This window comes from Scylla paramamosain, unplaced genomic scaffold, assembly GCF_035594125.1.
Source record: "Scylla paramamosain isolate STU-SP2022 unplaced genomic scaffold, ASM3559412v1 Contig20, whole genome shotgun sequence".
NCBI lineage: Eukaryota > Metazoa > Arthropoda > Malacostraca > Decapoda > Portunidae > Scylla > Scylla paramamosain.
Window position 1 is genome coordinate 625,116 of NW_026973685.1, and position 144,179 is coordinate 769,294.

At 41.4% G+C, this 144,179-nt stretch overlaps 3 long non-coding RNA genes across 3 annotated transcripts; 2 read left to right on the forward strand and 1 right to left on the reverse strand.

The window, feature by feature from the left end:
• The first annotated feature begins 17,764 nt into the window (after positions 1 to 17,764).
• LOC135097451 (uncharacterized) lies at positions 17,765 to 28,952 on the forward strand. Its single transcript, XR_010265721.1, has 3 exons — positions 17,765 to 17,829; positions 18,248 to 18,372; positions 27,382 to 28,952. It is a non-coding gene; the product is annotated as an uncharacterized LOC135097451 (long non-coding RNA).
• A 43,444-nt stretch (positions 28,953 to 72,396) lies between these two features.
• On the reverse strand, positions 72,397 to 96,069 carry LOC135097450 (uncharacterized). The gene is made up of 2 exons (XR_010265720.1): positions 95,733 to 96,069; positions 72,397 to 73,389 (listed from the first exon to the last, which is right to left on the reverse strand). It is a non-coding gene; the product is annotated as an uncharacterized LOC135097450 (long non-coding RNA).
• Positions 96,070 to 101,730: 5,661 nt separating this feature from the next.
• Positions 101,731 to 103,066, forward strand: LOC135097452 (uncharacterized). The gene is made up of 2 exons (XR_010265722.1): positions 101,731 to 101,814; positions 102,721 to 103,066. It is a non-coding gene; the product is annotated as an uncharacterized LOC135097452 (long non-coding RNA).
• Positions 103,067 to 144,179: the final 41,113 nt, after the last annotated feature.

Here is a 144,179-nt window from a genome sequence, read left to right on the forward strand (position 1 = left end):
CACCTTTCGTCGTAGTTGTATTCATAGAATTTAGAGCACGATGTACTTCCTCACGAGTTTTAGGCAATACAGGATACGCTTTCCGTCTTTCTCGGTATAATGATTGTGCTATAGATCTTAGATCACCTGATTCTAGCTCATTTTCAGGAAATGTATGCAACTCCGTTCTAATGAGCTTAGATGGCCTTGCCGTCATGTCGTCAGTCGCCTTCCGTTTCACCTGTGCACGTAGTTGTTGTCTTTCAAGTTTTCTTTCTTCTTTTTCATGGTTATGCTCCAAATCAACTGGAACAATGGCAGTCAGTGTGTTGTCTGTTCTAAGTCTACCTTTACATTTCTTGTTGGTACATCTCCAAGAAATGCATCCGTCCACCAATGTACTGTCCACTCTGTATTTATATCCATCGTGCATCAAACACTTCTTGCCTTTGTTTGTTTGGGAAATCGTAAACTCCATAGCTGCAAGTTATGACAACACAGGATTGACTGTCAGGAAACAGCAGCAGACTGAACAAGGAAACCATCGAGACAGACACTCGCGGTGGTCTCGGTGAACAGTGTGAAGCATTATGACACACCGAATGATTCTCAATGACACAGCGAGTGAACGGATTAACCTTGCCGCGCATTTGATAGTACTTTAAGGGTGAGTTTCGAACGCGGTCGCTTTCTCGAATCCGCGCTTTTGATATACGCTCTGCGGCCCGCGGGCCGCGTGTTTGACACCCCTGCATTAGACGGTGTTGTCTCATTGCCATCTTAGGCTTTATTGTAGTATAAAAGTGAATCAGACAAACAGACAAGAAGACAAAGCGCTCTTAGTAATAAAGATGTAAGCATGACGTGGAGGGAGCGTCGCCTCGCAATAACCTGTGTGTGGGAGGCTCTTCCTTTCTCATTCCGCCGGCCGGTGAACGCCAATCTGAGTTAAAAGCTTATGTGCAGGCTGGGAGCTGAGTAGGATTGTGGAAAGTATCATAAAATAAGTAATGGTGCTACTGCTACTAATACTATTACCACTACCACTACTACCACCACTACTGGTTTTGTTGTTGCTGTTGCTGCTATAACCAACAGACCGACGTCAAAACAGTCGTGTTGGTGAGTTGGTAATGGTTGATGATGGTGAAAGGTCGGTAGCAGACAAGGAAAATGATAATGAAAACGGTTGTGATGGTGGTGAGAGTGGTGGTGGTGGTGGTGGTGGTGGTAGTAGTGGGGACATACATAGAAATTCAAGATGTCATGTTGGCTTTGAGTGGTGGTGGTGATGGTGGTGGTGGTGGAACGAACGCAGTAGAGATGTCAGAAGTAGAGATAAAAGTGTGGAGATGAATAGATAGATAGATAGATAGATAACTTTATTGTCAAGATGCAGCATAATAAGCTTACAAATTGAAATTTGCTTTGGCCAGAGCTCCGTACAATATAAGTTGAGTAAAAGTATATAAAAATTATGTTAAAAAGTATTTACAAAATAAAAGTTAAAATGATTGAAAGTTAAGATAATTGCACATCATACTAAGGTTACATACATGTATTAGATATATCACAGTCACACATCTATTGCACAATTGCTGTTTTAGTGTTGGTGATTATAGAGCATGATGCTTTTTGGCACAAATGAGTTCTTATATCTGTTCGTGCGTTGAGTCGGCAGAGCTAATCTTCTGCCTGACCTGAGGAATACATAGCAGGAGTGGAGGGGATGAAATGAATCGTTCATGATTTTTTCAACCTGCTTCATAGATTGTTCAAGGAACAGCTTATCTAATGGTTTTGTTTCTGCACCTAATTTCCGTGATTTTCGCACAATCTTTTTAAGCTTACTTTTATCATGACATGTTAGCTTGCCATACCAAGTGGTTAAGGAGAAACCTAATAGTGACTCTATTGTAGACTTATAAAAAAGGCTAATTATATGTCTATCTACATGCAGGTTGTTTAAAATACGTAAAAAATAAAGTCTCTGCTTACATTTCTTGAATACCATATTGGTATTTGCACTACCTTTTAGTTGATTATCAATCATAAGACCTAAATATTTGTACTCTTCTACTCGGTCTACAGTTTCTGAATCAATTATAATAGGATCAGGTATGCTGCGATTTTTGGTTCTATAATCTATGATCATCTCTTTGGTTTTCTTTATGTTGAGATCAAGATAGTTTGATTTGCACCAATCCACAAATTGGTTGACTTGGGACACATATTCATCACACTTATCATCCGAAATTTTACCAAGTATTACAGTGTCGTCAGCATATTTAACAATTGTACAATTACTACATACACTTCTACAGTCGTCAGTGTATAGGCTGAAAAGAACAGGGGACATGACGCAGCCTTGTGGAGCTCCTGTGTTAGTTGTTAATATATTGGACTTAACATTGTACAACGTGGTATACTGAGGTCTTTCACTTAAAAAAATAAAAATCCATCTCAAAACATAGCTATTTACGTTCATTGCTATTAATTTATTTAAAAGAATGTGGGGTTGCATAGTGTTAAATGCAGAACTGAAGTCCACATACAAGATTCTAGCTTGTGTATTTTGTTTATCCAAATGTTTACTTATTTCATTCATTAAAGTTAAACTTGCATCTTGAACACATCTGTTTTTACAATATGCAAATTGAAAGGGGTCCTTAAAATTGTCAACACTGTCACATATAATATTCCTTAAAATATCTTCTAAGCATTTCATGATATTGGAAGTTAAAACAACGGGTCTAAAGTCATTAAAAACTTTGGGAAATTTCACTTTCGCAATGGGTTTAATTTCGGACTCCTTCCATTTGAGTGGCACGATACCGTGGTCTATAGAGTGCTGAAAGAGTGACCTCAGCACTGGAGCTAACTGTTCTGCACAACACTTGAGTGCCCTGGCTGGCACACCGTCAGGACCTGTCGCCTTGCTAGCTCGAACCCGCTTTAGGGATTGCAATACACATTTTTCTGTTATTAAAATCTTTTCACTTGAAATGTTCTGAGTGTCTGATATAATATTATTACACTCCTCACTAAAATTATACCTCTCAAACCTAGCAAAGAAGGAATTCATTTCGTTAACGTAAGTGGTTATGTTTTGTGGATATGGTATATTTGTCTTTTCTTTATGTCCGCATAAAGTTTTCAGTCCTATCCACGCATCTTTAGTACTGTTCGTTCTAAATAAACCCTCGATCTTTTCTTTATAGTCCTTTTTTGAGTCAGTTATTTTCTTATTGATTTTCTTTTGTACTGCTTTTTGTTGTGTGCTATCACCGTTAACCATGTACCTTCTTTTTTCATTCAACATAGTTTTCAATTCTTTAGTCACCCACGGTTTATTATTAGGGTATATCTTGATTACTTTTGTAGGTACTAGCATATCAAAACAGAACTGAAAATAGGAATTAAAGATGTCTACGCTTGTATTGATATCCATCTCATTGTCTATAAGAACAGACCAGTCGGTACACTCGAAACATGCTTGAAGTTTCATGCTGCTATCTTCATCCCATTTTCTAATTGTTACCTGTTCACACTTTTCTCTCTTCAGAACTTGTTTATACACTGGCACACAGAACAACATATTATGATCTCCATTACCTAGGGGGGGCCTTTTTAAAACACGATAACTCTCCTTAACATTACAGAACAGCTTATCTAGTGTTCTGTTTCCTCTTGTGGGGCACTTAACCGTTTGTACGTATGTTGGTACCTTTTCCTGAAAGTCACAGTGGTTGAAGTCACCCAATATTATCTTGACGCTCACCGGACACTCATTTTCATATTTGTTGATACAGTTTTCTAAAGTTTCAGCTGCAACAGACTCATCAGCGTCAGGAGGAATGTAAACGATAAATAAATCAACTTTACCGAATTCCCGTGGGAGGTAGAAAGGCCGACATGATACCACCAAATATTCGATGTCCTTCACACATTGGCTTTCCTTGACGGTAACCTGTGAACACCATCTATCGTTCACATAGACTGCAACTCCGCCTCCTTTCTCCTTTTCTACACTTCTCCGATCCGACCTTACGAGCTTAAAACCATCCACATTCACGGTGCTGTCTGCATCTTGATCTTGAAGCCACGTTTCCGTCAGAACGATTAAGGCACTGTCCCTATACTCATGCGTATACTTGCAGTATGCAGACAGCTCATCTATTTTGTTTCGAATGGAGCGTACATTGCCAAAAGTTATGGTGGGTAGCGGTGTCCGCATCCCTCGCCTCCTCAGCCGTACCCTCACGCCAGATCGTCTCCCTCGTCGTCGCTTGCCGTGTTTACTTCTCCATGCTTCTTTATGACTATCGTATTTGCCACCGTTGTTTTGTAGCTCGTTTAAATACTTCAAACTGCTCAGGAACTTGATAGTGGTGAGTCCAGCGCTGGCCGCAGGGCGAGGAGGGCAGCACGGTCGTATAGGATGTTTACATTCACTGCAATCGTCTCCACCACAAATGTCACAAATACAGCCCACAACAGCAACATTTTCACAATCCACGATGCTGTTCCCATGCTTATCACATTCACAGTCAGTGCACTTGACTTCAAAATAGAGGAAGTTGTAGTAAAAGGTCAGAAATAAGGTAAAAATATACAGGAGCTCTGTCGCCGCGGCAGCTGACGAGCAGCGCCATGAAGGGAGTGGCAGTGGTGATAGGGACAATGACAATGGTAATAGTAGAAGCGACAGCACTGGCAGTGATGAAGACAGGCAGTAGCAATGGAGCAAATGGAAACAACAGCAGTAAGGCTGATGGAGGCAATGTTAACGGGAGTGGAAACAGTAACAGTAATAGTAACATTAGCATTAGTACTGGTATAGCACGCCGTCCTTTCCTCGCCGCCCCCTCACAGAACACATGATACACGCCTCTGTGTGTGTGTGTGTGTGTGTGTGTGTGTCCCTCACGCCTCGCCGGGGAAGACCAGCAGCGTCAATTAGCCGCGAGTAATAACGGCGCACTATCAATAAAGATACTCGGGTTTTATTCCTGGAGGGAGTAATGAGTCCACGCCGCGCCGCCACACACCTGTTGCCGCCACCGCCCACTGCTACTTTCATCATAATTGCTTTCACAATATGAAGGAAACGAAGGCTACAAAAGTGTGAATATGGTTGAGAGGAGTCTGTCGTTTCCATAATAATAACGATTATAAAAAAATATAAAAAAGTTGAGCAGAAGATTGCCAGAACGGAAGTAAATGTACTCGTAGTTCCGGAGGTGGCCCAGTACTCTTGAAACAATGTAAGCCAAAGGAAGGGAAAAACTAAAAACAGACGAAGAATTTCAGAGTTTCTCGGATGTCTTATCTCGACTCCTTTGCATAAACACTAGTTAAGGTTAATAACTTCAAGGTTCCTTATATGATTCTAGTGATAATTCGACGAGGATTATGCACCTTTAATATCTTTATTAATACCAATGGAAAAAAAAAAACACCCACGAGACCCCTATCAATCATCTTTGTGACCTTAAGAGAATAAATAATTTCGGAACACAGGCCTTTTAATCGTACACTGGTAGTCCTAATGAGAGAACCAATCGTTTCAGAACACAGCCCTTCAAGTCACACAATGATAGACCTGATGAGAATATAAATAGTTTCAGAACACAAGATTTCAGATCCCACAATGATGGTCCTGGTGAGGGTATAAATGGTTTCAGAACACAGATCTTCATGGTAGTCCTGGTGAGAGAACAAAGGGTTTCATAACACAGGCTTTCAAGTCGCCCAGCGGTGCACTAAGCAGATGAACAGGTCTTAGCGAGGCATCATGAGCCGAACAGCTTGGTGGCGAGAATATTACTTAAATCAATGGCAGATTATATCGTACAAGGAGGAACTTCAGCAGTAAAGGTCAGGAGGTGTAACACTCATCATACGAAATTAGTTAACACAACAGCATGGATATAAAACTTAGAATGAAATGCATGTGAATATCATGAAGGATACAAAGGTGAATAATTTAAAACATACAGAGGATACAAAGGTGAATAATTTAAAACATACAGAGATGTAAGAGAAAAATAAGGTAATATTTCACTTCTCATAGAAATAGAAACGTAACATGATATCTATATCGTGTGCCACAACAGAAAAAAAAAAGTTAACATTGAAATTCTGATTGAAAAATGAAAAACAAAACAAGACAGGGAGCTTAAAACCGAACTAACATTCAATATCTACAGTCAGTCCAGCAAGCCAGCCTCCTTCTCAAAGCTCAGGACAGTATCTAAGGGAGCGTTTGCGTTCGAGGAGGGATGGCACAGGAGATTAGAAGAAGACTGAGGAGTCAGCACAGTATTAAAACTATTTGGTGATAAACTTAAGCCAGGGAAAAATACAAGATGCATTAAAAGTTGCATAAAAAGAGTTGCTAAGAAGGACTGAAGAAGCAGTGTAATAGTGAAAAAGAAGCAATGGAAAAAACAACAGAAGCAAGAAGTGGACGACCTATCAAGCGTTACAAAGCGAAACAAGAGGATGGCTGCGACAGGGAACGACGCACGCCGCATGTGGGAGAGAAAAACCATCGGCTTTTTTTTTTTTTTTGCTCGCTTTCCAAGTTATTGTCCTATGCCATAGCAAATTCTGCTCGATATCTGTGCTCACCTTATGAACTGTTCATAAACAAAGTTAGTCGTAGACCAAGCTGTTACCATATAACGTAAAATAACTTTTAAGTAAAATAACTTTTAAGATAATGTATTGAAATACGGTAGAGTTGGCTTGAAATATATGTTAACAAGTAAAATATAACTTAAAGCACCCATAATTACGGCAGGCAGTGAAGTACACCCTAAGGGTAGTCATTACCCTCCAACACACTCAATACGAGGGATCAGGAAAGAGTCACGATCATTCCGATGCAACAATGACGTGTAAGCGCGCTCACTGCTACTCCCACTGCAAGGCACCGGCTCTCCAACCTACACGCGAACCAGTCGAGCGCCACTAGAGTGGGTATTAGTGCCGGAAGCCTCTTGAGTGGGGAACAAAGGACCTGCTGTGGTATAAGGTTCAGATGCAATGGTGCGCCGTCACTCTGAATACACAACATACTGAAAAGCTGCTCAATATCAAGTTCCTTCAGTCTTTGTGCCTTTCAGTGTTGTGGGATAGAAGCATTGTCAGTATTTTACGTAAGTCTCTTCCACAAATACTAAAGAGAAGCAACAGTAGTTCTGATGTGATACACTAACGTGACAGGAACGGTCTCTTCCCCAAAGTCACGTTGCTTGCTGAACTGACTATTTTCTATTTTGAGGTGACGGTATTGAGATGCAAGTTAGATGTTATTTCTTATTAGGTTGCTATGGAAATTAGGTGCAAACGACGAAGAGACATTAGTGGCAGTTGTTGTGTAGAAGTGATCGTGGTGGTGATGATAAGAATATATTATCACTATTTTTATTACTGTAGTTACCCTAAATTAAATGTAGCAGCAGCAGTAGTAGTATTAGTAGTAGAAGTAGTAGTAGGAGTAGTAATGGTAGTAGTAGCGCCACCACCACCACCACCACCACCACCACCAATACTAATAATAGTATATACACACCACCAATAACAGCATAACCAGAAGCCAACCCCACCCCACCCCACCACACACACACACACACACACACACACACACACACACACACACACACACATACACGGTCGGTCTGACGCAAAGCCACACATAAATCGGCGTAATGGGCAACATGGCGGTAATTTTTAAGCCATTTGTCCCGCGTAAGAGGTTAATTGGACTTTAGGGATCATATCAACTTTCTCCCTCCTCCTCTCCTCCTCCTCTTTCTCTTCCTCCTTCTCCTCTTTTACCCCCTCTTTCTCCTACTCTTCTTTCTTTTCTCCTTTTCTTCTTCCGATTTGTTTTTTTGTTTTCTTCTCCACACGTAAAAATAAGAAAAAAAAGGAAGAAAATAATATCAATAACCACAACAACAACAACAACAACAACAACAGACCAACCGACAGCAACAATAACAAGAAAAAAATCCCAATAAGCTAACACACACACACACACACACACACACACAGAGCAGCGGGCGGCAGGCGAGCACACTAGGCATTCAGTGTCGGATGCGCCTTGTCCTTCGCCACGCCAGGTATAAAAAAAAAAAGAAAAAAAGAGCCTTGCATCGTCTCCCGTTTCAGTGGACGTGAGGATGCGGCCCAAATGCACACTGACCACGAAAAAAACTGATAGAAAACAACCAAACATGCTCTCTCTCCCAACAGAATACGTAAAAGAAAAAAAAAATCGAAAAAGTTGAAAAACCGTTACAAAAAAAAAAAAAAAGGGGGAAATAAAAGTGGAGAGAAAAAGAAGAGCATGTTTTATTTCCTCTTTCACCATTTCCAAGTTAAATGTGTCAATTTCTCTGCTGGGGCGTCACGGAAACACGGGAAAACTGATCTGAGGGCTTTAGGATCAACTGCCTATGAGAGAGAGGTTACCTCCGGGGAGTGAAGCCAGGACAGGACACAATGTAAACCCCTTAAGTGATCAAGTCCCTAGTGGATTTTGGTCTCGACTCTCCTGCCACTACAAACTACAAACTAGGACAAACTAGCAATAAGAAACTGTCGCCGATGACCCTACACAAAGCAAGAAACTCATATAAACCCTGGTCATACATGTCACCAATTACACCACAAGTGATCAGAGAGGCCCACGCGGATTCTGGCCTCGACTGTCATGTCTCTACAAATAAAGACAACAGATCTGAAAGCATTAAGACAAACTAGACATGAAAGGCAAATTCAAATTATACACGTTATCAATTAGACCATAAACGATCACAGACCCTTGGTGTATTCTAGTCTGAAGTCTCGTGTCACTACAAATGGAAGGCAACAGTAAGTGGCGAGTGTCGAGGTGCGGCGGAGAAAACGAATACGTGTCTACTCTGGCAAAACATAGCGTGTCTGGGCTGCATGAAGACAGAGGCTGCCATCAAAACATGAGTCCTATCAAGGCGCGGCGCTACTTGGGAGGCAACACACGGGATAAACACACGCTTGGCTCAGAGAGATAAACTGTTACGGCGGGTGAGGGATGAATGTGTGTCGTCTTTCTACTGCTATTCACTATGTAAAATAGGATGAAACTACCGATGAAATTTTCTCTGTCTGTCTGGCTGGCTGGCTCGCTGGCTGGCTGGCTGGCTGCGTTCATGTTTGTCTATGACCATCTGTTTATTTGTCTGTCTTCTTATCTTTGTTCTTATTCTTTCTTTCTCAGCGAGTTATCTATTTCTTCTCTCCACTCCACTAACCATCTAATTCTTGTCTCCACTCAACCAGCCATCAGGCACCACGTTACCGAGTCCTTTGTCTATCAGCGGCCGCTCAACGAGGAACGAAGTCCAGTCGTTACAAGAGGAAGAAATTGACAGCCTTACTAGAACGCCAAGCTCTCTCTCTCTCTCTCTCTCTCTCTCTCTCTCTCTCTCTCTCTCTCTCTCTCTCTCTCTCTCTCTCTCTCAGCTGTTGGGGAAGTTTAAGTAAGTGCGTCGCGCCACCCAAGATGATCCTCAAAGTTTGCCTCTCTCGGCCCGCGGGAAACGATCTAAGTTAAATGCGAAGGCTTACAAAAATAGACGGCGTAAGGCAAGGCAGAGACACACAGACAGACACGGGCACTGACACACGCACACACACACACACACACACACACACACACACATGGGTGAGGTCAGCTCTTGTTGGTTTGTGTTGCTTCTGGAGATTTTTTCTGAGTGATTTTGGAGAGAGAGAGAGAGAGAGAGAGAGAGAGAGAGAGAGAGAGAGAGAGAGAGAGAGAGAGAGAGAGAGAGAGAGAGAGAGATAATGTGTGTGTGTGTGTGTGTGTGTGTGTGTGTACCTGTCTGTCTGTGTGTCTGTCTGTTCGTCTGTTTGTCTATCACTCCGTACATACAAGCATATCTCTTCCTTAACTCCGGAGAAAAAGAAATCCAAAATAATATTCAGCCTGAGAGAAATTTAAATTAAACCACGTATGAATACTTGAGTTTCTTGTCCTTTGGAGCTGCACGTAAGATTGCTTGCACATTCTTCATTAGGAAAGAGATATAGCAAGACGGTGGTGGTGGTGGTGGTGCAGGTGTACGTCGCTGTATCTTATCTCGAGAAGTGAGGGAGGAAAAAAAGATTGTGGAGACCAAGCAAAAAGGTTTTTATTAGAACCCGGAAGTTTCACGGCGCCGGATGTGGGCCCTGGATCTTTTCCCTCTCTCTCTCCCTCTCTCTCGCTCCTGCCTTCCCTCTCCCCATCAAAGAGAGAGGAACCATTGGACAAATGTACAAGAAAGGTGCGGAGGAAATAAGAAATATATATAGAATTATTTAAGAGTATTTCCTATAGAAATGATGGAAAATAAAGCTCTTTTCCCCACACAAGAGAGATGAGATAATAGAAAAGTTGAAAATAATGTAAGGAGCAGAAAAAAAAAACTGTAAATCATGAAAAAAAAAATGAGAGGAACTAATAGGATGAAATGATGAAAAAATAAAACACTCCAAATTATGGGGAATAAGAAAATATCAGCTATCATCTTACAATACATTTTTGTACTAATACTTAAATGTATACACAATACTTTCCTCTCTAGCCACACAATTTACTCCTTACAACACACAATGTATCGTATAGCCGTGTTCAGTATTCAGACAACACTGCATACGATTCCACTGCGTTAAGCCTTGACTCCCAATCTTAAATTCTTTAATCTAATAATCTATCAACTCTCATGTCTTGTAAGGGAATTGTCAGCAGATCAGAGAACGCGAGGCACATAGGAAAAACATAAGACAGAGTGGAAGTGGGCACAGCTGATTTGCACCAGATCAGAGAACATGAGACAATCCTGGGACAAAAGTGAAGTCAATGCAGCAAATTATTAGATATACTGTTGCAATGAGAAGACACACAGGCTCATGAACTACTACTACTACTACTACTACTACTACTACTACTACTACTATTACGAACGTGTGTGTGTGTGTGTGTGTGTGTGTGTGTGTGTGTGTGTGTGTGTGTGGAGCGCGTGCCAGACCCCTTGCCTCCCTCCCCCCTCCCTCTCCAATACATTTCTCAGACAATCGCTGGACACCGGGCTGGAAAACGACTGACGCCAGAACAAACGTCAAAATCTCGCCTTTTGCAAGGTTTTGACATGCTGAAAATACCACTGCAAAAATAATACAATAAAATAAAAAAAAACAATAGAGAGGGAGAGGAAGAGAAAGAGGAGGATGGACATTTCTATTTTGATTATTTTATTCCCGCTATATAAACTACAAACAGTACGTACACCATCACCACCCCCACCACCACCACCACCACCACCACCACCACTATCAACATCATCATCATTAACAGTCCATGATTTAAATACAAGATAGTCCTCCCACAACCTCCTCCAATCCTCTCCGGCAGCTGTGTGTCTCCTTCACTCACTGGTTTTCTTTTTATACCCAAATTCATCCTAGCAATGATACTTTATTCTTTTTACTTCTATGCATTTCTTTCCCACAATGCCTTCCACTTTCTTCTATTTCCTCTGCCAAACAACTCGCCTCCACTTTAGTTCTAATTATGAAGTAAACTACCCCTAGTTTTTCTGTTTGCTATTTCTCAACTTTCTGATTTTCTTCTTAATATAAGAAGTTTTAATCCTTTCATTTGAGTGACAACTAAAAACATTTGCAAATGAACTACGAACGTTTTCTTTTTAGTTTTAATCAATATAAAAGCTTTCCTAGTTTCTCAGAGTTTGTACTAACTTTCCTCAACTTTTATTTCTCAGCCTTGTCAAGTTAAGGTTTTCAAGTTTTCTTTATATATAACTCGTACTTTCTGATCCTCACAACAAAACATCCCCAACAGGTATATTTATAATTTGATGACGTATCTTTAACTTCACTCCGAGTTTATTAAGACACAAGCCCTTGCTGAAATACACGAGAGTTCCCTAAAAGTTAGCTCACCATGGGTGGAGCTACATCATCTCTTTTTTAGTGTCATTCATGAGCTGGTCTGAATAAATATTTGGTCAAGACTCAAATGAACACAAAGGAAGAACAAACTCCACCAGATCACCTCAACGTTACCTTATAAGTTCCTATTGTGTTCCGTGGTTTGCTGTATATGAAGTGTTTACTTCATTACACTTACTTATACCCCGATTCATAGATAAATTACTCGTCTCTCAATACAAAAGACTGTTTCCTTAATTATTAACCTACTAGTAGCATAAACTGAGTGATTCCATGTAATGTTTCAGTTTCTAATTATAAAGTACACGAAAAAAGCACGTTTTGTTTGTGATTTTTCCAGTAGTCTCTCCAAAACCAAGTCACCACCACCACCATCACTGCCGCCGCTGCCGCCACGACCATCACCACCACCACCACCACCACCGGCATCAACAAATAAGGAGGAAACAATACTGATAAAATATTGGAAGGGGACCAGAAATAAAAACAAGGCCATATGTTTTCCTTCCCTTGAGCAGCCAGTCTTGAGGAGCGGCTCGGCCTCTGCTACATAAATGTTTCCTTAATTCGCAAAGTCTTGCCTTAAAGAGAGAAAGCCGCCGGTGAATTACCGGGACTCACTGAGGCTGGGGATTGTAGTCTGGGCCCTGTGTCTGCTCCGGTCCGTCTGCTGGTGGTCCGGTGGGTTTCTCTGTCTGGATGTGCGTCTCTCTCTCTCTCTCTCTCTCTCTCTCTCTCTCTCTCTCTCTCTCTCTCTCTCTCTCTCTCTCTCTCTCTCTCTCTCTCTCTCTCTCGCAAGCACTAATACACTCGCAGGCACTAATACACTAATACTGTACCGAAATATATTTATGGTAATTACACGCTTGATAGTTACCTCGGTGGCCTTGTAGCTGATCCTAATTAAGGGAAGCGGTATTTGCTCGTAGCTCACAAGACACCCCAACATACCCTGTCCCTCTCTCCCTGCCAGCTGAGTAATAAGGTGGCGACACTAACTACTCCCGGTAAAAGGGTTTCGCACTCAGACACTGCATGGTAAATACTGTCTAGACCAAGTGATATTTACAAGTAAGAACCTCATTGCCCTACTACACCCGATGTTCCAGAAACCAACACCGCAGGTTAGGTTAGGTTAGGTGGTTGATATATAGTTACTCAACCGAAAACGCTATTAAAAGAAACTCTACATTAAGCAGGAAACTTAAGACTGAAAAGAAATGCTAAATACAGTGCAAATGAGAGCACATGGTTGCTTGACTACTGGCCGTGACTCTACAAAGGCCCTTAGATGATCATGTTTAACGCTTTGAGAATACTGAGGTTCCACTCTCAATAAATAAATTGGTAAATGAAAAAAAAAAAAAAGTAAAATAAATAAAATGTGGAAGATGGTGAAAGTTTTGATTGTTTTTACTGAGCTTTAATAATTCAGGTTAATTCAATTAGTTCAAGATAATTTAATTCTGAAACGTCAGAAAAAATTAAGATACTCCCGAAGGGTATTTTTGTGGGCTCGCTCGTTTGTGTGTGTGTGTGTGTGTGTGTGTGTGTGTGTGTGTGTGTGTGTGTGTGTGTTTCATCAAGTTTAATGTTTTTCAACGATGTGTGTGTGTGTGTGTGTGTGTGTGTGTGTGTTGCATCTGGCGTCACCAAAGCATGGCCTGGCTTCAGCATTGTGTTTCGCCGCATGACAACAACATTTCCAGCGGTGACTCTGTGCTCGTGTTCCTGTAATCTGATCACTGATGCGCCATTTGCACACAAACTCCGCACGACTGTGGTGGATTGTTCGTTAATTCCATGTAAACGTAATGGGCCCAAATCAGTGTGTTGTTTTATTGACTCAAAGCCTCTCCTCGTCTAGAAAACCTGAACATCAAAGTTTATTGCATGATATTGTGTGGCCGTGGCTATTGGCTGGCGCAGTGTGTGGCGACCATGCCTCGCCAACCACATTTTTTCATTCCCTGCCAGTCATCGTGAAAAATTTCCATCCTGCTTTGAGAAATAAGCTTAAGATAAGTTTAAAATTATTGTTTTTTCTTATGTAAGAGGGGTTCTTCTTATGTAAGAGGGGATCTGGCCAAGTGTTACAAAACCTCGTATATAAAAAGAAAACCTTTTTGGAATGCTAGTCCCTAAGGAAAAACAGGCAAAACGATTACACAAAATTGGAGAAGTATCTTGAAACCTTCCTCCTGAAATAGTTAAAGTCATAGGTAGGAGGAAATAGAGACTCACACAGAGAGTTCATTTGTTTACCACTGAAAGGGATGAAAGAGTGATATACTGCTAACTTTAGCATTAGAGAGGTGGACAGAATAGGGATGAGAGAAAGTAGAAAACCTTTTGCAGTGTGTACGAGTGTGTGTGTGTGTGTGTGTGTGTGTGTGTGTGTGTGTGTGTGTGTGTGTGTGTGTGTGTGTGTGTCTGTGTTTGTGTTTGTGTGTGTGTGTGTGTGTGTGTGTGTGTGTGTGTGTGTGTGTGTGTGTGTGTGTGTCTGTGTGTGTGTGTGTGTGTGTAATTCCTGACCAGAGGTTCCGTATCAACAAAACAAAGCAATATTGTTTTCCTCTAACTGGTGGGAAGGCTTAAATAGAGCTACCATGGAAGAGCCTTTGCCAGATTCTTTTCACTGTGCCAGGATCGAGAATACCGGGGATGATGTGTTGGTGGTTTTCTCGGAATACGTGGAGATGTAAAGGAAACGACCATCAACTTATACCTAAAGGACAACAAATGATACTTGAAAGTGTAGGGACAGAACAACCCATGTATTACAGCCCACCTATCACCTCTTATATAATCTACTGCCTATTACGTATTAGACACAACGCTTCTACTACTGTTCACATGAAGGAAGGGTCTGCCAACTGATATAGTGTGTGGTACTTACAGTGTGGAGACAGAGTAACCCACGTATTACAGCCAACCTATCACCTCTTATACTATCCTACTACACTATCTGTTCTTTGAAAGCAGTTCTCGAAAATGCTAATGGATTCAAGTGGAAGATATCAGTGTTTCCAAAGATGTCACGATTCTAATGATAGCAAAACATGGATTTGCATCAGTACATAACATCGATTTGCATCAGTAATAAGAAAAAGAACACACATGAGAAACCAACTATGTGGCCTTTCAAAACTGAAAACTGCATAGGCTTAATTAAATAGAAGATATCACAGGGTGTCTCGATTCTAATGATAGCATATGTAACAATGATTATGTACTACTAATGAAGAGAGGAAAAAAAAAAAAAAACACAAGAACTCAAATAATCATTTATGTGGTCTTTGAAAACATGTTGAAGTGGAAGGTATCAACATTTTCATTGTTGTTGCGATTCTAATGAAACTTTAACGATGAATCTGTAACAGCAGTAAGAAAAATACCACAGATGAGGACCCAAAAAAATTATCTACATACTTTATAACATTTCAAAATAATCCTCGTGAAACTTAAAGGCATTTGAGAATACGAGTGTTCGTTACCTACACTGACCTACATACAGAACAGAGCAGGAAAGGATCGTGAAAGATTTTTTAGTCCGTTCAGATTAACTTGTTGGATAAGCCACAGCTTGCCACACTGTAATCTAAACAGAGAGGCGAGCAGAGAGAAAGATGCGTTTACTCATTCCATATTACTGTTTTCCCTTCAGCTTTTTTTTTTTTATCAGCAGCAAATTCACGTCGATGGTGGAAATGTTTTGCGTGTGGTCTATGTTGTTTTACTTCCGTCCCACCTTCCCCCAATCCTACAATCTATTTTTAATTCACTCCCAGGCTTCCCCCAAACAGACTGCTCTGCTATTCTCATCTGTGACTCGAATATTTTCTCTCTCTCTCTCTCTCTCTCTCTCTCTCTCTCTCTCTCTCTCTCTCTCTCTCTCTCTCTCTCTCTCTCTGAAGATCAGGAATATTCGCTTTATTTTATTCGCTTTATTATATCATCTAAACAATATACATTTAATTTATCTCTTATGTGCATGAAGGATGCTGGCCAAAAACAAAAATTAAAAGAACCTCCTACATTATCACTCCCTTAAAAATAATAAATAAAAAAAAAAAAAGATTTCCAATGTTTTAATTCCCACTCGATGTACAGACAATAAACAGATTAAAGGCAATGAGGTTACCAATTCCCTCCTCATTTGTGGTAGTGTTATGATAGCGTGGCCAGTGTTCACTACAGGGTGCTATTGTGACCTATGCCTAGCGGAGAGGCGAGAATAAATAAAGCCTCATTGATGTAATAGTAAGGGCGCTGCTTTGTGTTACGGTCAGTGCACAGAATTAACTCTACTTTTCTTTACTCTGTTATTCTCACACATGGCTGACCTGTTTGGCTTCCTTGATTCTAGTTTCGTATTCACGGAAGTCGCACAAAATTAACGTATTTCTCCTCTTCTGAGCTCGATTTATTTTCATTTTCTTTTTCTGAGGTGACGCTCGTATTCTGAAACGCTTTGCTGTCTCACCAAGACTATTTTCAAAGGGAACAGAGATGGTAAGACGGGTTCTAAAGAGTATTTCCCCTGTTAATAAAGTTAATGATGTCTTGTTAATCTGTCACTAGAACTGTAAAAACACCACTGAAAACATGCCTAACTTCAGCTACAGCCTTTTGTACGCAGTGTTTCAGAATATGGTCCTTACTTTGCTTGATCATCGTTTCATATTTACAGAGAACGCGCAAAATTAAATTATTTCTATTATGTTATGTTGAAATTCAGTATTGTTTTTTTTTTTCACATGGATGGACGGACGGTTGACATGCTTGATCGTGGTTTCATGTTCACGGAAGTCACGGAAAATGAGTATTATTTTTATTGTGTTGAAATTCATTATTGTTCCGTTGCATGGGCGGGCGGCTGGCAAGCTAGCTAACACGGTCGTGGCCTCGTGAAAAAAAGGAAGCTGCACAAAATTAAAATGACACGCTTTCTTTGCCCCGTTAAAATGCACAATATATTGTTTTCTACATGAACGGGAGACTGCGCAAATAAATGTCAAATTAATGCATTTTCTCCATGACTAGTTTATCAATGATTGAAGTTTCCTGCGTGGTCTAATGAGCGTTGCTATTGTGTACTGTGGCGGTGACGTGGTGGTGGTGTGCTGTGATGTAGTGCTGTGGTGGTGGTGTGTGCTGTGGTGCAGGTTTAATCGTCAGGAGAATTACTTATTTTACAGTAAGTAACTCCTCATCCTCCCACTTCACCCAACCCATTCAAGAGAGAGAAAAAAACGATAAATAAATAAAATAAATAAGTAAATAAATTGCAGAAAATACGATCTTGACTTCGATGATATAATGAATGATCTCTATAAACACATCGATCTGTTTCAATGATATATGTTGGTTGCCAGTTTTAGATTACTGCCAGTTTTAGATTACTTATATACAGTAACCTCCGTCTTTGTGGGAAAAAAAGTGGCGCCTACCCATAAGATAAGAAAAAGGAGGAGAAAACTGCAAGAATCAATAAGTTTACACGTGGCAGCCCATGTATCAAATATGAATATCTGTAACACATGGTGTTTGATGGTGGTCACTATACAAATTATTTCTGTATATTGCTCGTTTCATATTTGTTTGTTTCATAGTATTTGGTCGTTTCATATGATAACTACCTAGGAATAATGAGTGGTAATGAGTGTTTCATTTGTGTATGAATCCCTCGAGCGGTAAACCGAGGGAAGGTAGCTCAGGGAGAGAGGTCAAGCCGGCAGTCTATCTGTGCTATAGCAGCCGCACACACGTTGTTGGATTGAAACCTGTGGATTTATTTCCTGTGAGCGCCAGAGATTGGTGAGTGTTCATCTATTATATTTGTGATAGGTTTAGGAATATATTAGGAAAGTGTAGTACTTTGTTGCTTGTTATTCTCTCCTGTTGTATTTACTTACGTTACACCCAGAACTGTTACATATATGTTGTGTTTTTTGTGATATTTTAACTTAAATTGTCATAGTTAGGTAATCAAACATTCATGTGAGATTTATGTGACCCAGAAGGGTCTTTGCACCGTAAGGATAGTCACCATAGCTTGTTAGCTAGTAGTTTATTTATCATGTATTTGTTAATTATTTTATTTATTTATTTTTTTTTATTGACACGTGTGCATAGTGATTTCATTGTTGCTCTAATGCCTTCATGTGGACTTAGTGATGTTATTTATGTTAATTTTGTATTGCATAGAGATTAATAATTACGGGTCCTTTTCCAGTTGGACCGTTCACCCTCACGTTCACCATATGGGACAAGTAAACACACACAAGAATGAACGAGTGTCAATAACGTGGCGTAATAACATACCAAGAAGAAATACCCTTGTCTAACGCCCCTGACTGAGTAGGTGTTATAATATGTATACCCATCTGTCATCACTGTTCATACATGGATGTGTAAATGCCCGCCACGAGCCCCCAACAGTCTAATACATGCGCAAGAAACGACCAATGAACGAACTAAATCAATGATAGACAAAATAACTGACTGATTGACCAACTTAATGACTAAATGATTTGCTAACTGACCATTTAATTAACTGGCTGACTATTTAACTAACTGCCCTATTAATCAACTAACTGACTGACTAGTTAAGCACATGACTGAGACTAATAATTACCACAGACAAGCTCCCCAACGACGCCCATTAGCAGCATTAACACTATATGCAGACGACATTACACAGGTGATAATATACCCCATGGAATTAGACATGGTGAATTTTGCATTAAATGAATATACCTTGCTAACAGTTACGAATACAATTGGAAAGAAAGAACAAATCGTGAAGTATTACTGTAATGGGCACAAACGAGAACGATAAATCTAAGTAACTGATAATACAGCCATATGAGGGTACTATTAGCATCAAAGAATGTGTGTGTTAAAAGTTAACGAATACAAAAAGAAAAATGCAAACAAACTGTGGAGTATCACCGTAATGGCAGGGGCGAGGGCGATAAACCTAAAGTAACTGATAATATCGCCACGTGAACTTAGACAAGAGGGTAAAACGTCTTATTAAAATACCATAACGTGTTAACAATAACGAACACATTTGGATAGTAGAATAAGCCGTGGAGTATCACTGTAATGGGACTGGCAGTGATAACGGCTAAAATAGGTGATAGTAATTATAGACATATTAAATTGAACATAAAGGTGAAATTTGCAGTAAATTAAACATAAAGGTAAAAATTTTTTTAGTGAAGAAACATTGCTTGTTAACAATTACGAACACAAATGGAAAGTTAGAACAAGACGTAATGGAATTCGCAGTGATAAAGATAAACTTAAAATAACTGTGGCCGACAAACTAAATAATACAAGAAAACAAGGAAAGGTCCTCAGGCTCTGATTAGTAAAATATAGATTCATATCACAAACGAGAGAGAGAGAGAGAGAGAGAGAGAGAGAGAGAGAGAGAGAGAGAGAGAGAGAGAGAGAGAGAGAGAGAGAGAGAGAATGTTGGGAATGGGAAGGCTGCAGAGGAGGAAGATGTGTGTGCGTGTGTGTGTTGACATGAATTTTGTACCAATCTTTCGTCATGTTGTCTGAATATTTTCCCTTGGTTTTCATGTTCCATGTCCTGGTCGTGCACAGTTATTTTGGTCGTGATTCTGGCTCAGTGTCCCGCCAGATTCTCGTTTAATATTCCACTGGCTTGCTCTCATCTTCCATTTCTGTTCACAATTGCCATCGAGCTTTATAGACGAACAATGGGTAGTGTTTGGGTACTCACCGCGCCACAACACTCCACTTTAGCGATGACAAACTTAGCCTGTAAAGAAAAGAACAGTATTAGCATGGAAGAAAAACATGAAATCAAATAAGAATATCCTCAGTGACGCAAAAATGACTTATCAAAGAACTTACTTCCCTCCTTACCTAAACTAATAAACAAACGCACAAACTACAAATCTCAGACACAATTACAAAACGTCTATTCTCTGTGAAGCAAAAACTAATCATAAACCCGAACCCCGGTGCGTCCATACATAGACTCAGGGCGAGGAGGTCAATATCCAAGCTGGGGTCGGATCTTGGAGATCTTGAAGGGCCTCCCCAGGTCTGCCTGAAGCACTGCCTGGCCTACCCGCCCGTCCGACCGCCCCGCCCCAGGAATGACCCACTGGAAAGCCCAGCACATCACCCCCTCGAGCCTCTTATCAGGAACCCTTAATTGAGGGAGAAAATTAGGAAATCCTGTTATGCCCGAGGGAGGTTCGCTGCATTTTTGTTATGAACACGAAGGGCGAGGGAGGAAGGGAGGAAGGAAGGATGGGAGAGGGATAGGGGAGAAGGATGGAGGAAAGGATAGTGATGAAAGAACGAGGAAGAGAGGAAGAGACAGCAGAGGAAAAGGGAAGAGGGGGAGAGGAAAGGAAGAGGGAAAGATGGTGATGAAAGAACGAGGAGGGAGGAAGGGGCAGGAGAAGGAAAGGAAAAAATGGATGAGGGAAGACTGGCGAGGGAAAAGATATGGGAGAGGAGAAGAGGACGAGAGCAAAGAAGCAAAAATGGTGAATAAAGGAGGTAAGATTGGGTTGAGGTAAAAAAAAAAAAATGAAGAAAAGAAAGATGAAAGGGGCAGAGAGAGAGAGAGAGGATAGAAAGAGAAAGAAAGAAAAGAAGGAAAGAAGAATCCGTTAAAATCTTTTGTGGGAAAGAAAAACCGACTTACAGCGTCACAACAACGAAGTCATATTACATCGGATATTGTTACGAAAAAGCGCTATATCACCTAACGAAAAACTGCCTTTAGCGAGAATCGAACCCACAACCATTATACCGCGAGGAGAGCACTGTACCATAGAGCCACCGAGTCCTATTTCAGGCAGAGGGGGAAAGGGGTTAGAACGGCAAAGGTCAGGGTCAAGGTACGGCAGGAATAAGTATATACAAATACGAGGCCCTTACGCAAATATGAAATGAGGTTATATTAAGTTTAATTATATTAGTGTTTGTATTCAATTTATTTTTACCTGTGTCGACTTTCCGTGTCTCTCTCTCTCTCTCTCTCTCTCTCTCTCTCTCTCTCTCTCTCTCTCTCTCTCTCTCTCTCTCTCTCTCTCTCTCTCTCTCTCGTTCTCCATAAGATTTAGAGGATGAAAAAAGTATGAGAAAAATACAGCCTCTTCAGAAAATTGTTTTATAATATGGGGTTGAATTTAATTATGTATTTGTATCCAATTTATTTATACCTCCGTTGATTTGCGTGATTTCTTTTTATCTTTTTTACTCCTTAAGATTTTGAGAAGAAAAAGTGTGAGAAAAAATACAGATCTTCAGAAATAGTTAAATATTGTATAGTTGTATTCAGTTACGTATTTGCATTCAACTTATTTATACCTGCGTCGATTCTCGTTATTTTTTTCCTTAACATCGTGAGAAGATAAAATAAGGTAAAGTGAGAGGAAAATAAAATACCTTCAAGGAATAGTTATATAATATGACGTTAAGTTTAGCTGTTTATTTATATTCACTTTATTTATACCTGCGTCTATTTCAGTGAGCTTTGAATAGTCCTTAAGATTTAGACCTTGCCGCGGTCTTTCCATATCATCCTTCACATTTAATACTCCTTAGTTCATAATGAAAAATGGTAAGCTTAAGAACGAAGACAAGAGTGTTGCGATGATGTTGGTAAACTAGTATGTCGTAATAAAAAAAAAGGAAGCAAATGATTAGAGTAAAGCTGGGGAAACAAAACAACGTGATTCAGATGTTGAAAGAATAGCAAAAAAGGAGAAACGAGTCATGTTTACTTAGATTGCATACTTCGTTCATGAACAATATAAAAAAGGGAAAAAAAACTGCAAGGAAAGTAGAAAAAAAATGCTCCAAATGCACGAAGAATAATAAGAGAAATGAAGCAAATTCCATGCAGAATTATATATGCAACGTTGATATTGCTGTGCGTACAAGCTATATGAAAAAAAAGGAAAAAATAAAGCACCAATGAAAAACCAACTAAATCGTATTCTACCTAGATTTCAGAAATGATCTCATAATCTCATGAATCATAAAAAAAAGAGGATTAAAAGAACGAAGGAAAAAAAAAAGTGAAAAATTTATTTGCTATCGGTGTATGAGAAATCACAAGAAACAATATTGTATTCTACTTAGATATCCGAGTTCAATTAATGCTCTCCTCATAAACCAACAAAAAAATTATAAAAGGAAAAACAAACCAGCGGGAAGAAAAAGTAAATTTGCTGTTGATATATGAGTAATAGAGGAAAGAAACTAAATATTGTTCTTACATTTGGAAGTGACCTGATATTTCGCTCATGAGTCATTATGAGAGAAAAAAAAAAGCACGGAAAACGAAAAGACGGTTGAGAAAAAAGTTTAGTTTGCTGCCTACGTACAAGAAACAGTAAGTAAATATTATGTTTAAAATAAAATAAAATTATTTATTAAAATAAATAAAGAAGGGCTAAAAACTGGAACAAGGAAACAACAGCTTGCAAAAGAATAAACAAAACAGCGTCCTACTGAGCGTTCCAGAGTGGTGTGGTAGTTTATTCAGAGTCATGATGAAGATGGAAGCAAGAGGAAAAAAAGTAGGAAAAAGTAAAGGAAAAAAGTATAATCGTGGTCAAGATTCCCTAAGTGATCTGATATTGTTCGCCACTCATAAAAAAGAAAAAGCGAAAAGATAAATAAAGCAGGAGAAAAAACTAGAATAAGGAAACGGGAGCTTGCCAGAGTCGGCGTTGCTAAAAGAACTACGCTTCCTGATCCAATATTTAGCGCAACATTCGTATCTCGGCTCTGCTTCACACAGCTCGTCCCTGCCGCGGCGAGACGAGGGAAAGGAAGGGAAGGCTGCACCAGCGCGTGGTAAAAAAAAATACACACCGATTACCGTCGCTTTCAAGTAAGAATATGACACTAATTCCAAGTCAAATATTAACTCTGTTCCATTCACAGCGTGGCGTCGCGGCAGCACGCGGGGCATTCCAGGTTAATATTTGCCCCGAAAAGATGAAAAAGAGCACGAAGCAGTGACGCAAAAAGACGGCTCGCCCCTCCTCCTCCTCTCGTCCTTCGTTCTGCATAATTAACCAGCGGCTCGGGGCGTCTGCCGGGGGCGCCGCTCTCCCTCCGAGGAATTATTCAAATACCTAATGATCTCTAATTACGTCATTATTATCCAGACGAAGAAATGGAAGGAGGGTGGAAGATGGAGGCAATGGCGAGGCAAAGTATTATCTGGCCGGGGGAGGAAAGACGCAACCCGGAGCAAAATGCAAATGGAAAGAATAGAAAGAATATACGTTCCTGGGGAGAACCCGGCACGGTGGATACATTTTGTTGCGAGCGTCCACTTCAACGCGTATAATGAAGAATAAACAGTGAAACGATGAAATATAAATGCGGGAGAAAGCGTCAGATGAGCGAAGAGGAAACACAGACGGGAGGGAAAATGGTGGAAACTAAAATTGACGAGAGAAGAAGGAAGGAAGAAAGAATAGCGACGACACGCCAGAAAATGAGTAAGGGTAAAATGAAAAAAGGGGAAGGAAGGAAGAATTGAACAGAAGCATAAAAGATTTGGCAAAATGGGTAAAATAAACTACGGGGAAGGCGGATATGGAGAAGAAAGAGACAAGTATAAAAACAGAGAAGGGAGCAAATGAGAAAAGGTGGAAGGAAAGGACGTTGAAAATATCTGACTGAAAAAAAAAGGAAAAAAAGTCAATAAAAAAAGGACGAAAATGAGAAGCAACGATACAATATTAAAAAGGCAAAGAATAACGAGGGAGAAAGAAAATGCAAAACGAAAATTGAAATATAATACAACGTAGAGAAAAAAAAATAGCCAGCGAAATCAGGAAAGTAGAGGGACACAGAATACAAAGATACTAATTTTGCTGCGACGCGTAAATGTAGCTTGCTAATTTTACTCCCTATGTTTTTATATTGATTTTTTTATTGTTGTTATTTAGTATTTCTGTATTTTTATTATTCTTATCTGTATCTATATTATTTATTTCCTTTGTTTATTTCATTTGACTGAATAAGTGAATGACTGATTTATTTCTTATTTTTATCTGCTTATTTTATTTATTTATTTGTTTATTTATTTATTTATTTTTTGTTTGGCGGCCAAGAGCGTGTTTAATTAAAAATGTCCCTTTTTTTCCAAATTTTTACTTCCCCCTTGCATTTTTTTTATTTTGCATGTATTTATTTTCCTTTTTGTCATGCTTCCTTTTTCTAGTCACGTGTGGTGGCTTATTTTATGTTTTGTCTTTTTTCTTCTAGTAATTTTTTTTTTTCATTTTAATACATCAGTCATTGTCTCTTTTCACCTTTTTTCACCTCTTATTTTTCTAATGAACTTTTATCTCTGCTGAGCTTCGAATTTTTCTTCTTTCCTTTCGTCATACGTATTTCGTAATGTACTGGAATCTGCTTTTCCCTCTCTTTTAATGTTTTTTTTTTCTTTTTTTTCTCTTTTTTAATCTGTTTTCTTTCGTTCCTTTGTTTTTTTTCTTTCGTCACCAGTCGTCACAATATGAATCTTAGTGTTTTTACCTTATAATTCTGTACTCTGTTTATGATTCTGTATTGCTTTTGTTTTTTTTTTTATTTTCTTTCATTGTCAGTCATTTCTTCAATAGTATTTCGTAGTATTAGTGTCTGCTTGCTTCTGTTTCGTAACTGTCATTGCTTTTCCATTCAGCTCTTCCATCTTTTCTACCTTAATTTCTTCAAAGATATAAGAAAATTCTCTCTCTCTCTCTCTCTGTCTCTCTCTCTCTCTCTCTCTCTCTCTGTCTCTCTCTCTCTCTCTGTCTCTCTCTCTCTCTCTCTCTCTCTCTCTCTCTCTCTCTCTCTCTCTCTCTCTCTCTCTCTCTCTCTCTCTCTCTCTCTCTCTCTCTCTCTCTCTCTCTCTCTGTCTCTCTCTCTCTCTCTCTCTCTCTCTCTCTCTCTCTCTCTCTCTCTCTCTCTCTCTCTCTCTCTGTCTCTTTCTGGAGCACTTGTTATTCTTGTCCTTCTGTTCTCCTTCTGTTCGTTCCTCACGCAGCTGTTTTCATCTGTTTCACTCCATGTTTTCTGCGTCTGTTCCTTGCCCTCTCTCCTTTTCCATCCATCACTTTGTTCCTTGGTCTTTATTTCTTTTACTTGATTATTTTATTAACACATGGAACGCAACCTCTCCTCACCAAATGCCTTTTTACTATTTTTTTCTTTCTTTTCCACTTGTTTATTATGTCTAGTTCCTTATTAACCTTTATGTATTAAGCCACGCAGGAGCAACAGGAATCAGCAACACACGGGACGCAGCCTTTCCTCTCTTCATCCCTTCGTCAGGAACCCAAATTTTGAGTGTTATTTTTAGCGAGTGAGGAGGCGTCCCGTGCCGCGCGGCCCAAACAGGCTTAGACCGCCGCCCCAGAGTATCTCATTTATCTCTCCGCCGCTGTCAGGGAGGACGGCGTGTTATTCTTGGCTGGCGACGGAGGGTGACGCTGGATAGACGCTTTAATAGACTAACGTGTTGGGCTTGGCATTTTCTTCAACTATCCTTTTTTCAAGGGGGTGTTTTTACTGTTACATCAGGAGACTTTCGTTAAGCGGTACGGTATTGTTAAGTTTAAGAAATAGATAAACATTTTTTTAAAGACTATACGTGTTCTGTGTGTTGTCTTTAATAATTTATTCATAACTAAATCAATTAATTCTTATAAGTCGACTTATATGTTACTGTGTTCTATTCTTCCCTGGGATATTTTCTTCTTGTCACATCTAACAATATTTAATTTAATAACACCAGTAATATCATTAAGGAAATTAAACTCGTGTTTTTTTAACAAACTAACATGTACTTTATTTTGCTATTAGTACTTCTTCTCAAAGATTAGCGTCTTAGATTTTTTTCTGTATTACTGAGAAATGTTTACAATCTTTAGAATTATATGTAAACAGTGATCTTGTGATAGTATATATTGAAGTTCATTTTCTTCGATTAGTGTGATTATTATTGGAATTATTACTATTATTATATATAATTCATTCATATATTAATTCCAGAGGCGCCTCTCATCTTTTAATTGTTTGCACGCCTCTGTTTCTCAACGCTACCTTGTACATTTGTTAATATAAGCCAGACTCTACCTTGGTGTTTCTATTTGGACCCAACAATACAAACAATACAATCATTACCACAATAACGTCATTTCTTCTTTAATCAAACGTTTCCTGGGATATGGTCTCTCTCTCTCTCTCTCTCTCTCTCTCTCTCTCTCTCTCTCTCTCTCTCTCTCTCTCTCTCTCTTGGTCTCTCTCTCTCTCTCTCACTCTCTCTCTCTCTCTCTCTCTCCTGTCACATCTATCAGTATTTCAGTCATGAATCTTTATAAACGTAAGCAAACAAAAACTCTTTACGTGACTAATGGCTTTTTCTCACACGATTATTCTTTTTTTTTTCTGAAACAGTCTGCTTTTTCTTTCAGTACTTCACTTAGAGATATTAATAATTCTTCATAAGGAAATAAAAATGATTTACTTTATTAGTTTATTTATTTTATTCATTTATTTACTTACATTTTTCCAATATCATATATTCTCTTAACCCTTTTATTTGTACACACCCGAACAGCATGTCTCACAACACATTTTCTTTGACTTGAATTATTCGTGAAAATTTCCGACATAACTTCTCTTGCGTTATATTCGTTTGTAAGTCCTTTCATTAATGTACATCCAGCGTCACATATTCTACGTTTTCTTTTTATGCACCTAGAGTAAGAAATCGCATCACATTTTATATAACACATTCCTTTAATTCACCTGTAAGTGTGCACTCACCGCATCCATATTAGATTTTCCTTCAGTTCGTTTTATTTTGTGAGGACTCCTGCCACATCTTGTTCATCATTACGTATTCTTTTTGTCCATCTATCAGTGCGCACCCTCGCCACATCCATATTACATTTTCTTTTATCTCGCTTTATTGGTGAAAATTCTTGTTCTATTTCATATAACATAATACATTCTTTATATTTCATCTATTATCGTGCACCCTCACCACATCCTCACCACATCAATATTACATTTTCTTTTAGTTCCTTTTATTGGTGATACTCTTTCCAAAATTCATTTAACATTAGGCAGGATCTTTTTTTTTGGTCCATTCATTAGCGTGCAACCCTCACCGCATCTATATTGCATTCTCTTTTTCTTCATTTTATTTGAAAGAACTCTCGGTACATTCCTGCCAACTTTGCAATATATATATATATATATATATATATTTTTTTTTGTCTCTTCGTTAGTACCCAACCTCACCGCCTCACAGTATCCTTCACAATACAACATTTCCTTTCATTTCAGTTGCTGGCGTGGTGGCGGGCTCCTCCCCTCACACCGCAGCGGGATGCCTGGAACACAAGCCCCGCACAGCTCTCCACGCACCGGCTCGTTAGCACCACACTAAACCAACCCAGAACCTGACCCTGAAAATTGGCCTTCCACTCTTCCCTCTCGCAACATTTTATTTCTTTCTCTCATTTGTTCTTCCCTTCCATTCTCCCACTCTGCTCTTCTTCGCTCTTCCGTGTTCTTTTAAATCTTGACATTTGAATTCCTCTTGTCTGTTCGAGTGAAGCAAATAGGACTTTGCTTCGTTCAGAGTTCAAGTACTATAGGGTTGTACCATTGCCAACAAAACCTTTTTCGCCGTGCTTTTATCAAGAGATCTCAAATTTTCCGTGGTATTATTCATTTCAGCTTAGGCTCCAGCACACTTGAACACTGTATGGTTTCAGTGCAAGACAAATATATAATGCTATCTATCTAGTTGCTATCGTGTATAGTTTTTAATCAGCAGGAAGCAGAAAGCAAAGGTGAATGAGTGAAAAGTGAGAAAAAGATATTTTTCCTTGATCAGAACAACTTAATATGTTTTCTTCCCCAAATCGCCTTCAGTTACACAAGACCGCTAACCTAACCCTACAATGACGCAACATACTGGCAATAAAAAAAAAGAGGAAAAGCAGCGTTTCAATACGTCCTGAGAGCAAGACAGATCCTGGAAGGTTGGACTCGACTGGACTCAGCTCTCTGGACGTCTCTTACTCCTCAACAAAGCGAGGCGAGGCGAGGCGACCAGCGGGGCTCATATACCCGACCCCGCCATTCAGGGGAAAGCCTCCTGATCCGCTCTGACCGCCTCACGCACTTGCACCGGCTAAGGCAAAGCAATAAAAGGAAGCAAAAGGAAGACGATGCTGCTGCTAAACTCAGGATGAAACTGACCGCACAGGTATATCTTCTTCTTTACTTCCCACGACCTGCACACATTTCTAAAAGGCAAGGCAAGGGAAGGTGAACTGAAGCGAAAAGATGAAAATAAGTAAAGGGAGAGAAGTGTACGTTATTTATTTATTTTTTTTCCGAGATGCACTTTCATTATTATTTTCTTCCTTAGGCATGTGCGTTCGATTCCAGATACATTTACAAAAGGTAAGGGAGGAGGAGGTGGAGTAAAGCAGAAAGATGAAAATAAGTAAAAGAGAAAGATATATATAAGGAAAATAACAAGATGCACTTTTGTTATATATTTTTTTTCCTTAGACACAATAAGCACTTGTTTTTAGATACATTTCGAAACAGAATAGGAGTGAAGCGAAAAATTAAAATGAGACAAGGGAGAACGATATATTTCTGTTTATATTTCCTAACCTAGACGTGTGCATGTATTTTTAGAAGCTCGTACCTACATTTCAAGAGGGAATAGAAAATGGAAGGAAGAAAAAGATGGAAGAAAAAAAGAACAAAAATGTTTTTACGTTATCAGTGAAGGGAGAATTGTATATGTTATTATTTTCCTCCTTAGACTTGATGGGTTAATTTTTAGATACATACATTTCAAAAAGGAATAAACAATAAAGTGATATATATTCTTTTGTTTTTAAATTCCTAAATTTCAAGAAGGAATAGAAGGTAGAGTGAAGTGAAAAGAGAAAGATGTAGGTCATTATTTACCTCCTTATCCACATGCATTTTTATTTTAATTATATTTCATAAAATAATTGAAGATGGAGTGAAGTAAAACAATAAAAATAAATAGAGAGAAAAAAGTTGTACATGTTTTCAATCCTACTTGTAACGCATACGTGTGTGTGTGTGTGTGTGTGACTAGGTATATATAGATAGATCAAAGTCCTACTGACACTTCAAAAAGGAAGAATGTCAAGTAGAACAAAAAATTGCAAATAGGTAAAAGAAAAATTGCAAATAAGTAAAAGGTGATAGACATTGCTATACATTTTTGAAAGACTTAACATAAATTGTTGCCTATGACAACGATATATTTCAGAAAGAAAAATAGCGCACGGTAAAAAAGCGACGAAGTGAAAGTAAGTAAAGAGAGAAAGAGATGCAGTATTAAAGTCAGTTGTATAAATATTTCTTTCTAAGACTTACTTGCACATTGTTTTTACTTTCTCTGACCTCAATACATTTCAAAAAGGGAGAGAAGGTGAAATGAAGCGAAAAAATGAAAACGAGAGATTTATTGCCATTATTATTTCTTCTGAGACTTAGATGCTGCCTATTTTACTTCGTATGACTTTCGCATTTTCAAAAAGGAGAAAATAAAGATACTCTTATTATTTAGTTTTTCCTCATTAGTCTCATTGAAGATATGTAGCAAAGAAATGAAAATAAGTAAAGAAGATAATGCTATACTAAAGATAACAGCAACGATTCATAATTCTTTCTTCCACTCAGACATTTATTCAACTTCCCATAAACTGGAAACAACAGAAAAGAAATACAAGATGAGGTGAAACAAAAAAAAAAAAAGAAAAAAAAAGAAGGGAAGGAATTTTGCTAAGGTTTACATTATTTATGACGGCTTTTCCCGATGACTGACACTTATTCCACTACATTTCCCACAAACTAAATAAATATAAATAAAATACAAAGTAAAACAAAATCAAGAACAAGTAATACAAGATAAAGTAATTTAAGGAACTGAAAATAATTGAAGATTACAGCCACAATCTACAATGTATTCTTCTTTCCCAGAGTTGAGTCTACTTTCTTTAATCCCTGTGACTTATATACGAGTACATTTCAAAGAGGACTGAGAGGCGAATTGAACCAAAGGAATGGAGATACGAAAGAGAAGAAAGAAAGATATTGTTGAACTGGAGATGCCAACAAAGATTTATCATTATTTTCTTCAAGATCCAGACATTGCAAACATTCTAAAATATAACACAAAGTGAATTGAGAACAAGAATCTAAACCAAGGAAATAGAGAAACGACATATTACTAAACTGAAAATACCAAGCACACTCTACCATTCTATTTTCCTAAGTCTAAAACCATCTATTTCCACTCCTGTTATTTATAAATATTTCACAAACGAATGGAAGGTAAAATGAAGTAAGGTCATGGTCAAAAGTCAAAATGAAATGATCAAAAGAAAATGATACTGTGAACTGGAGATACTAACAAAGATTTACTGTTATTCCAGCCCACGATCCAGACACTTATTGTGCTTCCTATGAATTGCAAGTATTATAAAAGGAAACAGAAGGTCACATGAAGCAAGGAATTCAAACCAAGAAAATAAATAAAGAACATGTTATTAAACTGGATGCTATTTCCCAAAGACTACTTCCATTTAATTCTTGTTACTTACATTAATTTAAAAAAGAAACAAAAGGTGAAATGAAGGAAAATAATAAAAATAAGCAGGTGATACTGTTAAATGTATTATGACAACAAATTTATCATTATTACTCTCACGAGCCAGACATTTATATTACAGCGGCATAATCGTTTGTGTGTGTGTGTGTGTGTGTGTGTGTGTGTGTGTGTGTGTGTGTCGGATATGGAAGCCATCTCCTTGACAGGATACATCCCATGCATACAAATTCAATTCTAATTTACTTGAGCTTATCTACTTTATGTATTACGGGAAGAGGGAAGAGGGTTATGATCCACTACTACTACTACTACTACTACTACTACTACAACCATTACCACCACTGCCATTGCTACCGCTACTACTACTACTACTACTACTACTACTACTGCTACTACTACTACTACTACTACTACAACCATTACCACCACTGCCATTGCTACCGCTACTACTACTACTACTACTGCTACTACATTTAGTAATACTACTACTACTACTACTACTGCTACTACTACTACTACTACTACTACTACTACTACTACTACAACCATTACCACCACTGCCATTGCTACCGCTGCTACTACTACTACTACTACTACTACTACTACTACTGCTACTACTACTACTACTACTACTACTACTACTACAACCATTACCACCACTGCCATTGCTACCGCTACTACTACTACTACTACTACTGCTACTACTACTACTACTACTACTACTACTACTACTACTACTACTACTACTACTACAACCATTACCACCACTGCCATTGCTACCGCTACTACTACTACTACTACTACTACTACTACTACTACTACTACTACAACCATTACCACCACTGCCATTGCTACCGCTACTACTACTACTACTACTACTACTACTACTACTACAACCATTACCACAACTGCCATTGCTACCGCTACTAATACTACTACTACTCTCTCTCTCTCTCTCTCTCTCTCTCTCTCTCTCTCTCTCTCTCTCTCTCTCTCTCTCTCTCTCTCTCTCTCTCTCTCGACAATCTCTCGACAAAATCTAGCACGATTTTGAAATATCTTAAAACCAAAAGTGCTAACAAGTAAATGGAGAGTAAAACAATAAAACAATCGAGCCTAAAAAAAAAAAAAAAAGGAGTAAAAGACTGAGAAAAACAAGAGGAACAAAAATAAAAAAAAGTAATATTTTAAAAGATAAACGTTTAAAAAATGAGAGAGAGAGAGAGAGAGAGAGAGAGAGAGAGAGAGAGAGAGAGAGAGAGAGAGAGAGAGAGAGAGAGAGAGAGAGAGAGAGAGAGTCATAATGAGAATCACAGACCCAGTATTCAAGAAACAAAAGATAAGGTAAAATGCAAAGGAAGAAACGCAAGAGGTATAACTGGAAACAAAGGAGCGAGGAGGACAGGTGGGACAGGTGGGGCAGCAAGGGAGAAAACGACAACACTCTGAGAACGGCAGATCGTGCATGGCTCATAGACTGAAGCACAGGACGACGCGGAAGCAATCGGGGCGCGGAGGAGACACGGAGATATAATTGAGCTGAGAAAGAAATAGAGAAAGAAAGAAAGAAAGAAAGAAAGAAAGAAAGAATACACGTGGAATCATTTTGACAGACACGGAAAACACGGAAAAAGGATATGAGAGAGAGAGAGAGAGAGAGAGAGAGAGAGAGAGAGAGAGAGAGAGAGAGAGAGAGAGAGAGAGAGAGAGAGAGAGAGAGAGAGAGAGAGAGAGAGAGTGAGTCACAAACAAAACCTTAAGTCTGAAATAATCTAGACAAGTAAAAAAAAAAATAATAACGTTTCCAGAAACCAGAAAGATATCCCACAATTTGAAACTGACCCAAAAAATTCTGGCAAGGAAATTTCAATCCGGTAAGGATGAAGAGGGGAAGAATTTACTGAGCGAGGGAAAAAAAAAAATATGCAAGAATAAAAGGAGAGTTACTTTGGTACTGATGAGAGAGAGAGATGGAAGAAGAAATGAAGAGAAAGCAACCAATAAACAAAGAGAAATCTAACCTAACCTAATGAACTACGAAAGGAGAGCGTATAGTCACTGAGAGAGAGAGAGAGAGAGAGAGAGAGAGAGAGAGAGAGAGAGAGAGAGAGAGAGAGAGAGAGAGAGAGAGAGAGAGAGAGAGAGAGAGAGAGCACTAGAGTAGATATTCCGAAACCTGAGAATGAGAGGTAGATACAATTTGTCTGACAGATGCTCGTGTATTTGGAGAGAGGGAGTGAAGCACATCCCTACAGACTGAGCAGCAGCAATCACCCGCCCCATTCAAGCACAAGTGTAAAGAAGGAATGAGCGAATACACAGTGACACTCAGACTGTGAAGGCGGGGAGATCCATGAGGCACTTGGTATAGTGAAGTCCATATTCAGAGATGATTGGCCAGGTTCTCCAGAGTGTTTCTGTTGTTATTAATGTAGGAAGCTAGTTAATCTGCCACTACCACCATGAAAACACCCTTAAAGATCCGTGTCACTTCAGATGGAGGCGTTTGAAAGTAGTCGGGACGCTGGCAAGTGTGTTTGCGAATATGGTCTTAAAGCTCGTGCAGAATTCTGATATAAGAGTATGAGAACATAAGAAAATGAAGGAAGTTGCAAGAAACTGTCTACAAATAGTGTCGTGCAGCAAAGTTCATAGACATTAAATTTCTTTAAGATGTCAGATGAATTCCTGGATGAATATTGCAGGTGGTAAGCTTTATTAAGTGCTCAAGAGCTGCCTTGTGTGGACTGACTGACCTTTTGCAGGCTCCTTACTTTGTTAGGTTAGGTTATTAAACCTTTCAAGGGACCTTTTCTCTACGAACTTGTTTTTCTCCTTATTATGCAATGATAATATTAACTCATTAATTTCTCATGTTTTCAAGATGAATGAAAAAGAGTAAAAGAAATTTAAAATGTTTTTTCACCGACATGTAGCATAAATTCCATTATGTTAAAATATTTTCTATTTTTGGCGAGGAGCAACGAGGCAAACTTTTAATATAAATAGACATCTGTGTTTTTGCTCTGCTGCACAAACAACAAATTTAGTCTTCCTGGGTAGAAGCAGAGCAGAGTGCGTCCCTTAACCTTTCTTTGTGCTTTGCCTTCCCGTGAAGTATTTGACTGACGTGCCAGGAGGCAGTGGTGGAGTGCGAGGTTATCCACATCGGAAATATTATGTATGTGTATTAATTATATTATTCACAATCATCACACGGCTGCCTGGAACAAAGGCACTGGGAGGAAAACTGTTGAAACAAATAAGATAAAACTAAAGTATCTGCGTAGAGTCTGACAAATTATATCAATTTTATTTTTCTGAGGCAAGAACGAAATGAAAAGCGAAATCAGGAGCTCCGCGAGTGTTGATAAGTAACGAAAATCAAGGTGAATGGAAATAAATTATAGAAAAGTGGAAAAAGGATTAATAGTAAAGAGAAAACACGTCAGCAATGTGTTATGTAAGGCTTTGAAATATACGATAATGAGAACCTTTTTTAATACGAGACGGAAAACTCGTCACAGCACATCCGCGGAGACATAAGAACATGAGAACGACGAGGATATTGAGGTTAAGCAGAGGAGCCTCGAGGAGCGATTAAAGAGGTTAATGACAGGATGAGCAACTCCCTGGAAGAGAAGACATTATTACACAACCGTGAAGGGAAGCGAGCCAAGACATCCGACAATATACTACTTTTTCTAGCATATTTTTATGTAAGTGTGTAAGAAGGACAAAAATAATTTATGATTCCTATAGGATAAAAAATAAAAAAAGTATCCAAAATTAGAAAAGTGTCTTAATTGTAAACTTAATAATCGTCAGTTCCCTTGAGATCATCTTCATGATATAACATACCAATAACCATTACTGTGTTAAAAATATTGCTGAATCACATGACTGACCGTGACTTTTCTGTTCCGAGAGAGAGAGAGAGAGAGAGAGAGAGAGAGAGAGAGAGAGAGAGAGAGAGAGAGAGAGAGAGAGAGAGAGAGAGAGAGAGAGAGAGAGAGAATGTGTATGTGTGTAAAGGAAATGGCGGAAAATAGAGAAGTTTGGGATAGTTAAGGATGGTTAAGGATGGTGACAAATGAAGCCCGGCAGGTGACAACTGGAAGACGCAGCTCGGAGGGAGAGGAGAAGCCATTAGCAGAGGTACACAGTGATCCGTTACTGAAGGGGAAGGTGAACTGATCCGCTGTCGCCCAAAGGAAACAAACCATTGGCAAGAAATCCAGCGTTCCCTCTCTTGCCATCTGCTCCTGTGCTGGCCAGACGTCACCTGGGACACAACCCTGACGCAATTTGCTGTTTCAGAGACCTTACAGAAATGCACACAGGAGAAATCATATTTGAAGACAATAAAAGCATACAGCATAACGACTATCCCAGGGACCCCATAAAAATACACAGCAGAACTTCCTTTTTTCCAGGCTTTACAAAAACGTACAGAGCAGAATAATTATTAGGAAAAGACTATAAAACTGCACACAGCAGAACTCATTATTTCAGAGGCACTACATAAACAACGAAGTATAACTATTTGGAAAAATCCTTGTAACCTCACTACGTATTTGGAAATTATACTATGAACCTAAGAGCTTAAGAAGCCAACTCAACAGGTCACAATTCCAAACTACGCCTCAGTTTCCAAGTCTTGACACACAAGCATAACCTGAGTTCTGACACGTGTAGCCAGTCCACGCCAGGGATTACAGCACCAGCCATCACCTGCAGCCCTTCACGTCCGCCTCAATCCAGACGCGCCTGAGTAGATGCAAAACGGCGCAGGGGCAAGAGGTGCTCAGTTGGCCTTTCAAGACGGTAATACCACTAGCGATGCATAACACCCACACCACAGCGGCACCACTCCACGTGCCTCTGATCTATCCCTCAATTGGCTTTACACACAATTAACTCCGCTCACCGCTACCCGCTACTAATCCAGCCAATCCCTTAACTGCTCCATAAGACAGACCCATTCAGAACCGCCCCTCTTCACCCTGCCGGTGTCTATCAACCCTTGTGTAGAGGAGAGGAGGCAAGGGTAGCAGGAAACACAGGCCCCTGAGCAGATACAACCTTTGTAGAGCGCTGGAAAGAGGCAGTGAGGAGGCTAACGAGGCCTAACACACTCTTGAAGGGAACTTGAGAGGGGGAGACAGTAGGTGTGTGGATCACAGGGCACGCCAGCCGGTACAGGGGGCCAGTGACGCGTGCTATGGGGACTGACTCCTGGCGGCCTGACAAACTTACTGGTGTTAATTAGTTGAAGGGTGAGCATGTTAGGAAGTTACATTACTATTAGTTTTCATAATAATCTTTTGCTGCTACCAGTGTTGTTGTTGCTGCTGTTTTTATTATTATTATTATTATTATTATTATTATTATTATCATTATTATTATCATTATTACACCACCACTACCACCACCACCACCACTACCTCACCTTATAATAACAAACCTAACACTACCATAATCACCACTACTACCATCAATACCACAACATAACAACCCTTAACACATTAACACCACCATCAACACCAACAACACCAACACCTAACAACGAAACCGCCACCGCCACCAATACACCTTACATTAAACATAACCTAACACCTCCATCACCACCGCATAATACCAACCATTACACAATCACTCACCACCACCACTACCACCACCACCACCGCCACCGCGACAGCCTGCGTTTAGCGGCTCTGTAACTCTCGCGGAGTCACGCCTCAGTCAGTAGTTAAGTGAGTGGGGCTGTATCGCGGAGAGTACTTCATCTTAATTAAGGCTGGCGACGGTGCTCGTGTACATGCCAGGGTATAATCTGGCATGTATAATCTGGAGCGCGGCCCAGAAAAGGCAGGGGCAAGGCAAGGCAAGGAAGGGCAAGGCAGGGCAAGGCAGAGCCGGGCAAGGCACAGCTCCGCGTTAACTAATGAAGTCAGGCTGAAGGGAAGCGGCGCAGAGGGAGGCGGACACTAACAAGTACAAACTACAAGGGAGAGGAGAAATAATTATCAATAAAGTATGAAAAGGTAAACTGAAGGAGCCACGCAGCGGGGGAAGGAGAGAATAATGTGATTGAAGAGAGGACTGTATTCCGAGATGTTTTGGTGCTTTGCCTTATCGTGAATGTTTTTGACAGATTCTAGTTGAAGTTGAGGCTTTAAGGATGTTTCCATGATTCTAGTTAGTGTTTTACAAAGATTCTACACCTTGAACAGGCTGTTCTGGATGTCATTATGTTTTTTCAACGGTGTTTTCATGTCTAATATTTAACAGGTTCTTGTGTAAGTAATTCTGATTTTCAAAGATGTTATAATGCTTTAGTATGCTTGAGCTTTAGAGGTTAATAAGATGATTTAAAAGAATCATGCATCACGAATAGGATGAACGTCATGACAACACGACTAAACATCTGTGCGGCCTTTGAGCATGGTCTTACTGAGACAGCAAAGCGCTTCAGAACACAAGCCAGAGGAAGGACATCAAGAAATAAGCTGATGAGCTCCAAGGAGTTATGAAATGAATTAATGGGATAAGCAACATGAGATCATGGCTAATCATCTCTGCAGCCACTTATCTTAATGAGAGACCAAAGCGCTTCAGAATATAAACAAGACAAAAGATGTAAAGAAAAGGGACGTGCTAAGAAGTTATGAAATGAATGGATGGGATAAGAAACAAAACACTAATAATCTTTGCTTCCTTTGAAAATCGTCCTAATGAGAAATAAATAAAAAAAAAAACTGAATACTAACCATAGGAAGAACGAAAAGAAAGAACATAAAAGAGACGCACCAGAATACATTACAAAATGTACTTTGTATAGATTTGTATGGAAAGTTTCCGAGATGATGTATTGACCATGAATATTTCTCTTGGTAATGTTTTATGCTTTGTCAGGTAAGTATGCGGTCTTGTATAGCGTAATGTACGGCAGACATTGACAGGTCTATGAAAGGGAGGTCAATATATTACAACCCCAAGAGTTAGGCAAGACAAAGAAAAAGGTAAAGAAAACTAAAGACGAAAGAGGATGAGAGAAACGTTGAAGAAAATATTTAAGAGAGCATGGAAAGAAATGAAAAGGCAGGAAAGGAAGAGGACATTAAATGGAGGAAAGGAAAGAAAGAACGAAAGCCAATAAAAGACGCATAGAAGGAAGAAAAGTGAGAGAAATAGGAACATAAGTGGAAAAAGGGGGAAAGAAGAAACGAATGAAAACCAAAGAAAAGTTAAAGAAACAAGAAAAATAAATGGAAGGATGAAAGAAAAGTGATGGGAAAAATTATTAAGAAAGAAAACAATGAAAAAGTAGGAAAGAATGAGGAAAATAAATAGGAAAAGAGGAAAAAAGAAACAAAAAGAAGAAAGGAAACAAGAATAAAATGGAAGATAAATAAAAAAGTGGAAGGAAACAGATGAAGGAAAATAATTAAAATAACTGAAATGGAGGAGGAAAATCTGGAAAAAGACCAATTTATATGAAGAAAAAAGAACGAAAGGAAGAAAGAAGCAATAGACAAGATAAAAACAAGGAAAATAAAAGAAACAACAAACAAAAGAAATAGGAAACAGGAATATGTAAGAAAAGAGGACGAGAAGAAAGAAAACAAAAAAGAAAGAGGAAGGAGCAGGAAAGAAAGAAAGGAAGGCACGAAAACTTTGCTGGCACACGAGTAAGTCATATTTCATCAAGTTTGTGTTCCGTCCGCTGCCTGACCTCCACCTGCTCCCACTCCTCCCCCCTCTCCTCCTTCTGACCCGCTGACCTGCACTCCACCACCACTCGTACATCACAATAAACCATCACATTTTCTTCCTCTAAATGCTGCTTTAAATGTTTCCCTTAATAAGCGCCTCACATTTTCAGTGTTCTGGTCATCTTAATATTCAGGGCACCGGGAGTAATTATTTGCATACACACAGGGAGAAAGAATAGAAACGTAAGTGCCTAACATATTACAGCAGTTTATCTCTTTATTTTCTAGGTTACATTATTATTCAAGAGACTAGTATAAGTATCTTAGAAATTCTTAGTGATTATGGGGGAAAAGTGTTTGCATATACAGAGAAGATGACATTACAGCTGGGTAATTTTTTCTAGGTTACAACAAACAATACACGAGGCTTTAGTACAAAGGTACTGCCTAAAATTTATGGGTGATTATGGAAAAAAATACATTGTGAAGCAGTGAAAATAGAAAGCTGAGTGGGCAAGACTTGGTTCCTGCTTCCTCAGCCCAACACTACGCCAACCACACACTGCCTTGGGCTTATATGGATTGGCCCAAACTCACTACGGCTTACTACATCCCACCTCGACCTGACGCAGCCCACCGCAACCCGAAGCACCACCGAGGACCTGCCCTGCCTGCATCACTCCGCGGGAAACTGCTAAAAGAATTTTCTCAAGATGTATACTTGTTCATAGATGAAAACTAAATAAAGGTGTATCATTTTAAGATAACAACACACACACCTACAGCATGGATCAGTCAGCAGCTCTGATTTCCCTTACCTTTAAACCTCGCCGCGGGATACAAAAAAATATTCCTACCATATTATAATAATTTTCCACTCTGGCGCAAAAAATGTTAGTCTCCTACGTGCCTTGAGGAGTCCAGAGTACACGAAGGAACAGAAACATGCTGCTAATGGAGGCAATACGTCGAGGGCGCAGGGGAGGCGAGGCTAAGAAGGACTAGCTGGCTGTAAGAGCACCGTAGCTTTCTCGCCAAGCCTTCGGGGAACGCGGGAAGGAAGTATTGGCCAGAAAGAAAATGTTCCGGAGTTAGAAAATGAGCAGACTAATTTCCGTACACGTAAATACTTTGGGATAAGAACAGAAGAGAACGTTGAGCACATTTTCTCTTCCGAATTATATAAGTATTGGATACTCGTAAAGAAGAGAAAAAAGAGTAGGTGGGATGTGTGTGGGCGGCGTGGCTGACAGGCGCTCGCCCACCACACTCATGAAAATGAAAATAATGGTAATAACACTGCTGACAAAAGTTTCATTCGGTGAGGAGAGATAGGAAGACATACTCCGGGCGGTGTTTACCGAGGTCCAGCGGCCTCCTGGACACACAAGGACAGAATGAGGTGGTCAAGTGTTGCCGTGGAGGGCCGGCCGTCCCCCCGCTGATAAAAGAGGCAGCCCCGCACTTGGCTGTCTGGGGACGGGACGAAAAGTGAAGCTGCCTCCCGGGCCCCGCATTGCTCAAGCGTACAGGCAGGACTGGACTGGAGGTCTTGGCTGGGCCGTCCTTTTGTTCCTGCAGTTTTAGCTCCCGCGGCTTAGACCCTTCAGACTTTGACATGTAAAGTGGTGCAGGGACTAAAAGACGCTTTGCCGCGGTGACTGCTTCCGCCTCTTCAGCTTCTGGCCAAACGATCCCTAAGAATCTTTAACTTGTTTAGCGAGGAAGTTCAGTAAGACTCCCGCTCTCCATGACCGGTAGTGAAAGTTGTGAAGGATTACAAAATGCTAAGACATTCAGCAGGTTACACGTCACTCCCGCTGCTCTCTCTCTCTCTCTCTCTCTCTCTCTCTCTCTCTCTCTCTCTCTCTCTCTCTCTCTCTCTCTCTCTCTCTCTCTCTCTCTCTCTCTCTCTCTCTCTCTCTCTCTCTCTCTCTCTCTCTCTCTCTGACACACACACACACACACACACACACACACACACACACACACTAAGATGAAAGTTGCTTCGGAGGTAAGGCAGTATGAGATTCATTTAAGCTTACATAAACAAGACAAAAACAATATATGGACACCTCCCTCTCACTCACTCACAACAGGGCAGAACTTTGCGGCTTTTGTGTGAACTTCCTATGCTCCAAAGAGTCTTATAAGGCATTTCAAGAGTAAAACTTCCTCTTTTGTATAAAATCAATAACAAAATCCTACAATTCACGAAGCAGGAAGGAATGACGTGGACTGTTTCAAGTATAAAAGCCCCGATTCTTTCAAAATGTATCAGTAAAAGTCCGTAATTCGCGAGGCAGAGAGAGGCAGAGGGAAGGAGAGCAGAACCATCCACAGGTCTCTTCCTTCAACAAACATGAAATTGGGTGTAGCTACGTCCCGGCCATGGCAGTAGTAATGCAATCAGGTAAATACAACTAGGTAAACACACCTACCAACCAGCCCACAGAGAGACAGACAGATAGACAGACAAACAGACAGACAGACAGACAGACAGAGACGGCAGGCACGCAGTAAAGTTCCTCACCAACAAGTACAGAAGCAAGCGAATGGAAAGACAAATGAGACAGTGAAAAGAAAGGAAGAAATATTAAAAGAAAAAGAAGAATAATGGTCTGCTGCAAATGTTTCGCTTTTAAAAGGAATAAAAAGAAATAGTCAGGGAAAAATAAAAATATAGCAGGAATATAAAATACGATCTGAAAAGCTCCTAAAATGCTGCTGTCAGATTTCCAGTCTAAAGCGCGTGTTGCTCCAGTCTTGAGAATGCACGGAAAATACTCCACTATCTGAGTTACGCACACACACACACACACACACACTCCAGATAATTTTGTTGCACGTTCCCCATATTCACCAATAACCTTCCTACTCACACATACTCTCACCCATTTCCTCTCCTGAGCCGCCTCTCCGTCCTGTGTTCCTCGTAATTAATAATAAGAAGCCGAGGCATCAGACGCTCCAGTCCCAGTTGTTGTCACAGCATCTCCCCGCTCCTAACCTGGTACCTCTTTAGTAGGGCGCCTTATTAGTACCGGAGGCGCCTTAAGCTGGGTACAGTCGTGGTTGCAACACGCAAAGTAGTAAGGCAGCGTAGCACGACAAGTATACGTGTGGAAGCGTTGATTACGTAAGCGAACTTCATTGCGTAGTAAATATTCACACGCTATTACGTACAGACATTTCCATTCGCTCAGATGTTACGCAGTTTTGTTACGAAACGGAGCTTAGAACATAAAGAACATAAGCTGCAAGAAGCCATCGGGCCTACACATGACATGAAACATAGTTATCCATTTACATCCATCATCCTCATCCATAAACTTGTCTAATCTTTTAAAGTTCCCTATTGAAAAGAAGGATTAAAAGAATGTATTTTCCAGTATCCAACCAGTATAAAGCTTTGTATAACGTTCAGGTGTTTCTGTAGAACAAATGAAATATCTCAAAACTCTTTATGACTGAGAGACGGTATGTGGAATATTACTAATAGGGTTCAGGTAACAGCCTCATCTCTTTCCTTTTATTTCCTTTACATTGCAGTCCTTCCTAAGCTCACGCCACCCATCCTCCTGCAGCGGGAATATTCTCACAAACACACCAAGTTGTATCTTCATCCGTAATACCTCAGCAGTTCTTTTTTTTTCGTCAGTCTTTCCTCGTGCCTCGACTCAAGTTTCTCAGCAGGAAAGCATCAGTTTCAGGTTATCTTCGTAAACTGGTGCTGTAACTCAGAATTCTCTTCATCTTCTCAGTAAGGAATAAGCAGCTCTCTCTCTCTCTCTCTCTCTCTCTCTCTCTCTCTCTCTCTCTCTCTCTCTCTCTCTCTCTCTCTCTCTCTCTCTCTAATCCCCGACCCAGCCTTGCCTCTTTGTGCTTGAATTAAAAAGCAACACACACACACACACACACACACACACACACACACACACACACACACACATCTACACACACACACACACACACACACATACACACACTCCTTTGTTCCTCTCAGTTCATTCGTCCATTATTCTCGCTCACTGTCTCGCCCAAGCAAACTTCTCAAAGGGAGTGTGATTGGTGGCGTTAGTGTTGTGTGTGTGTACTTTTTTTCTTCAATACTAAATCACTCCCAACTCGGCTACGTATACCTCGACACACCTTGGGCAGCCTCTCTTACGCATGTCCTTCAAACAAGATAAAAAAAAAAATGGAGGACGGTTTTCCAAGCGTTTTTTCTTATTCACGTCCTTTAAACAAGATGAATAAGAAAGAAATAGATAGTGTTTTCCAAGCGTTTTTTTATCCCCTCCTCTTGTGTGTCGGTGTGTGTGAGAAGCATAAGATATTTCCCCGTCGTTCCCCTTATCTCTGTTTGCCCTCGCCTCTGTGTTCTTGCTCGGAGATAAAACTAAACTAGGGTTTGTGAGCGGAGTGTTAGAGGCGCCCAGGCATCTAAGGCGAGGTGAGGCGAGACTCCCGTAAACTCAGCGGAGAAACAGCACACCTTTCCCTCCCTAATTTGCAGGTGCGATGTCTAGCCAACGCTCGCTGCCGTTTATTTTGGAGAAGGGAAGTGTGTATGGATCTGCGTCTCGCCCCGTGTGCTGAATTAAAGCATCGGCCTCCCTCAGCCTCCTTTCTGCAGACGACTGTGTGTGTGTGTGTGTGTGTGTGTGTGTGTGTGTGTGTGTGTGTGTGTGTGTGTGTGTGTGTGTGTGTGTGTGTGTGTGTGTGTGTGTTGTGGTGATGGTATAATTATAGTGGTGGTGGAGGTGGTGGTGGTGCTGGTGGTGCTGGTTCGTTGTTGTTGTTGTTGTTGTTGTTGTTGTTGTCGCTTATACACTTCATCTTTATGATGGGATTCAAAACGAAAGGAATTAATAGTTCTACGCAAACAAAAATAATAAAAATAGAAAAAATATGGTTTTATTTAAATGTATTTCATCTTATTACTTATTTATTTATACATTTATTCAATTTATTTATTTTCTCCTTGACCGGATTCTCATACACACACAAAAAAAAAAACACGGCATGATCAGCAACAAACCACTTTCGAAAGACAAATTTCTTATAAAACACTATTAAAATTATCATGCGCCTCCTTGCCGCCTTAATACTAACACAATAAACACAGACACAACAATACAACAACTTGCCTCCCAACCACAACACTCGTCCCTTAATACCGACATGATAAACACGCACAAACAGAGAGACATGAGCACACGGCAACAGGACAACTTCCCTCCCACCCACTACACTTATTCATCAATACTAATATGATAAATAAACACAAACAGACACAGCAATATAACAGCTTCCCTTCCCCCCACTCTTCCTACACGCATCCAATCATGACGCTGGAGACACAAACACCACTCTATGTTTCCCTTCCCTATCACATTTCCTTACCCTTCCCTCGCAATGTTTTCCTTTCTCTATCACACCCTTACTCCCTTCCCCTCCCCCCGCATAGCCGCCTCCCCAAAAGGTTGTCTGGACCATTACTTTGTTTAATCTTATGGGAATGTCACACACAGGAGTTTCTTGTTTTCTCCTCCCACCGACCAGTCTCCCGGGAACTGCTATTGTAAAACATGGAATCCTCCTTTATCTCGGCTTTGATGTATGCTTCAGATTCATTCATGTCTCGTGAGGTCCGGCGGTGACTACACAACTACGTACATCACATATCTATCTCTTATGTTTCCTCAGTGCACGCGAAGATAAATAACATTGATAACCCTGAACCTTGTAACAAAGTCCGTATTATCTCTTTCTTAGATTGTGTGTGGGTGTGGGTGTGTTTTTCTGTGTGTGTGTGTTTCTTTCACGACTTTTCTATGTGAGTGTGTGGTAATTCTAATCTATATTGCATTTCTGTGGTGGTAATTACTAAGATCTTACGTAATTTTTATCTTGTTTTTCTTGCGCGTGTGTATTTTTTTTTCTTTTTTTTTCTGTCCTTCCACGATGGTTTCCAGAGTGGCAAGTCTAAGCTATGTGAAGGGGAAAAAAACAACCATCACGTAATTCTCCTAGTCTCATCTCTTTCTTGCATTTGTGCGTCTTTCTCACAACAGTAACCTGTGTATAATATCTAAGGTATATTAATTTTCGTCTCTATGATGAAAATAACATAAACCTACCATAAAATTCTCCTTCTCATCTTTCTTAAACTTGTATCTTTTTCAGTATCTCTTCAATTAAGGTTCTCTGTGTGGTAAATCTAAACTGTATTGCTTCTCTGTGCTGGTCACGTCACGAGCTGAAACAACTCAAATCCCATGTTAACTATCCAGGTTTCTTCTCTTTCCCACACTTCTAGTTTTGTCAGTCTCCTTCACAATGGTTGTGTGTGTGGTAAATCCAAAACAATGTTATTTCTCTGTGGTGAAAAAGAAAAACAAATCTCACGTAACTTTCCGTGTCATCTTTTCTCATTCTAGCTTTTATATTTTTCTGTTTTATTTATTTATTCATTATTGACCACTCATTAATATCACAGTAACTCGCACTCATTACTCCATCCATGACCTCAGCGTACCTTATTTTTCTACCTTATAATTAGCAGCCTCTAAAAATAAACCACTACCACATTTATTTCAGTCCTGGTGGAGTCACAGGCGCGCGTATCGCTGATCCCCGGCCGTGTGATCACCGTTTTTATTTCACGAATAATATGTAAAAGTTATTTGCAAAATATCAGTTTTGATCCGATTTAATTATTCACGAGAATATTATTTGATCTCACTTTAAATACTTCCATGGCAAAATAGCCTCCCTGTAAAATAGAATTAATGAACATATTTATATTTGGCAGCGATACGGAACACATTATTTCTGCCTAAACTTTTCAGTCGTGGCGTCTGGCGCTCTACGTATGTCCGGCTGCCTATCTGACTGACCGGCTAACAGACTGACTGACTGGCTGAGTGACGATTAAATGATGGACTAACTGACGGACTTACTGACTGCCATTAATAACAAAAAAAAAAAAAAAAAAAAAAATGAAAATCTTCTCCCTCAAATAAATAAACAAATCAACAAATAAATAAGGAAATAAATAAATAAAGCCTGTTAAACTATTAGTAATCATGGAAACTCTCTTGCAAACCCCGATAACTGCCACTGGAGACCTTTAGGAGTCGCAGAAACGAGAATGAGACCTAAAGTATGACGCTCTGATATTTATTTTTCATTGCCACGTCTTTCTCATGCTGTTGTTATTACTTTAAAATGATTCACTTTTATAATTAATGGGTTTATATTCTTATCAACATCGTGTGTGTGTGTGAGTCTGTGTGTGTGTGTGTGTGTGTGTGTGTGTGTGTGTGTGTGTGTGTGTGTGTGTGTGTGTGTGTGTGTGTATAAAATAAAAAAAATAATAAACGGTTTATTCTTTAGGCAGTCAACAAACTGAAAATGTACATTGGGAATGGGGAAATACTTGACATTAATCCTAAAGGTAAGTCAAATCTAGAAGTCAAATCTAGAAGGGACTATTGATTGATGGCTCGCACCATGGTGGGAATGGCACTGAGTCTGTAACGGTCCGTACGCGGTGCCCTTAGGGGCGTTATCTTGTTGTGGTGTCTGGTGACACGGGCTGGATGTGGAGTCAGTCAGCCTTTATCTCTCTCTCTCTCTCTCTCTCTCTCTCTCTCTCTCTCTCTCTCTCTCTCTCTCTCTCTCTCTCTCTCTCTCTCTCTCTCTCTCATGCAAATAAATAAATAATCCTCAACCAACACCCACTTATTTTCACGCTCCCCCTTGCACACACACGCACACACACACACACACACACACACACACACACACACACACAACTTTCCTCGTTAGCTCCGGGACACAATGTTCAGGCCACTGTCGCCTCCACCTCGTGTGTTTAATGGACACAATGGATAGCACAGTTCAGTGATTTTCTCCGTGAATTATGAAGGAAGTGTTAGAAGCCTTGCTATTGATTCCCTGCCGCCGAGGGACCGCTGCTGACTTCCCCGCCGCAGCCACCGTGACTTGACAAGCCCTCACCGCCCCTCACCTCAGCAGCCCCGCGTCACGATTCGCCTGTCACGTTCAGCGAGGTCTCCATTCTTGAACGCTTTGTCCTCTCATTAGGACTGTTTTCAATGGCCACTGAGTTAGTTAATTCGGTCGAAACTTTAGAAATATGGTTCCGATGTGATTCTGTGATTTTTCATTTATTTATTTATTTATTTATTTATTTTACGTTTTTATTCGTGTTGAAATATTAATCTTCCGGCGTATTTTTTATCCCTTTACTTCAAATAAAATCAAAAGTACAGCACTTCCTTGATAAAACACACCGATAAAACTTACCTCCCTCCCCTCGCCCTCCGTCACTCAAGACAGCACCTCCCTTCCCTCTCCCTCCGTCACACAAGACAGCACCTGCGTTACATAAGCCAGTCACTCCCCACTCCCTGCCGCCTCCTGTCTGGATTCCTGAGTGTGGGTTCTCTTCATCTGCGTGGCATTATGTAAAGTACTCCATACGATGCGTGCTGCCTGCATGGTGGTGTTATCATGCCAACACCAGCAGGTTAACACGCACGCATGCACGCAGCCGCACGCACACACAAACGTCAAGTTTTGAGTGTCCGTGCACGTGCTTGGAAAGAATGCACGGTCGAGGTCACTGCCATCTCTATTCACCTCATTACTCTCGTGTTTTCCTCCTCCTCCTCTGTTCTCTTCTACGCTTATTTATTTATTTTTTTTATTTTTTTTTTACAAATTTTTAAGCTAAAAACAAGACGTCTTAACACACACACACACACACTCAATCCTCCAAAATATATATATAGGTGTACTCACACATTCCCAGGTCCTCCCTCCCTCCCAACAAAAAGTGACCCAAAAGCAGACACAATTACTGTCCAGAATAAACAAACAAACAACCCTTTAAATAATTACTTTTGACGTTGAATGGAGTAATTTTTAGATCGACATCACTTATGCAGAAAAGGAAAGAGAGACAGAGAGAAAAAAGCACATGTGATGCATTTTTAACACCGGTGCATATTTCACGAGGACGGCAGTGGGTTGGTGTGTGTCCTGCCAGAATAAACTAAAGACTCATCCCTGCCTCGCCTCTGCTCCTGACTAACGAGATTACGAACAGAATGAACAGACGTTGCCTTTGACACACGCTAGGCGATCTTTTTTTTTTTAGCTCATTTAATTCATTAATCACAGCAAGTCATCTCTTATGGTGCAGGCAGGGCAGGTGTGACAACGAGATCATGAACAGAATCAACACACGCTGCTTCTGACACACTAATACACTCCTCCGTTGCATCAGCGATCTTTTAGCTCATCTCTTATCAGAAGACGCAGGCCGGGCAGGTGTGACAACGAGGTCATGAACAGATTCAACACACACAAAGCTTCTGACACACGCTAGGCACAATGATTTGCATAAGCGATGTTTTTGGTTCGCTCATTGGTCACAGAGACTCCTCTACATCTCGGAGTAAAACACAGAAGCCTGCCAGGTGAGACGTCGAGATCATGAACTGAAGCAACGCACACGCTGCTTATGACACGCCAGCCACACGCATTTCTCTCCATAAGCAATCTAAATTCGTTTTTTAATCATAGCGACTCTTCCTTATCTCTTAGTAGAAAACGCAGACCGGCAGGTGTGTCCTTGTACCGTCTTGGGTTACTGCCACCTGCCTCGGAACCGCCAGCTGCGACTCAAGCAGTTTTTAAGGGACAGATCGAAGCAGAGTCTAAGGCTGCCCGCACACGAGCAACTTTTTATTGTGAGTTGTCACAACCAAAAAATTGTCAAATATAGAACACACACATCGCTATGGTAGCCCGCACATGGACAACTTTTCCTGAGGCGACAACAAAAAATTGAGAGGGAGTTGCGCTCGGGTCAATTTCTCGGACAACACAACTATTGTTGGCAACTGTGGCCGGCGATAGAAAACGTTATTTTAAATGTGAGCCCGCACACGAGCAACTTTCCGTTGTCGCCACCACCCAGCCTGCTGCTGCCTTGCCCTTTCAGTGTCTTTCAGATTTCAGTGGTGAGAGGAAGTGGTAGCTATCATGTCTATAATAAAAGAGGTATTTGACTGCGAAACACTCATAACAGAGGTAGAGAAGAGACCACCTCTTTATGATTTCCAGCTGAAGGAATACAGCGATAAGAATATAAAAGAGAAGTTGTGGCGTGAGGTGTGTGAGGCTGTGGTGAGCGATTGGAATATTCTCTCCCCTGAGGATAAAAAAGAAAAAGGTAAGAAACATATTGTATTTATAGCACACCAGGACACCAACATGAGGAAGTGTGTGCCAGTAGAGGAAAGGCTGGCTGTAACATTAAGGTAAGGATAAATAAGGAAAATGTTGAACCACATGATAGATATTTTCCTTTCAAATACAATATGTTTCTTACCTTTTTCTTTTTTATCCTCAGGGGAGAGAATATTCCAATCGCTCACCACAGCCTCACACACCTCACGCCACAACTTCTCTTTTATATTCTTATCGCTGTATTCCTTCAGCTGGAAATCATAAAGAGGTGGTCTCTTCTCTACCTCTGTTATGAGTGTTTCGCAGTCAAATACCTCTTTTATTATAGACATGATAGCTACCACTTCCTCTCACCACTGAAATCTGAAAGACACTGAAGGGGCAAGGCAGCAGCAGGCTGGGTGGTGGCGACAACGGAAAGTTGCTCGTGTGCGGGCTCACATTTAAAATAACGTTTTCTATCGCCGGCCACAGTTGCCAACAATAGTTGTGTTGTCCGAGAAATTGACCCGAGCGCAACTCCCTCTCAATTTTTTGTTGTCGCCTCAGGAAAAGTTGTCCATGTGCGGGCTACCATAGCGATGTGTGTGTTCTATATTTGACAATTTTTTGGTTGTGACAACTCACAATAAAAAGTTGCTCGTGTGCGGGCAGCCTAAGTGGAGGCCGCCTCTCCCCCTTGCTAAGCCGCAGGGCAGGACATGGAGCACGCGGACCCTCTTGTTTCATTATTTACGCTGCACAAGACATGCCAGGGGTTGGAAAAATTTTTTTAAATATAAGAGTATTGTGTGTCTTGTGAATCCCCAAAACTCCGCCCAATGACATGCCGAGTAGTAGTAGTAGTAGTAGTAGTAGTAGTAGTAGTAGTAGTAGTAGTAGTAGTGGTGGTGGTGGTAAGGACTATACCGGTACTTTGTAGATTATGTATTGATAGTACACTGCTACTATTGCTGCTGCTGCAGTTACTACTGCTACTAATATTAATACCACAACGACAACTACTACTACTACTACTATTACCATCATTATAAACTAGAATCCAAACTACCTTCGTGTTTACATATAAAAACAACAAAACAAAATGTTCCAGACACCAAGACCCGTTCCAGAGGTGTCATTTTATTCCTTCACTGAACTAATTCAAGTCATAGGAAGATAAATAAGAAATAATGGAGATCCCTCTGGTGTTGACAATTACAAGAGATTAAAGAGAGAAAATGTGGCTTTACTCCTGCATTAGTGAACTGGACTGAAAAATGGTGAGAGTAAGTACAAAGCCCTGGCAGCGCGGTCATAATTTTTAGCGACAGGAGAAAAAGAAATGCTGGAAATGAGTAAAAGAAGTAAAACACACCACGTACATTCTCTCTCTCTCTCTCTCTCTCTCTCTCTCTCTCTCTCTCTCTCTCTCTCTCTCTCTCTCTCTCTAAGGGCACGACAATATTACCACACCAAAATTCACAGCCACTGCATTTTGGGACTTGAGCAAATGATCTTGAGAGTTTTGGAGATTTGCTTGTACAATTCTAGGACCTGGAGCTTCAATGAAGGCGAAGTATTGGGGATGATGATAATGATCTACTACTACAACTACTCCTACCACTACTACTATTACTACTACTACTACTACTACTACTACTACTACTAATAATAATAATAATAATAATAATAATAATGATAATAATAATAATAATAATAATAATAGGAAGGAGAACAATAAGAAAAGAAAACGACAACAACAACATCAAGAACAACAACAACAACATTTCAAGTGGCCAATCTACTCCAAGTGACTTTCGTCCCCCACCTCTCTCTCTCTCTCTCTCTCTCTCTCTCTCTCTCTCTCTCTCTCTCTCTCTCTCTCTCTCTCTCTCTCTTTAAAATAATATAAAAAAAATCGATAACAGCAGTAGCAATAGCAGCAAAAACAACAACAACAACAACAACAACAGCAACAACAACAACAACAACAACAACAGCAGCAGCAGCAGCAGCAATCCCAGCTCCACACCATCTAATTCACCACCACAGGCCCAACACAATAACAGCAACACAACCACAGCCGCTAACACCTGTAACAACAACTGCCCACCACCACCACCACCACTACCACCACCACCACCACCACCAAAACACAAGTACAAAACAAGCTCGTGCAGGAAATTAAACCTGAACTGTGATCGGGTTTATATACTTTTTCCTTTGTATTTTATTTCCTCTTTCGTAACAACTCGCTACTCTTCTTTCTTTTTTTTTCTCTCTCTCTTTTCTTTTCCTACTATTTCCTCTTCTTCCGTCTTCTACTTCTCCTTCCTTCCCATTTTTTTTTCCATGCGAGTTTTTCCTTTTTTTTCTCTTTCATATTCACTGTCTCATTTCCTCCTTCCTTTTTTATAATCATTACTAGTTTACTTACTCCATTCTTATTTCTTTTCCCTTTTCTCATTTATTCTCTCCTTACAGCTTTCCCTTTCATACTCTTTCTTAACTCTTCAACTCACTCCTTACTTCTCCTTTTTATTTTTTTTTTACATAATTTCTCCCTTCTTTTCCTGTCCACATTCGTGCCTTCCTTCCCTCTTTCACGCTGCTTCCCTTTTCTTCCTCGTTCCTGCAAACTTAATCACCCTTTCACCTTTCCCTCTTTCGCACCCTTTCCTCCTTCCCTCTTGCCCACTCACACACTACATATCCCCTCTTTCTCACCTTCTCCTTCTTCCTTCCTTTCCTTTTACTCCTTTCCTTGCTTTACACTCCTTCCTCTTTCCCTCCATCACTCTCACTCTTCCCTTCTTTCCCCTGTTCTTCCCCTCGTTCTTTCCTCTTGTGTGCCCATCTGTCTTGCATCCTATCCTCTCTCCACCTCCTCCACGTCCATCCTTCAGCTCTGCGCCGCTTCGCTTCTCACCTTCATTCTTCCCTTCAGTAAATGTTACACGCGGACGCCAAGTGGGTTAAGCGTGGAGGAGGAGGAGGAGGAGGTGCAGGAGGAGGTACAGAGGGGATGGTAATTGAGGGGCGGGCCTCCTCCATCACCAGACAGGCACGTGGAGGCGTCTATAGGGCTTCTAGACACCTATTTAGGCTATTTATGTATGTGCGTGGCTGGAGAGACAAGAAGGTGTGTGGGGAGGGGAGCCAAGTGTGTGTGTGTGTGTGTGTGTGTGTGTGTGTGTGTGTATGAGGAAGAGGGAGGGAGGAACCTAAGGCGAGGGCGAAGGAGACGGAGAGGGAGAGGAGAGGGAGGGGATGAGGCAGACTGACAGACAGACAGACAGGCAGACACAATCATACGTACAAATAAACAAACAAACACAAATATACATACAAACAGGCAGAGAGACAGACCGACAACCACACACACACACACACACACACACAGGTATATAAGGGACACAAGCAAACTCACCTAAAATTTCCCAAACCTCCTCGGCCAGGAAAAAGTTAAATCGTGTAAGAGTGCCACATAAACAGCGGATAATAACAGTTTGGCGCGGGTGTGATGTCACGAAATTACACTGCGCGAATTATATAAGCCTTGAGGCAGAGCGTGTGAGAGGAGGCAGTGCAGGGCCGGGCTACACACCCGCCTCTGTGCCTCTCTGCTTGTTGGCTCTTTAACCTAACCTAACCTAACCTAACCTGACCTGACCTACACACCCGTCTATGGCTCACTGTGGCTCCCTCCTGGCCCTCTTGGATCTTTAGCTTAACCTAATCTAACTTAAGCTAACTTTCTTAACTTAACCCTGTGACTACTCTCTTCCCCCCAGTCTTATAATGTCGCGGTGTAAGTTGTCACTGACTGCAAATGTATAATGGAGTGTTTTTTTTTTTTTTTTTTTACAGCCTGTACTTCATTTTTATTTTCATTTCAGTGGCTTCTTCACCGACCTTAATGGAGTGTTTGAGTTGGATGTTGAGGATTTCCAAAAGTACCACTGACTGCAGAGGTTTAATGAAGTGGTTCACGTCTTTTATTCTATGTACTTAATTTCTTTTTTATTCCAATGGTTTCTCGCCGGTCTTAATAGGATGTTGTGAGAGTGGTGTAGCATTTTATTTTCAAAGACGATACTGACAGGAAAAACAGTAATCGAGTTCCAGAAATTTTAGTATCTGAAGTTACATTTCTTACTTTGATGGCTTTTCTCCGCGACCTTAATGGAGTGTTGTGGCGTAAGCGTAATGTACAGTTCAAAGACACCACTGACAATAAAACGAGTAATCGAGTTCTTGAGCTTTTTACACGTCTGTATTTATACTTTTTAACGTGTGTTTATATTTTTTACTGGTGTGATTTCTACCCTCACCCTTAATAGAATGTTACGGCGGAAGTGTATTGTATATTTTCCAAAGACAACACTGACAGTAAAACTACTAATCGAGTTCTAGAATAAAATCTTTTGATGACTGTAGTTATATTTTTTATTGGTGTGGTTTCTTCCTTCGATATTTTTTATTGGTGTGATTTCTCCCTTTAACCTCAATAGAAGTTGCGGCGGAAGTGTAATGTATATTTTCCTAAGACACCAGTGACAGCAAAATGAGTAATCGAGTTTTAGAAGTAAATCTTTTAATGCCTGTAGTTATGTTTTTACCGTTATAGCTTCTCCTTATGCTTGATGATACGTTGTGGTGCAGGTGAACACTATGATTTGGAACACCACCGTTGACAGTAATAAGAGTAATCGAGTTCTTGAAATAAACGATGCATTGCGGTGCAGGTGAACATTATGATTTAGAACACCACCGTTGACAGTAATAAGAGTAATCGAGTTCTTGAAATAAACGATGCGTTGCGGTGCAGGTGAACACTACGATTTGGAACACCACCGTTGACAGTAATAAGAGTAACCGAGTTCTTGAAATAGATGATGCGTTGTGGTGCAGATGAACACTATGATTTGGAACACCACACTGACATTAATAAGAGTAACCGAGTTCTTGAAGTATTTAAATGCCTGAAGTTGTATGATTTTAGTGCGGATTCTTCCCACTGTTGATGGCTGTGGAGTAAATGAAGGGTACAATTCGGACCAGCACTATGCACAAGCACGCAAAGGAGAGGTCAAATAGTTCAAACCTATCAATGGCTCTAGTTTTACACTTGCTCAGTGAAGGTGTCTAGAGTAAACTATAGCTAGAAGATGCAAGGACCTCAACGATTCGTAATGCTGAAAAAATGAAATAACAAACTAACCGGAGTATGGCTGAAGCAATTTAACCACTCCTAATACAGAAATGAAGCCGAAAAATAATCTAGTTGGTGAAAGACTTGCCAAACTGAACGATCCCTGGCATAGAAAGATGAAGAATCAAGACACCCAAACAGTTTTTCGGTATTCTGATAAATTCCCTTATTTTTTTATGCTCTTCTTTTTACACACACACACACACACAAAAAAAAAAAAAACGGCTTAAAATAAACAGACGAGTGTGAACCGGAGCAGCGAAGGAAAATGTTGCGCGTGGCGAGGCGGGCACATTGCTCTCCGTCAGGCGGCTCCTCCTCAGGGAAGAATTCTGGGAAGGGAAATCCCGTATTATGTTTTTCCTCTTCGCTCTCGCGTAAAACTTTTAATAGAGGTTATAAGAGCCATTATCTTTCACTTCCCGCATACTGAGAAAACTGCTTACATCCTTGTGTTCCGAGAGGCAGGCTGGTGAGGCAGGGCTTTGGTGAGGCAGGGTTAGTGAAGCAGGGTTTGTGAGGCAGGGTTAGTGAAGCAGGGTTGGTGAAGCAGGGTTGGTGAAGCAGGGTTGGTGAGGCAAGGTTGGTGAGGCAGGGTTGGTGAGGCAGGGTTGGTGAGGCAGGGTTAGTGAAGCAGGGTTAGTGAAGCAGGGTTGGTGAAGCAGGGTTGGTGAGCCAAGGTTGGTGAGGCAGGGTTGGTGAGGCAGGGTTGGTGAAGCAGGGTTGGTGAAGCAGGGTTGGTGAGGCAGAGTTGGTGATGCAGGGTTGGTGAGGCAGGGGTGGTGAGGCACGGGTGGTGAGGCATGATTATATTTCTTGACCTATTTGTTATTTTATTTTATTTCGTAGAATGATAAGACAAAAGTCACCAATACTCGCGTCTTCTTCCCGCCACAATAATTTAACGCAAAGATATGACGCAGAAATGATCCACGTAAGATATATTACTTCCGTGAAGAGAAACGTGTGATTAATCTGTTCGCGGTAAAGGAGATTGAGGGTTAGGGATGCCAATTACCGTTACAATATAATTTATAATTTAGCGTCACGGCAAATTATCAGTAATCTTTCCAGTACACTTCTTCCTCTCGTAATCGTGAATATACTTTTCGTTCCTTTTTTATTTTCTTTTGTTTTTTACAATGCATTCGAATGTTTAATCATACCGGCATACATACACTGTGCTTACGAACTTTGATGTATTATATTTTGTGAAAACAGAGCAATACGGCTGTTAGAAGACATGTTCCCTGGTATGGCATATCAAATAAAAAGGAGTGATTTAATAATACACGTAAAGACACTCGAGACAGGGCTAAAGCAAGTAAGAAGATTGAAATGTAATGGAGGAGATTAAGAAGAGTACAGCATAAACAAGGTACGAATGAGTGGAAGCAAGTAGGAAATAAAAGAACTAAGACAAACACATAACCGTCCCCCCCCCCCGCCCACATCACACACACAGACACACGAGGTTCCCAGCCAACAGGGAGCCTTTTACCAACACTCCACCCAACATCACACCAACCAATCCCCTCTTCTCCCCCCAACACACACACACACACACACACACACACACACACACACACACTGTTGCCTTTAACACTGACGTCTTGCACATTGTTTCAAGCTTCCAAGAGTATATAGAACCTAAGGAGAGAACTTTTAGAAATTAAAGGAATGGTTATAGTCTCCTCTCTCTCTCTCTCTCTCTCTCTCTCTCTCTCTCTCTCTCTCTCTCTCTCTCTCTCTCTCTCTCTCTCTTTCTCGTTTAAACGTAATTGTACATCCTGATGGGACAGAATTAAGGAATATTACCATTAAAATCAGCAGTACATAATGATATTTAACTAAACTTCAATACAAACATTCGTATACAAACATTCATATTTTTTTTTTGTAAGTTTATCATGAATCTCAATACAATAACGTACATACACACCACTCATCTGCCTATCTATACACCAGCTATACTAATAAAAAAACAATATATGCTTTTTCTTTTTTTAAGTATATTTGTCACTATGTACTGTTGTATTCTGTAAGAGGTTCGATTTTAAATATTTACCATGTACCGTGCAGGCAAGACAGACAAGCAGATAGACATAGATAGAGACAGGCAGACAAATGACTGACTGGCTGAATGAATGAATGGATGACCGATCGCCCAGCTGACAGACAGACCGACCGACAGACAGACCGGCAGACAAACAAAACAGAGAAAGAAAGAGTAAAGAGTAGAGAATAGGAAGGAAGACTACAGTGTACACAGAGAGGTCCTCATGACAAAAGAGCACAGCGGAGTATCATTGCATAAGGTGTGTTTTGCCTCAAGCCTCGCCCGGCCAGGTACGGGTCACGCAGCCCCGGCTTATCTCACCCGTGCGCCGCCTCGCCTCACCCACAGAAAGGCAGCCCCACTCCTCTTCTTCATCCCTACATATTTTCCACCGCCACTTCTCACCCTCAAAGGTTCCTTATCTCCAGAGGGCATCAGAGAACCGACACGTAGCGGCCCCGAGGAGGAGGAGGAGGAGGAGGAGGAGGAGGAGGCCGTGTAATGGTAGGAGTATAAAGGTACGTGTATCTATGTCTAAAGGATGTTACGTGTCTGCTTTAATGTGGCGCCTTCCGTCACCTACATACATCACTCATCACTGTGTTACTTGGCCCTCCCTAGTGTTCCTCTCTCTGTCTCTCAGTCCAAGTCCAAAGAGTGCTATGTGAATGTTTTAGCTCACCGCCTTGCGTCACCATCATCATTTCCATCACTCTCTTCCCCCATCACTGCCTTCCTCTCCTCTCCCTGTAGTGTTCCTCTCTCAGTCTCATCCTACTGTTCCTCTCTCTACCTCTTAGTCTAAAGGCGGGTTTACACAGGGCAATTCTTGACTAGTTTTAGCCGGGAATGTGAAGCCGGGAGCGAAATGCAGCCGGGCGTAGCTGAATTGCCACCCGAGCCGCGGAACCACTCTGTCAGTCTAGATTCAGCTCCCTTCCCGCAAGGGACGTCAATTTTCCGTGGTCAAATGAGAACAGCTATTAACATAACATTGAAAAATAGAAGGAATAGTGTACTTTTCATCACGTACATCACCTCCATCACTCATCACTGCTTTCCTTCTCCCCTCCCTAGTGTTCCCATCTCCCTACTGTACATAATTTACCATTCCTCATTCATATTCTTCCCCGCCCGGCCTCCCTTTGTATGCCTCACTGCTCCACCCCTCCACTAGGCCTCTCCCAGCCCTTGCCGCCCGTCTTTCTCTCTTCACTATTCACGGTGCGCCAGGAAAAACATCCTCGGCGATAAGTGATCTTGAGCCGCACCGCTACACCGGCCTCTGACCCCGACTCTCCTTCAAGTGAGGGGGAAAAATATGTTCTCTAGGATGTGGAGTAAAATTTGTGTTAGTGTGTCCTGTTATATACTTATGAAGGTTGATGATGATGATGATGATGATGATGATGATGAGGAGGAGGAGGAGGAGGAGGAGGAGGAGGAGGAGGAGGAGGAAGAGGAGGGGGAGGAGGAGGAGGGGGAGGAGGATACTGATTAGTAACTGAAAGAATGACGGATTGATGCAATAACATTAATAACAACAAATATTCTCTCAAAGTTAAGGAATAAAAACAAGTTAGCTAATTAATAACAGGAAGGATGACGTTAAGTGGCAGTGCACCAGTTGATTAAAACAATAGCATTTCAGTAACAACGAAGTCTCTTCCCCTCTAAAAAAATTTTGCAAAAAGTTAATAAAATAGTTAATTGTTATGTGTGTGTGTCTTATATTATTATTCCTTCACAATCAGGAGTCCAGTGCTCAATGATTAGCTTTTTATTTCATTTTTTTTATTAGTGGGTGTTTCTTGTGATCGAAATGTTATACTGTATTCTCATCAATTCATCCGCTACTACTTAACGTTATCCTTTTTGCTATTAAAATGTTACGTTCTTTTTATACCTTGTTAACTTTTTAGAGACGGTAGTTGGTGTCACTGAAACGTCATTATGTTTTAATCAATTGATACACTACTACTAAACATTATCCTTCAAGATACTAATAATTTTCCTTCTCCTCCTCCTCATCATCATCATCATCATCATCATCATCATCGTCAGCCTCTCTGAGTATAGAGTAGGACAAAAGCTTCCCTCAGCCTTCTCCTCTCCTCTTTGTCGGCTGCCTTCACTTTTTTTTCTCTCGATCTTTGTATTAAAGTCACCCAGTGTAAAAGGGTTCCGGGTCTTGTGTCTTTTCAATGCTTCTTCCGTACCTTTATAACACTTTTCTGTGGCTTCAGTGTACCGTAGGTGCGTGTGCTGGTGAGTATATCTATGATTTTCATTTATATTATACTGTTTAGTTTGATTATTACTAAGCATGGTACTCCAGCTTAACGATATATTTCCTGGTGTTAAAACACTATAAAGGTGAACAAGAATCATGTACTTCTCATAGCGGCGGCGGCGATACGTTGAGGGAGCAGTTCCACAGTATACAGGAGAAAAATGGAGATATTTCTTTCCTATCACTATTAACGTGAACAAGAATCATGTACTTACTCTTAGTAGCGGCGGTGGTGGCGGTGGTTATGGCGGTGGTGTAACTCAAGCACTAGTTTTTTTTTCGAACGATCAATAATCACTCGCAATAGTTTCATCACTACAACACGCTTAGTGATCCGACTGTATGCGTTGCACCAATACACAGTCTTGATAACACAACATTGCAGTGTACCACAAGAGACTTCCTGGCCACGGTCACAGTTACCATGGCGCCGGTCCGTCACATGTGTTGAGAGCACTTGCCAACCTCCTCCACAATGTCTCTCTCGTTAAAACAAGAGACTGCATAACCACTACAGTCCTGCACCACACAGGTCACTCCTGAGAGTCAGCAGCTTCCACTCAGTCCTGGCTGATCATCCACTCTCCCAAACACCTGCGTTGTCCGGAATTCCGCTGCAGGACAAAACTCACGTACATCCTCCCTCTTGCGGCAGATCACTGTCCACGAGAGCAGATTCAGCAGAGGCATACTGCGTCACGGCATCTTTTCGTCCCAACTCGTGTACTTGGCGCTGGCTTGTTCTGTAAAATACATAGAGGCAGCGGCGTTATGTCTGTCCAAGAAACTGTATTCACACGAATGTATTATAATTTTACATACTAACATAGTTTTTTTCATATGGAAATAAGAGTTAGGCTGTAGATAAAGGAGATATGGACGCTGACAGAGATGAGCATGAACAGTGAGTGACGCAGTGAAGCAGCTCGAGCGTTTCACTCGTCACTACCAAGCTGTGAGTAGTTAACATGACTCACAAAACAGAGATGAGGTGACACAGGAACATTGCTGTTTACAGTGAGACAGAGTGAGATGGAGGGAAGGAAGTGCGGTAGAACTGCAAAGGATGGGAGTCACAGCGGAAGATGCAAGGGACAGAAACAGCTGGAGGAGACTCGTGCATGGAGCCAACCCCTCACTCTAGGAAACAGCGATAGGAGAAGCATTATTGTTACCTGATGCGCAAGACATCACTATAAAGGAAGAATAAACTGCAGAAGACGTGTAGATTCGTAAAACTATCTATGGAAAACTACATACGTACATTTACGCCACACATAGTCATATCAGCCTCATCCCTTGAGTATCGGGCTGCCAAGATAATTCGTCTCAGGATTCAGTTCCAAGTACCGTCTATCTCGAGATTTGCGACGTCGAAAAAAGTTGAGGAAGGTCAGACGAGCGAGGGACGGATAGGTAGTGGTTGTGAGATGGCTAGGAGAGAGTGAACAATAACTTGGATAGGGAATAAGGCAGGGGAGGAGGAAAAGGGATGACTATGCAAGAGGATGACAGGTTGGGTGTGGCGATAGGTAGGTGGGAATGGGAAATTGTGGAAAAGGAGTGGTTGGGTGCAGGAATAGGCCAATACGAGTGTGTGGAAGAATTATTGTAGGTCTTGTGTGTGTGTAAATCAAATTAATCAAATCTAATATGAGTTTCTATACTACATTGTTTCATTATGCTTAATATGATCACCAGAGACCTTTACCCGTTAATATTTCACAATTGTGTGGTAGAGATTCACTACTGGAGGCGTGAAAAGTTTAACCTCACTACTCTGAATAATTAAATATAACATGGCTTTTTATGCCACACTCTATGTTACTTTATATGAACACTGCTATTTTCTCCCTCTTAATACTTTGTTAGATAACTGTGTGGTGGAGATTCATCAGTGGAGGCGTAGAATGGTTAAGCTCCACACCACTCCCACTAATTAAATTTAACATGGCTTTTTGCACTTTTTTTTCTACGTTCTAATACGTTTATAAAATCACTAGACTTTATTTTTCATCTCAGTAGTCCATGTTAGGTAAATGTGAGGCGCGCATTCACTAGTAGGGGAAATATCTCAACCAGTTCATCATTCTGAGTAATTTCATCACATGCGACCTACATTTCTATTACAATACTTTCTGAAGCAGCGTTAATAAACTCACCACACTTGACTTTTCCTGACTGATTCGTACCGCTATTAAGTTAAAGTAAGGCAGAAATTTAATGCTGACAGGAGCTTCCTCAGTCACCTCACCACTGCATAGGTTGAAATATACACCACTTTTCTTTTACACATTATTTTCTGAAAGTTAAGACACTCACTAGACTCCTAATATGTTTTTGTCCCACTATTTTACATAAATACAAAGTAAATATAAAATCCACTTCACATGATGAAATTTAACAAGCCTTACTTTTTTTTATACTGCTTTCTCAGCTATGGTATTAAATATAAATTAGCCTTCTCTTTTTCTGTCTTCCTTTTCTATGTTATGTAAGTACGAGGCAGAGATTAACTAGCGACGGGAATTTCTAAACCACCTCACGACTCGAAGTAATTCCATCCAACACTCCTTGTGTCGATTCTTATAAGACTTTCTAAAACGACGTACATAAATCTTTGTCACCTAAGTTTTTTTTTTTCTTACAATTTCATATTGAGTAAAAGTGAAAGAGAGTTTCAATAATTCAGTACAGGCAAGAAATTTTAAGCTTATTTTAAAAAAAGCCTTTCTTAATTTTTCACACGAGTTTCTAAGCTACGTTTGTAATGTTGACCTTGTTTTATTTATTTAATCTTTTTTTTTATTATTTCATTGTAAGAGGCAGAATCTCAGTCTTATTTAACACAAGTAACTTCTTTTTTTCACACAAGACTTTCTCAGCGACGTTTATAAATATTCATCAGCAAACACCCAAACAGTTTTTCTTCCTTACTTGTTTCATGGGTTTCATAACGTTTTATATTATTCTATATACTATTTCACATTAAGTAAGAGGCAGAATTTAAACTTAATCTAACGCAACTGACTCCATTTCTCATCCACGACTCTTAAATTCTCCGCACGTTTATAAATATTCATCAACAAACACCATGATTTTTTCTTCCTTCTTGACTGTCTCATGGGTTTTATAAATGCTTTACGAGAACTGGCTTTGCTTCGATTCCTTTGTTGCTTGGACGACCCTGCTTGAGTTGTGTTGACTCCACCTCTTGAGTCTTTTGTCCTCGTGGGGAGCTAGTCACTTGGTACTTGGGCGGACGGTACTCAGGTCATATAAGCCTCAGGTCAGATGCTCCTCAAGACAGATCGACCTGAGTGCAAATAGGCCTCAGGACGTTTGGTATTCGACACACTGGGTACCCAAACCATTTGGTCCTCAAAATGTCTCTAGACTCAAACGTCTCCACTACAGGCTTCTGAAACCAGCATGTGGATCCGCACACACTAATATAACGTTCACCAACCCATCCATCTATTTATTCAATCACACTTATTCTTCAATTTTTGATTACCGCTTTGGATCCTTTTATGGGACTGGCATCTCAGTGGGCATTTTCTTTTTTTTTTTCCCTTGGCCAGTGTCCTTCCTAAAAAAAAAACATTCACCCATCCACTCAACCAGCCCCTAATTCACTTACCCACCCATCCATCCAACAACTGACTTCCATTGATCTATCATTAATCCACCCCATCCACTCACCAACCCATTTTCTAACCTACCTACCATCTAACCACCCACCAACTGACCCCACTCATCCATCCACCCACCCACCCACCTATCCACACAACTATTCACCCCCTCATCCACTGACCCACCCACTGACCCGGACATTCACCAGTCTATCCACACACATACTTGCAACCATCCATCCATCTCTCCACTCATCTACTCACTCACCCTTGCATTCACATATCAGTCCATCCATCCATCCATTTCTCCACACATCTCCATATGCATCTACCCATCTACACATCCCTTCATACACACACCCAATGACTTACCCATTCACTTAATTCAGTCATTTCATTAACCCACCCACTCATCCACGCATTAGCCATCCTCTCTCTCTCTCTCTCTCTCTCTCTCTCTCTCTCTCTCTCTCTCTCTCTCTCTCTCTCTCTCTCTCTCTCTCTCTCTCTCTCTCTCGTCGTCTTCCATTTAGTTTTTTACTCCTTCATTTACAGACTTTCTTCATTTTCTCTATCTTCCTCTTCTTCTTCTCTCTTCTAATTTTATCCTCCAATTCCTTTTCATCTCATCTTCGTCCTCCTTGTTCTGCTCTGCTCTTATTTCACCTTCCCAGGATAAGAAATGGGTGTTTTTCTTTGTGTCTTTTGTATTAGATGTCTTCTTTTTATCCCTTTGAGAAGTCAGACTGCTGCTATTTTACTGTGCGTGCGTGTGGCTGGGTCGGTAGGTGGGAAGGTGTGTGTGTGTGTGTTTGTGTGTAAGACCGTGCAGGATTGGAACACGTAACCATGTGACTTTTATCCCTTTGTTCTCTGTGGTGTCTTTAGAAAATATCCTCTAAACCTGCACCAGACCATTTTAGTGAGCTTGAAAAGAAAGCATAAAAGTCAGGCAAGTGTAAAAGTCAAAATGTTCTCCAAGGCCACTATCAATCCTAATACTCCAAACCCAATGTACATTTTATTTTGCCGCCTAAGTGAAGTCCATATTTTTTATTTTTTTGGCATTTTATGTTGCTTACTCTTGACTGGCTCTATTTTTTCAATCGTAAGTCCTCTGATCCAATGAAAACTTGTCAACTGTCAGGTTCTGTAAGGAGACTGTCAATAGATCAGAGAACTTTAGATTTAAAGAAACGCTAAGCCCAGTGGAGATGAGTGAGGAAAGTTACTCGACTTCTGGCCACGACTATACTCGTACATGCTTCTTGTCATTTCTTCATTGTACTTTGTTCGATTTTCTGTTCACCTCTTTCCTCGCATCAAATGACGCTTCCTTTCCTGCCTGCATTCAGCCAGGGGCTCAGGTGGTGCAGCCAGGCGGCGCGCTGCCCCACGGCACTGAAGGAGAAGCAAGCAGTGAGAGCCTAGTCCGCCTCCCCACAGGAGGCTGGTAATCAGAGGGCGGCAAGCAATCACCGGCCTCATTACCTCCTCGCCTCCTCATTATAACTCGGCCCTCGCTGCCTCCAGGCGACGCTAATTGAAACGAAGTCGAATTTTTCGTGTTTGTCTAATGAAACGTGAAGTGTGTCGCGAAAAATGCAATTTGTCAAGATTGGAGATTTCTGTTTAAAAAACGTCTTGATTTACGTGCCTTAAATTTAAACCTGCATTTATGTGCGTGTGTGTGTGTGTGTATATTATATATATATATATATATATATATATATATATATATATATATATATATATATATATATATATATATATATATATATATATATATATATATATATATAATTTTTTTTTTTTTTATGTAGGAAGGATACTGGCCAAGGGCAACAAAAATCTAATAAAAAAAATGCCCACTGAAATGCCAGTCCCTAAAAGGGTCAAAGCAGTGGTCAAAAATTGGTGGATAAGTGTCTTGAAACCTCCCTCTTGAAGGAATTCAAGTCATAGGAAGGTGGAAATACAGAAGCAGGCAAGGAGTTCCAGAGTTTACCAGAGAAAGGGATGAATGATTGAGAATACTGGTTAACTCTTGCGTTAGAGAGGTGGACAGAATAGGAGTGAGAGAAAGAAGAAAGTCTTGTGCAGCGAGGCCGCGGAAGGAGGGGAGGCATGCAGTTAGCAAGATCAGAAGAGCAGTTAGCATGAAAATAGCGGTAGAAGACAGCAAGAGATGCAACATTGCGGCGGTGAGAGAGAGGCTGAAGACAGTCAGTTAGAGGAGAGGAGTTGATGAGACGAAAAGCTTTTGATTCCACCCTGTCTAGAACAGCAGTATGAGTGGAACCCCCCCAGACATGTGAAGCATACTCCATACATGGACGGATAAGGCCCTTGTACAGAGTTAGCAGCTGGGGGGGTGAGAAAAACTGGCGGAGACGTCTCAGAACACCTAACTTCATAGAAGCTGTTTTAGCTAGAGATGAGATGTGAAGTTTCCAGTTCAGATTATAAGTAAAGGACAGACCGAGGATGTTCAGTGTAGAAGAGGGGGACAGTTGAGTGTCATTGAAGAAGAGGGGATAGTTGTCTGGAAGATTGTGTCGAGTTGATAGATGGAGGAATTGAGTTTTTGAGGCATTGAACAATACCAATATATATATATATATATATATATATATATATATATATATATATATATATATATATATATATATATATATATATATATATATATATATATATATATATTATAATAGCCTCTGCTGCACCGCGCTATCTATCTTGCAGCATTAAATTCAGCTTAGTAAGAATAATGGATTCCGGGACGCCATGAATAACACACCGGCGCCTCAGACCTGAAGCGTCATGAAGCTGCAATGCATCTCCCGCACCACGTGAGACAACACCTCTCAGGCCGAACGAGAGGCAAAAGGAAGCTTTGTTATTTATACCATCTTTAACCATTCTAGCTCAAGAACGTGACGCGTTAAAGTTATCACTTGGCTCCTCATGCCTCATGTGTGAGGGTCGGGCAGTCTCCCTGTAAGCCTTGCTGCGTGACGCGTAATTCTCCTGACCAATACACCTGCTGCTTTAACCCTTTTATTTTGATACCAGACAATTGTCATTACCATATGCAATGTATGATTTTTTTCTAGGCATCTGCAAGAAAATTATGGATGAAAAGAATAGCTTTTGCAATTTCTACCCAGCTTAAATAAAGATTGGGTGTGACTGTAAAACAAGTAAAGATGTTTCAAAGTGATTGTTAATTTGGGAAAGATGTACCAAGTGGTAGTCAAATGGCTGAACATCAGTTATATAGCTTCGTAACTCGTCTCTGGTCGGCACCACACTCGTGCGCGCGCGCGCGCACACACACACACACACACACACACACACACACACACACACACACACACATTGCGCAGAGAAGCGGGTAGTACATTGTTATCACCACCACCACACCACACCACCACACCACATCCCGGTATCCTTGGAGCCCTCCCCGCCCGGCCGAACCCCGCCAATCCCGGACAGGACCCGCAACTGCTAATGTAAGAATTTCCTGTCTCTCCCCGTCAATATTTAGCGAAATTTCCAGGGTTTTACAGTTGTTTCCAGGTGATTTCTAGACTCGGGTGTGTACGAGGAGGACGAGAAGGAGGTGGAGGGGAGAAGTGGACTCTGAGGGAGAGGGAAGAGGAGGAGGAGGAGGTACGGAGGAGAGAAGCAAAAAACATTTCGGCGCCTTAATAATCATTTCTTTCTTTTTTATTAATAGAGCTGGCATGCTACCTGATGCCAAGGCTTTGAGTGTCAGGGGAGGCAAGTGTAGGGTTTGTACATGCATCCAGTGGTACAACCCTTCCTGCCGAGTGCTGCTACCTGTTGTTAAGGTAGGTAAGGGACATAACAAGGGTGATGTAAGCAAAATCAAAATCTAGTAGTAGTAGTAGTAGTAGTAGTAGTAGTAGAGGCTGGCGAATACTTGACTGGAGGAGTATGTGGAGGGTGAGGAGGTTCTCAGCAGACTTTTTTCATAGGGTGTGGGTTGTGTGGAAGGTACGCAGGCAACTGACAGGAAAAGTATAGGAGGTGGACATGCCAGTGACTGAGGCAGAGTGAAGGCAAAAGACAGGGCCTTGTCGAGGGGAGTGTATGGGAGGTAGGCAGGTCCCTGGCGGGAGAAATGCAGGTGGGCAGATCCTTGACATGAATAACTAAGACAGCAATACATTTGTTGTCACACTAATAAATGAATACACAAGCACGTCATTACTAGATAAGGATATTCTTATGATGCGACGAAAACAAATAGCAGCAACTGACACATCTAGATACTCAACACACACAAAAATCAACCTAGTATGTGTCGTTCAGGCGTGTGTGGTGTGGGAGGGGAGGACGGCAGGCAGTTGGCGGGAGAGTGTGGGAGGTGTGAAGTCCTTAGGCTCAGTACTGTGGTTGAAGCTCAGAATGTGACAGTGAAGCTAAAAGTGAAACTCGGTGTGTGCAAGTGAAGCTCAGTGTGGGAATGGAGGTGGGCAGGCTGTTAGCGGGGTAGAGTGTGGGAGGCGGGAGTCCCTAGATATAGTGTGGCCGGGTCTCCGTAACCTCCAGTCCTTGCCTTCACTCTGGGCCGCGTCAACTCCTCACCTCGCGTCAAACAAGCAGCAGGGGAAGTGTGCGGGCAGAACCTTATCGAAGGATTGAGGGCGAACCTTTATTGATTCAGGCTGGCGCTCTATCGGTCTGAGCAGGACAATGACGGCAGGAACGTGACGAGCACCCCTAATCTGATGTGATCTGATGAGGTTCCCGGCAATAGTTTCACAAAGGCGATACTTCTCTTCTCTCCTATATATTTTTCTCTTTTTTTCTCTTTTTTTATTTTTATTTCTGAAGGTGTTTTTATATTTTTCTTGCCTTGTCGTCTTACCGTCTCAGCGCTACACACTCCGCCGACTACACTCTTTCTTCCCGCCTTTTTCTCCCCGCCAGATTTTTCAGGTGAGTGCTTTGAAGTCCTCAATGATGCACTTGCTCCTCGTCTCCTGGCGGCGAAGGACTTACGCGCATCTTCCCTCACTCGTATTCCCTCTCTTCCTCTTATTTATTTACATTAATGGGTATTATACATTATCTCTGTTTTCTTCTTAGTATAACCGCCTAAACAAAGTGGCGGTGTTCTAGGTAAGAGGTTATTATGTTAGTGATGATCGCGTGTAAAGAACACACACACACACTCCATAATGTAATTTGGTCTTGCTTTTGAACTATTTTCATCAGGGACTGGCACCTTCAGTGGGCCTTTTTCATCACTATTGTTGCTCTTGACCAGAGAGTGCACACACACACACACACACACACACACAAAATCACGCCGGCGCCCATGGCTCACGCCCGCCCCACCTGGCGTGGCGGGGAGGTTGTTGATGGGCCAAGTTCTATTGAGTTTGTTAAATGGGCCATTAATTACGTGTGTGTGTGTGTGTGTGTGTGTGTGTGTGTGTGTGTGTGTGTGTGTGTGTGTGTGTGTGTATGTGTAAAGTGAGAGAGAGAGAGAGAGAGAGAGAGAGAGAGAGAGAGAGAGAGAGAGAGAGAGAGAGAGAGAGAGAGAGAGAGAGAGAGAGAGAGAGCTATACAGACAGACAAAACGCACAGACAGACGAACAAAAACGAGCAGACGGAGACAGACAGACAAACAGACACACACACAGCTAGAAACAAACACCCAGACCAAAGGAACAAGAAAGCAAATATTCTCATGAGTACCACCGATATATTTTTCCCTCCTGCCTGGCGTTACTTCCCGGCACTTCTTTCATTATTTGAGATCAAAGGGAGCAGCGAACAGCACGTCTTGTCATGTGGAGTCGCTTGCCTTGCGTCGCTCAGCCATCAATCAGCGGCAGGCTTGTCTAGCGTTTGATATCGCGGCCGCCGATGGTATCATAAGGGACTTCGCGGGATGCAAGAGTGCTGCACCAAGTTTTCATTCCCCGCATCGCTTTCTTATCAAGTCGATGAATGCAATCTGATGTTCCCATTATTTTTACCTCTCCATCTGAATGTGAAAGCAACTGAAGTGAAATATCAATACAATACTGTAAAGGATATCGTTTGCATATGAATTGATTTGCCTGATGAGTGCATTTTTTTTATGGAAAATGAACACTGGCCTAGGACGACAAAAGAAAAAAAAAAAAAAACCGAGGTGCCATTCCCTAAACAAAAAGCCAAAAGAATTCTCCAAAATTGAAGGATAAGTGTCTTGAAGCCTCCCTCCATCATCACTATTAACATTACCATCACCGGCACCATCACCAACCACCGATGTTTAATGGTTATTGTCGCTCTTATCATTAGGACACCACCAGCACCACTACCACCATTATCATCACTCATACCAGCACCATGTACTATCACCACCACAACCAAAGCATTACAGTAAACCAATATACACAAATATTCATAGCCTTTCTTACTTTAATGGGAATATTTCTCCATTATTTCACCCATTTTCTTTCTTTATTTATTCATTTATTTATTTGCTGTGTATATGTTGCCCTTGGCCAGATTCACTCTTACATAATAAAACCCCATCAAACTTCGCAAAACCCGCCATTTCAGTGCATTACAATCCAAGCAAAATCATCTCTAATTCTGTACAATGACAATCCAATACAAAAACCTATTCCGCTACTTTTGTTGGTGCATCTATTATTGACCCACGGACTGACAACTGACTGATTGACTGACTTTTTTTGATGGAACATGAACATCCGACGTGTTGATTAAAACTTTAGGTGTTGATGTCTCTATGTGTCACGTGAAGTTATGATGTGTGTGTGTGTGTGTGTGTGTGTGTGTGTGTGTGTGTGTAGATTTACTTCGTTTGCGTTTTATCACCTGTAAAAATCATTGATGATGTTACCACTGTTATCATTATTAGTAGTGGTAGTAATGGCTGTGGTGGTGGTGGTGGTGGTCGAAGTAGTAGTAGTAGTAGAAGTAGTAGCAACTTCATTGAAATACTTAGTGCTTATGAATACCGTTTTAAACTACCCCTAGAATAACAAAAATACCCTTGAAAACCCCTAAGTATCTTCACTATAGTCTGTTCAAGAATCATGAATACATTTACTTATCTACGAAATCAAGAATAAAAATACCATAAACTTCAACTATAGACTATTAAAAACCTAAGGTAAAACGCCGCAGTGCTAGAGAATACCGTCCCTGGTTTCAACAAAAGCATCGACTTGGTACAAACTTGGAGCTGGTACTAAACTTTTCCCGCTTGGGGGTGAAAGTAGTAGCAGAGTTTGGAATAATTCATCATCCATATATTCAAATGTGATCAACGAAGCGTATTACAGTTGTCGACAAGAGTTCATTTCTATGTGCATTTAGTTAAACTCAGTGTGAAAAGATTTCTATGGCTTAACCGTAAACCTGAATATGATGAACGCAACATTCTACAATTGCTGACAAATTGTTTTCTTCTTCATCTACTACTACTACTACTACTACTGATGAAGACGAAGAACAGTGTGCGAAGGTAGGGGAAGGTAGCACGTGCAAGTGTAAAATTATTTAGTTATACACGCAGTGAAAAGATTCTAGTACGAGTAGCTTAGCATTCTTCATAGAGAGACGAGGAATCCAAGACGAACACGGCTCATTGCCGCCGTGATGCCCTGCACCTCTGAGCGGGGCGGAGCGCGGGCTAGAATGTAGGAAGGTATAGGAGGGCACCACAACCCCTCACGGCTGATCGGACAGGTAATCTCAGGCCTGCGGCACTACTCCACGCGAGGCAACACCAGCCGCGCTGCCAGAGTCGTTGCCGGGAATTTTACACCGCCTCACGTAGCCTGGGTAACGAGGCCGTCGGTGGTGAGCGACGGAAACTATCAAAGGTGTATTAGGAAGGTGAGTTGTGGCGCAGTGGTGTTGTGGCGGCGCCGTGGTGACAACGAGGGTTATCCTGCACTTGGGAGCGTGACGTGAGGGGATGCTCTCTGCGGCTGAGTGACAGGCAATCCGCGTATCATCATCTTGCCGTCAATATCGATACTGGGAATGCTGATGATGAGACGAGGAAAGAAATCACTGTCATCCTTAACTCTGTTTTTATAGGAACTTATAAATTTGTCGAGTTTTTTACAGTAAAGCTTATGAGGCATCTTCTTACCATCAATATCGCTACTGATGATGCTGATGATGAGAAGAGGAGAGAAAACACTGATTGTGTCGTTCATAACATTTTGTAACACTATTTACTTTTTTTTTTTGTATAAATCCTTCGCTTTGACAGAAACTCTTGCATAAGTCCCGAGTTATTATAGTACACTCCATGAGGCAGTAGATAATGGGAATGATTATGACGTAATATTCCTAGGCTTTAATAAGGCGTTTGATAGGGTGCACATCTAAAGCCTCTAGAACACGTTAAGGGAGCATTGAGTGGATGGGAAAAGTCTAACATTGATTAGGTCACGATTAAACGACAGACAACAGTCACGATTAAACGACAGACAACAGAAGATACAAAAAATGGCTGCAAATCCTTTCCCCGCCCCTCCCCTCTCTCTCTCTCTCTCTCTCTCTCTCTCTCTGTAGCGGTAGCCATTAATCGCTGACCCACCACTCTTCTTCCCCCAAACCCTTCCCTCTGACAAGAAATGCTTCCGTGATGATGGTCGTCGGCGAGACAAAGGAGAAGGCAGTCAGGTAATCGCCGCCAACACTCCTTTTATCTTTACATCTACGAGGAGACGACTGCGCTCCTCCTGCAGCCCTTCGCGTGCGTGCTTGGGGGAGTCGATTCCAAACAAATTTAGAGGATGATCAGAGGTAATGAAGCCTTCCTCCTTCCCTCTCCAGCTCCCTTTCGCCATTAACCCTTCACTACCGCTACCGCTGCTACTACCGCTGATGGTGATGATGCTACTGCTGCTGATGATGATATGGCTGCTGTTGCTGCTGCTGATGATGATGATATTGATGATGATGATGCTGTTGTTGCTGCTATTAATGATGATGATGATGATGATGATACTGCTGCTGATATTCTACTACTGCTGCTGCTACTATTACTACTATTACTACTACTCATTCGGTCCTCTTCTGTACATACACATACAAAAATTCCTTCTCTCTCTCTCTCTCTCTCTCTCTCTCTCTCTCTCTCTCTCTCTCTCTCTCTCTGTCTATCACATTTAATATATTTTAGGTAAATATCTTTAATTTTGGGCATTCATTTCTTTCCACCGGTGGGCGAGATGCAAAGGCCCACGTCACCTCTCTACGTATGTGAGAATCTATACACTGACTTTTTTGCCGTGACACAGTGGTACTGCGCGCGCTTTGGTGGCCTAGGGGGTCCATACTTCCTTTCACCATATCTATACGTAAGTTTATTATTATTATTTTTTTTCCTCTTATCACTTTCCCTATCAATTTTTAGTCTGCCCTCCCATCACGTCCTGTCGATTTCATGTTCACGTGTGTGTGTGTGTGTGTGTGTGTGTGTGTGTGTGTGTGTGTGTGTGTGTGTGTGTGTGTGTGTGTGTGTGTGTGTGTGTGCGCGCGCGCGCGCGCAGTGTTTTCTCTGCCATGCTTGTTGAAGCGTTGTTGATGTTCTAGTGCCCTTTGTTCCTCTTCACTCTAGGAACAGGAAATAGTAGCAGAGACATAAAAATACCCTAATAAAACACAGTAATATTTAAGTTCACGGGTAAAAACTCAACAAATACCCATACATACATACATACAAAAGAAAAAAAGAAAAAATGCAAACGAACTATAAAAAACTCCCTTTTGCAAATTACAATGTTTTGAAAAGTTAGTAGCGCTACAACTTTGCTAAATGGTGTGCTGTATGAAGCCCTCGCAACAATACGCGGCTCTCAGGCATGTCGAGTATGAATTAATCTTCATAATTCGCTTCGCTCGTACGGAAATAATACAGAGAGTAATGTTTGGCGTTTGTTCGTGTTACATCTGTAGTGTGTGTGTGTGTGTGTGTGTGTGTGTGTGTGTGTGTGTGTGTGTGTGTGTGTGTGTGTGTGTGTGTGTGTGTGTGCAGTGTTTTCTCTGCCATGTTTGTTGAAGCGTTGTTGATGTTCTAGTGCCACACACACACACACACACACACACACACACACACACACACACACACACCTTCCCCTGCTCCCTCCACCCCAGACTCCCACACGCCATCTCAAAGACTAAATTGGCCGGAACTAAAAGCTTTGTGTCGCGACATTTCCCTTTCTTCCCCCGCCCTTCGCTGCTTCCACTTGTGTAAACACGATACAAAAAAGAAAATGCATAACACACACACGATGCAAATAAGATTTTGTTTTCATTTTTTCCCGTCACTATTTCAAAGATTTGTTTTATTTTGTGTGTATGAAAATCAAATTACAATGAAATCATAGGAATTATTTTCGCAGCTTTGCTTTGTGAAGAATTAAATATATCAATATTTATAAGAAACGCTTTAAATTTCATGCGATTTTTTAATCTAATTTGGAATTCTTTTTTATTCCTCATCGTGAGGCGTACGTGAAGCACCAATCACTGAGGAAGCACACACTTACTTCAGATGAAATAGTATAGTTTATTACACAAACATATGAATTTATTCTCTTATGTTTTATTGTGTTCCTTCTCTCGTCTTTCCTCTCGTTCTAAAAACAATTTCTTTTTTTGCTCCTCAATAATTTAACATTAGTGACAAAATACAAGAAAAAAATCCATGAAAACCCAACTAATTCCTTTGAAAACTGTCCTGATGAGAAAAGAGTCTTGAAAGTACGACCCCTAAACACTTTCCTGCATCCTCCAACCTCCCTGGAGTGGCCAGCCCCAGTGTCCGCGCAGGGACGCCCACTACCTTGCCATTTATTTCCACATAAACAGTCTTGCACACCTCTGCACCTCAGCCTTCTTTCCTCTGTAGTCCCCTACGATATCTGGTGTGTGTGTGTGTGTGTGTGTGTGTGTGTGTGTGTGTGTGTGTGTGTGGGAGGAGATGGAGGAGAGAAACACAAAGAAACACAACCAAAATAAACACACACACACACACACACACACGAGGAGGAGGAGGAGAAGGTAGAAGAGGACAAGGAAAAGGAGACGAATGAGCAAGGACAAGAAACAAAATAATCACGAAACAAGAACAACAAACAGCAGTAAACTTATTTATGTGACAAACTGCACAGCCTCATCTGAAGCAAGAGACACTAGATGGTCTGGGCTGAGGCAAGGAGGACAAAGACGACGAAGATAGGATTCCAGGATAAAGATTACGACGCATCCTTTTAAGGTTTACATTAAAGCTGCGTGGTGAAGGATTTATTCCCCAGTGTCCTCCTGGCTGTGCTGCAGGAGAGAAGAGGCGAGGAGTTTCTGTCATTCCTTCTGTCCGCGCCGTCTGCCGCTCAACAGATAGAAAAATGTCAATCTCGATCATTTGTATTGTGCAAGCTGGAGGAACATCACGGGTCTGGAAAATAGAAGGAGTTGGAGATACGAAGACATAATAAATTGACGATATTATTCTTTATTCCGTATTCTAAGTGTGTTTTATTTCGATTTCCAACAGGTTTTCGTATAAAGCACGTCATTTTGGGTATTCATGACTGTACGGCTTAATTTAACAAGGATTCTGCACCATCCTTTGGCTTTATTAGATGTTATTGAGATTTTCGAGAGTGTTAACTGAACAAGGATTCTTCATCACTGGCAAAGTCACCCACGAGAACACGACTGAGCTTCTGCCCTCTTAGGTTTCTTTTACTTGGAACTTATAAAAAGAGTAATCTTCAGAATTCAAAGCTTTGGTCGTGCGGGGACAATATACACTCCACGTTTTCGACAGAAGGACAAGACCAACAAGAGGGAGACTTCAAGACACTTCCCGAGATAATTTTGGAGTTGCCTTTGAACTCTTTCCTCTGAGTCTGGCGCCTTAAGTGTGTTTTTTTTTTTTCACCAGTTATTGTTTTCCTTGGTCAGGGGCCTTCTTACACAAAGAATTTGGCTTCAGTTATGGCAGAAAGAAAAAAATATGGTATTAAGAGTCATTTTTATGGCCCTTGATCAGAGCCCCTTATGCATTAAAACAAATAATTATAAAAAAAAATAGCAGTGCAGTGTGACGCTAAAGAAGTGACGCTCTTGACTGTCTATTACGTCACGCTATAATTCACAGAATTTAGCAGCGAAAATTAATGGCTAAAAGGTAATTGCGATTTCCATGTTATTATAATGGAACTAGAATTAATATCGGCTTGTGGCAAAAATAATAATATAAAAAAACACGGCTTTGCGGGGTGAGTGTGCGGCGCGATACGGCCACAGCCAGCCAGGACGTGCGGACCTCACTGCAGAGTACTTTATTGTTAACTAATAAATTGGCATGGCAATATTCAGTACATACAGTTGGCCAGCCAATATTGAGTATATGCAGTTAGCGAGGCAATATTAAGTATATACACTTGGCAAGGCAATATTAAGTACAGATGCCTGAACAACTGCAATATTACTAGAGTTCCCTAAAGTAGTTATGACAAACTCCACTGTGCTTTCTTTTCAGTTCATGTTGTATATGTTGTAAATGTTGATATGATATATCTTTAATGATTTGCATATAAACTGTGATGGATAATTCTCTCTCTCTCTCTCTCTCTCTCTCTCTCTCTCTCTCTCTCTCTCTCTCTCTCTCTCTCTCTCTCTCTCTCTCTCTCTCTCTCTCTCTCTCTCTCTCTCTCTCTCTCTCTCTCTCTCCATTTATATACTTATCTATTTATCTATGTATCTAGCTATCTATCTGTCTCTCTGTCTGTCTCTCTATCTACCTACTATATTCTACCTACCGCATCTACGTACTATATTCCTAAAAGACTGTAATCCAAGACAAACTTTCAATATTCACTCCAGTGCACTTCATGCCTGCAGGTTGGTTACGAATTAATAAATAGACTAATGAAATGGCAATACTACATTTTCTAAAAACTGGAATCCAAAATGAACACTTAATATCTACTCCAGAGTGATTGGAAATCATGGACGAATGAACTACAGTGAATTAGTCATAAACACTGCAATTTCTATGGTAATATTCCTGAAAATTCTGTAATCTGAAATAACTTGATATTCTGGAGTATCATGTGAGTCTTTCAATAGCTTCCCTTGATGAATGGAGTTCTTATAATTCACCCGCCTTTGTGCAGCTGCCCCAGGTAGTGATGCCACAAAGTCCACTGAACTCCATGTCTGAATAGAAATTAGTGTTTGGAATAATTAACTGTTTCATAATGGGAGTTCTATAAAGAGTTGGGTGCAGCATTCCTTTTGATAATCTCCATGTTGCCTTTTCATTCCCTTCCCTTATCTTCACATTCCTCCCAGCACTTTCTCGCTAATCATCCTTATCCCTCGTTCCTTTCTTCCTTGCTCCTTCCTTTTTTTCCTTCCTTTTTTCTGAGCCATGAAATCATTCAATCAATAATATTCAATTAATAATATTTTTTATCCCTTTTTTCTTTATCTCCCTTACTACTCTTTCGCTTATCATCCTTTTCTCCTTTCTTCCTCTCTCCTTTTTTTTCTTCCTTTTGTTGCACATTTATATCAGTCTATCAGTCAATAATCCTTTCTCATCCCAACATCTTATCCTTCCTATCCTTTGCCTCTTCCTTTCTTCCTATGTAACCCATTCCCAATGCATGCATCGTTCTCTCCTCCGACCTCGCATCCTTTCTTCCTTCTCGCCTTCCTTTCCAATGCTTGTTCTCTTATCTACTCTTACCTCATCTCTTCTCTATCCAAACATCCTATCTTCCATCTCTCCTCATTTTCTTCCTTTCCCTTTCCTTCTTCTTTTCCCTTCTTTTCCGTTTACTTTACCATCTCTCTTCATCTTTCCTTCCCCCTTATCTTCCCTTCTTTTTCTTCCTCTTTCCCTCTCACTTCTGTTCCCTCTACCACTTCTCTCTCCGTCTCTCCTTCTTCCCTATCATCTCCCTCCTCCTCTCCCCATCATCTTGCCTCTCTCCCTAGGTTTATCCTTCTCTATCTCACACAACGTTACGCCTCCCCATCAAATTCCCCTCCCTTCCCCTCCCACCTGCCTCCCGTCCTCCCCTCCCCTTCCTCTGTACCTCACCACCTCCCCCATCCCACGCACCTCGTCACCCTGGGAACGCCTCCAGCACCAGCAAACTGTGTCCCTTTAAATACAAAAATATTTCAGGAAAATGTTGCAGCCTCATTCTTACATTCCAGGGAGCTTCACCACCACCACCATCACCACTATAACCATCATCATCACAGCCACTACTGCCACCACCATCAACACCACTACCATCACCACAACCACCACCAATATCATCACCACCACTACCATCACCACCACCACCATCGTTGCATCAGCCATTAAGAGTATCTGGATACTTTTTTTTTTCTGTGTGTGTGTGTGTGTGTGTGTGTGTGTGTGTGTGTGTGTGTGTGTGTGTGTGTGTATAAGCGGCTCTAGCCAAGGGCAACAAAAAATGGTGAAAAAGGTGTCAGTCCCTAAAGAGGACAGTCCGAAAGCAAATCTAAAATTACATTGAAAAATCACAGCCCTGACTCACTTAACGCAAATACACCACCATACCAAGAACCCTGCTCTCCCCTGTGTCCATCTTACATAACAACGCTATTATGCGAATAGAGCATCTTACGAGTAACTACTAATGACAGATCGGCCTCGTACTTAATCTCGCGTGCGTTAGTTCCTCGCCTTACCGCGTCTAACCGTAACCCTTGTAGTATTATCAATATAATAATGCATATTATCAGTCACTACCAAGAATGAATAAATAAGAATAATGGTAAATCGGTCCCGTACTAAATCTAGCGTCCTTCAGTTCCTCGACTTACCGTGTCTAACCTAATCCCCTCGATGCTCTCCAGTTCTTTTCCAAATCATTAATACAAAAGTGGCCTCCGCGTATCTCAAGTGGCCGCCTCTAATCGGTGGAAGCCGGATTTGTTCAAACGGGAGGGCAGCGCCAAGTGGTCAGCGTACCGAACTGGGAAACTCAAGTAAGGGTTATTGAATGTTACCACGTCTTATTTCGACAAGATTTAAAGCTCTGGTGGAGGTTATTATGGTTTTCAAGGGTGTTTCCATGATTTTTTATAATTTAATAAATTGCTCAGGGTAAAAAAATAAGTTAGGGCCGTATCCTGAAACACCTCTGCGCTGCTTCTCTACTACTTTAAATTCAAAGGCTCGTACTTGTACTCGGACGGATTAAGGGTGTTTTTTTGGTTCTAGTGACAGATTAACAAGATTCCTACATTATTAACAGAAGAAACACTCTTGGGAACCCGGCTAATCATCTGTGTGGCCTTTGAAAATAGTCATGGCGAGAGAGCATAGTGTTTCAGAATACACGCTTTAGTACTACTGCGTGGAGTACAGAGGGACACTCCAGCTTATACCTGATAACGTCAACCCCTCACCTGCGTCACCGCGGCACGAGCTGACCACCCAAACCTTCAAGAATTAAGTCCCCAATCGACCCACCAACAAAGCCTACAAGTATCGGTGCCTCAGGATGTATGAAAGATAAATATAAAAACAAGGGCAGGTCGCCGGCGGCCGCTGACCACCTGCACCGTTGTGGTCGTTTTTTCTTACTTATTTATTGCCTGAAAACAAAGGGATGAAGGGACGGATGGACGAGGTGAAGGTAAAAAAAGTAGTGGAGGAGTGGATCAATAGTATGTGTGTGTGTGTGTGTGTGTGTGTGTGTGTGTGTGTGTGTGTGTGTGTGTGTGTGCTCGCGCGTGCACACACAGAGACAGAAAAAAGAAAATCAATTAATAGACAAACAGGCAAACTTTTCTTAATTCTTTGAGGTTAATAATCAAGGATTGACACGAAGGAATATATAAATTGTCAGCAATTTTCATATTACTATTATCATTATCACATTACAGTATAATAGAGTAATCATATTATCGCATTACTGTTACTGTTGTCATTATTATTATTTTCAATATTACTATTATCATTATTATTATTATTATTATTATTATTATTATTATTATTATTATTATTATTATATGATTATGTTTTTTTGTCCCACCACAGTTTTGCAGCACATTTGATTTCCTCTGATACAAAAACGTTGTATAATCCCTCTTATTAATTCCACTTTGTTATATTGGAATTATCGCGACACACACACACACACACACACACACAGCGGCAGATATAGTGGTGATGGTGGTAAAAGTTAAGTAGGTATGAATTGCACGCTGGCTCGCTCGTCCCCTCGTCTACCAATGTATTTATACCCACAGTCTTTTCATAAGTGGCGGTGATAGCTGTGGTGGTGGAGGAGTTGGAGGCGATAGTCGAGGTGGTGGCAGAAATAGTGGTGGTGGTGGTGGTGGTGGTGGTGGTTAAGTTGGTATCAAGTGGACGCTGGCTCCCTCGTCCCCTCGTCTATACATTTATTCCCACAGTCTTTTCATGAGGACACAAAGGGGCAATCTCTCCCCCCGCACGTAGAATCAACAAGGTGAGGCTGTTCCTGATGGCGCTCCCTCGCCCCACGCTCCACGCAGGGTCGCCTTTAGAATTGCACACATTCACTCTATTGGTTCTGAAGTAAAAGATAACTCTCTCCGTTACACAATAGCGAGATGTTGAAATCTACCTTGAAATTGCACCTCAACTCTACTTTTTAATACTCCCAGGCTACTTTATTCAGATTTAACACTATTGGGAAAGGAAATGTACTTCGGAAACCAATAGTGTTGTAATTCAGTCTTGACTTGAATTTTTCTTTCCAGTTCAAACTAAACAATTTTTTTTTTCTTCTCTGTTACTGTGCCCTGTTCATTTTACTTAGCGGAAACACGGTGCTAGGTAAATCTATCTTCAGAATTCTCACTACTGCACCACTATACTATTCTTCGCTGTTTTTAATGAGCCTTTTCCGGGTGTTTCTATTTTGTTTCATTCTTTCCCTTATTCTTTTGTCTCATGTGTTTTATACTGAGTCTTTCCACCTTTCCTGGGTCTTCCTCATCTTCCGCTCACCGTGAAAGCAGCCATAGATAGGATCATATTCTGAAACACCTGCGCCGCTCCCCCACTACATTCAAAAGGCTCTAGTTAAAATTGCAGAGTTTCTTAAGAATATTTTAATGGTTCTAACGACAGATTATTGAGATTTGTACACTATCAACAGGAGAAATACTCTTGATAATCCGCTTAATGATCTTTGTGGCTTTTGAAAATAGTCGTGGCGAGAGAGCAAGGCGTTTCAGAGTATGGACCATAAACAGGAGAAAAGGAAGAGGCAGACGAGTAGTCTTACAGCAATTACCAATAAAGACGTGAAACTTCTCAGCCACAGCAACACTACAAAGACTGAGCACTTTCCCCGAAGCCTGACGGAAAAAAGATGGAAGGTTTAAAGAAGAGATCCCACTGCAATTCTCCCCTGTAATGCGTCACTCCTCTCCGTTTTCTAGGAACAATGATAGCAAATAAAAGAGAGCTGTGATAGAAACGTGATCAGAAACACGAGACATTCACGACTTTCTTTTTGTTGGCGGAAATTACTGGCAGAAATAATAGGTAGCATATAGTTATGTACGATTGCCCTAAATGGTGATCGTTACAATATCCAGTAATAGAAATTGATATATAGACCAATGAACTGCTCCATATTGAGAGGTCCTCAGTGACTAAGAACAGGATGTATGACAGGTGAAAGTACATGACTAATATTCATTCCTGAAAGCCTTTGAATATGTCTGTTACTTAGCGCAACTGTACCTGACCCGGACACAAGGTAACGTGTAGTGCAGTGGAAGGAAAAAGCGATGTAAAAACGTGGTTCAGCAAGAAAAAGCCCCTCTGGTCTGCCATAAAGGTGAAGTGGTCAGACCTTCGCATTTGGTTTGGGTAAGAAATCGTGCAGCAGCAAAATCTCAAACCCAGCGAGTCTGAAAGTTAATGTCATTGCCGATACTCTTTTTTGACGGGAAATGACTGATAGTTTTGAGTGGGTATTTCCGCGTTTTCTTGGCATCAATTATCCTTGTGATTGTGTGCAGGTAATAGACACACTAGAACCAACTAATACTCTTACATCTGTGGGCTTGACTGGCACGCTGTGAGCCTCTTAATGAAGGTAGGTGATCCTCTCAGCCACCAGTGTAATAGACAGGAAGCATTCACATCTGTAATTTAACCTCTGCCTCAGCTGGGATGGTTGTGAATAATGAATGCATCGAAGGTAACATCATCTGTTACTACCGTAAAACAGTGAACACACACACACGCACATACACAGAGCGAGAGCGAGAGAGAGAGAGAGAGAGAGAGAGAGAGAGAGAGAGAGAGAGAGAGAGAGAGAGAGAGAGAGAGAGAGAGTCAAACATAGTTTAATCTGCAGACGAGAGGAAAGAATCTTGCAGGACAAACAAATGCTGTTTAATGTACTGAACTCAGCAACCTCGCTCACTGTCCTCGCTTCACGGTGAATACGGAGCCGGTTTTGCCTCCGTGGCTTCACAGCGTAGAAGTATACAGCTCTGCCCAGCTCTCACCAGCAGCGGTCTCCGCCGCCCCGAGTCGTCCACAGGCAGGAATAGCGAGGCAAGTTTCCCTGGTGCTCGCTGCAGCAGTCGTTCAACTCCACTCTAAACTTGCAATACCTTTGTCCCTCAGCGGCCTCGCCTGCAGCGCGGCGAGGCGGGGCTGACCGGACGGTGACCTGCGCCAGCTTCCCTTCCATCAGCTTTATTTATTCATTCTTTATATATATATATATATATATATATATATATATATATATATATATATATATATATATATATATATATATATATATATATATATATATATATATATATATATATATATATATATATATATATATATATATTGTTATTCTTTCATTCTTAAAAGAGTGTATGTAAAATATTGCTTCACACAATGCCTCGCTGCCACTGAACTTTTTTTTTCCCATCAGAGAAGTTAATCTCCTGTTCTATGAAATATTCTCTTCTTCACATTTTGTATCAACTATAAAATAATAAGAGTGAACGGCTGGCATGTTCATGATTTAACGTCAACCTAAAGCACATATTATATCTGGTCAGACAGACTGCCCTACTTCGCCGACACACAGAAGCATAACCACAATTCGCAATCTCTCTCTCTTAAGAATACGCGACACTTACGAACCTTGAACCTGGTAGCTTATTTTTTTTCTACTGTCAAATTTGTTTTTTATATGCTCAACTTTTAAACTACCGTCATATCTACTTTCTCAGGATTCAGTACGAAGTTAAGATGGCATTTTGCAACGTTTTGTGGAAGTTCCTGAGATTTCAAGGGTGTTATCACGATTCTAGTGGTAGTCTAACAAGGACACTGCACCATCAAAAGGAAAATCTCAAGTGAGAACCCGGCCAATAAATAATTTCTCTGATCTTTGAAAAGTTCTCAGGAGAGTCATAAGTCTTTCACAACCCAGACGACGAAGTATTGGTCTGGTCATGTGTTGTTGTGACCTGTGTTGCAATTGTATGTGCCAACAAGATTAATTTCGAGATATTTCGTAGTGTTCACTTCCCCCCGGCAACCTTGCGTCACACAGCAAAGGACAGCACACGTGACTGTCTGCCTCGAGAGGGTTTGTTAACACTCCAGCCTGACAGATACTCTCTCTCTCTCTCTCTCTCTCTCTCTCTCTCTCTCTCTCTCTCTCTCTCTCTCTCTCTCTCTCTCTCTCTCTCTCTCTCTCTAACTTGTTATTGTTATTATCACCGGGAAGAAAAGGAAAACAAAAGAACAGAGAAAAAAAAAGAAGACAAGAACAGCAACACCAACAATAACAATAACAGTAATTGTAGCACACACACTCAACACCACCACCACCACCACCACCAAAACAACAAGAACAAGAATAACAACAACAACAACAACAACAACAGCAAGAATAACGACAACAGACAACAACAACAACAGCCGACCAACCAAACAAAAACAAACAAACAAATGAGGAAAATAAGCACTGGAAAGAAAACACAAAACAAAGTGGACAAAAATATAATGGACTTTCTCTCCTCCTCCTCCTCCTCCTCCTCCTCCTCCTCTTCTTTTTTACCTCCGCCACGTACATCACAGCCCAGCGTGCTTTATTATTTCACAGTGGCGTCTTAATGTAATTCACGTAACGCATTCCCGCACCTCACCACTCAGGCCGCCGCTTGGTTGTCTTTAGTGTTCCAAAGCTGGCGGTAAATTACTGTTTTGGAGTAATTTAACTTCTTTTTTCGAGAGTAATGGAGGGGTGACAAAAAAAAAAAGTGAAGAATTCTGGAAATCAAGAAAATATTGCGGTACCTGGTATTAGGGTTAATGTTAACTTAGTATGTAGAGTTGAAATGTTAATCTATTATGATCAAATAGTTGAACCGAATATCAATAAACATTAAAACTACTGTATAGTCTTAGAAAAGAAGAAATATGTACCTAAGTATGTGGCATGCCAAGAGTATTTTGAGAAACAACAACAACCACAACAACAAAAACAACAACATCAGCAGCAACGAAAAACAAGAAGAAAAGAAGAGAAACAAGAAGAAAACAAGGAAAGCAAGAAGAATAACAAAACAACAACAAAACCAAAAACACCACCACTACCGACAAGAACAACAACAACAACAACAACTACCACCACCATCACCACTACCGCCGCCGCCGCCACCACCACCACCACCACCTCCACCACCGAGGTTAAAGCAAACACACAAAAATATGACGAGCATGAGTTTTCTCTGCCCACACACGCTCCTCCCAACACCCTGCTGTGTAACTCTTCCCTCTCCCTGTGTTTCCCTCGCCCAGTGCTTTCCCTCTCTCCCCAAACATTCTCCCTCCATATAACTATTCTTCCCCCCTTCCCATTCACACCTTTTTGTTATCCACATCTCTTTCCCCCATCACTTTGCCTCTCACCCAGCCTTCTCCCCAAATATACCCTCCCCATTCACACTTGTCCCTAAAAACTTACTCTTCTCCTCTCTCCCGTCGTCCTCTCCCACGCATACCCATCCACTTTCTCTCCCCTTCCCGTATTCTCCCTCTTGACTCTTCGCCCCCGCACTCCTACGGTTCCCTCCCCACGCACACGCCTCGACAACCTCTATTAGCCCTACTCTCTCTCTCTCTCTCTCCCCTCCTACATTCACTCCCTAGCTTTTCTCTGTCCCTCCGCCCACTCACACACACACACACACACACACACACACACACTCACACTCACCCACCCTTCGTCTGCAGGAACCTTCTCACTCTCTCGTCCCCCCGTCAGCTTTACACAAAACACTTTCCCAAGATGCTTCTACTGTTTCACGCTCCCCATCTGAATTTATTTATATCATTCAGTGTTACCCTCTTCTCTCCTCCTCGCGGTGTAAGGGTCACGCCTCCCTCGCTACTCTCCTCGACACCATTACGCTACTTTTGGCATAAACGCATTACTTGTGCGTACCTTTCGGCTCCCTGCGGCTCAGGTACGCTACAATACGCTTAATGTCCGTGATTCCAAGCCGGGCTGTATGTTGGCTCCGTCAGCGCCAGAGAGCGTGCTTTGTGCTGATGGCGCTAACGTGTTTGCTTTGTTTTACCGTGGCAAACAAATGTTGTTTTCATATTTCCGTCCCCCATTTGTACTGCATCCCACTGTTGCCGCCTCCCCGTGTTCCTTTCTCCTTGACGCGACAAAACGTTGCTGCCGTTGAACAAATGGGCGGATTTTACTAGACGCCTCAGGGTCAGTAAGGGGATGGCGGGGTGGCGTGTTGCCTTAACCCGCACTTACCATTTCAGCCACGAGTCACCGCCAAGCCATATCTTCCACTAGTCACTGCAATACTCCCTCCCGCGCGACAGTGATTTTCCTCCTAAGACTGCGCCGCTGAACATAAGAGACCACGGGACAAACAAATAAGGCGTCGGGGAAAGCGAGGGTTGATGAGAAAGAGGAGAGGTAGATGTGTATTGTCTACCTAAATAGAAGAGGATAAGGCTTAACTAAGAGCCTGTGCAGAGGAATGAGGGCTGATGAGAAAGAAGGGACGGTATACTGAGAACCTGTGTGTGTATTGTCCCTGTAAATACAACTGAGGGTTAACTGAGTGCCGGAGCGAAGGTTTAATTAGAAGATGTCATTACAGGTGAATATGTCCTTACTAAATCTATGGGAACCACTGTAGATGTCCGTGTTTGTGTTGTGGTTACCTTCGTGTTGGTCTACAATGAAGAGGAAGAACCTATTGTACTCTTGATCTAGGGCCAAGGCATGACTATTGTATCATTCACCTTCCTGTACGAGTTACCGTCTGTACATTGCATATTTTTTTTTTACTTTTTAACTAACTTGCGTGACTCCTCGCCTGTCCATAAGGGAAGTTACCGTCAGTACATTGCACAAATTCTCTTCTTTTTACTAAACCTGCGTGACTCCTCGCCTGGCTGTCTACGAGGGACCGTTAGCTTGAGGGGAACTAGAGATACGGGCGGTGCTGTGTGCCATCACGAGTCAGCCTAGCAATGTGCATGTCTGTCTCTCTAGCAACTCTTACTTGACTGTACTGTCTTTGTCACGTATTCCACATTTTGTTCTTTAAGTTATGATGCTGTTATGTGGTCTGAATTGTTGATAGATATGTTTTTGCTGTCCTTTCACAACACAGAGCATAAATTATTAAGCGTGTGACAGAAATGTATAAGGTGATTCAATATTTCAGAAGTCACGAGGTAAGGATTGAATATACAGAACAAATTTGAACTCTAAATAGAAATACTGCAATAGCAAGAAATACTGAAAAAAAAAACACGTAAAAACAACAAACACTGCAGCGGTAAGCCAGTGGCAGAACACGTAAGCTGCTTCACCATTCAAAATGTGACTGAACCAAGGGTCAGCAGCGTCCAACCCGCGGGTCAGTGTGGCCAGCAGAGGCCAACCGTCCGACCCACAGCCTTGTTTAGTACAAACATTGCATTCCGGCCCACGAAACACGAGGCAGAACAAATTGAAGTCCGCTGAACAATATTCGTTAGGACATGTGGCCGGCTGGTATCTCGTCATTCAGGGATAGCCTCCGCCCCGTCCTGCCTGCCGACACCACCAGTCATCATATTAATGTGCGGGTTTGTCAATACAGTTCATATATACTATACATTATATACCATGTAGCTACACTGTACACTCCGTCTGAAATTTCATTTGAAGCTGTGGTAGTAGTAGCAGTAGTAGTAGTAGTAGTAGTAGTAGTAGTAGTAGTAGTAGTAGTAGAAGATTTCTAGACACCTCTCATAATTTTGGATTCTCCTTTGAACTGTCCTCTTTAGGGTCAGTTCATGCCTTTCACATTTTTGTTGCCCTCGGCCAGAACCACTCTTACGTAAAAAAAAAAAAAAAAGGTAACCGAACAATACTAACAAGCACCTCAATCCCACGCAGCACCGCATCAACTCCACACGCCAACAACAAAACACACAAACGTAACACTGAATACAAACTTACTCCCAATGAACGACACATCATTCCCAGTGATAACCACACACAACACACCCACACCCCTCACACCCACGTGGCGTTAAATTCACTCCTACAGACACCAAACGCGATGATGTGTCCAGGCGGAGACATAAAGAACCGCCTCATGAAGCACATAATATACGAGTGAAGGGAAGGAGGCCCCACGGACACCCCTAAGTATTGTGTGTATAGGACTAGATACGTGACGCCTGGGGACCTCCTCCACCCAGCCAACCACTACCAATCATAGGGATCCTTCGTCTGACGGAAACCAATTGCATGTGTCGGGAAGAGAAGGCGAGGAAAGGAGGGAGCTTGAGGTGGGGAGGAGAAAGCGAGAAGTGGAGCAAGGAAGTAGATAGAAGATGGTAGGAGAAAAAGGAAGGAAGGGGAGGGAGGAGAAGGTAAAGAACTGCAAAAATAGGAGGAGGAGGAGGAAGAGGGAAAGAAAAGACAGGGATAATATAAAAGGAGAAAGGAAGGAGGGAGGAAGAGAAAGAGAAGGAGAAGAAGGAGGTGGACGAGGGGAGGAAGAAGAGGGAGATAATGGTAAGATGAAAAAAAAAAGGGGAGGAAGAGGTACCGAGGAAAGAGAAATTGGAGGAGGAGGAGGAGGAGGAGGAGGAGAAGGAAGAGGAGGAGGAGGAGGAACATATCTATCAACGGATGCTGATGTGAAGTACCAAGAGGCGGAAGAGAAGGGGAGTGGAACTGGAATAAATGAACGAAAGGGGGAGGAGGAGGAGGAGGAGGAGGAGGAGGATGTGAGATTGGGAATGGGAATGGGAACGAGAGGATCCTGCCCGTCAAGTTGATCTGGAGAGAGAGAGAGAGAGAGAGAGAGAGAGAGAGAGAGAGAGAGAGAGAGAGAGAGAGAGAGAGAGAGAGAATATTAAGCGAGGAAAGACGACTAGGACGAAAAAAAGTCTAAATAACACTGCTTCTGTAACATTCCTTACATTATATAACTGATGGCCTTTATAACACTACTACTATCTCATCCCTCCATTCCAGGCATTCAGTGTTGTCAGTCGGGCATCGGCAGGTCGTGGCGGCAGGACAGCGCCAAGCCCGAGGTGTTCATTCAGCCTCACGCAGGTTGATGGGCAGTCATTTAGTGAGTTGGGGGAGAGCTGTGGCAATTTGCGGCACTGTGTCTGTGTCTCCCTGCAGGATCTCACCACACTAGATTGTATTGCAAGAAAATATTATGCAGTAAAAGCAAGCGTCGAGAAAACTGCTGCTAATGTTTTTGTTCATGTCTTCCACGTGGTCTGTGAGGGATCAATGCTTACCATTGATTTCTTGATCTTCCTTCGTCGTCTATCTACGAGTATACCAGAGGTTCTAATACTTTGATGCTTAGTGGCACACTCTGAATGGCGCACCAACCATACAGTAAGTTTAATGTAGACTCACTAAAAGCCACAAATCTAACACCATACCTATCGAGGAAAACTTGGCGGCGCACTTTAGTGATAGTCGCGGCGTAGTACTTTATGTCGTCTTTACATCCTCACGCCGGGGTTAGCTCTATCCTGTGTTGTCCCTGACGCAAAGTGATACATTCCGGCGTCTGTCTTGCCTTATTATTGTTGCAGAATTAACATTCTATCTGAAAATCTTTTACAATTCAATTTTAAATAATGTACTACTGAGACCCGTCTCATTTCAATGCATAGCAGCATAAAAACTAGTTTAAAAGTTGTAACGAAGTTTGATTAAATCTTAAAGTTTTAACTCATTCCTTAATTAATATCAGAACAGCATCAATAGATATTCTTTAGATGCACATCATGGAAACCGTATATAGATGGAATAAGTCACAACAAAGATATAATGATAACGATGACTGATTATAAGAGAAATTGCTATGATGCAAGAACGAACTCACAGTTTTTTGGTGTGAGCAGAGCACGGCAAAACAGAGCTACCCAGATCCCCACAGCCGCACATTACAGGCCTTTGCTTCCCTACACTGGCGCACTGCATGTAATCATTGCTCCTTAACGTAGAGAAAGATTTGTATCTTTGAATGATCTAATTCAGCACATTAGAGGAGGAGGAGGAGGAGGAGGAGGAGGACGGAGGAGGAGGACGGAGAGACTAACAAAAGATGAAAACGAGGTGGTTGAGAAGGACAAGGATGGAGGACGCTAGGAAATTTAAATACTAGTTTGGAATACGTGTTCTCCTGTTCCTAACTGACTTATCTCTGTCCCTCGACCAGAATATTCAGTTTTCCAGCGTGCCTCCACTTAGCTACAGTTGTGCCTTGTTAACCTTTCAACTGTTAGACAATTTGAGAGCTTACAATACTGCAAATAGGTCTGTAACTTAAAGAAAAATATATAAATAAATCGTTCAAATAACTTCCACCTTCTTTACTACGTCTGTGCAAATAATTTTTACGGTGCTGCTGATCTTTCAGTTTAAGAGGTTACAATACTATAAATATTTCTGTGACTTAAAAAATATATACAAGTAAATCAATCACATAGCTTCCTCCTCCTCCTCCTTCTGAGAATCGCTGTTATCGAAGATCGGTAACAAGAACCAGGAAAAAAATAAAAAATATTGTATCCCTTAACAGTAAAACATAAAAAGAACAACAACAGAAAAGCAACTGCTGTGGTTTGTCGCTGAGAATCGCTGTTGTGGTTGGCAGAGAGGCGGAGAGTAGGAGACAACGCCATTCCTTCCTTGCATCTCCTCATTAGTCAGTGATGGACACTTTACATTTATGAACTCTGAAAAAATAGTCAGAAAATATAAGAATTTCATCCAGCGATTCTGGTGGAGCTCCAATATGTGTGTGTGTGTGTGTGTGTGTGTGTGTGTGTGTGTGTGTGTGTGTGTGTGTGTATGAGCTACACAGTGACATGCATCTGTAAAAGCACTCATTCCGCGCTCCAAGAAGTCAGAGAGTAATAATGTACGCAAATAAATATATATGCTGCTGTTTACACTAATTAAAACTAGGCACGGGGTACGTATTATTTTTTCATCAACATAATTCCACACACACAAAAAAAAAAAAATAAATAAATAAATAAATAAAAATGAAAAATAAATGTATCTAAAAAAGAACAATATTTTTTAATTTTGAAAGACCGTGACATTTTCACTTTAATTTAATTTCATTTAATTTCTTCCCTTAATTTCTTTTCCTTTTCTTCTCTTACGTTCTATTTTTTTTAATTCCCGCTTTTTCTCTCTTCCCTCTCTCTTATTTTCTCTCTCTTTTGTCTCCTGAGGTAAGCAAACGTGACGGTGATTTTTAGCGAGGCAGCAGCGAGGCGGCGAGCACTTGTGTGTCCTGACGGCGCGTCGTGTCCCTGTCAGGTGCTTCAGGAGTTGGTCATTAGCGGCCAGGGAAGGCGTGGAGAGGGACGGACGTGAGGGCGGGGAGAGGAGGAATGGGACGAGTGAGTGGGAGGAATGGGGGAGTGAGGGGGAGAAGGGTGGAGTCAGCACGTGATGGGGGGAAAAAAAAGGAAGAGGGGATGAGGTATGAGGATAAGAAAGAAAGAGAAAACTAGGTCATGGAGGAAGAGGGCGAGGCGAAAGGGACGATGAAGATGAGAGAAGAGAAGAACAGACTGGGGGATGACTTTAAAGGATGACGAAAAGGGCAATGAGGGAAAGAGGGAACACGAAGACGATGATGATGATGATGATGAAGCAGAGGAGGAGGAGGAGGAGGAGGAGGAGGAGGAGGAAAGGAAAACATTATGATGATTATAAGGAGGAAGACGACGACAGCAAACAACAACAACAACAACAACAACAACAACAAATATCAATAAAAACAAACAACAACAAGGACGAAGGTAAGAATGACAAGATCGAGAGGTCAGCGAGAAGATAAATAATTTTTCTTAAGGTCGCCGCTGACTGATAACGTCTCGAGGCTCAAGTCGGGAAGGAAGGTGAAAAATTATGCCCCAGTACCACTTACCATAACAAGACAGGGAGTCACGTATGGGGGAGAGTGATGGGAAGATAGCAGTAACAGCGCCAGGCTAAATATACAGGTGTCTGCCTCCAGTTCATGATAAATGTACCACGCCACCCAAAATACTTGTCTCCCATAGGTGCAGTGTTTTATTTGACTGTGAGGGAAAGCTATAATAAGAATGTTAAGGGGAAGGAAAAAAAAAAAGAGAAGGAAAAAAAAAAAGAGAAGGAAGAAGAAAAGATAGAAAGAAAAAATAAGAGTAGGATGACGTAGAGGAGGAGGAAGAAGAGGAGGAGGAAAAGGCTCACATGAGAACACCACTAATCATTTACATGCTCATTAAAGAAACCTTAGGAGAAAGCGAACCATTTCAGTATACGTGCCCATGATTGAACTCTTAACCTTTCTCCTGCCAGCTGAGCAACGCACCGCACAGCCACCCAACACGCAGGAGTATTGGGGATGGAAGATGTTTGTTGAAATAAGTATGGAAAGGTCACCAAGGCGTCAATCAGAAGCTGACACCAGGCTGGCGAAAAAAAAAAAAAAAGGTGCCGATGAAAAGACTGGCGGACGGACAGAAGAGAGTGAGACGCTACAATAAAACTGACGAAAGGTTGACAAAAGACTGGCAGGGGACAACCTCGGGACTGACAAGAGATTCAGATCAAGGCAAAAGTTCCTCAAGGTGTGACAAATACTGACATGACGATTGACAAGAGACGTCTACACACTGACCGATGAGTTTATTGAAAGAAAAGAGTGTTGCCTCTGGGAGACGTGGTGACCCAAGTGCTGCTCAGCGTTAGGACGACACGCGGCGCGGTCATGGGAAGGCCGGTGACCGAGGCCATCCTGGGAAGAGTAATGGCCAGCTTCCGCACTACCTGTCCCGCTATTTGTTCTCCTCTGAATGATATTTCAACCACAGAACACATGAGTACTGTCTCCGCTAACAATACATTTACTCCTCCAATACTGGGACTTCACTCCTGTATTTTATTGTTACTTCACTGCTTCTATATTTTATTGTTATTATCAATCTATGCTATAATTAATATGGGATACTTGTAACTTGCTCAAGAAGCCTAGAAAATTCATTCTTCCCTGCTTAAGAGACAAAGTATTGCCTTAATGTGGCTTGAATTGTACAACAGGAAACCCGCTGCCTCAACGCAACACCGCCACCACGACAGCAATATCAACAACACCAGGCACAAAAAGAGTTCCTCCCACCAAGCCGTGCAGATCAGCGGGGTGAGGTGGTGCCTAAGCCTCCCTATTGATCTACGGCGACAGTTTCTAAAAGTTTTGTGCCCCGAGCGGCGAGCAGTGAGGGAGAGTCGGCCGCGGGGAGTCCTGGGCCTGCTTCCTTTGTGGCCTGTGAACCTCAGAGGGAAGTTACAGTAGGGGGGTCAAGTACCGCCCGCCGCCTCGCTATATTCTTTACTTGTATAAAGCTGCCGTGCTGTGGACAGACACGTCATTCTCGAGTATCTTACTTGGTTATTGACCCTTCAAGTACTTTGCTTATCTGCCCGAGTATTCAATATTTTTTTTCATTTATTTTGATTTCGTAATTAACTATTTACTCATTTGTTTACTTATCTACTTATTCATGCGTTCGTTTCATTAATTGTTTGCCTATTTAGTTACTTTTAAATGTGGAAACTGGTCAAGAACACGAGAAGATGCAGAACAGCATTTCAACTGCCATTAAAAAAAAAACCTCGAAAAGTTTAAGTGTTGAATGGTCGCGGTTTTATCCTCAAAATCTACCTTCTGTGGATGAAAGAGCGAGAGAGAGAGCGAGAGAGCGAGCGAGCGAGCGAGAGAGAGAGAGAGAGAGAGAGAGAGAGAGAGAGAGAGAGGGAGAGAGCAGCAGACAAACACACCGTACACAAAAAAAAAGACAGACAGACAGTAAATACAGTCACACAGACACACGCCTTCAAAGTGAAGTATCAAAGCGCTCCCTCTCTCTCTCTCTCTCTCTCTCTCTCTCTCTCTCTCTCTCTCTCTCTCTCTCTCTCTCTCTCTAAATCTACCTGTATTTTCTTTCTTTTGTAGCGCCATTACTGTTTTTTTAAGGTTCGCTTTGTATCGCCTGACCAGGAGAGAGAGAGAGAGAGAGAGAGAGAGAGAGAGAGAGAGAGAGAGAGAGAGAGAGAGAGAGCACTTTTTACTATGCCAATAAAATTAAGTACATACGCTACACACACACACACACACACACACACACAGGCCATAGAGAACGCTACACACACACACACACACACACACACACACACACAGGCCATAGAGAACAAGAACAGACGAGCGAGGGAGGCGAGCGAGGAACCATGAAACTAAAAAAGAAAAAATATAACTTTCTCCGCAGCAGAGAAAACACACACACACACACACACACACACACACACACACACACACACAGAGCCATAGAAAGCCATGATGCATATTTTTGAGAGAGAGACAGACGAGACAAAAAAAAGCAGATAAACACGACAGATTTTCGGAATTAGAGAGAGACAAACTCAGACATACAGAAATAGACGGACAGAATCTTCATGTTTTGCAATACTGGGGTAGTGTATTCCATCAAGCATCTCGCCAAATCACCGGGAAGAGGAGGAAATTACTCTAATAAACCTACGAGAGAAATAACTTGCGTGGGGGAGGGAGAAAAAAGTGAAAAATATAAAGCTGGAGAGAAAGAGCAGTTTTTCAGTTCAGAGGATCGACGTGGCGCAGCGGTAGAGAGAGAGAGAGAGAGAGAGAGAGAGAGAGAGAGAGAGAGAGAGAGAAACAGTAGAGAGGAAGAATAAATATAGAAGATGGAAGGAAGGGATGGAGAGAAAAACGTGGGTGGGAAGGGTGCCTGAGAAGGAGAGAGAGAGAGAGAGAGAGAGAGAGAGAGAGAGAGAGAGAGAGAGAGAGAGAGAGAGAGAGAGAGAGAGAGAGAGAGAGAGAGAGAAAGGGAAAAGAGAGAATAAAGAGGAGAGAGAAGGAGAGATGAATAAGGGAGGCGATAGAAGGAAAGGGTGAGGAGGAAAAGTGGTTCGGGAAGGGCGCCTGAGGAAGAGGCGGGGAAATATTGCGAAGGGGGATGCGGGGAAAAAGAAAAGCATCTCAAGCAGAAAGGAAAGAGAGGGGAGGAAAAGTGGAGGAAGAACAGGGAAGCGATCTGAGGGAGAGAGGGAGAGATGGTGCGCGGTGATACAGAAGCAGGGATGGGGTGATGAGGGTGATGTGAGGCTGGGAGAGATAGGGAGAGGGAGGGGAGGGAGAGGGGAGACGAGGAAAGATGATGAGGTGTGTAGGGTACGAAGATAAGAGGGAATGTTTACATGATGGAAAGAGGTGTGTGTGTGCGTGTGTGTGTGTGTGTGTGTGTGTGTGTGTGTGTGTGTGTGTATACTCTTGTAATTTCAGATAAGCCATATATACCTGGGAACGGTCACACTTACTTCCATTCATAATCTCTGGAGTATTTCATAGCAATCAATAGCTAATGACGGAATAGTTCAAGGATTATACAACATTAATTCGTAACTTTTGACAAGGTGATGGGATCTGAGCGTCTAACTTTACATACGCGTACGCTTTCCTGTGATACAAAAAATTGAGGGTTCAGCGTTCAAAATGATAAGCATGATGACGAAATTTTCTTTTGAATGGTCAGTCTGCTGGAGACGAACCTTTCAAATACAATCCCTTCCCTTACACATTCACCAGGAAAAATACACAGTGCGAGGCTCGGTGCAGACCACCCGAACTGCGCTGCCTTTGTTCTTTTGTTTCTTTACCTCCGCGCTCCAGAACTGATGCCCACACAGCAGCACCAATACTAACTGATCTGATTACCTCCGTGACTGATCTGATCAAATTCAATGTTAACGGCACGAGGAGGGGACGCACAGCTGGGCTCGGCCACATTACAGAGCTGATAACACAAGGAAATCTTGGGACGGTTCCCAGGACGTGTGTTCGAGTGTAACCTTTGTGTCTTTTCAAGCATACGAGTCTATGTGGCTTTTCAAGCATACGAGCATTTCAAAGGTAAAAACTCCATTTCATAGCTATGAAATTATGAAAAAATATGCTATGACTCGTGATATTACAATATCTCTATATCTTGATTTCAGCAGGCGAAAATGTAGCTACATACCCGCCATTAACAACCTTATTACCGAGTCTGTTCATTCGCTCATCACTCATTCACTTATCACTCCACATTATCTAACAGGCGTTAAATTCCAAGACCCGCCACGTGCCTCGAGATCAGCAAAACCCGGGGATGCTAACACTGCAAAACCACACACAGCGAAGCATCGTAAAGTAGTAGAGTCTCAGGGCAGATGCTGAGTACAGCGTCTATTGCAAGCAAGATGAAGGCAGCGAATGAAGCGTGAAATGCGTGAAGCGAAAGCGCGGCACACGCCAGTACGGGTACACCCAATAACGGAAGGTCTAGTCTGGCTGAGGAGGCGAGGCTGATATGGAGGAAATGCTGGCCTATGTTCAGAAACTCTCTGCTTTCCCACCATGACTATTTTCAAAGGCCACAGATGATTAACAGTATTCAAGAGTGTTTCTCCTGTTAATAATGTAGAAAATGTTACTCTGTCTCTAGAAGCATAAAAACACTCTTAAAAATCCTTTACATTCTGAAACTTTTTGTAATTACGAAAGGTGTGGTGAAGGGTGTCAGAATATGGTCCATTACCGCCTCCGTCACAACGCCCGGGTCACTGCAGCCACCCAGGAAAGTATCACTCTGATAAATCTTATACGACTTCATGCTGCTGAGGACGAATTGTTCATTGCCACCCTGTTGCTGAGGCGTCTTGCGTTAGCGAGTCTTGTTCGTGGCACTAACACTGACAAACGTCTAACAGCAGCAACATACTATAAAGAATATCAACAACCAACACTGATATCGCTAAGGAAGCTCTGACACGAATAGAATTATACACCTGAGCACATCATTAGAATATACAGCGCAGTGTGGCGTCCTTGTCTAGCCGAGGTGTCATTCGTTATCCTCATTATATATCTATTTATTATTTATTCTGCTCATGGCGTGTTGAAGAGAATAAGAACGATGCGACAAAACAACAGTCCCTGTAGAATACATGACACGTTCTAGAGCACATGAACACAATTGTCACTAGACCAGTGGAGTTTTCATCCTTGTCCTTGAATTTATCTGGTCTTAATTTTCCTATAGATTCTGCATTAACATCTCAATAAGTAGCATTTAGAGAAATCAGTTGGCTTATCATCACTGTTCTGGAATTTCCCCAAGTAATGTTCCCTATTCATTCTACCCGAAAAATCTGACAACTAAAACCATCGTTGCTGGCTGGTTACTGTGGTGGTGATTGTTTTGGTTACCTTGTTAGTGGTGGTGGTGGTGGTGGTTGTGATGGGGGTGTGTTGGTTACATTAATGGTGGTAGGGTTGGTGATGGTGGAATTGAAGGTTACAATGGTGGTGGTGGTTGTTACAGCAGTGGTAATGGTGATGGTGATTATGCTGATAACGACCACCACGGCCATTATGATGACTGTCACGTCGTTCACACCACAATGGCAGCCACTCACGCACTCTCTCTCTCTCTCTCTCTCTCTGACATTCACCAAGGCAGACATGAATTTCGGTGACCTGCTCCAATGACCTCCCTCCTCCCTTCCCTCACCTCCTGACCTTTTCTTGACCTCTGCACCTTCCCTTGATACAATGCCCTTACTTCTTGCCTGACCTACTCTCTCTCTCTCTCTCTCTCTCTCTCTCTCTCTCTCTCTCTCTCTCTCTCTCTCTCTCTCTCTCATATCAGTACAAGAATATAGGAAGTGAAGCATGACTGTCACTGCATCACGCTGTCCCCTCAACCCTTTCCTCCCATGCCCTCCTCCCTTACAAGTACAATGATACACGCGACTAAACTATTGAACAATGGTAACGACCAACAATCATTGCCACTAAATACAATTGCAAATAACAGCTTCAAACTATCCGTGACACCACTGCACGATATTCATATGTACAGCATCACGGAAAACACAGTAGCGGGGATATAAGCTGCCGTGGGGAGCGGCAGGCTGTGGGGGTTGGGGGGAGGGGACTAGTATCAGTGACGTCACAAAGTCTACTTACCCTCAGTTATCATGTGAACACGTGTTATGAAATAAACAAACAAAACATGGTGACTGCACACCAAAGACAACAAACATGAATCAACAACTGTACCTCGCTCCTACTGCTGTCCGGCGTCGCCACGGAGTAAATCAGACAGGGAACACCAGGCCTCCAGCACCACACTCCCTGCTGCCAGCGCTCAGTACCCACGGCAAAGTCAGCTCCATGGAAGCTAGAGAGTCTAACGCTTCCTTTGCCTGCACTACTGCAAAGTACAATTAACGACCACTACACAAACTAATGACACCGGTGTTCAATTACTGAGGTGATTAACGCGCAATTCAGATATCCACGTGACCGCGCGGCGCCTCGTCCCTCGAGTGGTGACGCCAGCGTGGGACCTCCGCCTGGCCAATCTGGGACTCGGTTCGTTCTCGAGGTTCACTGCTTCGAGTCTTTCTCATACCTTTCTTTCCGGTATCTGGTATGCCGGTATCTGGTATGCCGGGATATGCCACTCAATTGCTGAATATTACACGGTATACAAAGGACGTATATGAGAGCATGAAAGGTCTACGAAAGGTTTATCTCAGCTCGGTTTCAAACATCTACGCTGACTTGAATCCATACCTCAAACGTCACATTGACAGATTCACCACGAAATTGTACTCCTGTAGTGTTCACGAGGTAAGTATGAGATTACACCTTATACAGAGAACATTTATCAGCATTGCAGGTTCAAGAAAGGCGAATTTGAATTTTAGCTTGGTTTCAAACGGCAATCCATCCTGACCCGAGTCCTCAACTTTAGCATTACGTTGCCAGATTCACCACCAAACTGTATAAATGTACTATGTATGCAGTAAGGATAGGATTACACGTGTTTTCAATGGAGATATGATAGCATTACACGAATGTGAAAGATGTATATCAGCTTGGTTTCAAATGCCTACTTACGCTTACTCCAATACGTATGTGTGTTGTGTATGTGTGATGAAGTGCCACGTGCCTGATCCACAACCAAAGTGTATTGTTGTAGTGTGTATGAAGCAAGGATGAGATTATACCTCATACAAAGAACATTCAACCGCATTGCAGGGTTAAGATTACACACTGTTCAAAGGACATGATACATTATTGGACTACGGAAAGTAAATCTTACCAAACGGGATCCACCCTGACTCGAATCCCTAAGTTGAAGCGTCGCGTTGCCAGATTCACCAGTAGATATCAATTCAACGCAAATGGTGACCTCCCAACACTATAAAAGAGAACAGAGAATACATACTCTTATCTACTTCTAAGTCATCATGTATCACGAGTGTCCAAACAATGAATAGCGTACGAATTATTTGTTAGATGTTCATTTTCTTGAGGCAGCGGCGACTCGGCACATCTAATCATCCTACTGAAACACTTCTGCGCCGCACCACCTCCACCAATCAAAAGGCTCTACGTAGTTAAAGTTACACTCATTTTTGAGGGTGTTTTTATGGTGCTAGTGACACACTAACAAGATTTCCACATTATTAACAAGAAAACTTTTGAGAGAAAGAGAGAGAGAGAGAGAGAGAGAGAGAGAGAGAGAGATTTAACTTATTACGCTTGGCTTAGGTTAATATACAATGCTAAATAAGGTGATGAAAGAGAGAGAGAGAGAGAGAGAGAGAGAGAGAGAGAGAGAGAGAGAGAGAGAGAGAGAGAGAGAGAATGATTATGAAAAAAATACAATTCTAATTTTTGTGTGTTACTTTGAAATATCACCAGCATTTCTCCAACTAACACATTTTTATTATTTATAATTCAATTAATATTTTTTTTTTTTATTTCGTTATCCACACTTAATTAGCCTGGAGTTTATATTTAGCGGTAATTAATTATCAGTATTTTTGTTCATATATTTATTTATTTCATAGTATTTTTTGTGTTTGTATGTATGTGCGTGTGCATTTTTTACTTGGTACTCCATTCATCATTTGCATTTTTATTCATACAGTTGCATATATCATTGAATTTTGTTTCGCGCGCGCGCGCATGTGTGTCTGTGCGTGTGTGTGTGTGTGTGTGTGTGGTTTGTATGAAAAAATATGTGCTATACACTTTAATTATTGCCATCCTAACAGTGCCTCATCATTATTGTTTATAGATTAGGTAGAGAGTGTCCAGCAACTAACCACAAGATGTACACAGACAAACACAATCCATCTCGTGAACAAGGAACTGTTATGAAATCCGCGAACACCTAGTAACTCACTACATCATGTTAAACTATCAATAAAACTATAAACATCTATGAAGACCGTAGTTTCCTAAAGAGCTTGTTTAACTATCACTAAATTCATGCAAACATCCTTGAGAACTCCAATATTTTCACAAAACCCTACAAAACTATTACTAAAATCATGAAAACACCCTTGAAACCCCCAATAACTTCAGCTAGACCTTGTTAATAGTAAAGTTAATACGCTTACATCTTTAATCATTCAACAATATTACTAAAGATTTGGGATGCTGTGTCTGTCGTTTTTCATAAATAAAATCTTAACAAAGCGTCGGACAAGGATGCTATTTTGACAGTGGATGTTTGAGACCTTGACCTAATTGGCAAAAATATTCGTTGGTGTCATATGGGGATAATAAAGGCAATTATAAGAGTAAATTTAGGGTAAACTTAGCTAAAACTTACAGGCACTGGTAGCGAGACTAGTAAGTGTCGTCAAGATAGATGACCTCTTCACTGTGGACAGCGCAGTGAAGGGGATTTCTTAACACCAATAAAGTGAGTCATGTTCCCTTGTTTTGTATTGATAATGTTCTGACAAAGCTCATAGTCGCCATTATTGAAGATGGGCCTTCATGAAACACTACTGATATGCTGCAAGACTTAATAGCAATAGTGTAGGACAAGGACGACAGCCTTCCAGAGTGTTCCCCCCGCTTTACTTTCCATTACTACAGGAAGGAGGTGATTGCAACACAAGCACGACAGGAATGACAGCTTCATGCAATAAATTGTCAACATACTGGATACGCATTTTCATAGATTCAGCTGCTTTACATATGTTATTGTGAAAATTATCTGGGGTTTTCTAATTAATATTTCTTTCACGTATTCCATTTTGAAAGTGTGTGTGTGTGTGTGTGTGTGTGTGTGTGTGTGTGTGTGTGTGAGTCTAGCACCGACACCAACTCAGTGCACCTAAACACACTGAGCTGTAATGTGCTGTGATTACTGGTGTTGGTGTCACATGCTGTAATATAATTAATATTAACAAGCACCTCGTGTCATAATGATGGCGCTAACAATACTAAATGAAACACTTCATTATTCATGTTGTTATTATTTCTTACCTATTTGCTTATTTATATTCGAAATAAGCTCACACCCAAAGTCAGTGATAACACACGTCATCTTCCCACATCTCAGTATATTTGGTAACTTGAAACACAACTTGATCATCGAATGTGAGGCAAAAAATACGATGTTTATTCCTCTCCCAGCAATGCCAGCAAAGTCTAATCCTCTCTTTTTCCTCTCTATTCCTTTCTCTCACACAATCCAGCACTGTCCTTCATTAAATTTTATTCCTGCCCTTCCATTTCTCCTGTCATGTTCAAATCATCTCATTCTCTTCTCGACCCTTTTCTCTCACGCAATCCAACACTCTGTCCTTCATTTATTTCCGTCCCTGCATTCCCTCCTTGCGTGCTCCAATTATCTGATGCTCTTTTCTAGCATTTCCCTCCTACTCCAACACTCTACTCTTCTGTTTCACTATAGGTTTATTTGACATGTTTACTTTCTTCTTTAATTTTTGTTCTTCTGTGTCGTGTTTGTGAGGTATTTTGAAATGAGATGCCTTGTCAATTGTATGATGGCGTGAAAATTGGTGAGGTTTGCGGTGTGAGAGTTTGTAACAGCGGAGGTAATAGTGGTAGCAGTAATGTTGGTGTTGGTGGTGATGATGCAGGTGGGTGTACATCGTTGAAACTGCGTCCGTGTATAAAGGAACACGTCCCTACATGTCGCTCTTCACTGCTAAGGCAACAGGCTACACAAGACGAGGCTATCTCTCATCAGCCAACACGCCGCGATCTTGTCACGGCGGCGTCTTCTTGTACCATTGAATCATTACTGAATATCTGGGGCCGTGTCGAAGGAGATGTCTGATATAGTGGTGACGTCAGCAGCGTGTGACATCACCTGCTACACCGCCACCAATTGTCCATAGTCTACTACAGTCTCTCTCTCTCTCTCGTGATAGCCCTTTCCTGCCTCTCGTTTTCTTTAATTTCCTCTTCCTTTTGAGTCCCTCTTGCACTCAACACACTTCCTTCAGTTCCTTTCTTTTTCTTTACTTCCTTCGGACCTACATAATCTCTCTCTCTCTCTCTCTTTCTCTCTCTCTCTTGAACTAATGGTTGCTGTGTGTTGTGTAATCGTCTTTACCGAAGCCAATTGATTCAGATATTACCAGTATAAGAGAGAGAGAGAGAGAGAGAGAGAGAGAGAGAGAGAGAGAGACTGCTTCACTCACTGATTCACTGACAAACAAGAGGACGAAGCTGCTTCGCTTATATTTACGAACCATATTTAAAGGTCAAAAATACACACTAGTCATCATCGTCAGCATTTCAGGAATCCCCCGCCAGAGTTAAGTGCAGCTGCCAAATTAATTCGTTTCGTACAGGCGTAGTGTATAATTTAGTGTGCATAGTTTAGGCAGATACATAAGTAGTGTGGGTGACTACAATGGGCACGCATGAGGAAGCAAGTTTACATTGAAATAAATATGAATGCTGAGATTCTTCCTTCTTTCCTTCTCTTCGCTAAGTGTGTCCAGACATAAAGCTGCGAGTCTTGTACCAAAAGTTAGGACGCGGGGCAGAAGTTGCCTCGTTACGGGCTGCAGGACGCGGCGGGAAGAGGCGGCTGAGGTCCGACGCTGAACAAGTAAACAGCAGCATTACTCACCATTACGAATACTTACCGGAGGGACTTTATGGAAATGCTCTCTAATGTTCACTTAAGTCGCGCCAAATTGCGGTTTTCCGGTAATAAGGTCGACATGTATTAAGTGGAGAAAAAACAGACAAAACCGGAAACTGGTGCCACTGTGCGGGCATTAGTGCAATGACAGCTTCCCACGCGCCAGGTTCTCAGCGCCTGTCTGCTTGTACAAGACGGTTGGCTCCCGCTCACTTTCACTCGGTGCCAGCGGGCAACTTACGACCATAACAAGAACGTAAGAATATAAAAGACGCTGCAAGAAGTCAACAGCGGCAGTTCGTGTATGTATATACAAACGTAGGTCCAAGTATATTTCTTGAAAAAAATCACTTCAGCTAGAGCCTCTTGAAAGTAGTGGTGGTGCGGCGCGGAAGTGATTCAGAATAGGCCTATGTTGCAGACATTTGTCGCAAGAAGCATTGGCACGGCACTGCACCTCGAGCTGCGCCAGATAATTCTGTCACCGTAATTAATTACTCTTCAGATAAGGATGTTCATGCTGACTTGTGTAAATGTGTTGCTCTGCTTTCCAGGATCCTATAGAGAGAGAGAGAGAGAGAGAGAGAGAGAGAGAGAGAGAGAGAGAGAGAGAGAGAGAGAGAATAAATAAAAAGAGGAAGAGAATTACATACTGAAAACTTTGCTTTTATTATTGCTGCCACCACCATCGCTACTTTGGACGTGTGGAAAGTAAGGTGGAGGGGCAGAATACCAGAGTGGCAAGCATCTATTATTCCTACAGCATTATTAAATACTGATTGTGCGAACCTGCCCACCAATACACAGTTTTGCTATTACATATATACTGTTAACCTTACCTGCACTGGGGACAGACGGGAAATGAGAGAGTGTTCCTCGTGTTTGGTGATGAGGGACTAGACAGAGCAATGGTGTACTTGTAACACGTGGTGTTTGATGGTGGTCACTATACAAATTATTTCTGTATATTGCTCGTTTCATAATTGTTTGTTTCATAGTATTTGGTCGTTTCATATGATAACTACCTGGGAATAATGAGTGTTAATGAGTGTTTCATTCGTGTATGAATCCCTCGAGCGGTAAACCGAGGGAAGGTAGCTCAGGGAGGGAGGTCAAGCCGGTAGTCTATCTGTGGTATAGCAGCCGCACACACCTTGTTGGATTGAAATCTGTGGATTTATTCCCTGTGAGCGCCAGAGACTGGTGAGTGTTCCTCTATTACATTTGTGATAGGTTTAGGAATATATTAGGAATGTGTAGTAATTTGTTGCTTGTTATTCTCTCCTGTTGTATTGTATTATCTCCTGTTGTAGGAGAATGACTAAAAGGATACAGGGGATGAGGAGTATTCCTTACGAGGCGAGGTTGAAGCTGTTAAATTTACATTCTTTAGAGAGACGTAGGTTAAGAGGGGACCTGATAGAAGTCTTTAAGTGGTATAAGGGTTATAACAAGGGAGATGTAAACAAAATTCTTAGGATCAGTAACCAGGGTAGAACAAGAAATAACGGGTAAGAAATAACGGGTTCAAGCTTGAAAAATTTAGGTTTAGGAAGGAGATAGGAAAAAATTGGTTCTCAAATAGAGTGGTAGATGAGTGGAACGGACTCAGTAATCATGTAGTTAGTGGTAGGACACTAGAGAGCTTTAAGAGAAGATTAGACAAGTTTATGGATGGGGATAGCAGATGGAAATAGGTAGGTGTGTTTCATACAGGGACTGCCACGTGTAAGCCTGGTCGCTTCTTGCAGCTTCCCTTATTTCTTATGTTCTTATGTACTTTACCTTACACCTAGAACTGTTACATATATGTTGTGTTTTTGTGATATTTCAACGTAAATTGTCATAGTTAGGTAATCAAACATTCATGTGAGATTTGTGACCCAGAAGGGTCTTTACACCGTAAGGATAGTCACCATAGCTTGTTAGCTAGTAGTTTATTTATCATCTAGTAGTTTATTTATCATGTATTTGTTATTTTTTTCTTTTTTTGACACGTGTTCATAGTGATTTCATTAATGTGTTGCTCCAATGCCTTCATGTGGACTTTGTGATGTTACTTATGTTAATTTTGTATTGCATAGAGATTAATTAAGGGTCCTTTTCCAGTTGGACCGTTCACCCTCACGTTCATCCTCACGTTCACCCTGTTGTTCACCCTCACGTTCACCATATGGGACAAGTAAACACGCACAAGAATGAACGAGTGTCAATAACGAGGCGTAATAATATACCAAGAAGAAATACCCTTGTCTGACGCCCCTGAGTGGGTGTTACAGTACTCATAACCTTGCTTGCAGCTTAGACAGGCGGGAACAAAACCAAGTATTCCTATATTACATTGTGTTTTGTCATAAGCAACAAGACAGAACAGTGGCGGAGGGACAGTAAACTTGTATTCAGTTAAATGTGTAGTCATGGTGAATAGTTGAGTAACATACCGCTCCGTGCTTACTGTTTTTAGTGTTATTCATCTATCTTAAGTCCTTTAATGTGCTGACTAATTAGGATAAAGAGACTCGTGAGGAGGGAAGTTGTTGTGTGAACAGGACGTAAATGCTGCGTTGTCTGTGATGTATAAAAATAAGAGTGGGAAGGGGAAGATTTTACTTACGTTTGTTTCGTTTTAGCATGAGCGGAAGGTTCCAGCCAGTGTCGTTAGTGCAATAAAAATTTTAACATAGGGAAAAGTGCTAGAGAAGCTTAACGTAGAAATATTCTGACATCAAAGAAAAAAGTTGAACAGAAAGATAATATCTTTGTCTGAGCATGAGTGTTTGTAATCAGAATAAAAATGGTTCTGAAAAAAAATAATGTATGTAATGTTTCTGGATGAATTTTGAGACCAAACTAAACCGCAAGGGAGAAGAAAATATTTGAGTCAGATTTGAAGAGTAAAATCAGTCTTGGCTGGGAAAGTTAGTGGGAAAGAATGTAGTTAGGTATTATTATGAACGATTCGCCGCTGGAAGGTTAAGAAGGTAAAGGAGGCGCATTATTTTAAGGATAAGAACAAAAACACACGAGGAGAGATAGATAAGCATTAGAGCTTATGAGCCTGCGAGTGGGAAGAAGTGGAGAGGGAGAGAAAATCCTTGGGGATTCCAGACATTTATTAGAAAAATTTAGCGAAATGAAGTGACTGCAATAAATCTAACACGAGAAGAGAACAGTGGATAGAGATGAGAGAAAAGAAGTAGAGAAAGAGGAGAGAAATTCTTTGCAGATTTCAGAGACTTAACAATATGTAGAATTTTTAAATGGTGAAGAGGGTGAACTGGATAACTAATGCCGAAATAAGAGACACTATAAAGAATGAGGGAGTTGGATAAGTGAAAAGAAGTAAACGAGAAATACATTCTTGTGAGTTTCACACACTTATCAGATAAGAGGTTTCATACACTTATCATATAATGTTAATGGAGTGAAGTGACTTGTCTAGGAATTTCAGGTGAAAAAATAAACACCCCTACTTTAATATAATAGGTTGCGGAGGCAGAAAAAAGAAAAGGCCAGTAACATCTTGACCTAAAAGAAGACAAGATGAAAGACGGACAGCCGGTATTTCAGCTAGATCAGATTGCATGAGCTTGGGTGTTCTGGGTCATTGCCCTCAATTACAGACCTTCTCCTTCCTCCGCCGCCGTCTCCTCGCTGCTGCTCATGATGGAGTGTGCCTCTCCCGTGTGTGTGGGAGGCTTTCACACACACGGGATTACCAAATAGTCAGGTCAAAATTCATCATCTCATTGTCTCCTGCTACCGCGTACGCTTAATTAATCACAAGACCAACAAGTGTTTTTACCCTGCCCACAAACAATACCAGCTTTATTTTGTACCTTTGCGCTCTCTCTCTCTCTCTCTCTCTCTCTCTCTCTCTCTCTCTCTCTCTCTCTCTCTCTCTCTCTCTCTCTCTCTCTCTGCAGAACACAGCAGCGAGTGATGTATTTTTAATTCGTATATATATTAAAATTCCAGAATATGATTAATATGTTGAGGAAAACATGACCGAATTTTTTACATCCGCTCCGCGACTCCTGACACACACACACACACACACACACACACACACACACACACACACACACACACACACACACAGACAGAGAGATGGTTACTACTACTATTATTACTATTAGCGAAAATAATAACATTGTGCATAATATCATAGGGCTTAATTGCTTCTGTTTCCAAGGACACGCAACGCCCTTCCTGTGGATATTAATTTTGGCAGGCGGCAGCGAGGGAGTGGAGGGAAAAAAGGGAAAAAGAGGTAAAAAGTGATTTGTTTGAAGGTAACTTTATTTCCCATTTAATATATTACAAGGGCAATTTCGGTTTTAAGGGAAAAAATAAATAAAAAAATGAAATGCAGAAATAAAAATAAAATAAGAGAATTAAAAAAGTCACTCAATCAACTATTCCATAAAAGATAGAAATTATCAAAAGAAAAAGAACAAAATAACACCAATAAGGTGAAAAGAATATAAAAATATTAATTATTTCTACGTTCCTTCGTCGCTTTCATATAACTCTAAGGTAACTTTGGTCTCAAAAGAAATATGAAAAATTATAGATAAATATGAAATAGATGTAGCAAAAAAGTCCTTGTGCCGGTATTTAGACAAGTGAGACAAGCACCACTCTCTGCCTGCTTCTGTATTACCTCCTGCTTATCACCTGAACTGTTTCGAGAGGAAATGTTTCATGACACTAGTCCTCAAATTTTGGACAGCCCTCTTGACTGCACTTTTTGTGGACTAAAACCTTCAGTGGGCCTTTTTATTTATTTATTTTTCCTATACCCTCTTATCAATAAAAAGTAAATAAGAACATAAAAATACAATATGGAAAAACAAAATCTTAGAGAGGAGGAAGAGATGAAAAAGAGACCAAAGCAACATTATATATATATATTTTATTGCAAAAAGCCTCAAAAGTGTGCCAGCGTTACAAATATGCTTGGTAGTACTCGTATATCTGTAAGCCTACCAGTACTTATAATTTCACTTTCATATCACAACCCATGGATAGTAAGAGGCCTTTTTGTCCCCTGGTGGAGAGCAGAGAACGAGGATGTGAGTACCTGGCTAGCCTTTCACCTCGTGTATTCGAGAAGGATGAGGAGCGAAGCAATGGGGCAGAGAGTCAGCGAGCCAGCGAGTCAGCAGTGGACGTGAGTGACGCTCGAGCGACTGAATCTGGTTGAGGGTGGCCGTGGTTAGTTACTGAACATGTGTGTATGGGTCAGCGGTGTCTTTTGTGGTAAGAGGAGGAGGTAGAGTATAGTGATTCTTGTTCGTTATCGTTGTCATGTTGTTCATCTTCTGTTTTTACTTATTTTCTTTGTTATCGTCTTTGTCGTCATTTTATTATGCATTTGCTTCTATTTCTTGTTTCTTTTTACCGTTTCTCTCTCTCTCTCTCTCTCTCTCTCTCTCTCTCTCTCTCTCTCTCTCTGAAATAATAATAAAAAAGAAAGCTAAAAACAAGGACAGGCCAAACTGATTTATTGTTTGTCTCTCTCTCTCTCTCTCTCTCTCTCTCTCTCTCTCTCTCTGAAATAATAATAAAAAAGAAGGCTAAAAACAAGGACAGGCCAAACTGATTTATTTATGTATTAAATCCATTTTCACCTGAATTATTGTCTCCAAGTGTCAATTACTAAGACTCTTCTTCCTCCTCCTGCTGCTGCTGCTATTATTGTTGCCGTTCTTGCACACCGGTACACACGCGCCAGTCTTTATGTAAGAACTCATCCTTCCCTTCAGTTACCTTCCCTTCAGCAGATAGAATCCTTCTCTTTAAGACGGCCCCGGGCAGACAGCTCGGTGGGCGGCTTTCATGGTCCTCGGAGGGGCGGGAGTGGATACTTTTCTTAGGGCGAGACGACTGACAATCAATACCTGATGACGCTGATGACTGGTTTTGTGGGCGTTGTGAAAGCGAGGACGGGGCTGATGACTATCTGCTACTTGCTGCCGTGCGTCTTGCCACACTGACTTTGGTGAGCTGATGAGGCTGTTCTCTGGCTTACGTGCGCTCAACTTGACCGCCTTCCTTGCTTCCAGGGCTTTGCTTTTTAAGTCAGCTTTGGGAAGTGTCCCCGCCGGTAGGGTAGTGACGCAGAGCTACTCCTCGTTGGGCAGCGCGGCAAAGCGGCCACTTTTTTGTGAATGTGTGGAGAAGAGTCAGGAGATGGTGATGCAGGCCCTTCGTTAAGCATCGTTAGGCATCGTTAGGCTTCCTTTCCTTCACTTCTTGTAAGAGTGCAGCGAGTCACCGTCAGTGGCTGTGATGCAGGTGTCGTCCTCAGTGAAGAAAACGTTACATTGCAATTTCTTTCCCTTTTTTCTTTCGTGACGTCAATGTAACGTTCAACTATAACCTAAGAGTAATCAACCATCAAACCAATACTTCCGTTTTTTTGCCACACACACACACACACACACACACACACACACACACACACACACACACACACACAGAGCAGCTATTCAGTTAAACGCGCGCATACACACACACACACACACACGTACACAGAGGGCAGACGCATAAACACCACCGTATCCTTGGGGCCCAACCTGCCGAGCCCCGCCGAGCCCAGCCCCGCCCCGCCCCGCCCCGTCTCTGCCACGGTAACAGTTTCTCCCCGTCAATATTTAGCGTAAATTTCTAGATTTCTAGCTGTTTCTAGACTCGTGTTATATAGCAGTAGGAGAAGGAAGAAAGATGAAGGGTAGAGGAAAAGTATGAAGGGGAGGAAAAGTGACTAGGTACCGAGGAAAGGAGGAAAAAAAAAAAACATTTCGGCTCAATATCATTATTCTTTCTTTTCTATTAATGGAGTTGGCATTGTTTTGATATTTGATTTATTATTAGAAGACTATAACAAGTAATGATTCATAATAAAATCTAGTCTAGCTGTGATTTTATTTTTCGAAAAATAAGTACATTTTACTTATTTTTATTTATCTATTTTCGTATCCAAACGACAGGCTCTTAATATACAGCAGAAGAAACAAGCCTGGGAGGAAATATGCTGAAATGGTGAGTTGAGGAGGTGGGCCAGACATCAGCTCGCAACATTGCTGGAACAAGCGGTGTTGCCGCTTCTTCCATGTGAAGAGCGTATGGCTTGAGATACCGGGTATTTAGCAGTTCTTTTATTTCCGCTTGTAAATAAACAAAATACTTCTTATTCTATTAGTCTTATTCTATTAGCTAAACTAAGACAATAAATGTGAACAGTCAACAGCACAAGACTCCTATCCAGTTTGCGCGCGAACACGCGGTGGTGCCGCTTCTTCCATGTGAAGAGCGTATGGCTTGAGATACCGGATATTTAGCAGTTCTTTTACTTCCACTTGTAAATAAATAAAATGTACTTATTATTCTATTAGCTAAACTAAGACTATTCTATTAGCTAAACTAAGACAACAAATGTGAACAGTCAACAGCACAAAACTCCTCTCCAGTTTGCGCGCGCATTTCTCTGCTGTGGCGTGTTTTGTGGCTCCTCGCTGAACACTTCTATCTCTTGACGCTGTGAGTTAGGCTACTTTGACGGTGACTTGAACACTACCACACTGGGCTGCTGTGTGTGTGAGGAAGGTGTGGTGGAGCTGTGAAGTGTGGCAGAGGTGGTGGAGGGAAGCAAGCTGTGCGTTACCCTACAACCATCACCACCACCGCCGCCATGTCATCTTCGTCTTCTTCCTTCTCTTTATTCTTTTCCTCCTTTCCCTCCGCTGACGTGTGTGTGGTGTTCCTTGACCGCCGTCATGAGAAAGAGAATATGCAAGGTAGGTACAGCTCCTACTTGCGCAGGCTTTGACGTCAAAATTTAATGTAATCAGTGTGTGTGTGTGTGTGTGTGTGTGTGTGTGTGTGTGTGTGTGGAAGAAACGGGATCATAACCGAAAACCATATGCATAATATGCTATACTAATTTATTATGTAAGTTGAGTACTCCTCACACATACTCAACATACATCTTCAGTACGTACGTATGTATGTTCCTCTCATCATCATTGTGATGTACAGCTTACTGTATATTATGAGAAAGAATAAATAATTGACTGACAGACTGACTGACTACTACTACTACTACCAGTCTAATAGCATAAGAATAAAGTAAAACACTATTACTACTACTACTACCAGTCTAATAGCATAGGAATAAAGTAAAACAGTGAATAAGTGTAAGAAAAGGAAAGTAATTTTTAAAATTGAATGGTGTTTAAGTGAATTGTTGATAAGCTTGATTAATAAAGGAATACATGTGAAGTAAGAAACAATAAATTAAGTCATAGTAAGAGAAAATAAAGAAACATTATGTAAAAAGTGAAGTGAATGAGTAAAATTTATGTAAAAAAAAAAAGTAAAATCAAATTAAAAGCAAAAAAAGTTTGCAGCATCACACGGCGCTTCTCTTGCTAATCTGGAATGGCGAGGTGGGGATTTCTTGTAAGGGTCATGAGAGCTTCCCAAAGGCGAGGAACACGTGCTGGTGATCTCTTGGTAATGAGAGGCAGAGGGGGAGGTGTAGAGGATAGGGTGACGGGGTACCATTGTTCTGGAGTCTTCCTGTGTTACCATTCGGAATACTTGGGAAAATTAAAGAAAAAAAATACATGACCAGAGAGAGAGAGAGAGAGAGAGAGAGAAATTCATACATTTAGGAAACATTCTCTCTCTCTCTCTCTCTCTCTCTCTCTCTCTCTCTCTCTCTCTCTCTCTCTCTCTCTCTCTCTCTCTCTCTCTCTCTCTCTCTCTCTCTCTCTCTCTCTCTCGTTTTCAGTCAAATATCTATCTCGTGTGTGTGTGTGTGGAAGGAATGGGGAGGCTCACCGGACAGCCCCGCCCATCTGTCTGTCTGTCTCTCTCTGTCTGTCTGTCTGTCTGTATGTCTGTCTGCCTCGTGATCTGCCGGTTCACCTGAATAAACGAGAAAACTTTTTTCATTAACATACCAACTCTAGTATGCGTAAGTCCATGCCACTGAGAGACGGACAGATAGACACACGAACAGACAGACAGACAAACGGGCGGACACGCGGCGACCCTGCCTGTCCTTCCCTGCTCAGATAAATGCAGAGAGGGATCGTGTATCTCTCACCATCAGCCTAGACACGTATTTTGCAACTTTTCCTTGCCATCATGACTGGTTTCAGAGGCCACACAGCAACAGTCGGGTTATCTTGAGTGTTTTATCCATCGCTAATTTTGTTTTATGTAAGAGGGGCTCCAGCCTACGACCAACCACCAAAAAAAAAAAGAAAAGGCCAGATCTTGAAGGAAAGAGCCAAAGGGATTATCCAGAATTTGAGAGTAAATGTCTTGAGACCTCCCTTCTTGAGTTCCAGTCGTAGGAAGGAAGAAATACTATACGTAAGTAGGCAGGGAGTTAGAGTTCATCAGTAAAAGGGATGAAAATTTGAGACTACTGGTTAACTCTTACATTAGGGAGGTGGACGAGATAGGAGTGAGAGGAAGAAAGTCGTGTGCAGCGTGGCTACGGGAGGAGGGGAGGCATGCAGTTAGCAAGATCAGAGGAAGAGTTAGCGTGAAAATAGTGGTAGAAAATGGCAACTTCTTAAACTTTTTTTTTTTTTTTATGTAGGAAGGATACTGGCCAAGGGCAACTAAAATCTAATAAAAAAAATGCCCACTGAAATGCCAGTCGCATAAAAGGGTCAAAGCAGTAGTCAAAAATTGGTGGATAAGTGTCTTGAAACCTCCCTCTACAAAATATAAGAGACAGTGACAGAGCAGAGACTTTAGGTGTGATTTTGTTCTGGGTGATTATTCCTTGAACACACACACACACACACACACACTATAGAGAAAGACGGTCATACGTGCAGGTATAGTGTAAAAATCAAGATAGTGTGTAATAAGGTCAGTGACCGTACGAATGTGCCAATAAAACTATTTGTATTTCTTTATTTTTCTTTAATCTAATTTCTCTCTCTCTCTCTCTCTCTCTCTCTCTCTCTCTCTCTCTCTCTCTCTCTCTCTCTCTCTCTGTCAGTCCACGTAAAGGTATAAAATAAATGAATAAAACTAAACCTGGCGTGTTTTCAATCCCTTTCCTTTGTTACCAGTCAGACAAAGGGATTGGAAGGCAGATGGAGAGAGAGTGGGATATATATATATATATATATATATATATATATATATATATATATATATATATATATATATATATATATATATATATATATATATATATACGAGTATATATTAATTTTTTTCTTTCTTTATATATAGATAGATGTAGATATAAATGCATATATATAAATATAGGCGAGAGAGAGAGAGAGAGCGAGAATGTTATTGCATTGGGGAATATATGGGGAGTAAGGTGATAGAATCTTAATGTTAGGGAATACTTCTTCTGGAGGCATCACCTGTGTGTGTGTGCGTGTGTGTGTGTGTAATCCATCACAGCCTGCGAACACCTCGCTGGCAATACACCGCGCCACATCATGCAATAAACAGTTCACCATAAGCACAGCAGTACAAAGTTAGAAGCTTAAGATAAACATTATACCATCAACACTTCAGGATAAACTTACTATTCTAAATATTCTAGTGTCAACTTCATACTGCGAACATATTGCTCGATAGCAGGAAATAGTGGACTTGTTTTGCAGTGGCAGCGGGAGCAAAGTGAAACACGGAGGCTTCTCAACCAAAAGATCGGCCTGACGTCACTGTGTGTATGATGCATTTAAAATATTTCAAACTTTATTAATAGAAAAAAAATGAAATATGTTTAAGATATTTACACATGAAGGGTAAACTAAAACTTTTTTCAGGCAATGTATGTATTTGTTTATAATTTCATTCTATTTATGTATTTATTTACTTATTGTATTTGCCTGTAGCGCTTCTAAGATATTCTATTTTCGAGGTTTGGATGTGTTCCGCTTGTAACAGTGTAAGCCAGATTTATTGTATTATTTTGTACTAATTCTTTTAAGGAACTTTTGTCATTCTTACTAGGAGAGCACCAACAACAGCAGCACAACACACACACACACACACACACACTACAGTTCCTGAAGGTGTACAGTTCCAGTAAATCTTGGTGGCGGGAAGTACTTGTTAAAAAGTTAGAAAAGTAAATAGAAAACCTTGATAGCCAGCCATTGGAACTACACACCCACGCATCCATTCTCTCTCTCTCTCTCTCTCTCTCTCTCTCTCTCTCTCTCTCTCTCTCTCTCTCTCTCTCTCTCTCTCTCACCAAACTGCCTCACCACCACCACCACCACCACCATCACCACCATGAACTCACCAGCCTTTACAAGACGCAGGTAAACAGGAAATATTCAAATTCTTGGCGTAACTTGCACACATGGGACACGAGGAGAGTGTAATAGACGCGCCGGCAACTTACGACTCAAGACGCAACAACATGAATATCAATACGTGAATGGGAATCGCATTGAGTTCACTGATTGGTGGCTGCTGCTGCTTCCCCCACCTCGCCTCCCTCCACCACCACCACCACCACCACCACTTCTTCCTTTCATCCTCCTTGTTATTGCAGAGTGTGGCGAGTGTACAGCACATAACGACGCCTTTTATATCTAACTAGACACCAGGACTCGGCAAACGATCCACTTTCTCGGTTCTTTCAAGGAGTTCACACAATAGCCGCTAGGACCCCCAGCCGCCCGCGACTCCAAGCTTGCACCAGTTACTGCCTCAATCTACATGTATTGCTCCGCGCCCTTTGTGTTGATCCCCGACGCTGGGCACAACACTCGCTCTCTCTGCTGGTGATAAATAGACCGCACTCACAAGAATTCCCATTTCCATGTAGGAATTCTGCCCGGGGCTCAGAGTGACAGCAAAAATGCGAAGTCCACCCGTCCATCCCGCCCCGCCAGACTAACGCTCACGGCTCCCGCTGCTCCCGCATTCCGATTCGATGCTGTTTTCTGGGGCCTCTGTGTTCTTGCAGCATATCTTTCCTTCCTGGAGAGATTTACTAGACAAAACTACCCGTTTATCGTGTTATCGGGCGCAAGAATCTTTAATTGCCTTGTAGGATGATCTGTATTTTTGAAGTGCTTTCTTGTATCGTTGTTGTGTGCCATTGCATTGTTGCTTTTCTTTCTGTGGAGATTCACTGGAGAAAACTGCTCGTCCCTCTTGTTATCAGGCATAAGAATGTTTAATTGTCTTGTATTGTGATCTTTTGAAGCGCTTTGATCTCTTGCAACGAATGTTCTCTGTTGTTTCGTGGTGTTTGTGTGTTCCTGCAGCGCGTCTTTCCTAGCTTCCTTCCGGGGTTTACTGGACAAAACTGCTCCTACTTGTAGTTATTAAGTATAGGAGTCCTTCATTAGGTTAGGTTAGGTTAGGTTAGGTTATTTTGAAGGAATTGTTTTCTCTTAACCATTGTGTTCTTGCGGCGCTTCTTTCTTCTTTCCTTCCTGTATTTTGTTGACCACAGCACAGCACAGCACAGCACAGCACAGCACAGCACAGCACAGCATAATTCCAATAACTAGCATACTCCAACAAATTGTTCTTACAGTAAATACATTAGACACAACTAAAACATTAGAAACATGCAACACACACACACACACACACACACACACACACACACACACACACACACACACACACACACACACACACACACACACACACACACACACTTCCTCCCTCTGTCTCTCATTTCCACACCTTCATTCCACACCTCAAAATGTAAATAAAACTAATTACACGGCAAGATGTTGGAAGGAGTAAAGATCAGAGTAATCACGTTAATTAATCTCACACTGGTGCGCTCGCTGCCGCCTGCTCCCTCCTCCTCTCCCTCTCTCTTTCTCTTAGTAGCCTTGTTAATTTGATTCCCTGGCACCAACCTCTGCCAACCGCCGCTACATTGACTACTCTACTGCTGTGCGGCGCCAATCTCTTGCTGCATAGAGGGAGTGGAGGTGCTAATTTACGTTGACTGCCGCCACTCATGCTTCTCTCTATCCCTGCTTCCCTCACCTCACCGCTCTGGCGTGGAAAGATTACTACCTGGATTTTGTCTAATACGCGTGTGGGTGGAATGAGGAGTAAGGCACTGTGCTTCTTACTTTACTTGATTTCTTTTCTTTTTTTCTCTCTCTCTCTAATTGTAAGCAGTAAGAAGAAATGTTATGTCTAATACCCGTACAGGAAAAGAGAGGTGCGCTGTGTTCCTTGTTTTTACTAGATTATTTAGCTAGTTATTGAATGAATGAGTGTTTTTATTTTTATAGCGACAAATAAACAAGATTTCTTTATTGTTAACAGAAGGAACACTCTTGAAAACCCGGCTAATAACCTCTGAATCCTTTGAAAATACTCGTGGTGGAGTGGCAAGGGTTTGAAAAGATTTCTACCTTACTAACAGAAAAAATATTCTTGAGAACCCGCCTTACTATCTGTGCTGAAGTGACACGGGTTTTTGTAGTTCTGATGACAGATTAACAAGATTTCTACATTATTAATAGAAGAAGCACTCTTGACGACGACGACGACAACAACAACAACAACAACACAACAACAACACAACAACAACAACAACAACAACAACTACTACTACTACAACTACTACTACTACTGGGAGTTTGGCAGCTCAGGATACGAGAGACTTGGAGTGTTAGCGATCGGGAGTCGGGAGGCGTGGGCGGTCATAGTGTAACTTTGACTCTCTCTCTCTCTCTCTCTCTCTCTCTCTCTCTCTCTCTCTCTCTCTCTCTCTCTCTCTCTCTCTCTCTCTCTCTCTCTCTCTCTCTGTACCCTTTGAGAGGCGGCGACTCGATCTTGTGCGGACTGTGATTGAGTGAAGTGCGCCAAGTTTAGGGAAGAGGGAAGCATTGAGGGAGGGAGGATGGGGATGAGGAGAGGATGAAGAGGAGAAATGAATGAGAGTAGCGGGGAACAAGATTTAACCTAATGTAACTTAACCTAGCGTATCCTGACGTTCCTTATCTTGAGCCAGCCTAACATTCTAACCAAACTTAACCCAACCAAACTTAACGTACATAAACTTAACCTAACTTAACCAGAATCAAACCTTTCCCTTCCAAACCTAATCTAGCGTCACCCAAGTAAAACTAATCTTACGTAACCAACCAATCAACAAGAGGAAAGATTTTTGGTGGAAATAACCAAACTTAACCTAAGATACAATCAATCTAATATATCACGAAAGGGTTATTATTTGTTTATTTATTTATTCATTTTATTTTATTTTATTTTATTTTATTTTATTTTATTTATTTAATTATTCATTTTTGAGAGGCGGGGTAAGACTCAACACGTAACCTTGAGTCTGGCGAGAGAGAGAGAGAGAGAGAGAGAGAGAGAGAGAGAGAGAGAGAGAGAGAGAGAGAGAGAGAGAACGTTACAATACTTCACGTAACCTTGAGTCTGGCAAGAGAGAGGGAGAAGGAGAGGGAAAGGTGAGGCAAGACTACACGTAACCTTGAGTCTGGAGAGAGAGAGGGAGAGGACGAGGCGAGGCGTTAAGTTGGTGCACGGGAAGAGGCGGGATGAGACATTACTGGAGGTTCCTCTCAAGCCAAATTAGATTACGGTGGCGGCGAGGACAGCGGCCGTCACCGTGTCGCGCGCCTCGCATTCTTTACCTCCTCACTGCTGCGGCGCCTCCTCAAGCTTGATACCTCCGTCTGCTGTAAGTTTAGAGTGTAATTTTGACTGATGACAAGAGCAGCAATCAGGTATTTCAAAGCTTCTAGTGCGTATAGATCTATTTATTTATTTATTTTTTTTTTTTATTGTTTTCCTTTAATCTTCCGTCTGTTGTGATTTCGCTTCAAGTCTGATACTTTAGTGTGGTGTAAACTGAAAGTGTAGGTTTGAAAGACGCTGCTACAGGGACAGGATTATCGAATTTTTGCGGCAGCAGGGAGAACATTGCCTTCTGTAGCAGTATAAACAACATACCTCCTAATATCAGTAGAAGAAACATTGCTATGCAGAAAAGTGCCGAGATTAACATTGGGAGAGGCTCAAAACAGAGTCGTGGAACGTAACCCCTTATGTAAAGAAGGGTTCCCAGTATGCGGGTTCTCACTGTGCAAGGGCTTGGGGGAGCCTAACCCTTAGATATAACAAGACCCTTTCTTTTACTTCATATCTCTTCTAGCAAGAGAAAGACCACAACCTCCTGTAGCAGCAGAAACAGCAATACCTCCTTTTACGAGTAGAAGGAGCAGTATTACCACACACCTCTTATACCAACAGAATAAACATTACCCCCTGTATTCTCAGTATCAACAGAAACAGCATCACGTCCTATAACAGCAAGACAAATATCAGGAGCGGAATAACCTGCCGTACAAGTAAGAGCGGAGTGTCTGAGGCCTTCCTTGCACCATTCACACAGGGAACACACCTTTACGAGACTCCATTAGGTGTTCCTTTCCCTCAGCACCGCCGCGCCCGTGCTGGGAGGCAGAGAGAGAGAGAGAGAGAGAGAGAGAGAGAGAGAGAGAGAGAGAGAGAGAGAGAGAGAGAGAGAGAGAGAGAGAGAGAGAGACCTGTATCATCTACGTGTTATTGTCGCTGTTGTTGGTGGTGGTGGTGGTGGTGGTGGTACTGGTGCTGCTGCTCTGAAACAGGTGTTGATCAGCATGAGTGTTAACATGCCTAAAAATACCAAACTGAGGCACGGTGCTAGCAAACGTGTCAGCATGTCTGGAAATACAAGACTGAAACACGTGTTAGTCAGCATGAGTGTCAGCGTGAGTGTCAGCGTGAGTGTCAGCGTGTGTGCAGGCATGTCTGTGAACCACACTCCTGCACCTTTAGGAGACTCCATTAGACGCTCCTCGTGCTGAGCCTCGCCGCGGCCTGGACAGCGTAGCGAGCCAGAGAACCACGCCGCGCCTCCTCCTGCCTCCTGCCTTTGAGTACCGCAGAAATATTGGTGCCAGAGTGCCGCGGTGCATTACCTGCCGCCACACTGCCCCCCTTCTCTCTCTCTCTCTCTCTCTCTCTCTCTCTTTCTCTCTCTCTCTCTCTCTCTCTCTCTCTCTCTCTCTCTCTCTCTCTCTCTCTCTCTCTCTCTCGAGGTAGACGTGGATAACATTGAGTCAGAATGAAAAGTAACCTGAAAAATGGAATGGATCGTTGAAATAAAAGAGGCAATGGGAAAAGAGAGATAGAGTGGCGAGAGAGAGAGAGAGAGAGAGAGAGAGAGAGAGAGAGAGAGAGAGAGAGAGAGAGAGAGAGAGAAAGGGGGGGGGGGGGCGGTAAGAGTAAAATCTATACCGTACATCAGAATTCACAAAAGAAATACAGGAAATGGAGGGACAATTTATTTATACCATTTATTCTTCGCAGCTAAATGGAATAAAACTTGACCCAATAAAACAACACTGAATTTTTACCTCGATTATTGAAAACAAAATATACGCGTACCTACAAACGTACACACATACATACACGTTACTGAAATACATATATATTTTTCCACCCTCCTTCATCTTTGCTTTTTCCACCGTTCTTTTCTTCTATTTTATTTTATTTTTCTCCTACTTTCTCTCTCATTTTTAGTTAGGTTATTATATGGTGTGTGTGTGTGTGTGTGTGTGTGGGGGGGGGGGGGGGCGGTGAGTGAGTGGTTCATGTTTCTGTCTGTCTGTTTGTTTGTCTGCTTGTCTATCTATTTGTGTGTGTGTCTGTCTGTCTGTCTGTCTGTCTGTCTGTCTGTCTGTCTGTCTGTTTGTCTGGCCGTCTAATATTCATCTTATACTTGTACCTCTCCTCCTCCTCCTCCTCCTCCTCCTCCTTTTGCTCTTTTTTTTTTCTCTCATTTCAGAACTATATTTAATTTCTTGATTATACCATCTCCTAGAACTAAACATCATTACCTCTTCTCCTCCTCCTCCTCCTCCTCCTCCTCCTCCTCCTCCTCCTCCTCCTCCTCCTCCTCCTCCTCCTCCTCCTCCTCCTCCTCCTTCTCCTCCTCCTCCTCCCTGCAAACAGCCACGTAAGGACAAGATGGTGTTTCACAGTTACATTAGCCAAAGTAAAGTTAAGCTTATTACGTGGGAAGTAATCTAATGTGTTCTTATTTCTTCATCTTATAGTCTCGTTTATTTTCCTCTTGGTTCTCTTCTTCATTATCATCATCATCATTATCATCAATATCGTCACTGTCTTCGTCATCATCATCATCATCATTATCGTCATCACCCTCTCCCTTCTCATCTCATCCTTATCCCCTGCTACTTTCGTAATATTTTCCTTCTATTCCTCTTGTTTTATTATTATTATTATTATTATTATTATTATTATTATTATTATTATTATTATTATATATATTATTATTATTATTATTCATCCACGTCCTTTTCCTTTTATCTTCCTCTTTCTCATCTTCGCTTTATCATCTCTTCCTCTTATTCCACCACCACCACCACCACCACCACCACCACCACCACCACGACTCGTCTCCTCCTCATCATAATCATCATTGGCAGCCATTACTAGTTCGCTCAGGATCAAAAGACTCCTCAAACTTTCTTTAGTGGTTCTTTTTTTTCTCGTTTTTTTGCGGGGAAGCTTTTTTTTTTTTTTCCGTGTGTGTGTGTGTGTGTGTGTGTGTGTGTGTGTGTGTGTGTGTGTGTGTGTGTGTGTGTGTGTGTGTGTGTGTCCCCGATCATGTGGGAGATTTTTGCTTTTCCCTCCCTCCCTCCCTCCCTCCCTCCCTCCCTCCCTCCCTCCTCTCACTCCCCTTCCTTCCCTCCATCCCTCCCACCCTTCCCTTCCTCCTCTTCCTCCCTCCCCTCCTTCCCTTCCCTCATTTAATTCCTTCCTTCCACCCTCCTCCCCTCCCTTCCTCCCTCTCCTAATTCCTCCACTTCCTTCCTTCCTTCCTTCTTGCGTCTCCATTTCGCTTTCCGTCCACCGCAGAAATCGTAAAGTCGCGAGACATAAATTTTACGCTCGGCGGCGCTTCCACACAGAGCTCATCTCCGTCTCTCTTTGAAATTGTAATGAGGACAAGACCCTGGCGAGCCGCACTGTGACATCCGGGCCGCCGCTGCTCACCCTTAGGTATCGATGTGTTGTGTGCAGCCTATCAATAACTTTGTAAGAGGTACACTCAGTGGGGTTTTTTCTCGTGTGTGTGTGTGTGTGTGTGTGTGTGTGTGTTACATGCATGAACGCTGTGCCAATAACCAGTGGAAGGGTCAAGTCTGTAGTCTCAGTCCTGTGCACTTAGTAAATCTGATAAACAAACAAAGCATCATGTGGTGTTTGTATCCCGCCACACCAGTCCGGGGCTCGTGAGAAGGCTCCGTAACCCTGAGCAGAGGGCCAGATAATTACTGGAGCCACGCGCGGGAACTCGGGTTTGTGCGGGGCGGCAGGTGTGGCGGGGTGCGGCAGGCGGGGCGAGGCGATGTAAGCTACGTAAGGAAGGTAGGAAAGGAGAGCGGGCTGGGGAAGCAGGCGAGGTGTTCAAGGCAGGCGGATGTGCAAGGCGAGGCGGCTGGAGCGAGGCGGGCGCACAGGATATATCGAGAATAGAGCGCAAAATATGTTGTGGCAAATATTTACGCGTGTGTGTGGAAACATTTATTAGAAAAGTGTGCCATCAGTGCCGCGGCGGGTGGTGGCGCTGCCCGTTCTTGCGGCATTTTTGCTCCAGTCATTATAAGGCTTGTGTTTAGGTGGTGAAAAACTGTATGCGATGATCAGCGGTGCTCGTGCAGGAATGGAGAGCTTGGGGTAATGTTGTCTGTCGTGTGTCTGTCTCGCAAACACACACACACACACACACACACACACACACACACACACACACACACACACACACACACACACACACACACACACACACATTTAAAGCAGTTAAAGGGTTAAAACAAAGAAAGCGATAAGAGCATAAACAACAAGTATTTTAGAAACGTTGATATTTTAGTTTTTATTTATTTTATTTTATTTGATGGCTAGAATAATTACGCTGAGATTAAATATTTTATCTCTTTACGTTAGGTTTAAAGATTTCGCCTGTTAATATAAGAGAAAATTCTATCTGTTGCGTTCTTCTTCCTTTGATTATTACTATTTTTAATGCTGGACTGGTACTGGTCGAGGGCATAAAAAATACGACGAAAAAAAAAAAAAATAAATAAATAAAAGCCCCACTCTAGATGCCAGTCCTAAAAGAGAATACCCAAAAAGAACATTCGAAATTACAAGAAGTGCCACGAGATTTAATGAAAGGCTCCTGCTACCTTCACTCTTACGCGTCACACACGTCACACACACCACCTTCACCTGTATAATATAATGATAATAATGCGCATATAAATTCATAAAAAAAAGAACCCGGAAACTTTAGATATAAGAGATGAAACCTTCCTGTCCTTGAAAACTCTGGATAAGATAAATAAAGACAGACAGACAAAAATAATCCACGTGTTACCTGTAGATCTAAAAAAGAAAAAGGAGTAGAAAAATTAACGTATAACAATGAAATATTCCACACGTTACCTTTAAGACGCAAAAATCCTCCCCATGACCTCCATGGGATACTGACAAAAAAAGTCTTACGTGTTATTCTTTTAATTAGTACTGCTAGTTATTTTTTTTATTTGGTATATGAAGTCCACGTGTTGCCTCTGGATATGAAAAGGTCAGCGTGCTATCTTAAGATGAAAAAGAAAGGAAAATTAGTAAAAATTGTGACCTTCAGATAAAAAAAAAAGATTGATCATGTTACCTTTAGATTAAAACGAAAAAAAAAAATCAAATAATTAATAAAGAAAAAGGAAATCTACATACCGTTAAACTGAAGAAGAAAATTGTGTTGTCTCTATATGAAACCCCATCTGTATTCAGTCAGCTTTACCTTGATATTCATAGCGTTATTATTGTTATTTGTCGTTTTTTCGTGTCTTTAAACATTGTAGGTTAATGGTTTAGAGAGAGAGAGAGAGAGAGAGAGAGAGAGAGAGAGAGAGAGAGAGAGAGAGTAGATAATGAACAATAATTAAGAGAGGAAACAGTAAAGGACTGGTAAGATATAAAAAAAAGATAAATCAGTCTGCCAGTCAGTAATTCAGCTAGTCAGTCAGTCAGTCAGTCAGGACCAGTTTGACATAATACCTGGTCGACAGCAACGCAGACACACCCATCAGTCAGTCAGTCAGTCAGTCAGTCAGTCAGTTAGTCAGTCAGGTACTCAGCTTATAAAAGAAAGATAATAATAATAATAATAATAATATGAAAGAAAAAAAAAAACTTAAATATTACGAGTTGTATTGAATAATTGAACCACTTACAGATGAATATATTAGTGCCGATATATTGGCAGTGCGATGGAGTGCTGTGAACCAAGTCAATCAAGTGTTAAATGTCCTGACGTACATACACTTACTGGCGTGTTTGAACCCGTCACTACTCCCCCGTGATGACTCGCGCAGGGTGGCAATGGAAGGCTGCCTGAAACAAATAATTAATTGAAATACGAAAGAGTGCAAAATTTATCTGCGCGGCTTATTGGATTTACATGTGGGAGGAGGAGGAGGAGGAGGAGGAGGAGATGGGAGGGAGGGATAGGTTGAGAAAGAAGAGGAAGAAGTGAGCGATAGTAGAAGAACGAGAAAAGAAGGAGGAAGAGGAGGAGGAGAGGGATAGGTAGAAGGAAAAGAGAGGGAGAGATAGTGGAGGAGAGAGAAAGATAGGTGGAGGAAAGAGATGAAAGGATATACAGGTGAATATCCAATGAAAAACGAAACCAAATGAAAAGGAGGAAGAGGAAGAAGAAGGAGGAGTAGGAGAGGGAAGGATAGGTGGAGAAAGATGAGGAAGAGGAGGAATATACTAATGAATATTCCACCACCACCACCACCACCACCACTCCACTACTACTACTACTACTGCTACTGCTACTGCTACTGCTACTACTACTACTGCTACTGCTACTGCTACTGCTACTACTACTACTACTACTACTACTACTACTACTACTACTACTACTACTACTACTACCACCACCACCATCAGCTCATCTGCAGCATTAAAAAGAAAAAAATCATAAAAGCATTTCGGAAAACTTAATTAAATTTTGTTGCCATGACGCTTAATATCTTAGATGCGGATTGGAGCAGGAGGAGGAGGAGGAGGAGGAGGAGGAGGAAGAAGAAGAAAAAAAGAACTTGTGTTTCTTTTCTTTATTTTTTTCTGATTTTTCATTCCACATTACCTCCTCCTCCTCCTCCTCCTCCTCCTCCTCCTCCTCCTCCCGCTCCTCAAAATTCCCTTTGTTTCTTCTCTCTTCCCATCTGCGCGCACCTCTCTTCCTCCTCCTCTTCTTTCTTTTCCCTCCTCATTTTCTTCCTCTGAATTCCCTTTGTTTCTTCTTTTTTATTTCTTTTCTGCTGGCACCTTTCTATCTCCTCCTCCTCCTGCTCCTCCTCCTCCTCCTCCTCCTTCCGGTATGCGGGTGATCATAGCTCACCTCAGGGAAATTGACCACCCTGCCGTGCATAGTCTCAGGCCACCCTTGGACAAGGTGTTAACCTGGTAAGTCCCCCGGGCCAGGGTTACGGTGAAGCCACTGGGCAGCAGCAGTGGTGGATTGGACTGCAGGCAGATGATCCCTTGACGGGACAATGGCTGGAGTTCCAAGGTCCTAGTTAGCTGGACCATGCCTTAGCTTTAGTTAGCTGGGGGCTGCGGTTTAGAGAAGTGTGGCGGTCTCTACACTAATTTAGCCTCCCTGGGAACCAGTTGTTGATGTGAGTCACCCGCCTCTCCCTTGCTAATGGCGGTCCTTTCATCTCTATCCTTCATAATGACTGGTTCTCATTATTTTTCCATCCTTCTCTCATACTATACAAGGAATATTTCAGTTTCTTGGTCTCTCTGGAAGTGCGTCTGATAGTCTCTAGAGTCGGTGGAGAACACCTGGCGACAGGTGCCACCGGCCAGGCCTCGCAAGGGTCGCAGAGGTGTGTCAGACGTGGCTGAAGGTGGGGTTGGGTGCTGGTTCCGTTCCCCCATCTTGCCCACTTTGCCTAGAGTGACTACGCCGGCCCCACTCTATGGGACAGAACTGTGAGGACAATAGCTGCAAGCGCCGGGTTGTGAAAGTCTCACTCGTGTCCGAGACTCTAGGCAAGCGATTGGTCTTTATGGTATTTTCAAGACCCTGTGGGAGCTAACTCCCAGTGTTGGAGGCATCCAACACAGCAGTATCTGATTTCCATGCATAAACTTTTCATTTGCTCAATTTATGGTCACATCTTATCTGAAATTTCGAAAGTGCTCTGATTAATCAGTCATGCCTTCTCTTCTCAGACAATGCGAAGCCTGTCGTGGCAGGTTTGCCCCTCAATATTTTAGAAATTCTTCTGCCTGCAGGTTGTGTCACCTCAATAGCAAGGTAGAGAGACTCAACGAGAAATACGAGGAGAAGTGCAAGCAGTATGAGGACGTCGTGCAACAGCTAGAAGCACTAAAAGAGTTCGTTGTCTCTAATACAGGTTGCACCTCCACAGATGTTGTTCCTGCCATCCCTGACAGACCTGCCTCCTCCACTCTAGGGGCTCCTGCCCGCCCACATGCTGAGCTTGCAGAGTCACCATTCATATTAGTCAAAAATCGTGCCACCACCACTAATGTTAAAAACTTTTTGCCCATCTCAACACACAACAGGTACCAGATCCTAGCTGAAGAGGAGGAAGATGCACAAGAGACGAGACTGGTCGGAGACTCAATAGTCAGAGGTCAGCTCTCTGAGTTCTGTGGCAGGGCTCGTAGGACACGTAAGCGTCTTTGCATGCCTGGTGGACGCTTAGACGACATCACGGCAGCATGTGACGAGGCAGCCTGCGGATCTAACAATAACACCCTCTTTATTATTCACGCAGGTACAAATGATGTTGAAAACACTAGGTCTGAAGAGCTCATGGAAAAGTTCAAGAAGATGATACAGCGCTTCAAAACTAAATCCAATAATATTATTGTTTCAGGTATCCTCCCCCGCATCAGGGCACCGGCTGTCTTCTACAACAGAGCCTTCAGCACTAACAGCCGTCTCCGTTCTCTTTGCACAGAGGAAGGTGTAGACTTTGTTAATCTATGGGACAACTTTTATAATAAACCTTCTCTATTTCAGCCGGATGGTTTACACCTAAATGGAATTGGAGCAGCACGACTTGGTAGACTCCTTAGTAATAAAGTTTCTATTTTCAGACCAAAAAACGACCAGCAAGATCGTGTAGCCCCAGGCTCTTAGTAGCCTCCTCGCGCAACCCAACCTCCATGTGCAACACTATAAAAGCTTGCCTAATCAACACTCGCAGCCTTAGAAATAAATTTTCAGATTTAGAAACCCTGGCAGCTGTAGAAAACTACCACATTATTGGTATTACTGAATCTTGGCTGAACTCTGCAAACAGAGACTTTCTTGCGGAATACAACTTGCCAGGTTATGAAATGTTCAGCAGTGAAAGAAAAGACAGGATAGGTGGCGGTGTATTGCTGTATGTAAAAGCCAGTCTTCAGCCAACCATACTAAAAACCGAAAAGATTAACAATATAGATTCAGTCTTCTTGCATTTAAGAGTACGTTCTAAGAAAACTGCTATAGGTCTTATTTATAGGCCTCCGGTTCACAATGTTTCCTCCGATAAGAATTTACAAGATCAAATCACTGAAATAAGTAACACTTTTGATACAGTCATCTGTGGAGACTTCAATCTACCTGTTAACTCATGGGGAAATCCACTTAACTCTCACTCTGGTCACGACTTGTATAATAATTTATTAGAATGTTCCCTAAAGCAACACGTTCAAGGACCCACACGAGGTGACAACATATTAGATCTTGTTCTTTCAACAAACGATGACTTAATATCTAACGTTAATATTGGTCCTGAATTTAGTACAAGTGACCACAAGATTGTCTCCTTTAACATCAACCTTCAAGCATATAAGGACATTGTTAGCAACGAAAAAGTTTTCATATATAAAAAAGGAGACTACGACAGACTCAGGTCAATTCTTTCTGTCGCAGATTGGAACGCTGAACTTGGCGAAAGTAACATTGAGGAATCATGGGCGAAATTTAAGTACATTTTAGAAGATGCTGTGAAGACATGTATCCCTATGCGTAAAAGACGTCCATGCAAGAGAAATAAACCTAAATGGTGGACAAACAAGATTGAGTCACAACTACTGCAGAAAAATCGTGCCTACCGTAAATATTTGTCCTCTCAGAATGAGGCCGATAAACTAGAATACGACAGACTCCGACGCGAATCAAAAAAGCTCATTAGACAGAGTAAGAAAAATCTAGAAATGTATATTGCAAGCATTGCTAAATCCAATCCCAAAGAATTTTACAGTTACGTTCGAAATAAAAAAGTCCTTACATCTCACATTAATCACATTACACTAGATAACGGTAATTTTGTCACCGGAGAAACTCAGATCGCGGACACACTGAATGATTATTTTGCTTCAATTTTTACAGAGGAAAATACTCATACAATCCCCGAACCACTCCTTATGCTCCACAACATAACCCCCTTAAGTGTCTGCGTTTTTCATGAAAACGAGATAATCAAAGTAATTGATAAGATGAAAACTGACAAAGCCCCCGGCCCAGATGGTATTGCACCACGTGTCTTGAAAGAAACTAAATTCCAAATTTGTAAGCCCCTTTCGTTGCTTTTCACCAAATCATTTAACTGCGGTAAGGTTCCCGAGGATTGGAAGTTAGCTAACGTTACCCCTATAGAAAAGAAAGGCGATAATTCACTTCCAAGTAACTACAGACCTATCAGCCTTACATCTGTAGTATGTAAACTAATGGAAACAGTAATTCGCAATAATTTAGTGAACTTTCTAGAGGAAAATGATTTAATCAATGACTCGCAGCATGGCTTCCGAAACAGACGTTCTTGTCTAACTAATCTGCTTGATTTCTTTTATGATGTTTTCACCATGTACGACGAAACAAAGGCAGTAGATATAGTGTATCTAGATTTTCAAAAAGCTTTTGACAAAGTTCCCCATAAGCGGCTACTAGCTAAATTGAAGTCACATGGTATAAATGGAAAACTTCTCAATTGGCTTGAAGACTGGCTGTCTGAGAGAAAACAGCGCGTTGTTTTAAATGGTAAATTTTCAAACTGGCGAGAAGTTCTAAGTGGTGTACCACGGGGATCAGTGCTCGGCCCTGTTCTTTTCCTTATTTACGTTAATGATATCGATGAGGGCCTCACCTGCAAAGTATCTAAGTTCGCTGATGATACAAAAATAATGAATAAAGTAGTCACGTCTGAGGATAAAAGAAAATTACAATCTGATCTTGACCACTTAGCCACTTGGTCAGACAAGTGGCAGATGAGCTTCAATGTAAATAAATGTAAAGTGTTGCACATTGGTAATAACAACGATCACACTGATTACTTAATGAACGGTACCGAGCTTCTTAAGGTTAAGGAGGAAAAGGACTTGGGTGTTATAATTACCTCAGACCTCAAGTCAAGTAAACACTGCTCGGAAGTAGTTAAAACAGCAAATAAATTGGTTGGGTTTATTGGTAGGACTTTCGAATTCAAATCAGAAGGGGTAATTCTCACATTGTTTAATACACTTGTCCGACCTCTACTTGAGTATTGCGTCCAGTTCTGGTCACCCCATTACAGGAAAGATATAGACAAGCTGGAGAGAGTCCAAAGAAGAGTTACCAAGTTGATCCCACGACTGCGGAACAAGCCTTATGAGGAGCGCTTGAGGGAACTCAAGTTGTTCAGTTTAGAGAAACGGCGAATGCGAGGTGACTTAATTGAATTGTTTAAGATGTGTCGGGGCTTTGATAACGTAAATGTAAACAACTATCTCATCATTGACAGTTCCAACACCACTCGAAATAATGGCTACAAGATTATAGGTAAGCGTTTCAGATCAGACGAGGCTAAGTATTATTTCTTTAATAGAATTGTAAATGTCTGGAACTCTCTCCCAGCACATATTGTCGATAGTAACACAATAGAAACTTTTAAACAAAGGTTGGACAATCACCTCGCAGCAACCCCTCATATAACGTACTTTGCGCCTACATAAAATGTTTTTTTTTTTTTTTTTTTTTTTTTTTTTTAGTTAGTTAGTGTAGTGAATAGTATAATTTCTCTTTCATCCTTTCTTATCACATCTTAGCCTTTCCTCCTCCCTATACTCTCCTGTTTTTCCTTCCTTGATCTCTAGTGTCCTCCATCCTCTAACTCTTAGAATCTGTAGTGGTAGTGGTAGAATAGACACACAGACAGCCTCGTTAGGCCCAGTAGGGCTGTTGCTGTCTGTTCTTTCCTTTGTATTCCTTTGTATTCCTCCTCCTCCTCCTCCTCCTCCTCCTCCTCCTCCTCCTCCTCCTCCTCCTCCTGCAGCCAAGGCCAGCCTCCAGGAATCCATAATTTGGTCTGAGCAGTCCTAATTAAAGGTACGGCAAGTTTAAGGAACGACGCCACGTTTTGTAAATAATCATAATTACTTTTCTTCTTCTTCCGTTTGCCTTCTGCTGTCTTTGTCTGTCTGTCTGTCTGTCTGTCTGTCTGGATGGATGGATGGATGGATGGATGGATGGATGGATGGATGGCTTGATGGATGGTTGAATGAGTGGATGAATGGATGGGTGGATAGCTGTTTGCCTCTCTCTCTCTCTCTCTCTCTCTCTCTCTCTCTCTCTCTCTCTCTCTCTCTCTCTCTCTCTCTCTCTCTCTCTCTCTCTCTCTCTCTCTCTCTCTCTCTCTCTCTCAGGGGATGAGTGATTTATCAAAAGTTTGGAAATAGTGAGGCAAATATTTACCAAAACCGTGACAATTGAGCATGTTTGGCCATCACTAGTGACAGACGTGGTGCTGTTTTGCTTTCCACTTCCTCGCCCCAAGTCAGCTTTCAGTGCAATGGGTGAGTGATTTATCAAGGGTGTTGGGCAATAATGGGGGTAGTATTTACACAGAAGCAAGACTAGTCGGGAATAAATTCACTTCATAACATATTTTTTTTCCTTTCACCTCCGCTTCCCGACTTGCATGTGTTAGCAAGAGATAATATTAATTCCACGGTAAGAGTGGAGTGAGAACATAACATCTCGCTGCTAATATGAAGGGTTATATTTATGGAGTTGTATTCTGTGCGTTGTCACTTCTTGCCCGCCCTCGCCCGACACATCAGCTTTCAGTGTAATGCGTGAACGATGCATTAGTGCTGGGAAACAATAATGCGCGGTGGTGCAGCAGAAACAAAGAGCAACACCAGATGTATTAGGAATCATTTCGAAACCCCCGCCTCAGTCCAGGTCAAAAATTTCGCTCACTCCGTTTTCTCTTATATTTACGTATTTGCTGCCGAGTGAATGGAAAAAAAATTGCATTTCGGCCGCCAAAGTCTTCGGGAAATTAATGGAATTCAGTGAGGAAAGCAATTATGGAAGTTTCCAAAATATTTTCTTCCGACACTTGGCACCGCTGAAATGTCCCGGTGGCCTTAATTATTGGGGCTTCGGGCGCTGGGTGGCTTGGCGCGGCGTTGCTGTGCCTTGCGCGGCGTCGAATTGCTTTGCGTGGCGTTTCGTTGCCTTTTGTTGTCTCGTGCTGTGTTGCTTTTCGTGAGTTGAGTTGAGTTACGTTTTCTTTTTTTGCCCTGAGTTGCATTGCGATGAATTGCGTTTCCTTGTGTTGCCTTGTGATGCTTTGGTTTGCGATGTCTTGTATTATCTTGTGTTCTTCGTGTTGCCTTGCGTTGCCTGTGTCGCCTTGTGCTGTGTTGCGTTGCTTTACGTGACTTTGTGTTGTATTATTTGTGTTATAGTTTTATATTGTGTTGCGCGACTTTGCGTTTCGTGGCGTTGTTTTGTGTTATCCAGTGTTGCGTTCCCTTGCGTTTTGTTGTCTTGTGTCACCTTATGTTCCATTGCGTTGTGTTGCGTTTTGCGTGGCGGTGCCTTGGTATGTTTTGCGTTTCAAAGCGTAGCGTTGTGTTGCCTGCGTGGCTTGCTAATCTCACCACGGGCGGCGAAGTGTTCTGTGGAGCGGCGCCGCGCACTGAGAGGATTACTGCCGCCACGAACATTATGCCGGTGCTGGTGGTGGTGGTGGTGGTGCTGACGCCAAGGGTAATAGAGTGATGTTTCATTGATGTGTGTAATCTCTCTCTCTCTCTCTCTCTCTCTCTCTCTCTCTCTCTCTCTCTCTCTCTCTCTCTCTCTCTCTCTCTCTCGTATCAAGGTTACTCGGTCTTATCAATTTCTCGCTAAATTCTGCAACATTTCTGTATTTTTTCCTTTTCTTTTAACTTTCCTGCCTTGGAGAGAAAAAAATTTAGGCCACCTCCAAAATTCAATTGATTTCTCCCCGCTTCCTCTCTTCCTATTTCTTTTTCTTTATTTTCTTTTTAATGGAGCGGAAATAAGTGGTTTTACCCTAAATTGTTTTTGTTTTTGCTTTTGTTGTTGGTGGTGGTGATGGAGGTGGTGGTGGTGGTGGTGATGGAGGTGGTGGTGGTGGTGGTGGTGATGGTGGAGGATGAGAAATAGGAGGTGGTGGTGGTGGTGGTTGTGATGGTGAGGGTGATAGTTGATTTTAGGGACTCGAAAAAAAATAAATAAATAAACAAATAAATAAAAACCCACACTAAGCAAAAAAAATAAAATAATTCTGTAGTATCTTTCTTTTTCGGAAACGGGAAGAAATATAAATGAATAAAAACTATCCTTGTCTGGTTTCGTTTTAAAAATAACCATATATATATTTTTTTTTCTTGGCGCATCGAATTGAAAAGAGGATTAGAAAAATTTTATCCCACCAATGAACAGTATTAATTCTTGTACGTTCCTTCCCTTAAATAAAATAAATAATGACAATGATACTACTGCTACTGCTACTGCTATTACTACTACTACTACTACTACTACTACTACTACTACTACTACTAATAATAATAATAATAATAATAATAATAATAATAATAATAATAACAAATAGATAGATAAGAACATAAGAACATAAGGGAAGCTGCAGGAGGCCATCAGACCTACACTGGTAGTCACTGCATCAAACACATCTATTTCCACCTTCTAATCCTCTTTTGAAAATTAGAGGGAAAAAAAAAAATGAAAACGAAGAGTAAGAAAAAATATAGTGCACATAAATTAATAAAATAAGAAAAGTGTAATTAATTGTGATGATTAAATAAAAAAAAAATCATAAGAGGAAAACATTGTAGCAAAAATTTGAAAGGAATTAAACATTTTCAATAGAAAATGATAATGATGATAATAATAATAATAATAATAATAATAATAATAATAATATACACTTCCGTAGTGCAAAAATGTTAGAAAATAAATAGATAGACAAACAAAAATAGTAGGTGAAACAATGTCTAAGATCCCCATTGAGAGAGAGAGAGAGAGAGAGAGAGAGAGAGAGAGAGAGAGAGAGAGAGAGAGAGAGAGAGAGAGAGAGGTAAAGTGAACTCTTGCTTAAGAAAAAAAACACATGACCTGAATAAGCTGGGAGGGAAAATGAAGGCCAAGGTGGAAGGGTTGCGGTGAGAGGGGAGGCAGGAAGGCAGGAAGGCAGGAAGGAAGTTTGCAGGAGTATCGTCCGTGAGAGCAGTGATAAGACGGAAAAAATATTGCCAGAGAGATGCGAGGGATTGCAGACAAGAGGCAGTGGGAAGGTTGATTACTTGAACAGCGGAAGGAGAGTGAGGGAGGACTGAGAGAAATGAAGAGATGGACTTGTAGGCAGAAGAATGAGAGTACCGGAAGATTGGGTTTAAAGGGTGTTCTGTTTTGATTTGTGGTGTTTTGCGTTTTGAGTAATTGTAGGAAAACATTCTACGACGCATTCATCCATTTGTTATATGTTATTGTAACAGAGTTTGTTTATCACATCCTGTTTTAACCAATTTCATAAAGTGCATTTGATTTACAGTAATTGTATTTTGTCTTTTTAGTATTTTATATTGTCAGCAATTCCAAGAGAGCAAATCAGAACGTATTTATTCATGTTTTGTATACGTAGAATTGCAGGAAAGTGTTATTTTTATTTATTTTCTATTGTTTTATTTTATTTTATTTTATTTATGTATTTATCTTTAGCGGGTTCAGAAAGCGTTACCATATGATCTCGATATTGCGACGCTAATGGACCAGTGAGTCGGTTCATTATAGAAAAAACAAAACACTCAAATCGTACAACTTTAGAAGAGGAGACAGTTACAGTAGAACGATAGTGATATGATTGAATAATTGACGAAAAAATCTGCTGTCTATCATTAATTCAGTCATTAATGTCTTTTTTATTTTTGCTTTGAATAATTTTCCTTATACAAATACTAAATAAAAAATAATATAACTTTTAGGAGAGAAAGCAGACGGACCAGTAGAACAGAAATGCAGCTGAAATTAACGAAAACAGGTGTCGTACATCTTTAATTCAGGTATCAGTGTAAACTTCTTTCATCCTTTGAGCAAATTATTCCTATACAGATACTAAAGAAAAATTAATAATGCAATTTTTAAACAGAAGCACGGTTGAATAATTAACGAAATAGCTGCTATCATTAATTCAACCACCTCTATTTCTTTTATTCTTTGAGCTCATTCCTTCCTATATAGATACTAAAGAAAGTACAAGTTTAGCGGTGAAGACAAACAATGCAGAACAGAAGTGACATTGAATAATTAACGAGAACATCTGTCGTGTATTGATTCAGTCTGTGTGTGTTTCTCTTATTCTTTGAGCTATATTTGCCCTACAGATAACAAACACAAAGTAATACAACTTTTAGAAGGGAAGACAGACAAATTGGCACGCAAGTGAAGTTGAATAATTTACTAAAAGATCTGCAGTTTGTCATTAATTCAGCCTTCACTGTGTATTGCCTTTATTCTTCAAGTAAATTTGTTCCCTATATATATATTAAATAAAAACATAACCTTTAGTAGGTGGGACACAGGAAAGATAAATGACGAAAAACAACAGCCATCTATCATTAACTTAGCCATCAGTTACCACTACCTCTACCCTATAATCTAACTTTACCTATACAAACACCCAAGAAAACACAGTCCAACTTTAGGATGTGACACTGACAAAGAACAGAAGTAAAGTTGAATAATGAAAGAAAACAACACCCGTCTATCATTGACTCGAGCATCAGCATGAATTTCTCCTATTCTAACCTAATTTTCCTATGCAGAAACTAAAGGAAAAACACACAACTCTAGGAGGTAAGACAGACGGACAGTGCTATGGGGTGACTGACGCTAACAACTGGCCTCTACCTGCCGTCAGTGTGTCAGTCAGCCAACACTTGAGACACGAGTGAGGGGACAGAGGAAGGTAATGACACACCAAAGCTCCTGCGTGTTGCTGGACAAGGAGGAAGTGTTGAAATGCTGATGACTCAATGAACTTTTTAGATCTAATTGGGGCGAGCAAGGAACTGTTTTAGCTCCATTCAAAGTGTGTGTGTGTGTGTGTGTGTGTGTGTGTGTGTGTGTGTGTGTGTGTGTGTGTGTGTATGCAAACAATATACATAAATTCAAAGGAAAAAGTATGATCATTTGATATTAAAAAGCGGGACATTACGAGCTTGACTCAATCCTGTTAACATGTAAATACGTAAACACACACACACACACACACACACACACACACACACACACACACACACACACACACACACACACACACACACACACACACACACACACACACAGAAAGAGAGAAACAGAACTCGGAATGTAGGAAAGAAAGAGCAAAAATCTATCGCTCTTTTTGTAACAAATTTGTTCTAGTGATGTATTCAAGTACAGACGAACAGACTGACACAACATTTAGACAGATACACAAATATAAATAGAGACAAAATAACTAACGAGCAGGCAAAAAGAGACAGTGACGGAAACAAACATAGATATACAGTGACAAAAACAAAAACAGAAACAGGGGCATGAAGACAGACACAGAGAGAAGCAGTCACGTGACACTCACAGAAACAAACTTAGATAGGAATAGAACCAAACAAAGACAAACAAAGACAAACACAGACCCATACAGACAGGCAGACCGGGGGGGGAGATGGAGCGTCGGCCTCTGAGTGCAGACGTTGTAATACGCATCTTCCAGTCCATTAGTGTGCGTTAATGACGTTACATCCAGGCAGATCACCGTCAATCCGGGCACTGGAAATCTAATCTTGCGACCCCTTGAGCCCTTTTAGTGGTGAACCTTACGGGGCGAGGAACATCATGGGTCAGGCTAAGGGGTGGAAATGTTACGGGTCCCGCTAAAAGGTTATTAAAGGTACTGGGCTGTATTTAAAGGGTTTGGAATGTTACTGGTATCTTAAAAGGGGGTTGAAATGTTACGGGGCACGCTAAAAGGTTATTAAAAGTACTGGGCTGTATTTAAAGGGTTTGGAATGTTACTGGTATCTTAAAAGGGGATGGAAATGTTACGAGGCACGCTAAGGAGTAGCAATGTTACGGGATTGGTTAAGGAGCTGGAGATGCTACGGAATGGTTGCTTCCTGCCTGGGTAAACAACTGTTTGTGAAACAATTTATAGAATTATAAAAGAAAAATAAAATCCTTGAATGCGCCGATAACTTTCACTGTAGCCTCTTCAAAATATTCGATATAAGACACCAGCAGCCACTAATCCATCCAGCCATCCATCCACTGTCCACTGACCCTCCAACAACTTACTCATTCACACTCATCCTCCCAAACACTTCTCCATCCATCCACCCACCCATCCACTCGTCTACACTAAACCCACCATCCGCACCTCACCCACACCCTCCACTCACCCATCCACTCAGCCATCCACCTACACACACACATACCCATCCACCCACGCATCTACACACCAGATCACCCACCCACCAATCCAACTGCCCATTCAGCTGACCACCTACCTGTGTGTGAGTGTGTGTGTGTGTAAGTGTGTGTGTGTGAGTGTGGTGTATTTAAATGACAGTTATAGCAAATGAGAGTGAACTACTTATTGTCTTATTATTAAAACCTTGTCCTTGACCAAGATACATTGTTGCTCACAACAGACGATCAACAAATCAAAAAATATTTCGGAACTGTTGATAAACATCCAACAACAATGTATCTGAAAGGTCGCTCAATAGTTGAGCAACAATCCAAATTTGTTGCCCTAATGTGTTTCTGTGTTTCCCCCTGGATATGGGAAACACGATACAGTGTTGCTGGCAACACGACTCATCATCTGGTTGTCACTGGTCAGTTCGACTCAGTGGTTTGCTGGCTCGTGCTGTTAAGGGTTTTGAGGGAAATAGTGAGATTGAATACAGAAAAATACACTTGCCATGGAATTTATGGAATCTACATTACACTCATAGGTGAAATTTCTACGTTTTTTTTACAGAAGTTGCACTAGCAGGAGAGAAGGGAAAAAGTCTGATAAAATGCAAAAAATAGTACCGTATCACGCAGATGTATTGTCTCACGTAGCTTATTGTTGCTCAGTTGTTGAGCAACTGTTTCGCAACACTCCAGATACATTGTTTTGCAACACTCCAGACACATCGTTGAGCAACTGTTTCGATACAAGGCATCTTGGTCTGGGCTAGGCCTTGGGCGTCTCTGCTGCAGCATCCACAGAGTGTAGAACATGCCGGGAACACCCTCATCAATATATAAATGGATGCCGTGGCAGTAACGCGGTTAGTATTGCTTACTGGGGATCCGCTGAGACACGCCCGGGGCTCAATCTGGGAAGGAACAGAGACGCTCACACACTGCTCCTAGACACCCACCAGTCCCTCCCTCTAGTATCAACCCTCGCGAACTAGTAGGTGTTAATGAGGCTCTTTGAAGTATTAGTGGTGGTGGTGATGGTGGTAGTGGCTGTGGTGTTGGTGGTGATGATGGTAGTGGTGTTGGCGGTGGTGGTGGTGGTGTTTTTTTTTTCTTTTAGGGTCTCCTGTTCTTCCGCCTTCTCTTCTCCTCCTCCTCCTCCATAGTATTACTACCAACCATCCACCAAAGAACAAAACTGTTTCCCAAGTTTGTTTCCACTACTAAGTATATTTTTAATCTTTTCAGATCTGCTCCCAGGCCAGTGAGACTTCCATAAGTAAGTGAAACAGAAATATAAAGAGAGAGAGAGAGAGAGAGAGAGAAAATGAATATATATGCAAATACTTAAATATAAATGAAAACAAGGCTGCATTATGCATATGAGCCGCGGAGGACAGGACGAACTGGTGGAAAGTTAGACCTCGCCACATGGAGAGCGAAGGTACAGGAGAAAAAGAAGTAGAAGAACAAGGGTTTGGCATTAATTATCCTCAGTCTGTGTGAACTGGAAGAGAATTATTACTTAATCGATCCACTGAGGGAGGAGATGAATGATTGGTGGATATAAGTGGTGAATTACTGCGGGACACTTAGCGGTGGTGGTGGTGGTGGTGATGGTGGCGATGGTGGTGATTCTTTGTTTCATTTTTCCTTCCTTTCGTTCTTCCCAGCGTAACCTAACCTGACTGATTCATTAAGGGAGGAGGTGATTGGTGGGCATAAGTGGAGAATTACTGCAGAAGACTTAGGTCGTGGAGTTGCAATGGAGCACAAAGGTAATGACGAGGATAATGAAAGCCTGTATTCAGAAACCTGGCTTTCAAGAGTGTTTCTCCTGTTAATAGTGTAGAAATATTGTTAATGTAGCACCAGAACCATAAAATAACATACAATCCCGTGTCACTTCAACTACAGCCTTTGAAGCGTCTCGGAATATGGTTCAGAGACAGGCGGGGAGCAGCTTGAGTCTTGCCTTAGCGTCGTGGCGTTAGCAGCACTGGTTTACATTGCGGGGGGGAAGTTGTGTTAATAGGGGCTGAGAGGTGCGGCGCGTCCCGGCTTAGCGTGATGCGTGGCAGGATGTCGTGCATGCGTGGCGGCTTACCAAAGGTGAGACGAACATGCTAAACTCTCTCTCTCTCTCTCTCTCTCTCTCTCTCTCTCTCTCTCTCTCTCTCTCTCTCTCTCTCTCTCTCTCTCTCTCTCTCTCTCATTATGATTATTTATTATTATTATTATTACTTATTATTATTATTATTATTATTATTATTATTATTATTATCGTTAGTAGCATTAATATTAATATTATTATTATTATTATTATTATTATTATTATTATTATTATTATTATTATTATTATTATTAATATTACTATTATAATAATAATTATATTATACTGCTTTTACGAGTATATACTATTTCACTGGGAATTGCTGGATACAGTACGTATCACAGTGACAGTGCACAATCACGTGCACAGTCACAGTCACGGCGGGGAAATACTGCTGGAGTCGCCTGACGGTGGCACCATCCGGTGGTTTTCATAATTCTAGCAGTAATTTAACAGCATTCTGGCTCATGAATAACACTTCCGCTGTTTTTTGGTGCCGCCTTTCTGAATCAATAACTAATAATACAGGATATAAACTTACAAGCCGTGGTCCGCTCACCATTTCTTTTATGAACCTAAAGTTTTGATCTTTTGTTGTCTGTTTTCGGTACAGAGAGAGAGAGAGAGAGAGAGAGAGAGAGAGAGAGAGAGAGAGAGAGAGAGAGAGAGATAAAGTGTGTAATATCTGCGTAGTGTTGTGTGATGTAGGTTATCTTGGCGGCGGGGCGAAATGCACGCGGCGCCTCACTGACGGGGAGGAAATTACCGCTCCCAGGGATGTCACGGGGAACCAATGGAGGAACTTAGATTGACAGGGCGCGCACTCAATAATATTGCACTGGTGTCCTTTAATATATATATATATATATATATATATATATATATATATATATATATATATATATATATATATATATATATATATATATATATATATATATATATATATATATATATATATAAAGGATAATAATGATATTCGTACTATTATTTCTGTCTGTCTGCTGCTGCTGTTGCTAATTCCTCGATCACAAAACACATTTAAGGCATTTCTCTGTTCACTGTTGTATTAATTAATCTTTCACTGCATTTTAACACTTAATATTTAAGTAAGAAAAAATAATAAAATATCCTTCTGGTGACTGTTGTGTTAATTAATCTCTCACTGGATTTTAACACATCATGTCTCGATCACAAAACACTCAGTCATTTTTTCTTTCTCTCGTTTTGTTTCTTTTCTTAAATGAAAGCAAAAAATATGTAGGTGAAATAAGAAGTGAATGAATAGAAAAAATAAAAATGACAAAAGTTAAATAATTCAGCTGAGCAAAAATGATTATACATATATATATATATATATATATATATATATATATATATATATATATATATATATATATATATATATATATATATATATATATATATATATATATATATATATATATATATATATATATATATATATATATATATATAACGGAATAAGACAGGAATGACCAAGGGAAATAATTTGTATTCGAAACAAACACACACACACACACACACACACACACACACACACACACACACACACACACACACACACACACACACACACACACACACACACACACACACACACACACACACACACGAGTATGCCAAATCAATTGCTTCGTGGAAAAATAATAATAGAAAAAATCACAAATATGAATGATAACGGTCGAATAATCCTCCTGAGAAAAAAACAGATAACCTAATTTCGATGAATGACATGATAAATATTACAGCTGAATAAAAAAGAATGCATAGCTTCAGATGAATGACAGAGGTTAAATCATTCAGTTCAGGTAAAAAAAAAAAAAAAAGAGAGCATGGATGAACAAAAACATAACACCAGATGAATGACAAAAGTAAAATGATTCAGTTGTCAAAAAATGATGCAAAGCTCTGGGGAAAATGTCAAGCCGCAGGTGAATGCCGCTCGTGAAATATGCAGCAGAGGAATGTTCAACCTGCAATGGCCGCCACCAATAAAATAAGAAAAAAAAATGTGAAAAACTATGAAAGAAAAAGCAAAGAAAGGTAATATTTTAAGTGGAAAACTATAATTTAACCACTGTAGGGGAATACATAATAATAATACATACATACATACATACATGCATGCAGACAGACAGACAGACAGACAGACAGACAGACAGACAGACATATAAGGAGAGGAATGAAAGAAGACAAAAAGTAATATTACACGTAAAATAGTGTAAGTGAATGCTCAAAAAATAAAGAAAACTGGAAGGAAACTCACCATTGCCTTAATAATAATAATAATAATAATAGTAATAATAATAATAATAATAATAATAATAATAATAATAATAATAATAATAATAATAATAATAGGTCTTTTTATTTACTTATTTATTTCTTTTGTTTTTCTTTATTTTTGCTTTGATTTCATTTTTTACTTTATTGATGTTTATTTATTACATTATTCATTTATTTTTTTTATTTATTAATCTATTTATTTATTTATTTATTTATCTGTTTATTTATTTTACTGCTCTATAACTCGCTAGATTAACATCAGACAAGACCTCCTTTCACTTCCTCACTACACACACACACACACACACACACACACACACACACACACACACACACACACACACACACACACACACACACACACACACACACACACACACACACACACACACCTCTTATTTAATGCAACGTCTCTGGCCAACAAGATGGACGAATTGATTGTGACGGTGAGATCTACTTGTGCGGACATTGTGGCGGTTACTGAGGCGTGGCAGATTGTTCCTGAGGTGTGCACGATGCAGGACTACCAGCTCTACCATCACCTCAGGTTAGGGCGCAGGGGGGGGGGGAGTGGCCGTTTTCTGCCGCTCTGCCCTCAGCCCCTCACACCTCCCTGTCGATATTCCTGCCGGTGTGGAGGCCCTGTGGGTGAGAGTCACGCCCCCCTCCCATCCCAGCAACACGGCCTCCATCATAGTCTGCGTCGTGTACCACCCCCCACGAGCCGCCACTGCACAGTTGCTCGCCGCTCACATCATCAACACTGCTGATGCCCTGAGGGTGAGGTATCCTGCCGCCAAGCTGGTCATCTGTGGGGACTTTAACAGATTAGATATCAACGATATCCTACACCAGCTCCACCTCACCCAGGTCGTGGACTTCCCCACCCACCAGCAAGCCATCCTCGACCTTATACTCACAGACCTAGGCCAGCAGTACTCGCCACCCAAGCCGCTGCCTCCCATGGGACGGAGCACCCACCTCTCCATACTGTGGTCACCCACACCCACCACCTCGACCCCCCGGTCAGCTGTCACCAGGACCCACCGCCCCATGCCTGACTCAGCCATGAGGGAGTTTGGGCAGTGGGTGACACAACACCCGTGGACCGAGGTGCTGGATGAGGAGGACGTCCACTTAAAAATGGCAAAACTACGTCGCCACTACTACAGCAGCCTTCCACCACTACTTCCCAGCCAAGAGCGTCACAACGCACCCGTCTGATGCTCCCTGGATGACGCCCCGCATTAAAAGACTCATGCGTCAGCGGACCTGGGCGTTCCACTCCTGCCCGGTCCTTTACAGGAAACTAAGAAACAGAGTAATCAGGGAGATTAAGAATGCAAAGGCAAGCTATTACCCAGACAAGATACACCACCTCAAGCTGACCAACAACAGACAGTGGTACGCTAAGATCAAAGCTTTGTGTGGCTTACAAAAGCACACTTCATCTCTTCCTTGCACCTCACACCTTCCTGCTAATCTCGCGGCTCAGGAGATGAACGATCACTTTGCTGCTATCTGTCAAACCTTTCCTCCCCTCCACACCACTCCGCTTATTACACACACACACACACACACACACACACACACACACACACACACACACACACACACACACACACACACACACACACACACACACACACACACACACACACACACACACACACACATTTCTCCCGCTGATGAACCCTGATATCCTTGACGGCTGTGCATTATCTGCCCGACAAACGATGAAAAATTACTCCCAAGAGACTAGTCGGAACATTGTAATATTTTAACAAACGCTAAACATCACACTCAAATTTTCACCACGTGTCATCATTTATACATCAGCGAACATTAGTAACCTCAAGCAGAAACAGTTGTGTGCTCGCTTTGTTCAGGCCAACTCTTGCATGCAAATGAGAGGTGCGGCATTATGCAAGAACGAGGTGCAGAGTAATAGAAGAGAGGAATAGCAGATGACGCAAGAATGAAATATATACTCAATAACACAAGAATGAGTGAACAGTAACAGAAGAGAGAGAGAGATGCCAGACGATATAAGCATGAGGGATACAGGAATGTACCAGAAGACATAAGCACTGTAATATTAGAATGAGGTATGGAGTAATAGAAAAGAGGGATGCCAAATAATACAAGAACGAAGTACACAGTAATAAGAGGAGGGAGATGATAAATGATGCAAAAATTACGTACGCAGTAAGAGAGGAGAGAGATGCAGGTATACAAGAATGAGTTATCCAGTAATACGAGAATACATACACAGTAATACATGAATAAGGTACAAAATAATAGTAATAATAAAAGAATGTGGTGGACAGTAACGCTAATTAATGTATGAAATATGCAATAGTGCAAAATAACAGAGAAATACTTTGATCGAAGTGAAGGGAAATACACAGCGATGTAGAATACGCACATTAATGCAACAATAACAGACTTTAATGGAAGAACAAACGCAGTCAATGTCGGGAAATTAATAACAAACACACACACACACACACACACACACACACACACACACACACACACACACACACACACACACACACACACACACACACACACACACACACACACTAATTAAAACTGAATGGAAATAAGATAAATAAATGGAAATTGTTAGTCAACCATCTCGTTATTTAGGATTAATGGAAATATTTTATAGCAAAAGAAAAAAAAAATAATGAAACTGACATGAAATATAACATGGCTTAAATTCATAAAATAAACATATCAGCTATAGTGTAGTGCAGCAGCCCAGTGACATCTTGGTATTTTGGGAAAGGCGGCAGTACATAGAGAATGGCGCGTCCTAGTCTGTGTGTCGTTGAAGTGAAGAGTTCAAGTCCATGCGGTAAAAATTAATCGCTAATACCATAAATGAATTAGACTGGCGGGGAGCGGTTATTATTATCAAAGTTTGGATAAGTCCCATAAATATTATTGTAAATGCATGGTGATCTGTTTGGATAGGATGAAATAATCGTGTAACAGAATACAAGTGCTGGACTTACGAGTAATGCTGCTGCTAAAGACAGACACATAATGCTAAGCCAGGGATCAGTGTGTAAAGGTTCAGTTCCAGGAAGGCAGCGGAAGAAGGAACACTTTCTGGCTCAGGTAATCATGACTTCTGAGTGCAGGGAAGCATTCCAACACAAATTCAAGGAAGCTCCGAATTATGGACAGGGACGAAAATATATAAATAAGCATTGAAAAATTGGAAATGTTGAGTTACTCGAGTCGCTACAGGACATAATTTAATAATGGAGTGTTCAAAAGTAATAATAGATAAAAGAATATATAAATAAAGGCATGCTGAAACTGATGTGGAATGTGACATAGCTTAAAAATATATCAATAATGAATAAATTAGATTAATAGAAAAAAATAGTATTGAGAAATAAGAAACTATGACAACTCTAATAGTAGAATAATTATACAAATGAGAATTCCTCCTATATTTGGAGGTAACTCATTAACATCAATTAAAGCAGAGCGTATTCTGCATGAAGTCAGGTAATAGCTGAAAAGAACACAGTATGTTTCTATGATAAAGTTTCTGCAAATTTACACAGTGATTGATCAGTGGCTGAGTGAAAAATCTAACTGCAAAAAACTCAGTAACTAAAAGCTATGAAGGGATTCGAACTCACACCAAGGGAGTTCGTAGACCAAAAGGAACAGAGCAACAGGACACAAAGCTTGACACTGATCCTTAACATGACACACTGATGGACTAACACCCAGACAGGCTGACAGACAGACAGGCAGGCAGATATAAAGGTCACCTTTCAAATTATTGTGAGACGTTGCCTGAATACAGCAGCTTTTAAAGGCAATCAGATCCAGTTGTAACCTTTATTTCCTCACCTTTCTCCTCAGATATGCTAAAGCTGCCAGCCGTGATGCCGAGCAGATCTCCAACAAGCAGTTCTTCATGTTCACTCTGTTTTTTCATCCAGTAATGATCATCATCCTACATTCACCCTGTTGGAGGTAGGTGAAGGGAACACGACCTGAGAAATGTGTACTTTATTCCTGACTAGTCTCGCAGTAGCTTTTTCAGAGGACTGTGCCTGCCCTCTTCACCACCTACATCCAATTTCTCACAATGTCATCACCTTTCTCTGCTGTCCAGTCCAGTAATGTTTCTCTTCTTTCACTGTGTTGTCCTGTCCAGTATTGCTCGTGCGAATGTCAGAAGTCTCCGCATGTTGGTCAGTTGGCTTTTGTAGTCACTGTTTTCTTTTGTTTTTATATGCATCTGAAGTTGTCTTGCCTTGTTCTTTCTTGTTTTGTCTTCGTGATGTTGCTCTTCTTTCTCTTTCGTTGTTCAGTTCAGTTTGTGGGAATGTCAAAAGTCGCTGTGTGTGGGTCAACTGGGGTTTTGCAGTCTCTATTTTCTTTTGTTATTACTCGTATATGCTCTTTTATTGGTTTATCCTACTCTTCTTCTTCGTTGTTTTGCGTCTGCACTTACTGCCAACAGAAAATTAGATGTTGTTTAATAAAGTAAATTCTGTATTGCTGTTTAAATTTTCTGTGATTAAATTGATTCTTGCACCTGTTGCTTCCATTATTCCATCATTCTATCTCTTTCTAAGCTCGCGCAATGGTGTTTTCTCCCTAATGTTCCGCTGGTAGTACTTAGCAGGGCATCTTGTTCTACACTCTTGATATTTATTTGCTTCTACAGATATTCTACGTAGTGTTTATTCCACATTCCGCGTGTTTCTGATGTCATGGTGTCTTGTTCTCTGTGACGTTATGGTGCCTTACGATGGCTGCATTTAACGGATTCTGGAGGAAAATACTGTGGATTCAAATAATTAATGAGAAAAATACCTATTACAACCTGACTAAATCATCTGTGGCCTTTCAAGATCCTTTCGGCTCTACTCTTTAAGGACTGGCACCATCACTGAGCCTTTTTTCTGTCTTGTAGCCCAGAGTCAGAGGGCCAGAATCTCTCCACTATAGAATAATAAGAACAGTGCATTTCAGAATACGGACACATTTCTCAAGAGTCTCTTCACGTTACTGCTTCGATAAAACGCCACACTCTTGCCTTGCTGCAGCTCGTGTGCTCCTCTGAAGCCTCTTTGTTAGCGTTACCCTTACCTGTTGCCTTAAAAATGTGTCGGCAGAGGTGCCTCCCCGCCGCGGCTCTCATGTGAAAAGGTTTGTTTTTTGCAAGCGGGATTTCACGGGTTGGGAAGAGTCAGTTTGGATTTTCCCCGTGCCGGAGTAAAAGGGGGAGACAGTGGTGGCGGAGATCATGAAAAAGTGTGCGGGGGAAAAAAACAGACGGCGATATCTTTTATGGAGGGCGAGTGTATCACAGGCAGGGGGCGGCGCGACACCCTAACTCAGGGAGGGAAGGGCGTGAGCTTCCAGTGGGACGGGAGATGAAATGTAAAGTTAAATTAATCTGTTTTTGCTTCAAGACTCGCCATTCAAGTGGAACTAAAGTAAACTTGGGAGTGCTGGAGTTTGTTAAGGCAGTGATGGCGTCTGGGAGTGTGGGGAGAATTGGCGTGGATGTTTCGTGTGGAATAAACACTTTACCGTTTTTCAATAAAGTAATGTATATAAATGAACCAGCCACCTATTTATTTCTTTAATTCAGTTTATTAATTTACTTTTGTTTGTACATGTGTAAGTTATGGATAACATTGCAAACATATAGCTAAAATAGATAAGGTGTTAGAATGAACGGGGTTCAGAATTTCGATGGAGAAAGAAATGCCAGCCGATGCACAAACATTTTTCAGAGGTGCAGATATATATATATATATATATATATATATATATATATATATATATATATATATATATATATATATATATATATATATATATATATATATATATATATTTTTTTTTTTTTTTTTTTTTTTTTTTTTTTTCTTTTTTTCTCGTTAAGGCAGATTAATAATGTATACCTGAATATTACTCAAATGTGTGAGGAAGCTTACGTCTAACGTAATATTAAAAAAAAACACTTGTAGGATGAACATTTCACATTATTTTGATTAATATGAAAGGTCAGTTGCAGGCTGAAATGCAAGAAAATAATAAATAGATAGTATTGTTTCAAGTGATTACTGTGAGATGCAATAAAGATGACACACAAGCTCCTCAGTCAGTAGCGTCTCACCTACAAATAAAACGCCGGCCGCATCGTGAAGTACGTTGTGCGTACCACTGGAAAAATGAGCA